This window comes from Coregonus lavaretus (assembly GCF_964263955.1).
Source record: "Coregonus lavaretus genome assembly, chromosome: 9".
NCBI classification, from domain to species: domain Eukaryota; kingdom Metazoa; phylum Chordata; class Actinopteri; order Salmoniformes; family Salmonidae; genus Coregonus; species Coregonus lavaretus.
The window spans coordinates 55,174,649-55,318,827 of NC_139996.1; the positions used below are offsets into that span (position 1 = coordinate 55,174,649).

The 144,179-nt window shown below is 43.0% G+C and overlaps 2 protein-coding genes across 10 annotated transcripts; both read left to right on the forward strand.

The window, feature by feature from the left end:
* Window positions 1-3,434: 3,434 nt before the first annotated feature.
* nap1l4a (nucleosome assembly protein 1-like 4a) lies at window positions 3,435-56,374 on the forward strand. 7 transcript variants are annotated; one of them, XM_084168317.1, is made up of 15 exons: window positions 3,435-3,479; window positions 4,579-4,625; window positions 11,628-11,700; window positions 23,285-23,429; window positions 26,101-26,187; window positions 27,274-27,405; window positions 27,574-27,645; window positions 27,960-28,099; window positions 28,905-29,050; window positions 45,540-45,559; window positions 45,947-46,066; window positions 46,266-46,301; window positions 46,407-46,457; window positions 51,014-51,052; window positions 54,653-56,374. In XM_084168317.1, exons 2-14 carry the CDS (start codon window positions 4,598-4,600, stop codon window positions 51,017-51,019), a joined length of 1,056 nt encoding a protein of 351 aa, XP_084024443.1. In that variant the 5' UTR covers window positions 3,435-3,479; window positions 4,579-4,597; the 3' UTR covers window positions 51,020-51,052; window positions 54,653-56,374. The 7 variants fall into 7 exon arrangements, with proteins under 7 accessions (XP_084024443.1, XP_084024441.1, XP_084024444.1 ...); XM_084168318.1 differs by lacking the exon at window positions 3,435-3,479 and adding an exon at window positions 3,482-3,576; XM_084168313.1 differs by lacking the exon at window positions 3,435-3,479 and adding an exon at window positions 3,959-4,000.
* Window positions 56,375-102,022: 45,648 nt separating this feature from the next.
* phlda2 (pleckstrin homology-like domain, family A, member 2) lies at window positions 102,023-105,779 on the forward strand. Of its 3 annotated transcripts, none has more exons than XR_014613696.1 (3): window positions 102,023-102,629; window positions 103,534-104,223; window positions 104,482-105,188. XR_014613696.1 is itself a non-coding variant. In XM_084168194.1 (2 exons), exon 1 carries the CDS (start codon window positions 102,176-102,178, stop codon window positions 102,590-102,592), a length of 417 nt encoding a protein of 138 aa, XP_084024320.1. In that variant the 5' UTR covers window positions 102,023-102,175; the 3' UTR covers window positions 102,593-102,629; window positions 103,534-105,779. The 3 variants fall into 3 exon arrangements, 1 of the variants encoding a protein (XP_084024320.1); XR_014613697.1 differs by having other exon boundaries at window positions 103,534-104,084; window positions 104,474-105,013; XM_084168194.1 differs by having other exon boundaries at window positions 103,534-105,779.
* The last annotated feature ends 38,400 nt before the right edge of the window (window positions 105,780-144,179 follow it).

Genomic DNA, 144,179 nt, shown 5'->3' on the forward strand with positions numbered 1-144,179 from the left:
GATCTGTTGTATTTTATAACAGAAAAGTTGTTTGATTTAGTTTAGTTCATTTATTGTTTGGTAGTTTGGTCGTTTGGTCGTTTTTTTGTTGTTTGTTTAGTTTTTTGTGAATCTTGTTTCCATCCTGCACAGTAGGAGGCAGGATACACATTAAATTGTGCGATTGCCAATATACCGAAGAAGTAGAAGACCAAGCTGGGCTGGAGATCAACCCCCTCTCTTTGCAAGTTCAGAGTGATTGAGGAGAAAGGATTAGCCAGGGGAAAATGGCTGCCCTTGGGAGGGCAAGAACAAGATGTACTGTATGTCAAGAGAAGTGCAGTGTTATCATAAGGAGACGTATACTTGGAATACGAAGGAGGAATGGAGGGAAAAAGAGAGGCAGAGGAGGTCGAAGAGAGAGCGGGAGGAAGAGAGGGAGCTTGAATCGGTTGAAAATGGCGGGGAAAAGGGAGATATTTTGTTAAAGAAGAATGGTAGAAAGTGTAAGCTGAGTGAGCTGGATTGAAGACAGGAGGAGAAATGGAAGTGAGAAAGGGCGGTGGTAGGTGTGGTGAAGTTCTCAGAGCCCGAGGCTTGCACCGGGGGTTAGGATAAAGATGAGTCTGTGACGGTAGGAGTGAATATTTTGGAAAAAGTGAACGCTTGCCTTTTGGAGGATCCATTTGTGGTTTCAGGGTGGGAGAAAACAGATTTAGGTGCTGTGGAATCGGTGAAGGTAACCAGAAGTGTTCTTGTGATAAATGTTTGTGTTTTTGCTGGTCAGAGGGAGCAGACACACCGCATTAAATGAATGGGGACAAGAGATGTGAATTGTTTTGCTCTCAAGAAAAGGACGCCATTGAAAGGAGTGATTACTGGGGTAGCGGTAAATGTGAAAGTTGACCAACTGAAGAGGGAAGATTCACAGTGTTTGTGATGCTTGTCGTTTGGTGCGACACAGACACGGTGGCGTGAGTGGTGAAACAGGAGAGTCATTGTCTGTTCTTTTGAGTTTTGATGTTGTCTTTGCCCGACAAAGTGATGTTAGGGTATATCAGTTATCCTGTACAAGCTTTTGTGCCGAATACATTACGTTGTTACAGGTGTCAAACTTATGGGCATTTGGCAGCAGTGTGTAAGAGGGAGGTTCCTAGGTGTGAGAAAAATGTGCAGAAGGGCATGAGACAAAGGAAAATGTGGCATTGGGGAAAGTAGTGGTATGTGTTAATTGTAGGGGTACCCATGGGGCTGGGGATCAGAAATGTCCGGTGCGAGAGAGGCAGATTGAGGTTTCCAGGGTTAGAGTAGTGAAGAGGTTGTCGTATGCGGAGGCAGCGAATAAAGTAGAGGAAGATGGGGCAAGGGGGAGGGATCCTGAGAGAAGTGGCGTGAGTAGTAGATCTGTACCAGTACAGAAGGATAGGCCAACAACTGATATATGCTTCAGTAAGATTTTGTTTGTGTGTGTTTATAGCAATGGTTATCAACTGTACTGCAGGGATAAAACATAAGTCTTCGAAAATTGAGGTTGTGGTGGCAGCTGCAGAGAGGTATTTGGGTGTACGAGACTTGACGTCAGAAGAGTTACAGGGTGTGTTGAGTGGTGGTGTCCCGTCCTTTCAGGCTGTTGGCCTCAGGTAGGACAATATATATTTAAATAGTGGAGTAGGGTGGTGGGTTTTTAGTGAGTGCAGGGTTAGATGATAGGGTATTTGTTGATTTATTTGTATACAAAAAAATATATATATATATACACTACCGGTCAAAAGTTTTAGAACACCTACTCATTCAAGGGTTTTTCTTTATTTTTACTATTTTCTACATTGTAGAATAATAGTGAAGACATCAAAACTATGAAATAACACATATGGAATCATGTAGTAACCAAAAAAGTGTTAAACAAATCAAAATATATTTTATATTTGAGATTCTTCAAATAGCCACCCTTTGCCTTGATGACAGCTTTGCACAATCTTGCCATTCTCTCAACCAGCTTCATGAGGTAGTCATCTGGAATGCATTTCAATTAACAGGTGTGCCTTCTTAAAAGTGTGTGGGGGGGGGAGGAGTTTGGGAAAATGGCGGAAGCAAATGTTCTGTTTGAATCGGATGACATGTCAAGTGGAGATGAGAGTGAGAAGAATTCGATTACGGTGGCGAATGCAAAAGGAAAAAAGAGAAGTAAAGTGCTAGTGGAAACTAATAAATCCAAACCTAGTTCTTAGTCTTTTTTTTGGTTGGAATAAGGGTTTTGGATCCGTTTGAAGTCTCTATTAAAATTGTGGATGTGTTGGATAAGGTGTTGTCAATTAAAATAAGTGGGCTTATTTTTTGTGTGTGTGTTTCTGTGGAACAGAAGGAGGAGCGTGCTTTGCGCCTCGAAGATGTCCGATTGGAATGTGTCGTGTGTGGATCTTCGAAGCAGGGCGCCTATCAAAGGCGTTATCTCTGGGGTGTCGCTAGAAGTAAATGCAAAGGATATACATGAAGAATTGGATCAAGTGGTTGGTGCACAACGACTGACCCGCATGGTAGATGGAGTGCGGAAGCCCTCTCCATCCATTCTATTGTTTTTTGATGAGTCTCTCCCTTCTCACAAGTATTTGGGTTATATGAGATTCCCTGTGAGAGACTTCGTGCCCAATCCAATGCAGTGTGATAAATGTAAATTATTTGGTTAAGTGTATGTAGACGAGAGGAGTATTATATGCCAGCTGAGTCTAAATGCTGCAATTGTGGTGGTGAACATGCACCCGAATTTCTGATGTGTCCTGTTAGGGTGAAGGAGATGGAGGTGGCAAGATTAAGGGCTGTCCAGAATGTTTCCTATCCGGAGGCATTGAGAAGAGTGGAAGAAAGGCTTGAAGTTGAAGAAGTAATGGTAGTAGGAGTAGAGACACAAGATGATTGGTCCTCTGTAGCTCAGCTGGTAGAGCACGGTGCTTGTAACGCCAAGGTAGTGGGTTCGATCCCCGGGACCACCCATACACAAAAATGTATGCACGCATGACTGTAAGTCGCTTTGGATAAAAGCGTCTGCTAAATGGCATATTATTATGATGTTCCTTGTCAACAGAGGAACCCTGACATTTTGCATGTTAAGAAGGTGGACTTTGTAGCGTTTATTACTTTGGTTATCAACTGCACAGAGCAAACGGAGAGGAAATTGGAGAAAGTAGGCATCATTGTGAGTGCGGCTGAGCGTTTTTTGGGACTCATTAACTTTTCTGCAGAGGCATTACAAGGAATCCTGTCGATGAATGCTCTGTCCTCACTGGCACGTGAGACTGTGTAGGGATGTGATTTCAATGTGACTGAAGGAGTGGGATGGTTGTTTTGATTTATTTTTGTATTTTGTATTATCTCGGGTCCCTCTCCCCTTCCCGCAATGGAATATATTATTTTTGTTTTGTTTCAATACCCCGTACAGTAGGTGGCGGCAATACGCCAATAGGTGTAGTCTGCCATAAAACTTTATAGAAGAAGAAGACCCTGAGGTAAGGGAGCAAAATTCGTCAGTTAGCTACGTAGCTATTCAAATAGGATTTTGTTACATTCTTTGTGTTTCAACAGGAGGTATTGAATAGTGAAACGGTAGGAACTGTCAGAGGCATGTTGCTAGTTTTAGCTAAGTTACTGTTTTTGACATTGACATTGGCTTTCTTGCTTGCTAGCTAGTTAGCAACAAATGCCTGGCTAGCTAGCGAGAAGCCCACATGTCATGTAGCTCGTTGAGTGGGGGCATTTGACTAAAGGAGAAACAAGCTTATATGAACAGGTTTTTCCGTCGTGGACGACCATTAATATCCGTTGGTTGGTAGTGTTTTCTGTGTGTGACGTTAACTGACTAACTACTTGCCATCGTGTTACCTGGTTTTTGTTGGCCATAAAATCGGTTGTTGAGGCAGCATGCGAACATGCTATCATCAGCTAGCACGCTAACGTTTACTGTCAAGTAATTGTGGCACCGCCCAGAGTTATTTGTGGGGATGCTAGAATTGTTTAGCTTCGCTAACAGGTAGGCAACTAATGCGTACAGACAGTAAATGTCAATTTCGTCGTTAGAGGATCTGGTAATACGAGTGATAAATTCCTCGGTTTACGTCAGACCGCATCGCGAACAATCTTAGCTAGTTACTGTAGGTACGCTAGCAATGTAGCATGTCAATGTATCATTCATGCCAAAGGCATAATGCGTGATTGAACTGCGCTCTTGTCTTGTTGTGTTCCGATTACTGTAGTTAGCTAGCTCATGTTGATTTCACAATACCTATTGAGGCCGTCACTTTAACTTAAGATATTTTATATCCAGCCAAACAACAGTTCTTAGCTAAGTTAGCTAGTCAACTGACAGGCTTGTTTGGTTACTGACAATATGCTTGTTTGGTTATCAACAGGCTTGCCGGTAACTTTTGGTAGTAGCTACGTTAATTTAACATAATGCTAGCTAAGTTACCTAGCCACTACTGTTGCACTGTCTATGAATTTAGTATTAATTACATATCATTGCAGTTATGTTGCACACAAGCATGCATCCTTATTAAGACCATAAGTCACTTAATTCCCAGATTGACCCCTGTATCTATTTTGCTACAGAGCAGAAGGAGCTGTTACGATGGAGGCCAACAAAGCTGAAGGCAGAGGTATGTTCTTTTGTGTGATCTAATGTGGTGAAGGAATATGGCAAGTATCTGCTTTGCCCCTGTAAGACCAATTATATTACTCATAATCAGTTTACATCAAGCATCTCAAATCACACACTTGACAAGTTGCTTCAAGTTTCTCTGTCTCTACAACCCTGGAGTTGCATTTTCAACTCTATGAAAGACAGCTATGTTTCCTAGTGAGGATTTGAGGAGGATACAAAATCTGATTCAAATATAAAATGATTAAATGATGATATAAGAATTAAACTTATTTCATAACTTATTTCCCATGGGGGGCCACTTATGAAAAATGTATGCACTCACTTATTGTAAGTCGCTCTGGATAAGAGCGTCTGCTAAATGACTAAAATGTCAATTGGATCACTACAAAAATGTCATAAGAATGCAGCCAGCCACCCAGCTGTTAGTTGAACCTCTCAGCTAGACTCTAGATAGCAGGTAATGGAACAATCACGTCTCAGTTTGCCATCTAATGTTCCATCTCACAGCCTCTGATCTAGGCGGTCATAGGGTCATTGATTTTCCTGCACTGTACCTAACCAATTATCTGTCACCTCTTGAAGACAAATACATTTTAAAAGCACCATGCAATTTTATATCCACACAACATGCCTCTTACTTGGATGCTGTGAAAATACTTGTATTTTCTTCCATTTGATTATAGCTTTTTAGATCCCCTGGGATATGAACATAAACACAATAAGTGTTACTAAGTGACATTGCTTTGTACACTCAACCCTTTTTCAGGAACATAATAATAATAATATGCCATTTAGCAGACGCTTTTATCCAAAGCGACTTACAGTCATGTGTGCATACATTTTTATGTATAAGACTCCTTCTCAGGAATTTGGTGCCCTGTGTTTATTTGTATGTGTGTGTGCTTTGCATATCAGTTCACAACGCAAACTGAGCTATTGGTTGAACCCAAGTGCATCCTAGCCCCACCATTAGACCACTCCTTCAAAGCCTCAGCTCATTATTTCACAACAGACTATTTTGCATGTGGCATCTCACTGCCTTATACAGAAGTCATGGGCCATGTAATATTTAGTCACCAGCAGGGTTGTGATAGGACTGAAAGAGGTATGAACAACCGTCTTTGCTATAATATAGAGCGCATTTGTTATTATGAATGGGAAGCAAAAGCCTGTTGGATCAGCACAAACTCTTAACAGTGTCATCATGACTCATGAAACGGGTGTCATTATTTTTCCTGCCAGTCATTCGTCCTATTATAGGCACCAAACAGAAGAAAACTGACTGAAACAGGGAGAGACTGCCTAGACCTGTCTGATTTGAAACACTTGTTTTCTTTTTCCATTGCAAAATGTTTTTAAATGTTTTCCATTGTGGGACATGATGACCACGACCCTGGTCACAGAGCTGCTGACATGTTGGTATCTTGATAGCTAACTAGGGATGTGACGAATGGTTATTTTTTAAAGGTCCAATGCAGCCGTTTTGATCTCAATATCAAATCATTTCTGGGTAACAATTAAGTACCGTACTGTGATTGTTTTCAGTTAAAATGGCCAAAAAGAAACAAATAGTGTCTTAGGAAATAGCAATTTCTCAAGTAAGAATTTTGCTACTACTGTCTGGGAGTGGTCTGAGTGGGGAGGTGAAAACTGAGAACTAGCCGTTATTGGCATAGAGGTTTGGAACACTTTCTTATTGGTCTATTAACCATCCCACCTAAACAGGCTGAAATTTCAGGCGCTCTTTTCAAACACCTCATTATCAGGGCATTATCATTTTCACAGTATTATTCCAACCTCATAGTGTGAAAACGTACACTATATATATATATATACAAAAGTATGTGGACACCCCTTCAAATTAGTGGATTCGGCTATTTCAGCCACACCCGTTGCTGACAGGTGTATAAAATTGAGCACACAGCCATGCAATCTCCATAGACAAACATTGGCAATAGAATGGCCTTACTGAAGAGCTCAGCGACTTTCAACGTGGCACCGTCATAGGATGCCACCTTTCCAACAAGTCACTTCGTCAAATTTCTGCCCTGCTAAAGCTGCCCCAGTCAACTGTAAGTGCTGTTATTGTGAAGTGAAAACATCTAGGAGCACCATCTGGCAGTCCGACTGACGAATCTGGGTTTGGCGGATGCCAGGAGAACGCTACCTGCCCCAATGCATAGTGCCAACTGTAAAGTTTGGTAGAGGAGGAATAATGGTCTGGGGCTGTTTTTCATGGTTCGGGCTAGGCCCTTTAGTTCCAGTGAAGGGAAATCTTAACACTACAGCATACAATGACATTCTAGATGATTCTGTGCTTCCAACTTTGTGGCAACAGTTTGGGGAAGGCCCTTTCCTGTTTCAGCATGATAATGCCCCTGTGCACAACGCAAGGTCCATAGAGAAATGGTTTGTCGAGATCGGTGTGGAAGAACTTGACTGGCCTGCACAGAGCCCTGGCCTCAACCCCATCAAACACCTTTGGGATTAATTGGAACGCCGACTGCGAGCCAGGCCTAATCACCCAACATCCGTGCTCAACCTCACTAATGCTCTTGTGGCTGAATGGAAGCAAGTCCCAGCGACAATGTTCCAACATCTAGTGGAAAGCCTTTCCAGAAGAGTGGAGGCTGTTAATGCAGAAAAGGGGGGGACCAACTCCATATGAATTCCCATGATTTTGGAATGAATTGTTCGAGCAGGTGTCCACATACTTTTGGTCATGTGGTGTATATAAAACACAGGAAAATCACGTTTTTGACAGAACTTTAATACCTTAGCGTAAGACGTTGGGGAAGGGGGAGCTAAGCTGAAATGGAATTGTTTGAAGATGGTCATGCTATGGATCATTTAGCTATTTGATTTTGAAGTTTAGTACCCCTTTAGGTATCCCAAAAAAATTATTAGATAAAATATAGATTTTGGCCTTTACTACTAAAGCCCATTGAAACGCATTGAATAACACCTTCATAAATGGCCAAAAGGAAAGTAAAATAAATAAATAATAAGAAAAAGGTTTTGAAGTCTGTCCTAAATCTAGGATATATAAAAAAATCAGGAAGTGTATATATACATATATTTTTTACACATTTAACTCATTTTTTGGGGTTACCTTCATACTTCCATTCTTTTTTTCTTTTATTTTTTACTGGTACCGGTTACATTTAGACCAGTCCCATGACACTTGTGGGGGTTGTAGCGCAAAATGGAGAACACCATTGTGTGGGGTCCCATTAATATGTAGCCCAAATGGTTTGGACGCTACCAAACAAGTTGGCATATCAACGGTACCGACTTCAGACAAGTCTCCTGAGACGTGGGGGTCGTAGAACAAAATGGAGAACACCATAGTGTTCGTGAGTCATCTTTCAATAGAGGGGCCATAACAGTTTGTAGGTCACATGGTCTGACACAATTGGCTCTAGCTCTGCCACCTTTAACTGCAGATGCGGAAGTGCAACACTGGCAGATGCAGTGGATTGAGACGCATCCAATGCAAAAACAGATATCTCTAATTTAAACTGACAGATTTTGATGGGGATTATTTAAATATAACTTAGATTCCCAGTGCGTCAATCGACTCTAGGGGGTTAAACGGCAATAGGTTTTCCATTAACCTCTACGGGATCGGTGCCCCGTATACGAGAAGATTGCGCTAACGTGCGCTAATGTGATTAGCATGACTGTTGTAAGTTAAAGCAAACTTTCCAGGACATAGACATGTCTTATATGGGCAGAAAGCTTAAATTCTTGTTAATTTAACTGCACTGTCCAATTTATAGTAGCTACTACAGTGAAAAAATACCATGCTATTCTTTGAGGAGAGTGCACAACAACAACAACAAATTATCACGGCAACTCGTTTGATACATTCACCTCTGAAGGTAAATAATGTACTTACATTCAGTAATATTGCTCTGATTCGTCATCCTAAGGGTCCCAGAGATAAAATGAAGCATAATTTTTTTGTTAAAATCCATTTTTATATTAAAATGTAGGAACTGGGTTCTACAGTTTGAACCCCTGATGTCTCTGGCTCCACACCCACCCGGCCATCTAGATGTGTGAAAGTTAGTGTATAAGCTAATGATCCATCATGTATGACATTCCTGGGAGTGTGTAAACTTACATTTTGTATTACCATATAATTTTTGTATGTTCTCTATAGTTATGTACTTGAAAATGTATCAATTGACCAATTCGGCACATTTGGGCAGACTTGATACAAAATAGTCCAGTATTGAAATGCTTCACAGGATCAATCTGAAACTTTTCACACACACTGCTTCCATCTAGTGGCCAATATCTAAATTGCGCCTAAACTGCAATATAATATTTTGGCCCTTCTCTTGAATTTCAAAGATGATGGAAAAAAAAAAAAGTTAAAGAAAACGCATCTTTTTTTGTTTGTATTATCTGTTACCAGATCTAATGTTTTATATTCTCCTACATTAATTTCACATTTCCACCAACTTCAAAGTGTTTCCTTTCAAATGGTATCAAGAATATGCATATCCTTGCTTCAGGTCCTGAGCTACAGGCAGTTAGATTTGGGTATGTCATTTTAGGGAAAATAGAAAAAAGTGGTCCAATCCTTAAGAGGTTAAAACGATAACATGCTGCCTAAACCGCCCGCATTGCGTGAGCAAGCGCTGCAAAATAAATAGACACAGTTACGTGTTATTCAATAGTTTCATCCAAACTGCTCGTGCACGTCAACGGGCGTCTGCGTAGCCAGGCGCTAAAATAGAGCTTGGTTCTATTTTAGACACTTGACACGCAGCAAGTTCTGCCTCCCCCATCTACTCATTTGTTGTTACGAGCATACTAACCCACGTGAGTGATTGAAAGATGAATGAGGTCCACAGTCCAGTTGATGGCGGTAATGCACATTAAAGTTGGTTGCCAACCGCCATATACAATCCACAGAGGAAGAAAGATGAACGAGGCGAGAAAACAAACAAAAAATGTACTAGGTTTCCCCTTTTATCTGTGGATCAATTGTCAGAGTAGAGAACACACGATTTTGTATGAGTCGAAATTCTACAAAGATCCAGCAAAAAAAAAACTGACCGTATGAATTTAAAATAACAACCCAAAGTTTATCTCCCAGGACAAATTAGATAGCAACAGTAAGCTAGCTAAATGTCCATGAATCCTTTGTGTGTTTCAACCTGTCCCCAAATTAATATAGTTGGGGTCACAGTTGGTTTTGGTATTTTAACCTGCGTGTCATGAATGCATCTGGTGGGGATAGACAAAATCAACATATGCACGTGCGGCGGCGGTTTGGTCGAGGAGTAAGAAAAAATCTTTAAAAACATGTTAATTCAGAATGCAGCTGCCAGCAACGGTTTGGGTCTCACGCTGCGTCTCTTTCAGATGGTGAAGCATTGCACCTGTACTACCATTACTGTACTTCAATTCCACCTTGCAAAAATGTATTGCCTACAGAACTTCACTGCTGTCGCTTGCCTTTCTCTGACATTATTCCAACTGTTAACCAAAATGACGTAGTGGTGGAGAGTCGACTCCAAAATAACTGATTCCTTGACTCCTTGCACATCGACTCCCAGTGTCGACTCTCATTTCTGAGTGTCGGATTCCTAGTGCGGCACCTAATCAGTCTCCTCTGTTCTAAAAATACTGAATCTTAAGAGTAGGGAATCGACTCCTAAGATTCAGTATTTCTGGAACAGAGGAGACTGATTAGTTGCCGTGCTTCCGAGAACACAAAGACTAGCGAGGGAAACCTGCGGAAGAGTGTCTTCTTGGGTGTAACTGAGCCAAATGTATGCAAATTCAACACTTCCTGTCTTCTCTAATAAAACTGTTGGCTGCCCCCATCTAGTAAACACCTGGCTACTTGACTCTGTGTTTAGGCGTTTCTATAAACACTAGCTGTTTGCAGTAATACCATGCTACCTTCACTGTTACCTGGTGAAATTGAAACTACAGCATCTGTGTCCATGCGCTCTCCATGGCGTGTCTCTCTGTGCTCACTTGGCCTGTGCGTTCTTCCCGAGTCTTTGTGCACACTGGGTACTCTGGGCACTGATGGGCTGATTGAGTGCAGGATTGTTCGGTGGTGTCTTCGGCGCATTCTTCACATTATATTGCATTCCTCATAAACAGTTTAAGTGTTTTCCTGACACTTATTTAGTCCATATAACCCATTGCGCTGTTCACTTCTTTGTTCAAGTCCATGGGAGTTTCATTTTCAATGTCCCAATCATACTCATTCAATGTTTGTTCCTTTGCAGTTAATCGTTCCATATATTCCTCCAAGACATTAACATCAGGGTTTTCTTCTCCCAGTACCTGATCAATTCTGTTCAACAGCTTTGGAGTTGCCGTCCTTGTTGTTCCCCGAATCTGTTTAAATCGTGCAAGTTGCTCGGCCATGGTTTCTAATGGTTAACTCCACGTTTCCAATATTAATCCTCAGAATCTCTTTTCCTTGTCGTTTTTCCATTGAGGAATCCCACCCTCCCGGGTTTCAGAACTAATTTGTGGCGTATAATGAGGAGTCCCAACGCAGTACTTGCAGTTGAAAATAAATCAGGTTTTATTCCCTATTGTTTAACAAATCTCAACTTTGGGAAAAGGGTAAGTGGAACAATAATACAAATCAAGTCATTATTTCGCCCTTGCAGGTCTTCTCCTGCCATGGCAAACACAATTTCTGTAGAATCTGCTCATTAAGAGCTCTGGTGGGGGGTTGGGCGCAGCCCATTTGCAGAGAGAGATTTATTCTGAATAGGCGCATTCTCGGACTCACAGGTTATCATGCCATTTCTTCATATAGTTACAACACCCCTGACCTTGCCTCCTTCTCAACACATTGGAGGAGGAGAAGGGACGTGAGGAATCATGAAAATACAATTTAGATTCATTCTAAATGTGCAGATTGGAACATAGCCAACATGATTCACACAGTGAATCGATGAGTAGTAGTGCTCAGGTGTGAGTCAGTTTGTGTGCTCTGGTTTGACAGGTAAGGGAGACCATGGCATGCAGATCCCAGGAGGGCCGTTGGACAGACCGGACAGCCTCCACAACATGGAAAGGTGAGCACTGGTCACAGATTTCTTTTCTGTGCGATTCCAGCACTATGGATGTTACATTTGCACGCAAAATAACAACTTTAATGTCTCGCGTAATGGACAAACAAAATATGAACTAAACTTTTGATGTGTGCGTCTATAGTAGGGGTGTGCCTAAGGCTGTGGCGGTCATGAAATTTAGTCAGCCGTTAATTGTCATGCAAATGACTGCAGGTCTCACGGTAATTGACCGTTAATTAACATAAACATGTTTAGCATCTACGGGCTTCTACGAATACAAGCTGCTGATGCGCGCCTTTGGAACATCTACATTTAAAAAAGTAGAATAACTCCATTTAATATAGCCTTCACCTTCACAATAAAATCCATTATTTATTTAGTTGTGATAGGCCTATAAACCTGGGAATGTCTTAGAAATCAAAACATAAGGGCAGCATGGTGCAAAAGGCATGCGTTCTGATCCTTTCAACTTGCCGTGGAGAGGGAGGCAATTGCATTGGTGTCTGCTTGTCTGGAAAGCAAGTTAGGGGATATCTAATCGATGGAAGATGGAATTAAAATGACAGATTAAAAGAAAGAATGAGAAAGAAAGGCTACAACGACCAAAGGAGTCTGAAAGTATGTGGACACCTACTCGTTGAACATCCCATTCCAAAATCATGAGCATTAATATGGAGTTGGTCCCCCCTTTGCTGCTATAACAGCCTCCACTCTTCTGGGAAGGTTTTCCACTAGGTGTTGGAACATTGCTGCTGGGACTTGCTTCCATTCAGCCACGAGCATTAGTGAGGTCGGGCACTGATGTTGGGCGATTAGGCCTGGCTCGCAGTCGGCGTTCCAATTCATCCCAAAGGTGTTCAATGGGGTTGAGGTCAGGGCTCTGTGTAGGCCAGTCAAGTTCTTCGACACCAATCTCTACAAACCATTTCTGAATGGACCTCGCTTTGTGCATGGGGGCATTGTCGTGCTGAAACAGGAAAGGGCCTTCCCCACACTGTTGCCACAAAGTTGGAAGCACAGAATAATCTAGAACAGTGGTGTCAAACTCATTTTAGCTCATGGGCCACATGGAGGAAAATCTATTCCCAAGTGGGCCGGACCGGAAAAATCATGGTATATATAACTTAAAAACAACAACTTCAGATTGTTTTCTTTGTTTTAATACGATCAACATACAACATAAAGCTGGAGCCTGAGGACAGTGTGTCCAAAATAGTACAAGCACAACATCACTATTAATCATAAAACACGTCAAGTTTATTTGAAAATTCTAAAGAAAAAGAACACACAAACACACAATGCCTCAGTGATTAACAGAACTGTTTCACAGATCACAGAACTATATCAGGGTGTCATTTCTCAGGCAGAAATGTAGATACAAATAATGAAATCCTGTTCCCCAAACAAGTGCAAGAACCACAGAGTCAAGAATAGGTTAAATATACAAATAAAATCAATTAAAAACAATAGCACATCAACATAAAAACATATAAACATAAAGCTGGAGCCTGAGGACAGTGTCCAAAAGCACAATATCACTATTAATCATAAAACACCTCAAGTTATTTGAAAGTTCTGAGGACAAAGAACACACAATGCCTCAGTGATTCACAGAAGTATATCACAGATCACAGAACTATATCAGGGTGTCATTTCTCAGGCAGAAATGTAGATAAAAATAATGAAATCCTGTTCCCCAAACAAGTGCAAGAACCACAGAGTCAAGAATAGGTTAAATATACAAATAAAATAAAATCAATTAAAAACAATAGCACATCAACATAAAAACATATAAACATAAAGCTGAAAGCGTTGCTCAAACTCCCGTAACAGTCCCGTTATTTTATCTTTGAACCGCTTCATGTCTGCCACATGTTGGGTCGTGCACACATTTTTCAGACAGGGGAAGTGAGCTGCATCACCACCGGCAAGTTGCGTCTCCCACAATGACAGCTTCAACTTGAAAGAACGTATGCTGTCATAATACTGCGTGACAACTTTGTTGCGCCCTTGCAGCTGTTTGTTCAAGTTATTCAGGTGCTCTGTAACATCCACCATAAATGCAAGGTCCTGCATCCATTCTGCGGAATGAAATTCTAACACTGGTTTGCCCTTTTCTTCCATGAACTGTTCAATTTCTTCTCGTAAATCAAAGAAACGCCTCAGCACAGCACCTCGGCTTAACCATCTTACCTCAGTGTGGTATGGCAGGCCATAGATGTGGTCTTTCTCTCTGAGAAGGCTGTCAAACTGACGGTGATTCAGGCTTCTGGATCGGATGAAATTAACAGTTTGGATGACCACCTTCATGACGTTATCCATCTTTAATGACTTGCAACACAAAGCCTCCTGGTGCAAAATACAGTGAAAAGTCAAAAAATCACGTCCTCCATTTGCAGATTGCACTTTCTCTCTGAACTTTGTCACAACGCCTGCTTTTTTCCCGATCATTGAGGGCGCACCATCTGTAGCCAGGCTGACAGCGCGGGACCAGTCCACTCCGACCCTGTCCAGCGCGCCGACGAGTGCGGTAAAAATATCAGCTGCTGTCGTTGTATCTGTCATCGGCACCAACTCCACGAACTCGTCGGTGACGGTCAATGTGTCATCAACTCCGCGGATGAAAATGGCCAGTTGTGCAACATCTGTAATGTCCGTGCTTTCATCAATTGCAACCGAAAACGCAATAAATGACTTTACTTTTTGCTTCAACTGGCTGTCCAAATCCACTGAAAGATCGGAAATTCTGTCTGCAACTGTGTTTCTTGTCAGGCTGATATTTGCAAAAGCCTGCCGCTTTTCAGGGCACACAATCTCCGCTGCCTTCATCATGCATGTTTTTACAAATTCACCCTCACTAAATGGTTTTGAAGCCACTGCGATTTCATTAGCAATGAGGTAGCTAGCTTTCACTGCAGCGTCACTGATGTCTCGGCTGTGAGTAAACACAGACTGCTGTTTCTTCAGACCCGTCAACAGTTCATTCACCTTCTCTCATCTCCGCTGTCCTTGAAAGTTGTCATATTTGTCGGCATGAAGACTCGCATAGTGGCGACGAAGGTTATATTCTTTCAGCACTGCAACATGCTCTGAACACACCAAACATACAGCTTTCCCATTCAATTCCGTGAATAAATAGGATGACCATTTTTCTTGGAACACTCTGCGTCCACTTTTCTCTTTTTTGACAGAGACATATTGGGGCAATGAGGGTGCCAAAGCACATAATGTTAAAAGTAGAAGCCGTAATAAATATCGCGGGCAAAACAAAGTAGCTCATTGGCTGCACGTACTTGACCTACTTGCTCTGCCCCGGTATAAACAGTTTGCTTGCTTAACACAATTGCTATTGCGCCATCCAGTGGACGCAATTGGAACAGCAGTTTATTTTATTGAAAAATTGCAGCGCATTTTTATACTTTACAAAATTAATTTTTTATTTTATTTTTATTTTAAAATATATTTTTTAATTTTTTTAATCATCTCGCGGGCCGGATTAAACCGGTTTGCGGGCCTGATCCGGCCCGCGGGCCGGACGTTTGACATCCCTGATCTAGAATGTCATTGTATGCTGTAGCGTTAAGATTTCCCTTCACTGAAACTAAGGGGCCTGAACCATGAAAAACAACCCCAGACCATTATTCCTCCTCCACCAAACTTTACAGTTGGCACTATGCATTGGGGCAGGTAGTGTTCTCCTGGCCTCCGCCAAACCTAGATTCGTCCGTCGGACTGCCAGATGGTGAAGTGTGATTCCTCACTCCAGAGAACGCATTTCCACTGCTCCAAAGTCCAATGGCGGCGAGCTTTACACCATTCCAGCTGACGCTTTGAATTGCGCATGGTGATCTTAGGCTTGTGTGCTTCCACAGGCAGTTTGGAACTCGGTAGTGAGTGTTACAACCAAGGACAGACGATTTTTAAGCGCTTCAGCGGTCCCGTTCTGTGAGCTTGTGTGGCTTACCACTTCACGGCTGAGCCATTGTTGCTACTAGACACTTCCACTTCACAATAACAGCATTTAGTTTACCGGGACAGCTCTGCCATGGCAGACATTTGACGAACTGACTTGTTGGAAAGGTGTAATCCTATGACGGTGCCATGTTGAAAGTCACTGAGGGCTTCAGTAAGGCCATTCTACTGCCAATGTTTGTCTATAAAGATTGCATGGTGGTGTGCTCGATTTTATACACCTGTCAGCAACACCTGTGTGGCTGAAATAGCCGACCACTCATTTGAAGGGGTGTCCACATAATTTTTTTTGTATATATAGTGTGTGGTCATTATTTGAACTGGCTAGCCAGCTAACTTAACGTTAGCTAGCTAGCTAACAAGCTAGAAATTAACCAAAACATTGTTTAGAAAGTTGATTTTAGTTGCATGGTTTGCTAGATTGACATGTACTAAATTCTTTTTTAAACAGATGGGTTTATTGGTGTTAAAATACACCAGTTATGCTATTTTGGACCACCAGGCTGCTGATGTTATGCAGCCTGTCGTTTTTGTGTGTTAAACTTTTTCATAACGACAACGAAAATGTTGATGTCGGACGAGAATTGAATGTTCATGATGTCACTGCGACAACTGTCTACAGACATGTCGATAGACGTAGTATAAACCAGCCTTTAGTCTTTAAATCTTTGGCTGTTTAGTACACGACCATACTCACTCTGTTTAGCACATGGCCTCACATGTGAATCCTTGAAGAGAAGGATGGGGCTAAGGCTTAAGAGGGTGTGAATGATGCTGAATGGGTGTAGACAAAGCTCTCCAGTAGGTGTACCAAAACATTCAAGGGCCATTTACTCAAAAGTGGGTTTAGAGGTTTATCAACTTTCAAAACAGAATTACTTTCCCACTGTAGTGTATGATATACCATTTTCTAGCTCTGAGTCTCTACTTTTAAAAACACCATTTCAAATTTTGCTAACTAAGACTGAATCGAGGTGGTCGATCACAATCCATTGACAACTTTGGCTTTAGCTTGCCTATATAGAGCTGGTACTCCCTTTTTTCTGAAATGGGTGCGAGAGGGCGAAGTTCGTAACCTGCTCGAGCACTTTCACGAGGTGCTGAAACTCCCTATTCTTCTCAACCACTGAGAATGGGTGCATATCTGCGTTTATAAGCACCTATCGCTCTTGTAATTTCTTTGGTCCGGTCAGAATCCGCTGCAAAGTTGTTTTTTTGCGCTTCCGTTTTGATCCGGTGGTAGGAATACTGCGGTGACGTCGGTGTGGTGTAGATGTGTCAACATGTTTGAGGTGTTGGCATCTGCATAGGCTATTCTCGTTGAGCAGTGGAGACATACTCTTTCTGTCCATCGCCGTTGTAATCTACTGGGAAACTAAAATGTTCCCAAACTGGAGATATAAACGATGATGGAGAATCCTCCTGGTTTATCGACCCCACCACTCGCCATTGTACAGAACTAGTTCCTGGCTGCGCCTCACATTTACTTTAAGAAGGCACATGGAGAAAGAGATTGTGAACCCAAACGTGGAAATTTTATTCTAGTGGGTTGAGTGGCGAAAAATAGATTTGGGTAGCGTGTAGCCTAGCCTTGGGCATATTTAGGCTATGCAATCTTGTCTTCAGGAGATGTTATATTTAATGTATTTATTTCACAAAGCTGATCTATGCAAGTCAGTGGAACAATTCACATTCCTGATGATGGGCTATCATGTAGGATAAGAAGTGTGCTTGTCAGCAAAGACAGTGCAGTTATTCCTCATACTTGTAAAAAATAATCCTCAAATTCCAGTGTAACGAATTATTTGTTATCTAATATTCATACTTTTGAAACAAATTACATGATGCTATGCTTTTTTGTAGGTGTTCATGTAGGCTGTCATGGACAGATTGTATGTCATAAAAACAAGAATAGGCTATATTGAAATGCCTCTTACCTCAATAATCCTGTTTTGTCATCTTAGTGTGCACAAGCTTATATTATTATTATACAAGCTGCTAGGCAGAGATGTTAAGGCGACTCAATAGCTCATAAACGCGAAATATCTTGCCTTCAGAAAGTATTCACACCTCTTTTTCAGATTTTGTTACAAAATTAGATTTAAATTTGATTTAATTGCCATTTTTTGTCAACGATCTACACAAAATACTCTTAATGTCAAAGTGAAAGAAAAATTATAATATTTGTAAAAAATAAATAAAAGATATCATGAAAAACATAAGTATTCGACTCGACATGTTAGAATCACCTTTGGCAGCGATTACAGCGGAGTATATCTGGGTAAGTCTAAGAGCTTTCCATATATTTGGATTCTAAGCTTGGGCGGTATCCAGATTGTCATACCTTCATACTGACCTTGCGCCATATCGGGATATTTGATAATACCGGTACTGAACACAAAGGGCGAGGTTTTCAAACTCCACTGATACTCTGTAATCCGAAAGTTAGCAATGCTAAGAAGTGCATGTAAAAAGAATGCGAACTAAATGCTAATGAGCGCATTGAACATTTTGTACAGTTTCTGACCTTAATGAGACAAGTAACTCAAAAATGCTACTCACAGTTTGCTGCAGGCACAAAAATAATTTAGCCAGCAAGGCTCTTGATCCAGGAGGGATTCTCTGCTTTTCCCAAGTGACTGCTTGATTTTGGAAGAAGCTAACCACTTAGCTAGATAGCTAACTAGCTACTAAATTAGCATACCAAATGCACAACTGCAGAGCATTTAGCACATTTTAGACAGTTAACTTAATAGTTATAAGACATCTAGCTGGCAAACATTTAGTTGTGAATTTCATACTGTAATTAGATCACCTGTCGCATGCTGCACAACAGTACAAACAAGGCTTCCTTCTTTTCACTCTGTTGATTAGGTTAGTATTGTGGAGTAACTACAGTGTTGTTGATCCATCCTCAGTTTTCTCTTATCACAGCCATTCAACTCTTAACTGTTTTTAAGTCACCATTGGCCTCATGGTGAAATCCCTGAGCGGTGTCCTTCCTCTCCGGCAACTGAGTTAGGAAGGGCGCCTGTATCTTTGTAGTGACTGGTTGTATTGATACACCACCCAAAGTGTAATTAATAACTTCACCAATGCTCAAAGGGATATTCAATGTCTGCTTTTTTTATTTGTACCCATCAACCAATACGTACCCTTTGCGAGGCATTGGTAAACCTCCCTGGTCTTTGTAATTTAATCTGTTTGAAAATCACTGATCCACTGCGGGACCTTACATATGATTGTATATGTGGGGTACTGAGATTAAGTAGTCATTCAAAAATAATGTTAAACACTATTATTGCACACAGAGTCCATGTGACTTTTTAAGCAACTTTTTACTACTTAACTTATTTAGGCTTGCCATAAGAGGTTGAATACATTTCAGCTTTTCATTTTTAATTAATTTGTAAACATTTTGAAAAACATAATTCCACTTTGACATTATGGGGTAGTCTGTGTAGGCCAGTGACAAATATCAATTTAATCCATTTTAATTCCGGCTGTAACAAAATGTGGAAAAGGTCAAGGGATGTGAATACTTTCTGAAGGCACTGTATGTACTGTAAGAAGATGACAAGTTGGGCTTCCCGAGTGGCCCAGCGGACTAAGGCACTGCATCACAGTGCTTGAGGGGTTACTACAGACCCGGGTTCGATCTCAGGCTATGTCACAGCCGGCCGTGACGGGGAGACCCATGAGGCGGCGCACAATATGTCCAGCATCGTCCGGGTTAGTGGAGGGTTTGGCCGGCCGGGATTTCCTTGTCCCATCGCTCTCTAGCGACTTCTTGTGGGGGGCCAGGCGCCTGAAAGCTGACTTTGGTCGCCAGCTAGACGGTGTTTCCTCCGACACATTGCTGCGCCTGGCTTCCAGGTTACGCGAGCAGTGTGTCAAGAAGCAGTGCGGCTTGGCAAGGTCTTGTTTTGGAGGATGCATGGCTCTCGACCTTCGCCTGTCCCGAGTCCGTAGGGGAGTTGCAGCGATGGGACAAAACTGTAACTACCAATTTGGATATCACGAAAAGGGGGTAAAAGTACAACAACAAAAAAGTTTCTGAAACTTGTCAGCTAGCCTCAACCACATTTAGATTGTTTTTGGAGAAATTAATTATAGTATGAACATTTTCAAACACTGCAGGATTTTCTTCAAGCCCTATTTTAAAGGGATAGTTCACCCACATTACACATGTACATGTTTGTTTCCTTACCTTGAAAGCTGTCTAAGCAGACACGGAGAGACTGCAATCCATGCTTTGGTTAGCTACTGCCACAAACCGTGAAAAATAGGGGTAGGGTTGTAGAGAATCGAAGGACCATGAATGTAATAAGAAACCTTAAGTGCTGGCTTAAGGCCGGTAGCAACCACTACAGAATGTCCGGTCAGAACAAGGATGAGGCAGATGTCCAGGTTAAAGGGAGTTTAATGGAAGATGTCCACATTCACACATCACACACACATTTGACCACGCATGGTTCAGATAACTGAGAATAATGTCCAGTGAGAACTGACATGAACTATGTGGTCCTGAAAGCAAAGAGGAGAAAGAAAACTTAGACTATAGCACTGCTATAAATGAATGACATGGCTGTATAAGCCTTACAGTAATGTTGAAATGTATACATCATATAGTTACAATGAGCATGAGTGACATATAGAATAGAAAATAGCCTAGCACTGTAAATGAGCAATGCTAATAAATGGCTAATCACTAACAGTCATGCTAAGATGCTCATGCATTCCAATGCAAAATGCTAACGGTAGTGCTAATGCTAGCGGGAGCGCGAGCTACCTAACAAGCTCAACACACGGTAATTGTACACAATAAACCACAAAACTTAGCTCTACATAATGACACAGATCTCAGGGCACTTACAATTAGATGCACAAACAATTAAAGATCAGACATACAGGGATTCAGTCCACAGGAGGAAAAGTTAAGCAGGAGGTTAAACTGTGGAAGTGATCATCAGGATGGGGAAAGCACGTTTCTGACCACACAGTGTGCTGGGGTCATAGACTAACTGAAACTGAAGCCCCGGGAATCAAGGCCACTGATAGGCTGAAGGAGATGTGGTGATAAGTATTTGGTGTGACCGTGACCAATAAGACACTAACAAAAATGGGGGTCCTAATTTACTGGACCCATAAGCATTGGGTGCGTAACCTGATTAGGGCGTCCACCCACAGTGCTCAGAATGACAGAAATCACATTTTGAATATGGTAATTCATATTAACAGAACATACAAGTCGAGATCGCAATGATGTGCGGTCCAATAATTCTGATGTGCACTTCGAACATTTTAGAATAACTGTTCACATTTACTTTTCCTCAGCCAACAAGATGAATAGTAGACACGTTTAGGCTACCTATTCTATTTGTCAGCTTGTCGAGAAAGAAATGGCCTATTCCAAACAGACTCCGGGACAGTTGTGGGACGATAGATCCCAAATTCATACAACCAGTAGTAGGCCTAGGCTACATAAACTTAATAAAAAACCATTAAAAAGCAATGAGTCTGATACAACAGATGAGAACGTTTAGCTTAATGTTGACAAACCATTATTTCTGTACATTATAAGCGCAGCAATGCACACAAGGCAGTAGGCTACTTGCGAATGTTCGCTCCATAATGCAATTACTGGGAAAACACCATTGTCAAAATGGCACTGCACATGTGAGTGGTTTCATGTGACAGAGATGAAAATATCCATTAGAAATTTAGAAGAGAGGAGATCTAATAGGCTACTTTGAAACAATGTAAGACAAGCCTCGTATTAAAACGTTCAGGTTTCAAACAATGAAGTATATGTTTTTAAAATGCATACGGCCTCCAGCTCATTGTAAAGTGGTGTGTGACGCACTGATGAAGCCTGCCTTCTGTTGCCGTTTGACGCCGTGTTCAAAACAACTGAACTGGCAACTCGGAAATCTCCAACTTCCGACTTGTGCGTTCAAGACTGGGAACTGGGGGCAAAAATGAGCTCCGACTGGGGATTTTCTTTCTCAAAGGTCATCCAACTCGGAATCTCGGGCCTCTTTCTAAAGCTCCGACTTTTTGACCTGAAGATCACTGATGTCATGATTTTACCTGTATTTTCCCAATTGTCTTGAAAGCGCCACAACCTGATGCAGCAGCTCTTGCGCTGTCTGACAGATTTTCCACTTGAAGGCTCTATCGGTATGCTATCGGTGTGTGATAAGATGCATAACGAATATACTGTACACGCGCCAATTTAATTCCACTAAATTATGCAAAATACCCCATATACCAATAAGCATGATCAGTCAAATGTATTTCCATCGACTGGTATTTCCATCAATGAATAGGCCAAAAAACATTATTATTCGCAATGGGATTATTTTCTTCTTCCGGACAATTGGCCAGCGCCAATTTTATTTATTTCAATGTTTCTATATCTTTATCGGACAAAAGCCGGCTATTACCAGCTAATGGAAACCCTGGTTGACATGCATAACCTTTTCTAACCAATTCTAATATTTTGAATAATGTGATGGGCCTATGCCGCTGAAAGCAGATATGAAATAGTTTTATTTATGGATTGATCATTGCCTCAGAAATAAAGTATTTCAACATCTCCAAAGCAATTAATTGCCTGTATGGCGCAGAAACCGCTGACTCGCTGCCTTTAAAAAAAAAAAAAGTATAATCAAGACACCTGCTGGCAACGCTTAACTGGTTAGGACAGCTCATGGGGTCTCCTTAATATCTGTTGACTAGGTAGGACTCGTATGACTGATCTGTAGCCGTGCTCTACCAATCTGTAGCTCAATTGGTAGAGCACGGCGCTTGTAACGCCAGGGTAGTGGGTTCCATCCCCGGGACCACCCATACGTAAAAATGTATGCACACATGACTAAGTCGCTTTGGATAAAAGCGTCTGCTAAATGGCTTATTATTATTATTATTATTATTATTATTATTATTATTATTACTAAAGAGGCTTCATGCATAGCTTTTGATTTTTACCCCTAAGAATAATAGGAAAATGTCTATTCTCAGTACTTACAACCAATTTTCTTCTCTGAGAGACTTTGTTGATACGGCCCCTGGCTTCATACTCTGTAACGGCCTAAATTCATGCAATTTTCTATTTTAACTGGTCAAATAAAGCCTGCAATCCAACATTTAGACCTTTAAAGATAATTATGAAGTGGTTTAATTTGCAAATGACAAACTTTATTTTCCATGCTCAGATTGACTTTTCCCACGGAATTGCCCACATAGAGTCATGCTACTATACTTATTTCAAATGCGCATGGCTCTGGATTCCGGAATGTTGTATTTTCACTCAATCTGCACTGGGCCTGCAACACTGTCTGCCTGCACAGGAAGAATAAGGTTTAGGACTCATCTCGGAAACCCTATGTCCCAATTCTCCTGAAGTGTGCTCTTGTTCACTTTGCTACATGGATTTAAAATGAAAGAACTGATTACGGACACTCCCTCTTTAGCCCATGATTACACTTATCCAATGCTTTTACATTTATGGGGATAAGTGCATAATTGCAGACTTTGGAGAAAGGATCAAGAATTGGGACACCATTTTGTGATGTGTGTGCATGATAATGCCTGTCCCGCTCTTCCCCAGCCTGCTCCCCAAGGCTGTGAAGAGGCGAGTCTACGCCCTGAAGAGGCTACAGGTGCAATGTGCCCACATAGAGGCAAAGTTCTATGAGGAAGTCCACGAGCTGGAGAGGAAGTACGCTGGCCTCTACCAGCCCCTCTTCGACAAGGTACAGTCACACCTCACTACTACAGTTGTTACCTCTGTGGCCTCCTCTTCTTGTCTCCTTTCCTCTCCTGTGCACTGAGCTATAAACACAGGATTAGTGAAAGCAAATGACAGACACATTCTTGGATTTTCTTAACAATTTGTGCAGACTAAGGACAGGAAACCACTTGAGATAATGACGCCCCACAGGAAGGGATAGAGGTCGACTACTTTCAACAGTGACTCACTACTCAAAATGTAAAAAAGGGGTGTGCTGCTTTGGCATCAAGTATGAAGACAGGTGCTAATCGGAGAACAGGTTATAACTTATAGTGACCAAATGAAGTTGCAGCTTCCATTTACATACACTACCAGTCAAAAGTTTTTTTCACTATTTTTTTTACATTGGCTCAAACGCATTAAGAAGGAAATAAATTCTACAAATTAACTTTTAAGAAGGCACACCTGTTAATTGAAATGCATTCCAGGTGACTACCTCATGGATCTGGTTGAGAGAATGCAAAGAGTGTGCAAAGCTGTCATCAAGGCAAAGGGTGTCAATTTATTCATTGTCTTTTGTTTGGAGCGCTCCTGTCAATGTTGCGTAAGGACGCGCACCTGATTACGCATAGAAATAGGCCTAGGCTACCTGACCTGTGCGCAAATGTATACATGTGCCCATTTGGGGATGTCTGATAGTATTTGTCTTAACTCGGCGTTCCTAATGAGCTGTGGAGCTTCTCAAAGAAAACATTTCTTCCCTTCAAACGCAAGTAATCCGTTTTTTAAGTCTATTGAGAATGACAATAGTTCCTCAATGTATTTGAAAAATCTTTCCCGCTCTCTCCCTTTTGATAACCACCGAGCCTCGGCGTGAAAGGGGAAAAATTTTATTCTCTGATCCAGTGGAAACGTCATAAAATATCTGGTTAATTCTTATCCGTTATCTGTCCGGAGCTCACTAGCATGGAAACTGAGGGCCTAGTTGATACAATGTTTCAAGTTCATTGCAGACATTCGGAGTAGAGAGATGAATGTGATTTTTTTTTTTAGTTCTTTATTTTTATCAGGATATTGCAATGTTTTTATTTGTTGACTTTATGTAGGCTATTTTTATCTAGTTGCCAGTATAAGTTACTTGCATTGGTATATAGGCCTCTCTCTGCATTCTGCTCTAAGTTATTTAGCTGCTAATGGCACGCGGTTTAGGCCATCATACAATATGACAAGATAAACAATGTGCTCGCCTCCACCTTATATAAACTTAAATTGGGTGCTGGATCCTCGTGTGTGTATATAATCCAAAAAAACAGAAATAGGACAGCACTCGGGTAAATAAACTTAAATTGACATTTTTATTGCCGGATGAAGGTTTCAAGTATGAGCCCTTCGGCGTGCAAGGCAATGGCAATTCATGTCACAACAACAATACCACACAGTGAAGAGGCGACTCCGGGATGCTGACCTTCTAGGCAGAGTTGCAAAGAAAAAGCCATATCTCAGACTGCCCTTCTTAATCTTTTCTATTTATTGGCCAGTCTGAGATATGGATTTTTCTTTGCAACTCTGTCTAGAAGGTCAGCATCCCGAAGTCGCCTTTTCACTGTTGATGTTGAGACTGGTGTTTTGCTGGTACTATTTAATGAAGCTGCCAGTTGAGGACCTGTGAGGCGTCTGTTTCTCAAACTAGACACTCTAATGTATTTGTCCTCTTGCTCAGTTGTGCACCAGGGCCTCCCACTCTTTCTATTCTGGTTAGAGACAGTTTGCGCTGTTTTGTGAAGGGAGTAGTATACAGCGTTGTACAAGATCTTCAGTTTCTTGGCAATTTCTCGCATGGAATAGCCTTCATTTCTCAGAACAAGAATAGACTGACGAGTTTCAGAAGAAAGTTATTTGTTTCTGGCCATTTTGAGCCTGTAATCGAACCCACAATTGCTGATGCTCCAGATACTCAACTAGTTTCAAGAAGGCCAGTTGTATTGCTTCTTTAATCAGCACAACAGTTTTCAGCTGTGCTAACATAATTGCAAAATGGTTTTCTAATGATCAATTAGCCTTTTAAAATGTTAAACTTGGATTAGCAAACACAACGTGCCATTGGAACACAGGACTGATGGTTGCTGATAATGGGCCTCTGTATGCATATGTAGATATTCCATAAAAAATCAGCCGTTTCCAGCTACAATAGCCATTTACAACATTAACAATGTCTACACTGTATTTCTGATCAATTTGATGTTATTTTAATGGGTAAAAAAATTGCCTTTCTTTGAAAACAAGGACATTTCTAAGTGACCCCAAACTTTTGAACGGTAGTGTGTATATATACTGAGATCATGTGACACTTAGATTGCACACAGCTGGACTTTATTTAACTAATTATGTGACTTCTGAAGGTAATTGGTTGCACCAGATCTTATTTAGGGGCTTCATAGCAAAGGGGGTGAATACATATGCACGCACCACTTTTCCGTAATTTTTTTCATTTCACTTCACCAATTTTGACTATTTTGTGTATGTCCATTACATGAAATCCAAATAAAATCCATTTAAATTACAGGTTGTAATGCAACAAAATAGGAAAGACGTCAAGGGGGATGAATACTTTTGCAAGGCACTGTATGCTTATGTTTCTTGCCAGTCACCCAGTGTTGTTTTTGTGTGCGTGTATGTGTGCGTTCTGCCCAAAGAGACGAGACGTGGTGACAGCCACAGTGGAACCCACAGACGAGGACTGTAAGTGGCACAGCGACAGAGAGGAGGAGGAAGAGCTAGCGGTAAGTAGAACTGATTAGCTCAAATTCATCATGCCTCTCAAACGCCTTGTAGTCAGTCACAGCTCAGTTCAGATTGAACCTTGAAACTCTGCTTCCTCACTAGTCCCATTTCAATGTATACATGGTGCTATAATTGCTTGGTCACCTTACCAAATATTCATTTTGGTTGAGTGTTACCTGTGTTTGATCTAGTCTAAATCATTTCTAAACATTTTAAAATGAATTACAGAAGATATGAGAAGTAAATCGGATAAAGTTTATTAGTTATGTTGCTAGTCTAAAGCAGTACTATTTGCCAGTCTAAAGCAGTACATACAAATGTTTGTGTGTGTGAGATCTGTCTTGTAGCATGTGGAGGGGCATGGCCACCAAGCATGCAGGTGACCATAGCCTGCTCATTAAGAAGGGACACTCCATTGCTAATTGGGGAAAAGTTTCTGCTCTAGTCCAGCTCTTTAAAAGTATTTTATATGTTTCTGTATCGTACAGGTTATAGTATCTAAACTGTTATTGTAGAGTTGTTTACTTTGCTAAGTGTTTATTGGCTTAGTTTGACAGTGCATTCAATTACAAATGTTTCCTGTCACCTGTTCTCTGCTTGGTTATAAATGCTCAGGTGTAGAGCTTTATGGGAGAGAAGATGGCCACCTGTCTTTGCAGGGGTTAGTTTGGGTTGTTCGGAGCCCTGGGGCTAGTCAGACTGATCTTCAATCTTTATATTAGTTTTTTAAATCCGTTTATTATTTACTTTGAGCCTGGTCCAGCATCTTGTTGGATGATTTGTATATTTTGTAAATACCTGCACCTACTCCAAGAGCCTTAAAATAAAAAACTTGCACTGGATATTCTGCTTCCTGCCTCTGCTTGCTCACCAACACCAGCCAGACAGCTCGACCATCCAGGGCAAGTAATGGGCCTACCATCCACCCCTAAAATTTGCTGCACTTGAACAAAATGATGCACATCCAGTATAGCTCTCCAGGACCACTGTTGGTAACTGACAACTGCATAGGAAATGCACAGATGGGGAATACATGAGAAATCAAAGTGTAGTAACCCAGTGTAGTAACAATTGTCTGCCTGTAGGAGGAGCTGAAGACTAAGGCTGCTGTTGAGGAGAAGAAAGAGGATGCCGCCCCAGAGGAAGACCCCAAAGGCGTACCCGAGTTCTGGCTCACCATCTTCAAGAGCGTGGACATGCTTAGTGACATGCTGCAGGTAGACACAGTCTTACTTACATGTGGGGCCTAGTCAGTGTGTGATTTCTCTCCTAACGGGCGCACACACATAGCAGAGTGGTGAGTGATATGCTGCATTTGAGTGATATGCTACAATGTAAACACATTGGAGTGGAGTACTGCATTGAAACTGTTTCTATCCCATCAGGAACACGATGAGCCCATCCTGAAGCACCTGCAGGATATCCAAGTCAAGTTCTCTGAGCCTGGACAACCTATGGTAGGTATTACAATCCAACTGAGTCTGAGATATCTGGGATCCATTTTTTTTCCCTGGATCATTGAATCCTTCATCTGTGTCTGGACATAGAAAATTGAAATCGATAATTGAGTTCCTGGTCTTCTGACTTGTTTTTTCAGATCACATCCCTTTATTCATTGAATGAATTCATCCATGTTTTTATTTTGTACAAGAAACTGATCAAATAGCTGATCAAATAACTCTCACTGTCTGTACGTGGAACACAATGGTGGTTGGGAAGTTGTTTGCTGGGTAATTAAGTCATTTGGCCTTCTATTGTTCCCCCTTGACAGAGTTTCACACTAGAGTTCCACTTTGAGCCCAATGGTTTCTTCAACAATGCTGTGCTCACTAAAGTCTACAAGATGAAGTCGGAGCCTGACGCCACCGACCCCTTCTCATTTGAGGGCCCAGAAATTATCGACTGTGAAGGGTGAGGGTCAACGACATTAGGAGATTATCACGATACTCCATCTCAATACTCATCGCAAGGAAATAAAACATGAAACAAACATTTCCTCAGGAAAGCAGTCCTAAAGTGGTAAACAAATAGTCATGTCTCCACCGAGAGTCAAATGTCTTTATATTCCAAGCTATAGAACATATTTTACATGAAACAGGTTCTTAAAGGTAGTGAACGGCAATACCGGGTCAATTTCCGCAACAACTAATTGAAGCGCGAGGTTTAACTTCTCCCGCAGCTATCAAGTTGTAGCTATTTAAGGGCACCTGTGCACATGCGCATCTACTCTGTGAATGCATTGCTCATCTGTTACATCTCATATCGCTGAGTCTCTGTTTAAAAGACCATAGTGTTTTGTGTTAATTTTTTTGCCATGGAAAATGGTGTATCATGGTATTGTGACAATAATAAACCATAACCCTCTAAGGGACGGTTTCCCGGACACAGATTAACCCATAACAGTCCTGTCTAAGCCAGGGGAGAGGGGGGTTCTACTAAGCTATATGGAATTGTCCTGCTTAAACTGACAGGTTTTTATGTTTTTTTAAATTATTATGCTAATGTGATATCCGCGGGGGTGCGGACATTGACTCTAGGGGTTTAAGCTCAGTCCTGGACTGAAAAGCTATTTCAATGGAGATGCACCATTGACCATGCTTTTTATTCCAGGACTATGCAGAAACCGGCCCTCAAAGTTTTACTCGTCATGTCAGTCTGCACATAAAATTGAATTGTATAATTTCTCTCTTCTTTCTCTCCCTGCCCTCCCCTCTAGTTGTCAGATAGACTGGCACAAGGGGAAGGATGTGACGGTGAAGACCATTAAGAAGAAGCAGAAGCACAAAGGCCGTGGCACCGTCCGCACAGTCACCAAGCAGGTCCCCAACGACTCCTTCTTCAACTTCTTCAACCCCATCAAATGTGAGAACACACCACAAACACAAGTCTTTACACCCTTTGCACAGTTGTCACATTTGGCTCCCTTCAATTTAAATCTAACAATGGATTAAATTGGGATTTTTCCCAACTGATCTACACAACCTACTACACACTTTCAAAGTGAAAAAAAATGTATAGACGTTTTTGAAAAGATTTATTGATGCGTAGGTCTTCGCACCCCTTGGTAGAAGCACCTTTGGCAGCAATTACCAACTGTGAATCATTTTGAATACGTTTCCACCAACTTTGCACAACTCTTGGGGCCCAATCTATCTATTGTTTTTGGCAAAATTGCTCAAGCTCATTCAAGTTGGTTGAAGAGCATTGATGGCAGAGATGGCAGAGATGGGATCAAGTCACAATTTAGCAAGTCTTAACCTTCAAGTATTGTGTTAAGTCCCAAGTAATAATAGGCAAGTCTCAAGTCAAGTTCCAGAGCTCAGGTCAAATCACACGTCCCTAATTTTGGGTTTAGAGTCCTCAAGTCAATAGTTAAGTGTTTTATACCAATTTCAATGCCATTAAAATATGCAAGTAATATTTTATATTTTCCTTACACTAGCCTACTAGTACAATGTACAGCTGGTGTTGATAGTTCAGCTACAGTTTGACTGACATTATGAAATCTCCAATTAGAATGAAGTGTTCTTTTTTCCTCCCGGCCACTACATGCGCGTTGAGGTCTGTGGTTGGCTGAGAATCAACATTCACGTAAACTCTTGCTCAGAGCGCATATTTTCAAGCGACAAGCATTGAAAATATAGGACAGTGCTCTATTTTCCCCCTTTCCGCACCTGCCGGCACTAGGCAGAACCAAATTGAACGGTCATTTCCCATATAACTCAATGTGATTCTCCGCTTAGAGCAACGGAATTGCATGTTTACTGTGTAATGACAGAATTTGACAGGAGAAGAAGGTGGTGCTGCTCTTTTGGGAAATCCAAGTCTCTCGAGTGTTACAGCTCAAGTCCAAGTTAAGTCCCAAGTCATAATGTTTATTTTTATTTTTGCTAAGTCGAGTAGTACTCATGTCCAAGTCATGTGACTCGAGTCCACAGCTCTGATTGATGAACCGCAATGTCCGAGTATTGTCTCTGGTTTTCAAGCAGATTTAAGTCAGGGCTGAGACTAGGGCAGTGGTGTTCATGAAATTTTGGCAGCCGGTAACTGTCATGCAAATAATGGTAGTTAACCGTTAATTAACATAAACACGTTTGGCATCTCTGGGCTTCCACGCATAGCTTACAAACCACTGATGCAGGCCTTTGGAACATCTACAGTGAGGGAAAAAAGTATTTGATCCCCTGCTGATTTTGAACGTTTGCCCACTGACAAAGAAAGGATCAGTCTATAATTTTAATGGTAGGTTTATTTGAACAGTGAGAGACAGAATAACAACAAAAAAATCCAGAAAAACGCATGTCAAAAATGTTATAAATTGATTTGCATTTTAATGAGGGAAATAAGTATTTGAACCCCTCTCAATCAAAGATTTCTGGCTCCCAGGTGTCTTTTATACAGGTAACGAGCTGAGATTAGGAGCACACTCTTAAAGGGAGTGCTCCTAATCTCAGCTTGTTACCTGTATAAAAGACACCTGTCCACAGAAGCAATCAATCAGATTCCAAACTCTCCACCATGGCCAAGACCAAAGAGCTCTCCAAGGATGTCAGGGACAAGATTGTAGACCTAAACAAGGCTGGAATGGGCTACAAGACCATCGCCAAGCAGCTTGGTGAGCAGATGACAACAGTTGGTGCGATTATTCACAAAAGGAAGAAACACAAAAGAACTGCTTGTTCCACCATTGGGGTGCCAGAGCAGCGAACAGTTTTGACTGGGCTGAGCGGGAACTGTGCTTCCGCAGAGGTAGGGGGGCCAGCAGGCCAGAGGTGGATGAACGCAATGCCCTCGTTTGGGTGTAGGGACTGATCAGAGCCTGAAGGTACGGAGGTGCCGTTCCCCTCACAGCTCCGTAGGCAAGCACCATGGTCTTGTAGCAGATGCAAGCTTCAACTGGAAGCCAGTGGAGTGTGCGGAGGAGCGGGGTGACGTGAGAGAACTTGGGAAGGTTGAACACCAGACGGGCTGCGGCATTCTGGATGAGTTGTAGGGGTTTAATGGCACAGGCAGGGAGCCCAGCCAACAGCGAGTTGCAGTAATCCAGACGGTAGATGACAAGTGCCTGGATTAGGACCTGTGCCGCTTCCTGTGTAAGGCAGGGTCGTACTCTCCGAATGTTGTAGAGCATGAACCTACAGGATCGGGTCACCGCCTTGATGTTAGCGGAGAACGACAGGGTGTTGTCCAGGGTCACGCCAAGGCTCTTCGCACTCTGGGAGGAGGACACAACAGAGTTGTCAACCGTGAAGGCGCGATCATGGAACGGGCAGTCCTTCCCCGGGAGGAAGAGCAGCTCTGTCTTGCCGAGGTTCAGCTTGAGGTGGTTATCCGTCATCCACACTGATATGTCTGCAGTGATGCGAAGCACATATACAGGGCCGTCTGAAGTTTGCCAATAAACATCTGAATGATTCAGAGGAGAACTGGGTGAAAGTGTTGTGGTCAGATGAGACCAAAATCAAGCTCTTTGGCATCAACTCAACTCTCCGTGTTTGGAGGAGGAGGAATGCTGCCTATGACCCCAAGAACACTATCCCCACCGTCAAACATGGAGGTGGAAACATTATGCATTGGGGGTGTTTTTTTGCTAAGGGGACAGGACAACTTCACCGCATCAAAGGGAAGATGGACGGGGCCATGTACCGTCAAATCTTGGGTGAGAACCTCCTTCCCTCAGCCAGGGCATTGAAAATGGGTCGTGGATGGGTATTCCAGCATGACAATGACCCAAAACACACGGCCAAGGCAACAAAGGAGTGGCTCAAGAAGAAGCACATTAAGGTCCTGGAGTGGCCTAGCCAGTCTCCAGACCTTAATCCCATAGAAAATCTGTGGAGGGAGCTGAAGGTTCGAGTTGCCAAACGTCAGCCTCGAAACCTTAATGACTTGGAGAAGATCTGCAAAGAGGAGTGGAACAAAATCCCTCCTGAGATGTGTGCAAACCTGGTGGCCAACTACAAGAAACATCTGACCTCTGTGATTGCCAACAAGGGTTTTGCCACCAAGTACTAAGTCATGTTTTGCAGAGGGGTCAAATACTTATTTCCCTCATTAAAATGCAAATCAATTTATAACATTTTTGACATGCGTTTTTCTGGATTTTTTTGATGTTATTCTGTCTCTCACTGTTCAAATAAACCTACCATTGAAATGATAGACTGATCATGTCTTTGTCAGTGGGCAAATGTACAAAATCAGCAGGGATTCAAATACTTTTTTCCCTCACTGTACATTAAAAAAAGTATAAATCCATTTAATTTAGCCTACACCATTATTTTAGGCAGGTCTAAAGAAACATTATGATATTAATTAAATGTAGCCTATTTCGGAAGAACAGAATAGCATATTCTGAGTCTGTTAGGCCCCAATTTGGCTATGCCATATGGCTGTGGGTTACACTAGTTCATTTAGCAGATAAGATTTACTTATAATTCCCGTGGCATTATTTTATATTTTATAGTCGGAAGAATACAATTGGTCATAGCTGAATAAAATAGAAAGTATATTCTTCCCAAACGATTTCCGAGGGAGTGCGCACATGCAGCTATTCTGTGTTGAGCGGTTAACAAAGTGATAATTTGAAAATGGTCCTCCTATATGCTTAGTTTAGTTACTTATGCAACTTTAGTTGTGATACAAACCATATGTTTTGATTTCTAATACATTCTAAGGCTGCATGATGCGACTAATGATAAAAGCAAAGTCACAATATTCTCACATCAGACTATGCTCAATTTAATCTGGTCTTTACATACAGCCGACTAATATATGTGTGGAATTATTTTTTATTTAGAATGGCCCACAACAAAAAACATGTAATCTGCACGCGAATAGCAAATGGAGGAAGCACTTCCCGCGGCTACGTTTTTAATATGCCAGGTAGGCTACACTGGTTGTAAAGCAGATTAATGTGCTTAATTTGAAACATTTAGCAATAAATATAGCAGCATGAGAAAGCTGGGATCCTCTTTTAAATAGGGGCCATTCAAAACTGTGTTTATACACAAGATTGCGCAATGACTGGGCTTATAAAAACTCATGTTTCACTAGGCTATGGGCTCTCCAACACTGTTCTAGGGGTCATAGGCCTTTAGGCTACGCTTAGTTATTTGGCCACTTCAGTTGTGATACAAACCTTACCAAAACATATAGACCTATGATGCATGCAACTAGGATTTTGACTCAAAGGTCACGTGGAATTTGACTGCGGTCATGACCCGTAACTGCCGATGTGGCAGAAATGTGGTCACCGTAACAGCCCTAGCTGAGACTAATAAACACTCAACACTTTGTGGAAATCCATTCTGGTGTGTCTTTGACCTTATAATTAGTGTAAATATCGCCCTGAAAAATGTAACAGAGGTAGGTTTTCCTCTAAGGCAGGGATTGGCAACTTTTGATGGGGTGGGGGCCACAAACAAATCTCACAGAGGGGCCGCAGTTGCGCCGCTGCCGCCACCAACATTGTAGAATTAATTTCGTGCAATTCTACACATTTTGCCATGCGGTGTAGAGAACTTTTCTGCTTTAAAGCAATTTTGCTGCCATTCTACGCATTTTGCCATGGAGTGGAGAGATTTTGGAATTGTATAACTAATTTCATGCAATTCTACTCATTTTTCCATGGGGCGGAGAGGAATGTTTGCAGTTTTAAATATGACAGCTAGACTAACTTCTACTATTCTAACTCGCAACAGTGAGTTGAGATCCCAACTGAATAAAACAATGAATAAATAAATACACTTAACAAAAATATAAACGCAACATGCAACTATTTTAAAGATTTTACTGAGTTACAGTTCATATACATTTATAAATGCATTAGGCCCTAATCTATGGATTCCACATCACTGGGAATACAGATACCTTTAAAAAAAAGTAGGGGCGTGGATCAGAAAAACAGTCAGGATCTGGTGTGGCCACCATTTTCCTCATGCAGCGCAACATCTCCTTCGCATAGAGTTGATCAGGCTAAGCACACAGCCAAGACAATGCGGGAGTGGCTTCGGGACAAGTCTCCGAATGTCCTTGAGTGGCCCAGCCAGAGCCCGGATTTGAATGTGAGAAACTCCCCAAAAACAGGTGTGCCAAGCTTGTGGAGTCATGCCCAAGAAGACTCAAGGCTGTAAATGCTGCCAAAGGTGCTTCAACAAAGTACTGCGTAAAGAGTCTGAATACTTATGTATTTGTGATATTTAAGTTAAAAACCTGTTTTTGCTTTGTCAGTGTGGGGGGTGTGTGTGTGTAGATTGACGAGGGGGGGGGGACTATTTAATTAATTTTAGAATAAGGCTTTAATGTAACAAAATGTGGAAAAAGTAAAGGGTTCTGAATGCCTAGTATATACATACACACACATGTATGTGGACAGTCCTTCAAATTAGTGGGTTCGGCTATTTCAGCCACACCCGTTGCTGACAGGTGTATGAAATCGAGCACACAGCCATGCAATCTCCTTAGACAAACATTGGCAGTAGAATGGCCTTACTGAAGAGCTCAGTGACTTTCAACGTGGCACCGTCATAGGATGCCGCCTTTCCAACAAGTCAGTTCGGCAAATCTCTGCCCTGGTTGAGCTGCCCCGGTCAACTTTAAGTGCTGTTATTGTCAAGTAGGAACGTCTAGTAGCAACAACGGCTCAGCCGCGAAGTGGTAGGCTACACAAGCTCACAGAACGGGACCGCCGAGTGCTGAATCGCGTAGCGCGTAAAAATCGTCTGTCCTCGGTTGCAACACTCACTACAGAGTTCCAAACTGCCTCTGGAAGCAACGTCAGCACAATTACTGTTCGTTGAGAGCTTCATGAGATGGGTTTCCATGGCCGAGCAGCCGCACACAAGCCTAAGATCACCATGCGCAATGCCAAGTGTCGGCTGGAGTGATGTAAAGCTCGCTGCCATTGGACTCTGGAGCAGTGGGAAACACGTTCTCTGGAGTGAGTGTTCACGCTTTACCATCTGGCAGTCCGACAGACGAATCTGGGTTTGGCGGATGCCAAGAGAACGCTACTTGCCCCAATGTATAGTGCCAACTGTAAAGTTTGGTGGAGGAGGGATAATGGTCTGGGGCTGTTTTTCATGGTTCGGGCTAGGCCTGTTAGTTCCAGTGAAGTATGCTAATGCATACAATGACATTCTAGACGATTCTGTGCTTCCGACTTTGTGGCAATAGTTTCAGCATGACAATGACCCTGTACATAAAGCAAGGCCATACAGAAATGGTTTGTTGAGATCGGTGTGGAAGAACTTGACTGGCCAGCACAGAGCCCTGACCTCAACCCCATCGAACACCTTTGGGATGATTTGGCGAGCCAGGCCTAATCGCCCAGCGTTAGTACCCGACCCCACTAATGCTCTTGTGGCTGAATGGAAGCAAGTCCCGCAGCAATATTACAACATCTAGTGGAAATCCTTCCCAGAAGAGTGGAGGCTGTTATAGTACCAAAGGTGGGACCAACTCCATATTAATGCCCATGATTTTGGAATGACGAGCAGGTGTCCACATACTTTTGGTCATATGGGAGGGTGATTGATTCTAGGGCCTTCAAAAGAGGGGACGGTAGTTACCCATCCCTACTCTAAGGGTATTATCTGAGCTTTGCACATTTCATATTTATTTTGATTCAGACAAACTCCCAAGGTCCTTGCGGTGACAACAATCATACCCATAACATGATGCAACCACAATACTTGAAAATATGGAGGGTCCACTCTGTGACGTTGGATATGGCCCAAACCTAAAATGTTGCAATTTTGCCAAAAAGTTTTTCTGTGCAGTCTTCACTTACAGCTTTGTTTCGCCTAACTGTGGGTACACGCGAGGTCTCTAGTGGGTATGCGAAAAAAATCAGAAAAATGCGTTTTACATTGCCAAATGTTCCAATCTTCACAAATTGAACTGTCAGGCCTCTGTCAAGGAATGGTCCCCATTTCAAGCTAATCTAGCTGTACCTTCTGTGTTTCCGCTATATTCATTTGGAAGTGGCGCTGTGCTGCTGCTAAATTGTTGCCACCACGCCAAATAAATATTTCTGCCGGCGCACTTTGAAGATACTGAGCTTTCCTCAGCCAACAAGACAGGTAACGGACAGCAAAATCAGTTTATTCAATTGATCAGCTTGTCTCATTCAATGCCAAGAACATAATATTCCTCTCGAGGCACTTTCAAGTTGAGTGCCACAGGGAGAGAAACATGCATTCTGATAAACCCAGTCATTGCACAAGATTTCTTAATGCAATCATGGGAAAAACACACTTTTGAAAGAAGATTTGAAGGCCTCTCCTAAAAATGAGACTCACACAAATATCACAAAGATATCCATGCATCAGTAAGATGTAAGGTGCATGGGTACCCATTAAAGGTAACCATGCATGCAGAAAGCAAGATTGACTTACATTTTAGTCATTTAGCAGACGCTCTTATCCACAGCGACTTACATTTAGTGAGTGCATACATTTTTCATACTTCAGGCCATGTGTAGCATACAGTACTTTCTCTGCAGTTATTCAACACAACCAGCAGGTGACGGTAGACTCTTACTCCTGCCCTCCGCACCCTGGTCCTGGCAGTGGAACGGCTTTCCCCCAGATACTCATTCTGTACATACTTCAATATATCATATCTTGGTTACTAAGACGGCAAGCACCTCTTTAGGCATTTTAAATATTCCTAGAGGTGATTTTGGTTTTAAAGTGACTTTAAGATGCTCTTTGTAGTAATGAAAAGTGCTTTATAAAGTAGGCCTAAATCTGCGTCTGGAATTCGTCCATACTTAGAGATATACAGGACTGGAGCTGCTCCCAGTGCTCACATTGCCTCTCACACAATGACAGTCTATTCATGGATAGATGTGTTATTCACAGCCTGGTCTGTGTAGGCACAGTCTCTGTTGTGGACTAGAATCAGACTTCTATCCCACATACGTTGGACTTCAAAGCTTAGGTTACGTCAAAGATGTGAGCTTTCCATTCTTCGCCAAGACAAGAACAACTCTAAACTGTGTGTGCTTGTGCGACCCAAGATTTTGATTTGTTTACTTACCTACAGCTCATTTACTTCTCACACACACCCCTTCAGTTTAGAGTTTTTGGCGAAGAATGGAACCGACACACATACAGAATTGAGTGTAAAACAAAAGTTGGTAGGACCATGTAAGGGTGCCGTAACTAGTGGGTCTATATCACTGTCACAAGGTGATTTGCATATCTTGGGTAATCTGAATGGGTAACAATGCACGTTTTATTTGAGCTCTTGACTCACATGTTCTATCTATTAGTTAGCCCTTCCTTTCAAACATGCCTGCCTGCACCAATCCTGAACCCTCACCTTCAAACTCCTGATACCTCTTTGGCATATTCTAGGCATGTGATTGGTAGATATTAATACTGTAGCTCAGGTGTGTGCCCTCAGGGTGGGGCCTGTGTAGTCAAGTCTGTGTGAATCAGCTGTTTATCGTCTAACATGCACACAATAGTTATTCTTTGTAAAGAAAAATAAAGAAATTGTACACCTCACCCTCACAGCCCCTCTGACTCACTTCCCACCCTTCAATGTAAGCCTACATTTAGTTAAATTCAGTGTAGCCAAAATGGCTTGACATATAAATCCCACTATCTTTCCTCTATCCCATCCTCTTTTGTTAAACTTCATTCTTAAGTCTCTACCTTATCTTCTGTCCTCTATTTTTATCTTCCCGTGAAGAAAGTTAATTCCATTCCATCCCCCTCTCCTGTCTCCTTCCTGCAATCAGTGTTGTCTCTCAGGCTATGTGAGTGGGAAATGGGGAGAATGCTGGTTAAGGGCTAACCTTAACCTTGACTCGTCTGACTTTCCCTCCATAGCAGATTCCCTGGAATGCAGCCCTGCCTGCCTGGTACCACTGTGGGAATGTGTGTGCGTGCGCACACCCACCCATGTGTTACTGTTAAAGAAAGTTTAGACTTATGCGTTAGTGTTGTCTGTTTGAAAGATTGTGTGTGTGTGTGTGTGTTGCACAAGCGTGTGAGAAGTGAATCATATATATGTACACTACCGGTCAAAAGTTTTAGAACACCTACTCATTCAAGGCTTTTTCTTTATTTTTACTATTTTCTACATTGTAGAATAATAGTGAAGACATCCAAACTATGAAATAACACATATGGAATCATGTTGTAACCAAAAGTGTTAAATAAATCAAAATATATTGTATATTTGAGATTCTTCAAATAGCCACCCTTTGCCTTGATGACAGCTTTGCACACTCTTGGCATTCTCTCAACCAGCTTCATGAGGTAGTCACTTGGAATGCATTTCTATTAACAGGTGTGCCTTCTTAAAAGTTAATTTGTGGAATTTCTTTCCTTAATGCGTATGAGCCAATCAGTTGTGTTGTATACAGAAGATAGCCCTATTTGGTAAAAGACCAAGTCCATATTATGGCAAGAACAGCTCAAATAAGCAAAGAGAAACAACAGTCCATCACTTTAAGACATGAATGTCAGTCAATATGGAACATTTCAAGTACTTTGAAAGTTTCTTCAAGTGCAGTTGCAAAAACCATCAAGCGCTATGATGAAACTGGCTCTCATGATGACCGCCACAGGAATTAAAGACCCAGAGTTACCTCTGCCGCAGAGGATAAGTTCATTAGAGTTACCAGCCTCAGAAATTGCAGCCCAAATAAATGCTTCACAGAGTTCAAGTAACAGACTCATTACATTTTTACATTTTAGTCATTTAGCAGACGCTCTTATCCAGAGCGACTTACACTTAGTGAGTGCATACATTTTTTCATACTGGCCCCCTGTGGGAATCGAACAAACAACCCTGGCGTTGCAAACGCCATGTTCTACCAACTGTGTGAATCAGGCCTTCATGGTCAAATTTCTGCAAAGAAACCACTACTAAAGGACACCAATAATAAGAAGAGACTTGCTTGGGCCAAGAAACACAAGCAATGGACATTAGACCGGTGGAAATGTGACCTTTGGTCTGGAGTCCAAATTTGAGATTTTTGGTTCTAACCGCCGTGTCATTGTGAGATGCGTTTTGGGTGAACGGATGATCTCTGCATGTGTATTTCCCACCGTAAAGCATGGAGAAGGCGGTGTTATGGTGTGGGGGTGCTTTGCTGGTGACACTGTCTGTGATTTATTTAGAATTTAAGGCACACTTAACCAGCATGGCTACCACAGCATTCATTTACATTACATTTACATCATTTAGCAGACGCTCTTATCCAGAGCGACTTACAAATTGGTGCATTCAACTTATGATAGCCAGTGGGACAACCACTTTTTTTGTTGATGGAGGGTGGGGGAAGAAGGATTACTTTATACTATTCCAGATATTCCTTAAAGAGGTAGGATTTCAAGTGTCTCCGGAAGGTGGTCAGTGACTCCACTGTCCTGGCGTCGTGGGGGAGCTTGTTCCACCATTGGTGTGCCAGAGCAGTGAATAGCTTTGACTGGGCTGAGCTGGAACTATGCTTCCGTAGAGGTAGGGGAGCTAGCAGGCCAGAGGTGGATGAATGTAGTGCCCTTGTTTGGGTGTAGGGTCTGATCAGAGCCTGAAGGTAAGGAGTTGCCGTTCCCCTCACAGCTCCGTAGGCAAGCACCATGGTCTTGTAGTAGATGCGAGCCTCAACTGGAAGCCAGTGGAGTGTGCGGAGAAGCGGGGTGACATATGAGAACTTGGGAAGGTTGAACACCAGACGGGCTGCAGCGTTCTGGATAAGTTGTATGGGTTTATTGGCATGTGCCGCTTTCTGTGTAAGGTAGGGTCGTACTCTGCGAATTTTGTAGAGCATGAACCTGCAGGATCGGGTCACCGCTTTGATGTTAGCGGAGAACGACAGGGTGTTGTCCAGGGTCACGCCAAGGTTCTTTGCACTCTGGGAGGAGGACACAATGGAGTTGTCAACCGTGATGGCGAGATCATGGAGCGGGCAGTCGTTCCCCGGGAGGAAGAGCAGCTCCGTCTTGCCGAGGTTCAGCTTGAGGTGGTGATCCGACATCCATACTGATATGTCTGCCAGACATGCAGAGATGCGATTCACCACCTGGTTATCAGAAGGGGGAAAGGAGAAAATTAATTGTCGTCTGTGTAGCAATGATAGGAGAGACCATGTGAGGATATGACAGAGCCAAGTGACTTGGTGTATAAAGAGAATAGGAGAGTGCCTAGAACATTCTGCAGCGATACGCCATCCCATCTAGTTTGGGCTTAGTGGGACTATCATTTGTTTTTATCCCATCTAGTTTGGGCTTAGTGGGACTATCATTTGTTTTTTCAACAGGACAATGACCCAGCACACCTCCATGCTGTGTAAGTGCTATTTTACCAAGGAGGAGAGTGATGGAGTGCTGCGTCAGATGTCCTGGCCTCCACAATCCCCCGACCTATAATATATAATATGCCATTTAGAAGACCCTTTTATCCAAAGCGACTTAGTCATGTGTGCATACATTTTTACGTATGGGTGGTCCCGGGGATCGAATCCACTACCCTGACATTACAAGCGCCTGACATTACAAGCGCCATGCTCTACCAATTGAGCTACAGCGGACCACAACCAAATTGAGATGGTTTGGGGTGAGTCGGACCGCAGAGTGAAGGAAAAGCAGGCAACAAGTGCTCAGCATATTTATGGGAACTCCTTCAAGACTGTTGGAAAAGCATTCCAGGTGATGCTGGTTGAGAGAATGCCAAGAGTGCCAAAGCTGTCATCAAGGCAAAGGGTGGCTATTTGAAGAATCTCAAATATAAAATATATTTTGATTTGTTTAACACTTTTTTGGTTACTACATGATTCCATACAGTGAGGAAAAAAAGTATTTAGTCAGCCACCAATTGTGCAAGTTCTCCCACTTAAAAAGATGAGAGAGGTACACGTCAACTATGACAGACAAATTGAGAAAAAATTATCCAGAAAATCACATTGTAGGATTTTTTATGAATTTATTTGCAAATTATGGTGGAAAATAAGTATTTGGTCACCTACAAACAAGCAAGATTTCTGGCTCTCACAGACCTGTAACTTCTTCTTTAAGAGGCTCCTCTGTCCTCCACTCGTTACCTGTATTAATGGCACCTGTTTGAACTTGTTATCAGTATAAAAGACACCTGTCCACAACCTCAAACAGTCACACTCCAAACTCCACTATGGCCAAGACCAAAGAGCTGTCTAAGGACACCAGAAACAAAATTGTAGACCTGCACCAGGCTGGGAAGACTGAATCTGCAATAGGTAAGCAGCTTGGTTTGAAGAAATCAACTGTGGGAGCAATTATTAGGAAATGGAAGACATACAAGACCACTGATAATCTCCCTCGATCAGGGGCTCCACGCAAGATCTCACCCCGTGGGGTCAAAATGATCACAAGAACGGTGAGCAAAAATCCCAGAACCACACGGGGGGACCTAGTGAATGACCTGCAGAGAGCTGGGACCAAAGTAACAAAGCCTACCATCAGTAACACACTACGCCGCCAGGAACTCAAATCCTGCAGTGCCAGACGTGTCCCCTTGCTTAAGCCAGTACATGTCCAGGCCCGTCTGAAGTTTGCTAGAGTGCATTTGGATGATCCAGAAGAGGATTGGGAGAATGTCATATGGTCAGATGAAACCAAAATATAACTTTTTGGTAAAAACTCAACTCGTCGTGTTTGGAGGACAAAGAATGCCATACCTACTGTGAAGCATTGGGGTGGAAACATCATGCTTTGGGGCTGTTTTTCTGCAAAGGGACCAGGACGACTGATCCGTGTAAAGGAAAGAATGAATGGGGCCATGTATCGTGAGATTTTGAGTGAAAACAACCTTCCATCAGCAAGGGCATTGAAGATGAAACGTGGCTGGGTCTTTCAGCATGACAATGATCCCAAACTTACCGCCCGGGCAACGAAGGAGTGGCTTCGTAAGAAGCATTTCATGGTCCTGGAGTGGCCTAGCCAGTCTCCAGATCTCAACCCCATAGAAAATCTTTGGAGGGAGTTGAAAGTCCGTGTTGCCCAGCGACAGCCCCAAAACATCACTGCTCTAGAGGAGATCTGCATGGAGGAATGGGCCAAAATACCAGCAACAGTGTGTGAAAACCTTGTGAAGACTTACAGAAAATGTTTGACCTGTGTCATTGCCAACCAAGGGTATATAACAAAGTATTGAGAAATGTTTATTATTGACCAAATACTTATTTTCCACCATAATTTGCAAATAAATTCATTAAAAATCCTACAATGTGATTTTCTGGATATTTTTTTCTCATTTTGTCTGTCATAGTTGACGTGTACCTATGATGAAAATTACAGGCCTCTCTCATCTTTTTAAGTGGGAGAACTTGCAAAATTGGTGGCTGACTAAATACTTTTTTCCCCCCACTGTATGTGTTATTTCATAGTTTTGATGTCTTCACTATTATTCTACAATGTAGAAAATAGTAAAAATAAAGAAAAACCCTTGAATGAGTACGTGTTCTAAAACCTTTGACCGGTAGTGTATGTATACTGAAAAAATATAAAGACAAAAAGCTATTTCTCTCAAATGTTGTGCACAAATTTGTTTACATCCCTGTTAGTGAGCATTTCTCCATTGCTAAGATAATCCATCCACCTGACAGGTGTGGCACATCCAAGAAGCTGATTAAACATTATCATTACACAGGTGCACCTTGTGCTGGGGACAATGAAAGGCCACTCTAAAATGTGCAGTTTTGTCACAACATAATGCCACAGATGTTTCAAGTTTTGAGGGAGCGTGCAATTGGCATGCTGACTGTAGGAATGTCCACCAGAGCTGTTCCCAGATAATTTAATGTTAATTTCTCTACCATAAGCCGCCTCCAACGTCGTTTTAGAGGATTTGGCACTATGTCCAACCCGCCTCAAAAACGCAGGCCAGGTGTAACCACGCCAGCCCTGGACCTCTAGATCCGGCTTCTTCACCTGTGGGATAATCTGAGACCAGCCACCCAGACAGCCGATGAAACTGTGGGTTTGCACAACCAAATCATTTCTGACCCGACTGCAGTTTGGCGTCGTAACCGACCTCAGTGGGCAAATGCTCACCTTCGATGGCCACTGGCACGCTGGAGAAGTGTGCTCTTCACGGATTAATCCCGGTTTCAAATGTACTGAGCAGATGGCGTTGTGTGGGCGGTTTGCTGATGTCAACATTGTGAACAGAGTGCCCCATCGTGTCGGTGGGGTTTTGGTATGGGCAGGCATAAGCTGCGAACACAACTGCATTTTATCGATGGCAATTTGAATGTACAGAGATACTGTGACGAGATCCTGGGGCCCATTGTCGTGTCATTCATCCGCCGCCATCACCTCATGTTTAAGCATGATAATACACAGCCCCATGTCGCAAGGTACACAATTCCTGGAAGCTGAAAATGTCCCAGTTCTTCCATGGCCTGCATACTCACCAGACATGTCACCCATTGAGCATGTTTGAGATGCTCTGTATCGACGCGTACGACAGCGTGTTCCAGTTCCCGCCAATATCCAGCAACTTCGCACAGCCATTGAAGAGGAGTGGGACAACATTCCACAAGCCACAATCAACAGCCTGATCAACTCTATGCGAAGGAGATGTCATGCTGCATGAGGCAAATGGTGGTCACACCAGATACTGATTTGGTTTTCTGATCAACACCCCTACCTTTTTCTTAAGATATCTGTGCGTATCTGTATTGCCAGTTGTGAAATCCATAGATTAGGGCCTAATTTATTTATTTCAACTGACTGATTTTCCTTATGAACTGTAACTCAGTAAAATCTTAGAAATTATATAATTATGTTTAGTGTATGTATACTGTGCTTGTACAAGTAGTGGTTGTGACATTCTTGGGCTGTTTTCCATGGGTTTGTGGATGTATGGAATTGCCCACATGACCGTTGGTGATCGTTTGAGATTTTGTAACATACAGTATCCTTAGAATAAAATACATTTAATTATACTAAACAAAAATATAAAAGCAACATGTAACAGTTTCCAAGATTTTACTGAGTTACAGTTCATATGAGGAAATCAGTCAAATTAAATAAATGAATTAGGCCCTCATCTATGGATTTCAGATGACTGGGAATACAGATATGCATCTGTTGGTCACAGAATACATTAAAATAAATGGGCCTCGGGATAACGTCACAATATTTCTGTGCATTCAAATTGCCATCGATAAAATGCAATTGTGTTCATTGTCCATAGCTTATGCCTGCACATACCATAACCCCACCGCCACCATGGGGCACTCTGTTCACAACGTTGACATCAGCAAACCGCTCGCCCCCATGACACCATACACGCTGTCTGCGGTTGTTAGGCCATATTCTCTAAAATTATGTTGGAGGCAGATTATGGTAGAGAAATGAACAGTCCATTCTCTTGCAATAGCTCTGGTGGACATTCCTGCAGTCAACATACCAATTGCATGCTCCCTCAAAACTTGAGACTTCTGTGGTATTGTGTTTTGACAAAACTGCACATTTTAGACAGGCCTTTTATTGTCCCCACAAGGTGCTCAGCTGGTAGAGCACGGCGCTTGTAACGCCAAGGTAGTGGGTTCGATCCCCGGGACCACCCATACACAAAAATGTATGCACGCATGACTGTAAGTCGCTTTGGATAAAAGCGTCTGCTAAATGGCATATTATTATTATTAATATTGTTATTATTAATCATCATGTTATTTAATCAGCTTCTTGATATGCTACACCAGGTGGATGGATTATCTTGGCAAAGGAGAAATGCTCACAAACAGGGATGTAGACAAATTTGTGCACAACATTTTAGAGAAATAAGCTTTTTTGTGCGTGTGGAACATTTTGGGGATCTTTTATTTCATGAAACATGGGACCTACATGTTGCATTTATATTTTTCTTCAGTTTAGATTGAGATCAACATTATTGGGTAAAGATGAAGACTCCTAGGTTATTTAATTAAAACTCATGATATTGATGTTGAGTCACTCATTGCCCTGGCTGGCAATGGTGTGATTTCCCAACACATTCTCAGAACAAGATAAAGAAAGCAGGGACATTTCCACCTTCCTTTGAAAACTCTTTGATGTTTTGTCAGTGACAGCGGTGCTCTGTCGGTCACCAGGGAGTGACTGCTGTGGCAACCGAGGTCAAAGAGCACCTGGGTGATGCCGCTGTAATTTTATGGAGGTGCAGTATAGACGTTATCAGAAGCGTGAATGTCATTTGATCGTTGTTGAGTGATTGATCTATATCGGCCTGCCCTTTTTAAAGATTTTTTTCTAAAGAATTGGCTGTGTAAAACGTTTGTTTGCTAAATGGAAACTTTTTGAATCAGAAAGTGAAATACTCACAGGTAATAATAATTTCCTTTCTCTTCCAGTGTCACCTGATGGAGAGATGGTGAGTAATATATTGTCTGCATTTCAAACCCAAATGCACAATTTAATATTACATTTATCAGTTTCTACATTTAATGGAAATATGGATAGAGGCCAGTTACTTGGACAGAAGCCTAATCCTGGACTAAAAAAGCGATTTCAATGGTTTTCCATTCAGAATGCTTTTTAGTCCAGGGGCTGTATTTACAAAGTATCTTGGAGTAGGGTTGCTGATCTAGGATCAGGTTCCCCTTTCCATTAATTAATCTGAAAGGGAAAATGGATCCTAGATCAGCACTCCTACTCTGAGTACATTTTATGAATACTGGCCCTGGTCTGGGCTGTGTCTAGGAAAACGGCCCATGACGTCCAGTTAAAAAAAAAAAAAACAACTGTGTTGTCTCCCCAGGACGAGGACTCAGAGTTCACCCTAGCCACAGACTTTGAGATTGGCCATTTCTTCCGCGAGAGGATAGTCCCCCGAGCTGTGCTCTACTTCACTGGAGAGGCACTGGAGGACGACGAAAGTGTACGTGTCAAACACTCACACATTAAGTTAGGCATTCAGCTAATACATTTTATAACATGAGCGTAACTATTGAGTTTGTCAGATAAGTACATTGATAAAGAGGTTTCCAATTCCACAACTTTGTATGTGGTGTGTATTTGAAATTGGGAGCTGTAACAGAATGTGGAACGAACACTCAGTTGTCCTCTTGTCTGTGCAGTTTGAGGAGGAAGAGCTGGAGGAGGGAGATGAAGAGGTAAGGAGAGGATTGGATATTAATATCTTTATTTGTTAAACATTTTTGTGAAATTAAACATGCTAAGGATAATTCTTTATTTACTCTCTGTCTCTTGTGTTTTAGGAGCAGGATGGTGATGATGATGATGATGACGAGGGAGACTTTGACCCTAAGGTCAGTATTTACGTAGTGCTGCTAGTGTGTTCCTAACTGATAATTCTCCTCACCTAAGTGCATGTGTGTCATAGGAAGTAGCCTCTTAGTTCCCTTCATAAAACATTGTTATAACTAGGACTGTTAAAGTGAATGTGTTAATTATAGGTCACTTGAATTTTTTTTACCACCATTAATTTTTTTTAGCGCATTTAATCACAATGTCAATTTTTTTTGCCCACAAGTCAGTCTTTCCGCTGAAACCATCCACTCTTGCTTGCAGCAACAAGTTTGAGGGAAAACGTACAGGAAGTTTAACCATAAACAATTTCCCAGGTTTTTCTTTAAATAACAGCAAAAACTTCATTTGCACTGAAGTAGCTAGCCAGTTTTTCTAACATTAGTCATCTAGCAAACCAAACTACAATATTTAGAATGCAATTCAACACTCATTTCCCACAACGATTTTAATCATTTTTGTTGTAGTTCTCAGGTCAAAAGATGTAAGCAAATGATCCCAATTCTAGTTCAGTAGCAGCTTATGACTAGTTCATGTTGAAGAACATTTACAAGTAGCCTAGGCTAGATCTAATAGCACTATGCTATTTTACATTAACTTTTATATTTTTACTATAATCAAAGTATATTATAGGCATTGGTTGAAGCTCAGTGTTAAATTCAAATCTCCCAACCATTTTATTTATTTATTTTATTTTCATATGTAAGCCAATATGAGACCAATCTCGATGAAAATTCGCAACTGATTGGAGGTACACCACACACTCCCCGCCTCTTGTCATGAGCCGTCCGTCTGTTACCGAGAACCACATACCGGATTTCAAAAAAAAGGGTTGTTAGCAATTGATTTTGGGATCTCTTGTTCAGCAACAACACAGCTACTTGCACCATGCTGCCAGTCATAAGAAATGTATGCGAACAAACCTACGCTACTGTATATGGCTAGCTATGTGGTATTCAAACTGAGGTTAATCTATAAATGCAAACAGATATTTTGATTGGCTAGGTAGCTAACTAGCTAACACTAGCTTGCTTGTAAGAAATCCAGCAGTTAGCCTCTGTAGCTAGCTAACGAACAGGCAAAAAAGGTAGCTAGCCAATGAATGTGGTTTTGTTTTGATTAGCTAAGTAGCTAGCTAACGTAACGTTATACCAGTCTGATGAGAGCAAACGTTGGCTAGGTAGCTAACCTACAAGCAAGGAAAGCTAGCTAGCTATATTTTGCCAAGTAAGGTTTTTCACAAAGCTGAAGTCATCATGTGTAAACTGCTGATTTAGACACTTGCGTGTAATCAGAGCATAAACAAATATGCACAAATAAACTAGCGAATGTCCTTGGATAGCAATAAAAACTGTTCCATAGAGGCACAGAATAAGTTAGAGGAAAAATAAAGTGAACTGGACTGAATATGGGGAAAAATACACCAAATTATTTTTTATATCTTCAACATAGAAATGAAATTTGTTACAAATGACGGAGTCACCCATCATTCACCAAACAATAGTTTGAATGAGGAAGCAAAGTACTTTAAGCAAATGTTTTTGTTTGTTTCCTCCATTTCCACTAACCAAAGTTAATTGTAAGGATTGTTTTTTCTATTAATAATGTAAAATGAACAGCTGTACAGAAAGACTCATGTGATGGCAAATTACAGAGGAGGAACTTCTTGATGCAATTAAAGCATTTAAGTCCGGGAAAACTCCAGGGCTGGATGGCATGCTAGTTGAGGTATATCAAACCTTTGTGGATGTACTCTGATAACCGTTATTTGCATGTTTTAACCACTCCTGTAAAAATTGTAGATTATCAGATACTCAACAAGGTCTGATTTCACTATTACTGAAACAGGATCCAGGTGGTAAATATAAAGATCCAGTCAATAAAACAAAATTGGAGGCCCCTTAAACTTCAGTGTTGTGACGCAAAATATAATTAAAAGGTTATTGTCAGATATTATTAATCCTAATCAGACTTTTTAGAAATGTTTTTAGAAATGTTTGCAAATGTATTACAAATAAAAAAACACATACCTTATTTACATAAGTATTCAGACCCTTTGCTATGATACTCGAAATTGTGCTCCGGTGCATCCTGTTTCATTGATCATCCTTGAAATGTTTCTACAACTGGATTGGAGTCCACCTGTGGTAAATTAAATTGATTGGACATGATTTGGAAAGGTGCACACCTGTCTGTGTAAGGTCCCACAGTTGATAGTGTATGTCAGAGCAAAAATCAAGCCATGAGTCGAAGGAATTGTCCGTAGAGCTCCTAGACAGGATTGTGTAGAGGCACAGATCTGGGGAAAGATACCAAAAAATGTCTGCAGCATTGAATGTCCCCAAGAACACAGTGGCCTCCATTCTTAAATGGAAGAAGTTTGGAACCACCAAGACTCTTCATAGAGCTGGTCGCCTTGCCAAACTGAGCAATCGGGGGAAAATGACCTTGGTTAGGGAGGTGACCAAGAACCCAACAGTCACTCTGACAGAGATGGGAGAACCTTCCAGAAGGACAACCATCTCTGCAGCACCACCAATCAGGCCTTTATGGTAAAGTGGCCAGACGGAAGCCACTTCTCAATAAAAGGCACATGACAGCCTGCTTGGAGTTAGCCAAAAGGCACCTAAAGGACTCAAACAAGATTCTCTGGTCTGATGAAACCAAGATTGAACTTTTTGGCCTGAATGCCAGGCGTCACGTCTGGAAGAAACCAGAAACCACTCATCATCTGGCTAATACCATCCTTAGGGTGAAGCATGGTGGTGGCATCATGCTGTGGGGTTGTTTTTCAGCGCGAGGGACTGAGATACTAGTCAGGATTGAGGGAAAGGTGAACGGAGCAAAGTACACAGAGATCATTGATGAAAACCTGTTCCAGAGCGCTCAGGACCTCATACTGGGGCGAAGGTTCACCTTCCAACAGGACAACGAACCTAAGCACACAGCCAAGACAACGCAGGAGTGGCTTCGGGACAAGTCTCTGAATGTCCTTCAGTGGCACAGCCAGAGCCCGGACTTGAACCCAATCGAATATCACTGGAGAGACCTGAAAATGGCTGTGCAGCGACGCTCCCCATACAATCTGTCAGAGCTTGAGTGGATCTGCAGAGAAGAATGGGAGAAACTCCCCAAATACAGGTGTGCCAAGCTTATAGTGCCATACCCAAGAAGACTCGAGGCTGTAATCGCTGCTAAAGGTTCTTCAACAAAGTACTGAGTAAAGGGTCTGAATACTTATGTAAATGTGATATTTCAGGATTTTTTTTCAATAAAAATAGCAAAGATTTCAAACTGTTTTTGCTTTGTCATTATGGGGTATTGTGTGTAGATTGATGAGGGAAAAAATCAATTTAGTCAATTTTAGAATAAGTCTGTAACCTAACAAAATGTGGAAAAAGTCAAGGGGTCTGAATACTTTCCGAAGGCAAGTATCATTGCTAAAATCCCAAAGTATCCCTTTAGTGCTAAAAGATCTCGTAAATAACCTGTAACTTCAATCGAGTTTTCCTCTGACTTTTGACTGCATGCTCCTCTCTCTTCATGCACCTCAGAACAATCAGAACAGCATAGCAACGAACACTATCGATTTATTTTTATGGTAATTATTTTTGTTATGTAGCCCGGGCAGAATTTGGCAACGGCCCTAGCAACGGACGGGTTAGTTATAAAAAAAAAAACTTTGCTAACCAAATCCCATTGTGACGCAGAGGTGGACACATTTTGGCGTGTGGACACTATTTGGCATGACCGGCCCTATAAAATCATTTAGATTTTTTCCCCAAAGTCTGTTAAATTATTTCCAGGTTTTGGGTTTTTCCGAGTTTTCACTCTCAAATGTTATAGAATAAAAATCAAATTGGATGTTCTGAGTCCACAATAATGCTTTAACCACATCAGGAGACCACTTTTGAGGTCTGGGAAAAATATTTTTAAAAAATTGTGGAGAGTGTAGTTTCCCTTTAATTAAACTGTTCACCTAGCAAGACACCGTTGTGCTAGCGGTGTTTCTCTACTGCATCGCAGATTTTATAGGGCCATATAGATTTTATATATATCTGTCTTAACTTAGAATTGTTTACTTCAGGCTGACTGTTAGCATCTATTAAATTGCAATGTCCTATAAATTGAATGTCTAAATCATTCTACTAAATACGTTTTTGCAGCGACACAATCGATAAGGTTACAGCAAAAACATTAGTTTTTTACTCTTCGTGATTCACTAATGATTATTTTATTACAATTATTCGATTCACTAAGATTGAACCGGACACCAGCTACTACAATGACGAAGCAAATTATTTGATTAGTCAAAAATAGTTAAAATAATTGCTTCTTTTTTTTGTTGAGAAATGTGAAGCGGTGCATCTAAGTAAATTAAATTTGTATTGCCTTACAGAATATAATACAGCATAATGTAGAACCGACATTACTCCCTGTCATGTAGAACAGTCAATTTTGACAGGTCAATATATTGCGTTTCTATCTGAATAATCCTATGGTTTTGTTCCTGACCATTGTTGTTGTCTCTCCCCTCCCCCTGTACCTCCCATTACAGGCATAATCAATCAATCATTCTCACCCCATGCATTTCTAGGTAAGGGAGAAATGAGAATGGCACTGCATTCTGTACTTTGTATTTCTGTCTTTTGGCTCACTTCTCTCTTCTCTCCATCCACACCTTTCTCCATCCAGACATTTCTTTATCCAACACTCCATCCTTTATTCTCCCAGTTGTCCAGCTTAATCCCCTAGAGTCGATGTCCGCAGCCCCGTGGAAATCTAATTAGCATAATAAAACAATCCCCATCAAAATCTGTCAGTTTAAGCTAGAGATATCAGGTTTTTTGCATGGGCTGCATCTCAATCCACAGCATGTCGCAATCCACTGCATGTCGCCCTTCTGCATCAGTTTGTCAGACCGTGAGACATCCCGAAAAGCTTTCGATCTTCTCATGAAAATGTCTGTGGTGTCCGAATGGTTTGGCCCACAAACTATTATGACCCCTCTATGGAAAGATGACGAACACAATGGTGTTCTCCGTTTTGCTCTGATCCCCACAAGCGTATACTGAAGTATACTGAACAAGTATACTGAACAGTAATGTAAACGCAACATGTAAAGTGTTGGTCCCATGTTTCATGAGCTGAAATAAAAGATCCCAGACAATTTCCATATGCACAAAAAGCTTATTTCTCTCAAATGTTGTGCACAAATGTTTTTACATCCCTCTTAGTGAGCATTTCTCATTTGCCAAGATAATCCATCCACCTGTGGCATATCAAGAAGCTGATTAAACAGCATGATCATTACACAGGTGCACCTTTTGCTGGGGACAATAAAAGGCCACTCTAAAATGTGCAGTTTTGTCACAACATAATGCCACAGATGTCTCAAGTTTTGAGGGCGCCTGCAATTGGCATGCTGACTGCAGGAATGTCCACCAGAGCTGTTGCCAGAGAAATGAATGTTAATTTCTCAACCATAAGCCGTTTCCAACGTTGTTTTAGAGAATTTAGCAGTACGTCCAACTGGCCTCACAACCGCAGACCACATGTAACCACGCCAGCCCAGGACCTCCACATCGGGCTTCTTCACCTGTGGGATCGTCTGAGACCAGCCACCCGGACAGCTGACGAAACTGTGGAGTGTTTCTGTCTGTAATAAAGCCTTTTTGTGGGGATAAACTCATTCTGATTGGCTGGGCCTGGCTCCCATTGGGTGGGCCTATGCCCTCCCAGGCTCACCCATGGCTGTGCCCCTGTCCAGTCATGTGAAATCCATAGATTGGGCCTAATTAATTAATTTAAATTGCCTGATTTCCTTATATGAACTGTAACTCGGTAAAATTGTTGCATGTTGCGTTTATATTTTTGTTCAATGTATATATACATATACAGTGGGGAGAACAAGTATGATACACTGCCGATTTTGCCGGTTTTCCTACTTACAAAGAATGTAGAGGTCTGTAATTTTTATCATAGGTACACTTCAACTGTGAGAGACGGAATCTAAAACAAAAATCCAGAAAATCACATTGTATGATTTTTAAGTAATTAATTTGCATTTTATTGCATGACATAAGTATTTGATCACCTACCAACCAGTAAGAATTCTGGCTCTCACAGACCTGTTAGTTTTTCTTTAAGAAGCCCTCCTGTTCTCCACTCATTATATTAACTGCACCTGTTTGAACTCGTTACCTGTATAAAAGACACCTGTCCACACACTCAATCAAACAGACTCCAACCTCTCCACAATGGCCAAGACCAGAGAGCTGTGTAAGGACATCAGGGATAAAATTGTAGACCTGCGCAAGGCTGGGATGGGCTACAGGACAATAGGCAAGCAGCTTGGTGAGAAGGCAACAACTGTTGGCGCAATTATTAGAAAATGGAAGAAGTTCAAGATGACGGTCAATCACCCTCGGTCTGGGCCTCCATGCAAGATCTCACCTCATGGGGCATCAATGATCATGAGGAAGGTGAGGGATCAGCCCAGAACTACACGGCAATGACCTGAAGAGAGCTGGGACCACAGTCTCAAAGAAAACCATTAGTAACACCACTACGCCGTCATGGATTAAAATCCTGCAGCGCACGCAATGTCCCCCTGTTCAAGTCAGCGCATGTCCAGGCCCGTCTGAAGTTTGCTAATGACCATCTGGATGATCCAGAGGAGGAATGGGAGAAGGTCATGTGGTCTGATGAGACAAAAATAGAGATTTTTGGTCTAAACTTCACTCGCCGTGTTTGGAGGAAGAAGAAGGATGAGTACAACCCCAAGAACACCATCCCAACCGTGAAGCATGGAGGTGGAAACATGATTATTTGGGATGCTTTTCTGCAAAGGGGACAGGACGACTGCACCGTATTGAGGGGAGGTTTGATGGGGCCATGTATCGCGAGATCTTGGCCAGCAACCTCCTTCCCTCAGTAAGAGCATTGAAGATGGGTCGTGGCTGGGTCTTCCAACATGACAACGACCCAAAACACACAGCCAGGGCAACTAAGGAGTGGCTCCGTAAGAAGCATCTCAAGGTCCTGGAGTGGCCTAGCCAGTCTCCAGACCTGAACCCAATAGAAAGTCTTTGGAGGGAGCTGAAAGTCCGTATTGCCCAGCAACAGCCCCAAAACCTGAAGGATCTGGAGAAGGTCTGTATGGAGGAGTGGGCCAAAATCCCTGCTGCAGTGTGTGCAAACCTGGTCAAGTCCTACAGGAAATGTATGATCTCTGTAATTGCAAACAAAGGTTTCTGTACCAAATATTAAGTTCTGCTTTTCTGATGTATCAAATACTTATGTCATGCAATAAAATGCAAATTAATTACTTAAAAATCATACAATGTGATTTTCTGGATTTTTGTTTTAGATTCCGTCTCTCACAGTTGAAGTGTACCTATGAAAAAAATTACAGACCTCTACATGCTTTGTAAGTAGGAAAACCTGCAAAATCGGCAGTGTATCAAATACTTGTTCCTCCCATTGTATATATGGAGATAGTTTAGTGCCTAAAATAAGGGGTTAAATACATTAATAAAAAAATGGTTTCCTGATCTTTCTTATGTCTCTGATATAGGATAGACACTTCAGAACAAACTTCCTTTGGATAATTTTTTGGAGAGTATAGCTTTATCCATGTATGAAGCTGTTAATTAATGTGTTTCTATGGGCAAATTCAATGTTTCATCAAATCATAAAATAAAATGTATACCTTAGGGGTCCTAAAACTTTATGAAATAGCTAAATGATCCTTGGTATGACCATTTAGCTTAGACTCCCATCTCCTCAGAACCCAGTCTGTCTCCATCTCTTTCACTCAACCTTTCCAATACCTTTCTTTTTCTTAGTTCTACCCCTCTCTCTATCCTTTATTCTCAAGTAGTCCCCAGTCGTCTCACTAAAGGCAAACTCCCTCTTCTCATTACTTGGTAAAAAACAAAAACTTACTCCAGCCCAATTGAGATTCTCACCCAGTCACCCTTCTCACTCGTCTCCTAGCTCTCGTTCGTAACTTTTTCTCCTCTTGGCTTGATCTGTTCTTTTGACTCCGACTAGTTCAATTAGCTGACTATCTCTCGGTCTGTTTCCTTCAACCTCATCCACCCGTCTTCCGCCGTCTTCCTCCCTCGATCCTTCGCCTCAGCTCTCATTGACCTCTCATCTCAATCTCTCTTTCTCTCCTTCTTCCCCTCAGAAAGAAGAGCCCCAGCCTGCCGAGTGCAAACAGCAGTAACCGTGGTGACCAGGGGAGATTGGCCGAAGTCCTGCTGTCCATCAAATCAGTCCTCATCCAATCAGCAGGTCTTCCCGCCCCTGTTGGCTCCGCCCCTTATGAACTCTCATACAAACGCAATAGAACGCAACCAAACAGTGTTTTTAATACATGCATGCCCATTTTTCTGCGGTCCTGTCGCCCCCCCCCCCCCCCCCCCCCCCCCCCTCTTTGTTTTGGCTTCATTCATAACCAATTAAGAAGTGACCTGTACTTTAAACAATTCGCCATGGCAACGTAGAGTAAGTCTACTTGACAAATAGGTGACTACTGCCGAGAACCTCAGAATATTCGAATCAAAAATTATTGAATGGATGGATCCCGAACTTTAGTTTTCACAGAAAGTTAGTTACTCAGGGTTTTATAATGCCAATAAGATAAGTGTTAATTTACCAGGAAACTGCTGAACAAGTTTTGACTTCATACATCACTGGGGTTGCTGACAACTTTTTTTTCTTCTCTTTGTTATGGTGTTTTTAATAGACAGTGTATTATTCTGAATTTGGTTTTCTTTTTTAATATTCATGTTCATGTCCTTGGACTATTTATTCTGGTTTCATGCAGCTGTATGAAGTGGTGCATTATGGGAAAGGATTTTAGGCCCCACCCACAATAGTTAAGGCCCATTATCATTCACCATGCAAATTCCCAACAAACATGTGTCCCTTCTTTCCCAGGCTTTGTAAGACTAACAAAATGTTTCTACTGCCAAATTGTATTTTTTAATATGTGAAATGGTTTCAAGCGTTTTGAGAATGTCTTGCCATACTACTGCTTCGACTGTGCCCGGACTCGTAGGGCTTAAATAAACATGGCTACACTTCTCATGGAAACCATGGCATGATCCTAAACCTATCGTTCCTAATTCCTTATTTGTCCCTTTTAGCAGATCTGAAAGGACCTTGTAGGTTTAAGCAATATAACAGATATAAAGTTTGAGTTATTACCATATTGCGGATAAGTGCAATTTACACATCGTCACATCACACCTAACCAAGAAAAGGGATAGCAGTACAAGATGGTAAAATTAAAGCATAACGTTAGTATAATATAATACATACCTATCCAGTCCTCGGAATATATGTTAGGGGAAGGCAGTAAGGGTTTTGGTATATATGTTTGGAATTGGGCCAGAGAAGGTTGAGGTGTTGTGACAGTTTATGCAGCCATCATAAACAGTGCCCATCGTTACAGAAGCCTACCAATCCGACCCCTCCACCGCCAAACATGTTCTGTCCATATTCCTGCTAACACAACGAAATGTAAACATGTATTACTCCCCTAAGAATGCCTGTTTGTGTCTATAGAATGTCTCCCCAAATGCGAGACAACAGGTTGCCCATGTACTTGATCCTCTCAGCATGTTGATGCTGGTTGGTACGGTGGCCAGCTTGGTATCAGTGGTCATCGTTACAGTGCTTTACTGCACATATCCCCCTTTTTTAAATAAAAGATTGTAGAGCCCTCGTTTTTGAAAGGACAGATCTCTTGAAGCCACAGTGACGTCTTCAACCCCCCTCCCCACCTAATTGGACCTTGTGCTAGCAATGGCCTTATCTGGTTCCTCACAATTTGTTACTTGCGCAATATTCTTTTCAGTTTGTACAGAATTAGTTAATATTCTATTAAAGTTGTGTGACAGACTGTTTCCGTTTAAATGTTTTGTGTGTCCCAGGCCATGTTTATTGCAGTGGGTGGGTAATATCTGATATTCATTCATTTAAAGTAATTGTACCACTGAATACTGTTACATTAAGCTCTGAGTTACACATGCAGGCATTATGAAATGTCCCTTCTCTGATTAATAAAGTAGCTATCTACTGGTAGGACCGGTCTCGAGACCACATATTGAGTGTCTCGGTCTTGTGTGTCAGATACATTTGTATTAGGTCTTGACTAGTTCTCGGACAGTGAGGACTGGCAATTTCTTCCCGAGACCAGCAGAGTAAAAAACTCTATCAGCTTCCATTCAGTCGGCGCATAAAACCGCTTCGCCAGGCCAAATATATACACTCCTTTCTTTAAACAATATCGTAACAGCCTTAATATCTATTATAGACATGTTTGCGCAGTGGAGAACCTATAGGCCTTCGGTGTGTGACAGGTTTGTGATTGTTAACCTCATAAGGATCGGACCCTTTAAATTTTAGCCTAAAATGACATACCCAAATATAACTGCATGGAGCTCAGGACCTGAAGCAAGGATATGCATATTCTTGATACCATTTGAAAGGAAACACTTTGAAGTTTGTGGAAATGAGAAATTAATGTAGGAGAATATAACACATTAGATCTGATAATAGATGATACAAACAAAAAAACGTTTTTTTTTTTTTTTTTTTTTTTTTTCATCTTTGAAATGCAAGAGAAATGCCACAATATAATATAGCAGTTTAGGTGCATTTTAGATTTCGATGGCAGCAGTGTGTGTGCAAAGTTTCAGATTGATCCAGTGAAGCATTGCGATACTGGACTATTTTGTATCAAGTCTGCCCAAATGTGCCAAATTGGTCAATTGATACATTTTCAAGTACATAACTATAGAGAACATACATTTTGTATTGGCGCAGTGGTCTAAGGCACTGCATCGCAGTGCTAGCTGTGCCACTAGAGATCCTGGTTCGAGTCCAGGCTTTGTCGCAGCCGGCCGCGACCGGGAGACCCATGGGCGGCGCACAATTGGTCCAGCGTCGTCCAAGGTAGGGGAGGGTTTGGCCGGCAGGGATGTGGGTTTGTTTCCCACGGGGGTCCAGTATAAAAAATAAATAAAAATAAAACACGTATGCATTCACTAACTGTAAGTCGCTCTGGATAAGAGCGTCTGCTAAATGACTTAAATGTAAAATGTAAATGTAAATATCATTTTTGTAAGTTTACACACTCCCAAGAATGTCATACATGATGAATCATTAGCTTATACACTAACTTTCACACATCTAGATGGCCGGGCGGGGTGGGTGTGGAGCCAGAGACAGCAGGGGTTCTAACTGTAGAACCCAGTTCCTACATTTGAATATAAAAATGGATATTATCAAACAAAACTATGCTACATTTTATCTCTGGGACCCTTAGGATGACATATCAGAGCAAGATTACTGAATGTAAGTATATTATTTACCTTCAGAGGTTAATGTATCAAACCAGTTGCCGTGATACGTTTTTTGTTGTGCACTCTCCTCAAACAATAGCACGGTCTTTTTTCACTGTAAAAGCTACTGTAAATTGGACAGTGCAGTTAGATTAACAATAATGTAAGCTTTCTGCCCATATAAGACATGTCTATGTCCTGGAAAGTTTGCTTGCTAACAGTCATGCTAATCAAATTAGCGCACGTTAGCTCAACCGTCCCGTATACGGGACACCGATCCCGTAGAGGTTAAGGACAGCAACCGTAATACCAGCGCACTCATGTAGGAGAGTACACTTTTTGTAAAACATAAAGGGCCAGTGGTGTAGTGGAGGGTATACGCTGGTATACCCACTTTTTTTTTCAGTGGTTATTGCGAATGCTTACTTAATCCCTACTGATGCGTATCAAAGTAGTGTAGTGGAGGTAATTATTAGTACAATACAGTAATCATGCACAAAGTAGCCTACACAAATGCAAAACGGGAAACATATTCACATGCGCGCCGTGCAAGCCTAGTTTCAGCGGAATATCATCTGCAGGCAGCAAGAGTGTGCAACTCTCAGCTGGTTTTGTCATGGAGAAGCTCACAGAAGAATGACATCGGTAACAAGTAGGGTGGTAAAGACGTTTCAACTTATTATATCTAACCGTAAATGCTAACTAAGGCAACAATGGGTATGCAAACCAGGTATTGAAAAAGTTTAGTCCGAAGTCTTGGTTAGTAGGCTATTTGTGATGCGCATTTGTCATCATGCGCTGTTTGCGTCAGGGGCTTATGGGTGGACAGAGGCCCACCCACTGGAGAGCCAGGCCCTGACAGGCCCACCCAATCAGATTGATGTGGTTTAAGCATTGTTGTAGACTTCGACCATCACATTTGTATTTTTTCTATAAAACAAAAGTTTGCTTTTGAGAGTGAACATCTGAAAAACAAGATTTTTTTTTACACATGGTGGCTTTCCTTCGCTGGGCGGGCCATTTAGGAACCTTTTGGCAAAATTACCCACTTCTCCAGGCACCACTGTGTAGGGCCGACAGAAAGACAGCAGCCACTCACAGCATGATATTAAAGGATAAACAGTCCATAAACTCGGACATAATAAGCCAGTAGGTCCCAATCATAAGAATATAAAAACAAAAACTATCAATAATTTCCCAGTCAATATTTACAAATATTACTTCACATTGCAAAAAAAACATTTCACGTTTAGCACAAACACAAAGTAACCGGTGATCTAAAGTTTAAAGTGGAACTGACAGCGTTTTAACTACTTTGCAGATATGAAACAAGCAGGCAATCATATCAGTCAAAAATGTCAAATTCTCAGTTTATGCTACAAAACCAACTTTATAAGAGGTTTTAGAAATAGGTTATATTTGACTCAACACTCCATGACGTACACTAAGGCATTGTTGGCAGAATAGATGGATGCAGTTCAATGCATGATTAATATAATTCACCAATACATTTCTTGGTAGTCCAAAACATATTGCTATCAGGTTGTAAATCACAGCTGGCCTGGTACATTGTTTGCTGCCTCCATTTCGGGATGCACTGTTTCAGTTTCAATTACTCAATATTCTGGACAAAAACGGACAAATGTAACTAAGGCTGAGAATGTCAATACAATCAAACTAGCAAGGGCAATGATCACAAGTCAGTCATAACGTGGCTAATAGGCTAGCATATTTATTTAAATAGCAATCTAAAAACACAGAGCCTAACGTTAGCTAGCTAGCTATATGCTAGGAGGATGTCATGTCATGCCATTGGAGGAGTGGGTGAGTGACTGACTTTACACAGCTAGAGATGCGGATGTCATTTGGTTAGCTAGCAATAACTTATGCTAACTGGATAACAGTCGTTCATCTCTTGCGTTCGCAAATTTGCTCTGGCTATCTACTCCGATTTCAGAGCACTCTCGTCTGAATGTGCCAGAGCGGAGAACAACTGATGAATTTACGAACGCACAACACCCGCTGAATATGACCGGTGTCAGTAAACGTAGGAAAAAAAAGTAATAGTTAGCCAAGAATGCTCTAGATAACATGTAAACAGCCTAACCAGCACTGCTACGTCGAGTAAAATGGTCAGTGTGAGGTGTTTTCTCATTTGTGTCTGGAGGTAGCTAGCTAGCAAGCTAGCCAACTTTAGCCAGTTAGCTTGGGTGCTTGGTTGGGACAAGCATGCATTGGCAGGCAAGCTGCAGAAGGATGAGGAGGCTACAATTCCCAATTGTTTATCAGTGCAATTTTGACGGCCAAGAATTCTGAGAGGGTTTATCTAGTGTTCCTTCGTTAGATTTTAGCTCATCTTGCTCTGGCTAGCATTAGTTGTTGATCTTGTTGTTGTTGATGTGCATAACAGATAGAGAGAGCCTACCTTTTCATGGTTGATCAATAGCACTGTACAATTCCTAAATGTAAGAGGACTCCCGTGGTGTTTACATATTTGCAGAAATCCATTCAGGTGTATTTTGTGGCTTCTAATGATCTAAAGTCATGCTGTTGCAACTATCTGTAAACACACAGTCCGGTTCAAAGTGAATGATGGCAGGCCCGTGTGGCAAATGGCTTGTTTGTATAAAGGCCTACTGTAGCTTTGATTGGCTATAGTACGCCGGTCGGCGTAGACTCTGATCCTGGATGAGACAGATTTTTTTATTTGGTTTTATTTACTACAGTGTCTATTAATTGTTCAAACGCACAGCCGCTTTCCCACTCTATATTGCTATAGAATTTTCGCAAATACCTTAGTATACGTAATTCCCACACATTTTAAGAATTTATGAAAATGTGAAAATGACCATATATATATTTTTTTTTAAGTGTCATTCTTCCTGGGGGTGTATATGAACAGATTTTAATAAGATTTCATGTTGCTAAAATTCTTTTAGTTCCACTTTCAATGCAACAATGTTTCACACACACACACATTATTTTCAAAGATGGCTAACAGCAAGCACGCTGTCATAAAAAAAAACAGTTCCACTCACCAGATGATGATCATTTTAAGCGTAACTTCTTGTTGAAAGTTATTAGCAAATTAGCAACAACATCCTTTTTGATAACACTAGCCGACAACAAAAGCTAGCTAGCTAGACCGTGGGAAAACTACTGCTCGCTATTGCGCAGTGACCTTTTGGCCTTCAAGGCAGAAGTTTCCATACGTTTTTGTAAAAACGTTCCCACCCATTAAGTCAAAATGTGATTGGTCACTCCAAAATGTTGCCCTAATACAGTTCAAATCAGAACATAATTTAAAATAATAATGTAATTATCATTATTATTATTACATAATCATAATTGTAAAAATACTTAGCCCATCTCTGAAAGCATAGAAGGCCCATTGTTCCCCACTGTGTTTGGGTTAGTAATAATTGGCTCTATTTTCCCTCAGCATGCAATTTTTCAGTATTCTGATTGTTGTTCTGAAATATGAACACAGCAATACTGGACATTTTGAACTCTTATTATGGTGGTGATTTGACAAAATTACAATCATGGTCTTGAATTGAACTCGCATTTTTCTGGTCTCGGTCTTGACTCGGTCTCGGACCACTTGTCCCCCTCCCAGTCTCTGTCTTGACTCGGTCTCGACCCCCCTCAGGTCTTGCTCTTGACTCGGACTCGATTTGCTCCGGTCTTGCTCTTGAATCAGTGTCGCTTTAGCTGGTCTTGAACACAACACTGACTGACACACATTTACAGTGGGGAGAACAAGTATTTGATACACTGCCGATTTTGCAGGTTTTCCTACTTACAAAGCATGTAGAGGTCTGTAGTTTTTATCATAGGTACACTTCAACTTTGAGAGACGGAAAATCACATTGTATGATTTTAAAGTAATTCATTTGCATTTTATTGCATGACATAAGTATTTGATCACCTACCAACCAGTAAGAATTCCGGCTCTCACAGACCTGTTAGTTTTTCTTTAAGAAGCCCTCCTGTTCTCCACTCATTACCTGTATTAACTGCATAACTGTATAAAAGACACCTGTCCACACACTCAATCAAACAGACTCCAACCTCTCCACAATGGCCAAGACCAGAGAGCTGTGTAAGGACATCAGGGATAAAATTGTAGACCTGCACAAGGCTGGGATGGGCTACAGGACAATAGGCAAGCAGCTTGGTGAGAAGGCAACAACTGTTGGCGCAATTATTAGAAAATGGAAGAAGTTCAAGATGACGGTCAATCACCCTCGGTCTGGGGCTCCATGCAAGATCTCACCTCGTAGGGCATCAATGATCATGAGGAAGGTGAGGGAGCAGCCCAGAACTACACGGCAGGACCTAGTCAATGACCTGAAGAGAGCTGGGACCACAGTCTCAAAGAAAACCATTAGTAACACACTACGCCGTCATGGATTAAAATCCTGCAGCGCACACAAGGTCCCCCTGCTCAAGCCAGCGTGTCCAGGCCCGTCTGAAGTTTGCCAATGACCATCTGGATGATCCAGAGGAGGAATGGGAGAAGGTCATGTGGTCTGATGAGACAAAATAGAGCTTTTTGGTCTAAACTCCACTCGCTGTGTTTGGAGGAAGAAGAAGGATGAGTACAACCCCAAGAACACCATCCCAACCGTGAAGCATGGTGGTGGAAACATCATTCTTTGGGGATGCTTTTCTGCAAAGGGGACAGGACGACTGCACCGTATTGAGGGGAGGATGGATGGGGCCATGTATCGCGAGTTCTTGGCCAACAACCTCCTTCCCTCAGTAAGAGCATTGAAGATGGGTTGTGGCTGGGTCTTCCAGCATGACAACGACCTGAAACACACAGACAAGGCAACTAAGGAGTGGCTCCGTAAGAAGCATCTCAAGGTCCTGGAGTGGCCTAGCCAGTCTCCAGACCTGAACCCAATAGAAAATCTTTGGAGGGAGCTGAAAGTCCGTATTGCCCAGCGACAGCCCCGAAACCTGAAGGATCTGGAGAAGGTCTTTATGGAGGAGTGGGCGAAAATCACTGCTGCAGTGTGTGCAAACCTGGTCAAGACCTACAGGAAACGTATGATCTCTGTAATTGCAAAGAAATGTTTCTGTACCAAATATTAAGTTCTGCTTTTCTGATGCATCAAATACTTATGTCATGCAATAAAATGCAAATTAATTACTTAAAAATCATACAATGTGATTTTTGTTTTAGATTCCGTCTCTCACAGTTGAAGTGTACCTATGATGATAATTACAGACCTCTACATGCTTTGTAAGTAGGAAAACCTGCAAAATCGGCAGTGTATCAAATACTTGTTCTCCCCACTGTAACTAGAGCAGCTGTAGTCAAGGTTTGTGGAAAGTCCTTGACGTGATTAAAGTACTTGAATTGAACTCGCCAATGTTTGTACCCTGTGTTGTTATTTGACAACAAACAAGGTCTGCTGACACCATAATGTCTTTGGTCCCGTGGGTCAAACAAAAACACTCTAATGATTGGTTGACAAATAGTGCCTGCCAGTTGATGGCTGCATGGTGCAGCTGGTGAGAAGCGACTTCTTAAAAAAACTGCATGACCTTTGATCACAGTTTTTGTAAAGGTCATGCAGTCAGCATGTAGGCGCAAGTCGGACAATAATGATCCCCATAATACAACACACTTTGAATGGTGTTGGTCACCGATTTAGCAAAATTGATCAGCTCGAATGCGCCCAATATGTTGACAAGGTAGCGGAAGTATTGGCCTCCTTTTTCCCAAACTATGGTTGCATCTCAATAGTCTGAAATGGTTTCCTATCCTCATCGCCTGTCCTTCATATTTACTGATAGGAGAAAGAAGAAGATCTAGCTGAATTTATATGGGGGATGGTTGCCAGTACAGAAATGTGTTGCCACCTGCATTAATATCAAGGAACATGACAGGTGGCAACAAATACCTGCTTGTTAATCTCCATTTTGCTTTCAGCCAGCCCCAAGAAAGACCAGCAGAGGAAGCCACTTTAGACTATCTGGATGTGCCCTAAGAGCCGAGGACAAAGGAGTTGACTAAAGCAGAAAGAGACTGGTATCCAGGCTAGATGAATTAGACAAGCGTCTGCCAAACAGCTAGGCATCTAGAATGCCAGGAATCTCTTAATTCTGATTGGCTGATAGTACAGGCATGAAAGATCCTCTGTGAGACCTCACCAATGCATTCTGGGAGATAATGGCTTGAGTGCTCAGAAATATCTGAAGATGGATGGGTGAAGTGCCAAACCTGTATTTTCTGCAAAGTGAGGACTGGTTCGTGACGTGATAATCACCTTGCCTATAAACACCTGAAAGTGTTTGTGGGGGTTGTGTATTTTGCATGCGTGTGTGTGTTTGGTGCTGCACACTATCTTTACAAAAGCTGAGGTAGGCTATGGAATAGTAACCGTTTACAGTAAGTGTTTGGAGAAAAAACATAATCCGGGCAAGCATTTGTTATTGTAAAGTTCAGATACCTCCCAGTTTCACGCTATTTTGGACCGTTGTCTGATTCTTATCGTCAAGAGTTCCATGAGCAATAGACTGCATTGTTGTACAGTATTAATATTGGAAAAGCTAACCAGAAAAGAGAGGAAGTTGGGAGGAGGGGAGTAAGAGGTTTGTTGTCCTGGACAGAATGAGTGGGGATTTCTACATTCCGTCCCCTCAATCCTCCAAAGCCAACCGACCACAAGCTGAAACCCCCATTCTCTTGCTGTTACTCTCTGGGTTGACCTCTGAGGTTGTGAACAAGGCCCTATTCATGGTGTGGGGGACTGGTGGTAGATAGGCCAGTAACAAGAAGCCTGATTGTGTCTGAGCTACGGGACTCTAATAACGTCCAGTCACTAACCAGGCAAGGAGATGGAAATGAAGAGTCTGCCTGAGGATTTTGATTGGAGCTTCTAGAGACAAAACAGACATCTTTGCCTTCTCTTATTGCAGTGTGAGCGATTGCTTTTGTCATAGACGTGACCCTGCACTTGTCTAGTCGGTAGACATTTGCCAGTTTAGGACTTCTATGCTGAGCCTTTTTTCATGTAAAAAAGATGGTGTCATTACTACGGTTCCGGAACTATGGTATGAACTCAACTCACATCACATGAATTAGACAGGGTTGTGTTTATTAGGGCACGCAAGGAAAACATTTAAAAAGTTTTGCAATGGAAAAAAACATTCATTTTTGGTCCAGGTAGTCCCTGCCTGTTTCAGTTAGTTTTCCTCTGTTTGGTGCCTAAGCAACACGAGCCAGGTGTGATTTGGTCAGGGCTCTGTTGGTCTAGCTGGCTTCTCATCAGACCCAGAGCTCATTCAGTCCCAGTAAAAGAGACAAGAGGACAGAGAGGTTCTTGGTCTTCCTGGAGATCAGTCATCTCACGCCTCTTACATGCACTAGTTTGATTAGGTTTCACAATGGGAAATGTGTTTGTTAGTCTGTGTGAGGTCAGGTGGTGTGTGTGTTTTGGGCGACACCGGACGGGCGTGATAACGGCTTCCTTGTGTTGGGGAGTGTTTGTTTGCCACTATGTGTGGTCACCACATGTGTTTGTGTGCAGCCAAGCCTTAAGGAGTGGCCCAGTCAGAAATTGCAGGGTTATTAGGTCACCCAGGCCATTGTGTTGGGATTGGTCTGGGCAGTCAGTCAGTCTGCCAATCCTGGGATTAACTCAATCCAGGTTAACTGTCACAATGTGCAAATATGATGAAGGCCTATACCATGTATTTCATTCCTTCCACCATTCCATTCTTTCTCATCCGATTCAGTGCAGATGGAGGGGAAGCCGTCTTAGAGTATTGAGGTACACCCTAGCTCTTTTACTCTCCTGTATTTCCCCTCCTCTCATCATCAGCCAGGAGATTGTAAGGGCGTATTCTTCCTGTGTTCCTCCCAGCTGCAGCTGCAACCATCATCACAGTACAGCCTCAGCTCTTGGCAGCAAGGTTAATCTGGCAATACTTCAGTTGAGCTTTGGCGGTGTGTGTGCGCGTGATTGTATTTGGGGTTGGAAACTGGTAAGACCCAAAGAGGGGAGCAAAGAGAGAGACAGGGAATAGAGTATAAAGGTGCTTTATGCTACTGAAGCCAGCTCTGTATTCACATCTGAATGACTTCAACTGACAGCATATTAAAGAGCCCATTACCTCTGAGATCAAATAACGCCACTAGCAGCACTGACACACACACGCAGGGATGAATATACACTCACAGAGGGATGAATACACACACATACACACAGGAAGACATACACACAGCAAGGCATACACACATACAGTGCCTAGTGAAAGTCTACACACCCCTTGCAGAGTTTTCACATTTGGCTGCCTTAAATCTACATCAAAAAATTTCATTTGATTACTTTCTCCTACTGATCTACACAACCTACTTTCAAAATGTCTTAAATTAATTACAAATAAATGAAGATGTCTTGATATCGTATGTCTTCACACCTCAGAGTTAATACTTGGTGGAAGCACCTTTGGCAGCAATAACAGCTGTGAATAATTTTGAATACGATTCTACCAACTTTGCATAGCTCTTTAGGACAACATACTGTATATCCATTGTTTTTGTAAAAATTGCTCAAGCTCAGAACATTTGTTGGGAATCATTGATGGACAGCAATATTCAAACCTTATTTTCAAGCAGATTAAAGTCAGGACTGAGACTGGACCACTCAGGAGCACTCAACACCCATTGGAAACCCTTTCTGGTGTGTTTTTCGCATTAACATTTGTGTAATTGTCCCGCTGAAAAATAAAACTCTATCCCAGGGTTTGGTATTCAGAAGAGTGAGGCAGGTTTTCCTCTAACTTTTTACCTGAGGGGTTTCCTACAAAGCAGGTTTGAGGAGTTAGCATGGTAACTTTGGTCAACTCTGAGTTCAACTCGGGATAACCGGTCATACGAAAGTGGCTCAGCTTTTAGCCAGGTACATTTCTATGGCAACGAATCCTTCAGAACTAACCTGCTCTGGGGCAGGCTAACTTAGGGTGCTAACTGCATTTATCCTGAATGAAATGACTGAGCCGCGAGTTGAGGACCAATGAAATCAGATTCCCTCCCTCTTGCAAAGGTTGCATCATCATCTTCTTCATTTGAGGAAGACGACTGATTAAATATTTTATTAATCAATAAAAATATATATATATTTATATCACATTACACATTTAGTAATGACAGAATGCATGTTAAACTTCACGCAATGTAACACTTTTGTATGACTTGTATGGCACACCAAAGACATTAACAATAAGTTATAAAATAAAGACGGCCCTTCTAAAAGCCTATTTCACACCATAACCTGCTGAATTTGTAAGATAACTTTTCTTTCATTTTGATTTCGGCACAAATGAAAATGTGGCACTGACTCGCCCATGGATAGGTGTTTCAGCATTGCCTCAATGAAGAGTTCGACATTCGACTATCCACGTGTGACATGCACGCGCAGTTACAAGCCTGCTAGAGATAACGGCAGGCGGATGTTGTAGTATGGATGAAGCCTGAGCTGGAATGTGAAGCTAACTGAAGCTGGTTATCTTTAGAAAACCCAGAGTAGATCTAGCTTGCTTCGTAGGATACCCCTCTGGGCTTTGCTCCTTTCATATTTATTTTGATCCTGACAAACTCCCCAGTCCCAGCCAGTGGCAATCATACCCATAACATAATGCTGCCACAGAGGGTACAGAAATACAGAGGGTTTCACTCTGTGATGTGTTGTATTGGATTTGATCCAAACCTGAAGTTATTTTAGGCCAAAAAGTGAATTACTTTGCTATGTTGTCTTGCATTATTATTTAAGGGCAGGCATCACTTTGTCATACACCAGTAATGTAAAGTATACACTCATGAAAAAGTACTACTGAATTACTACTCATCACTACACAAGATCTAAACAAAACCTACTGGTTTTACTACTTGATTACCATTGAGATTTATAGTGAACCAGTAGTTTACTACAATTGTAAAGCAACTTTGGGTCCTTGAAAAGCGATATATAAGTCCCATGTTTTATTATTATTATTATGATTAGTGATTTACAGTGCCTTCAGATTAAATAGATTTTTTTTGCACTCATCTACACACAATAGCCCTACAATGATGACAAAGTGAAAACAAATGTATTGAAAATGAAATACAGAAATATCTATTCACACCGCTAAGTCAATACTTTGTAGAAGCACCTTTGGTGGCGATTACAGCTTTGAGTATTTTTGGGTAAGTCTCTAAGAGCTTTGCACACCTGGATTGTACAATATTTGCCCATTATTTATTTATTTATTTATTCTTCAAGCTCTGTCAAGTTGATTGTTAATCATTGCTAGACAGCAATTTTCAAGTTTTGCTATAGATTTTCAAGCCGATTTAAGTCAAAATTCTAATTAAGCCACTCAGGAACATTCATTGTCGTCTTGGTAAGCAACTCCAGTGCAGATTTGGCCTTGTGTTTTAGGTTATTGTCCTGCTTAAAGGTGAATTCTTCTCCAAGTGTCTGTTGGAAAGCAGACAACCAGGTTTTCCTCTAGGATTATAGCTGTATTCTGTTTATTTTTATCCCTAAAAAAACTCCCTAGTCCTTTCCGATGACAAGCATACCCATAACATGATGCAGCCACCACCGTGCTTGAAAATATGAAGAGTGGTACTCAGTAACGTGTTGTGTTGGATTTGCCCCCAAAATAACACTTTGTATTGAGGACAAAAAGTTCATTTCTTTGCCACATCTTTTGCAGTATTACTTAAGTGCCTTGTTGCAAACAGGATGCATGTTTTGGAATATTTTTATTCTGTACAGGCTTCCTTCTTTTCACTCTGTCATTTAGGTTAGTATTGTGGAGTAACTACAATGTTGTTGATCTATTCTCAGTTTTCTCATATCACAACCATTAAACTCTGTAACTGTTTTAAAATCACCATTGGGCTCATGGTGACATCCCTGAGCAGTTTTCTTTCTCTCCAGCAACTGAGTTAGGAAGGACGCCTGTATCTTTGTAGTGACTGGGTGTATTGATACACCATCCAAAGCCTAATTAATAACTTCACTATGCTCAAATGGATATTCAGCGTCTGCCTTTTTTATTTTTACATCAATCTGTGCCCTTTTTTGCGATGCATTGATAAACTTCACAGGTCTTTGTGGTTGAATCTGTGCTTGAAATTCACTACTCGATTGAGGGACCTTACAGATAATGGATATGTGGGGTACAGAGATGGGGTAGTTATTCAAAAATCATGTTAACCACTATTATTCAACAAGGCATGAGTCCATGCAACTTATGCAATTTGTTAAGCACATGTTTACTCCTGAACTTATTTAGGCTTGCCATAACAAAGGGATTGAATACTTACTGACTCAAGACATTTACATTTTCATTTCTTACAAACAAAATTCCACTTTGACATTATGGGGTATTAAGTGTAGATCAGTGACACAAAATCTCAATTTAATCTATTTTAAATGCAGGCTGTAAAACAACAAAATGTGGAAAAAGTAAATGGGTGTGAATACTATCTCTGAAGGCACTGTATGTAGTAATTTAGTAGTAATGAGTGATAAATTGGGACATTTCACTACTGGTGAACGCTACATATTTCCTACTCAAATCACTCAATAATTATTTCTTAATGACTACTGTGTAACTACTACTTAAAACATCCACATTCCTCCTAAATTCCTCTATGTTCATCAAACAAGAAATAAGCTTATCAAACTTCAATGCAATTTATTTGTATTAAATTAATTACATTAACTACATTTATTAAATTAATGAATTACAACACTTTTAATCTATATGAGGCCTTGTCTTCATTCAGCTTTGACTTAACTATCTTCAGATCCTCTTTTTTGTTCCAGCCACATTTCTCCACCACGTAACTTTTAGAAAAGCACAAGAGACAACCAACTATCACCTAAGCCATTACCAATCATACACATTGTTGATAAACAATGTTCATCTTACCAACAATGGCCTCCAGTCCTATGTTGAGGGCCTCCTTGGCAACAGGTCAAAAGAGGTAAGTAGAATGGGTTAGTATACTAATATGAAAATACTGTACCTTTGCAGACAAACACATACTTACATTTCAATGGGGCTAACAAGTAAACTGCTAGGCTAAACACAGTACATCTCTATGACAACAGCTAACGGCTGAGAGGCTAACAATCTTTTTGACATGGTTAAAAGTTATATAAACGGCTAAACAATGACATGTAAATATTCATGAAACATAAAGGAAAGTGAAACGTACAGATGGTGCCAGCATAAGGTCTATGAAAGAAAGGACGACGAAGGATGGAAGATGATAACTTTCGGGATCGTCAAACGGTAGCTAGCTAACAACAACCAACTACGTCCTGTTTCATCTTCTTCTAAGGTCATGAACACAGGAAGTGCAGCCACGAGCTTCATAACTCTACTGATCACTACTGAAAAGCCAGTGTAGTCTGCCTGTAGTGTTTTGAATACTTATTCACTATACAAACAAGTAACAAAATCTCTACCTGATTACTACTGATTAGCCTGTGTAGTAAAGCTGTAGTGTTTTGACTACTTATTTACTACCAACACCAATTATTAAAAACTACCTGATTACTACTGATAAGCCTGTGTAGTAAAGCTGTAGTGTTTTGACTACTTATTTACAACTAACATCAAGTAATAAAAACTGGAAACACTACTGTTTTCCTATGGAACACTACAAAACTCCACTGCTTCTACTTACCCAGAGTCAGGTGAACTCATGGATACCATTTTTATGTCTCTGCATGCAGTTTGAAAGAAGTTGAAGGTAGTTTCTGCAGCGATCGCTATCTAGCGTAAGCACAATCACTTGAAGTCTATGGGATCAGCTAGCGTTAGCGCAATTAGCTAGCTGATGCCATAGACTTCCAGTTATTTGCTACTGAACTTATTTAGATGGGCCACAGCAAGGGTTGTCAAGACCTTTGACATTTTGATTGACATTTAAGGCAGCAAAAATGTGAAAACTGTGCAAAGGTGTGTAGACTTCCACTAGGCATTAGTACACACACACTGGGCTAGTAATTCACATCATTCACATATTAGTAGCATATTGAGGAAACATTAGAGAAGAAAGACACTCTCTTCCAGGGAATAGGGTTTTTCCCATGAACCCAGATTTCAAAATGGCCTTCAGTTATCAGGTTATTTATGTCAGTCATTTCTCCATCCAGTTAAAGCTGATATCAAGACTTAGATGGCCTAATTTATTTCGCTTTTATAAATCTATTTGTCCCAAAATCCCATGAGTACATATTAGTCAGAGCTTTGTTTGGGTCTCACCCGCCCTCTCCTTAAGTAGTTTGTGTACCTCTCTCCCAGCTCCTACCCGAGTACCCAAGTGGACAGCGTTTCCCATCAGTACCCAGCAGGTCTGTTTGTATGTACGAAGAGTTCCGAGGGCGGAAGCCTGGCTAATCGTGGGACAGACTCATTTGCATGTTTATTGTTTGTTCATTGGCTGTTCGGTGTTCTGGAACTATTAGGCAGCGTTTCCCCTCCCGGGTGCTTTCACTGGTGATTTGTTGTGCTGCTTGGGTCTCTTTCCAAACACATTCTGAGGGGGAATGGAGAGGAAATGAGAGCTTTGTAATGTGCAGTCTTTTGGGGAGAAAGGAAATAAATGCATTCCCTTGGATGTGTGTGTGCATGTGTGTGCGCTTGTCTGTGTGTGTAAGGATATGTGTACAGACTCTATAGTTACTAACGTGAAGCTCCTCCAGTCTTATTTCATGCATCATTATCATTGCGTGGCCCTGTGGCATGCGTGGGAAAGAATGCAGCACACCCAATCAGGGTGCTCCTCTAGCCGGCTCAATCTGGATTTATGAATGGGGAAATAGGTGTGGCTATGTTTAACATTGAATCACGCCCCAGTCTGATGAAGGAGAAAGCTTTCAGACCTGACCTACTTGTACTCGTATCCAGTTGAATAAGACATAAATCAGGATAATCACACATGTGCATGTTTCCTCATGACAAAGTATAAATGTAGTGTTAATAAAAACACATTTAGCCATAAAAATATGAGGGACTACAAGGGTGGCTGTAATAGTATTCTGGACGCTAATGCAGCTGCCTTGATTTCTTATGGGCGTGCCCACCAAACCCCATGATTCTAATTCAAACCCAAACCGTGATTTAGCCGATACAGAGTAATAATGTCTTGGCTTCCGGTCTTTTTATTGCACTCATTCATTCCAGATTTCACTCAGAGAATTGCAGGGGAATTTCCTTCCTCAACTGACAGAGTTTACATCATTCTCCATAGCTCATACAAGCCACTAACTTATAACAACAGGGTTTCCAATGTGTTTAATTATATGAGAATTTCACGCACAGTATACACACGTACGCACACATGCCCACACATTGCTTATTAAGGAACCATTGGAGAACACTAGCCACCACTGAGTCCAGTCCCACCATTCAGGAATAATTATTTAATGTTCAGTAGGTACTACTGTATAGGAGAATAACCTTCTCGAAAGGAAGGGGTACACACTAGTACTTCATCAATTTGTCCAATGATTACTCATATTATTTTCTGTTTCATGCCTGCTTACTTGACCCTGGTCTATGAAAAGACTGGTTTATCATAAAGCTTCACTGAGCTATGCAGAGGGCAGAATGAATGGGGCATTCCTGGATGGCAGAAGCCCTGCAGAACAGCATACCTGCCATTCCTCAGTTTAGATTGATGTGAATGTGGTGTTAGCACTCTTAGAGCTACTCATTAAATCAAGATCTCTGGACAACATGGCTTCCACTGAATGCAGCTCGTCTAATGGCTAGAAAATCCAGCACCAAGAGGAATTGTGTCTTTCCACGAATAGGTAGTGGGTAGTGTAATTTTGTCAAAACTGTTTATTTTACCAGATTTTAACATTATGTCATAAAAAGCATAATATATTATGTTCAACACTCACTACAAACATGTTTTCCCATCTCAAGAGGTTAAATAAATACAAATACTAAAAGTGACAATTGAAGTGATATGGCTGACTGTAACAGGGTTGACAATTTCATCTTAAATCAGCCATAACGCCCCTTGTGACAGGGGGAATGGAAGCTTGTTATGTGCAACAGGGAGGGGCAATTGAATGCAAGCATAAACTGAAAAATGTAACTTGTTTAAACATTTCTAGCCTACAGTGGGGGAAAAAAGTATTTAGTCAGCCACCAATTGTGCAAGTTCTCCCACTTAAAAAGATGAGAGAGGCCTGTAATTTTCATCATAGGTGCACGTCAACTATGACAGACAAAATGAGAAAAGGATTTGAGTCCCTGGCGGCGTAGTGTGTTACTGATGGTAGGCTTTGTTACTTTGGTCCCAGCTCTCTGCAGGTCATTCACTAGGTCCCCCCGTGTGGTTCTGGGATTTTTGCTCACCGTTCTTGTGATCATTTTGACCCCACGGGGTGAGATCTTGCGTGGAGCCCCAGATCGAGGGAGATTATCAGTGGTCTTGTATGTCTTCCATTTCCTAATAATTGCTCCCACAGTTGATTTCTTCAAACCAAGCTGCTTACCTATTGCAGATTCAGTCTTCCCAGCCTGATGCAGGTCTACAATTTTGTTTCTGGTGTCCTTTGACAGCTCTTTGGTCTTGGCCATAGTGGAGTTTGGAGTGTGACTGTTTGAGGTTGTGGACAGGTGTCTTTTATACTGATAACAAGTTCAAACAGGTGCCATTAATACAGGTAACGAGTGGAGGACAGAGGAGCCTCTTAAAGAAGAAGTTACAGGTCTGTGAGAGCCAGAAAACTTGCTTGTTTGTAGGTGACCAAATACTTATTTTCCACCATAATTTGCAAATAAATTCATTAAAAATCCTACAGTGTGATTTTCTGGATTTTTTCTTCTCAATTTGTCTGTCATAGTTGACGTGTACCTATGATGAAAATTACAGGCCTCTCTCATCTTTTTAAGTGGGAGAACTTGCACAATTGGTGGCTGACTAAATACTTTTTTCCCCCACTGTATCTATCTAGGGGTAACAAGGTTTACCTGTTATTCTTAACACACTCAGTTGTCTTTTTTTTGTGATCAGTTATTTATTTATTTAGTCATTTTTTTATTGGGAGGTGGGGGGTAAAATATTTAAATTAATATACCATATATTTTCAATTCATTATTTCAAACATTGTACCTGTGGGCTGCCACAATATACAGTGCATTCGGAAAGTATTCAGACCCCATGAGTTTTTCCACATTTTGTTACGTTACAGCCTTATTCTAAAATGTATTAAATTACATTTGTTCCTCATCAATCTATACATGATACACCATAATAACTAAGCAAAAACAGGTTTTTAGAAACTTTTGCTAATTTATTAGCAATAAAAAACAGAAATACCTTATTTACATAAGTATTCAGACCCTTTGCTATGAGACTCGAAATTGAGCTCAGGCGCATCCTGTTTCTATTGATGATCCTTGAGATGTTTCTACAACTTGATTGGAGTCCACCTGTGGTAAATTCAATTTATTGGACATGATTTGGAAAAGCACACACCTGTCTATATAAGGTCCCACAGTTGACAGTGCATGTCAGAGCAAAAACCAAGCCATGAGGTCGAAGGAGTTGTGCGTAGAGCTCCAAGACAGGATTGTGTCGAGGCACAGATCTGGGGAAGGGTACCAAAACATTTCTGCAGCATTGAAGGTCCCCAAGAAGACAGTGGCCTCCATCATTCTAAAATGGAAGAAGTTTGGAACCACCAAGACTTGGAACCGCCCAGCCAAACTGGGCAATCGGGGGAGAAGGGCCTTGGTCAGGAAGGTGACCAAGAACCCAATGGTCACTCTGACAGAGCTCCAGAGTTCCTCTGTGGAGATGGGAGAACCTTCCAGAAGGACAACCATCTCTGCAGCACTCCACCAATTAGGCCTTTATGGTAGAGTGGCCAGACGGAAGCCACTCCTCAGTAAAAGGCACGACAGCCCGCTTGGACTTTGCCAAAAGGCACCTAAAGAACTCTCAGACCATGAGAAACAAGATTCTCTGGTCTGATGAAACCAAGATTGAACTCTTTGGCCTGAACTCCAAGCGTCACGTCTGGAGTAAACCTGGCACCATCCTTACGGTGAAGCATGGTGGTGGCAGCATCAGGCTGTGGGGATGTTTTTCAGCGGCAAGGACTGGGAGACTAGTCAGGATCAAGGGAAAGATGAACGGAGCAAAGTACAGAGAGATCCTTGATGAAAACCTGCTCCAGAGCGCTCAGATCAGCAGGTGGTCACGGACCCTGGTGGGTACATACACGCGCCCCGGAGGGGCGTTTGCAGGTGCTGGGTCCTCTTGAGCCGCCAAGTGGATGTCTTCATCCACATCCCAAACGACAGGTGCCACGATGAGAGATGGAGGCAGGATAGGACCCCCCAGATCCTTCCTTTCTCCGGTATGGTGCATCCTGGAGAGTGTGTCGGCTTTCACATTCTGGGATCCTGGGCGGTAGGACAGAATAAACTGAAAGCGAGTAAGAAATTGGGCCCACCTGGCTTGACGAGAGTTCATCCGTGTCGCTGCCCGTATGTGCTCCAAATTCCAGTGGTCAGTGAGAATCCGGTTGAATAAGACATAAATCAGGATAATCACACATGTGCATGTTTCCTCATGTCAAAGTATAAATTCAGTGTTAATAAAAACACATTTAGCCATAAAAATATGAGGGACTACAAGGGTGGCTGTAATAGTATTCTGGACGCTAATGCAGCTGCCTTGATTTCTTATGGGCGTGCCCACCAAACCCCATAATTCTAATTCAAACCCAAACCGTGATTTAGCCGATACAGTGTAATAATGTATTGGCTTCCGGTCTTCTTATTGCACTCATTCATTCCAGATTTCACTCAGAGAATTGCAGGGGAATTTCCTTCCTCAACTGACAGAGTGTACATCATTCTCCATAGCTCATACAAGCCACTAACTTATAACAACAGGGTTTCCAATGTGTTTAATTATATAAGAATTACACGCACAGTATACACAAGTACGCACACATGCCCACACATTACTTATTAAGGAACCATTGGAGAACACTAGCCACCACTGAGTCCAGTCCCACCATTCAGGAATAATTATTTAATGTTCAGTAGGTACTACTGTATTTGAGAATAACCTTCTCGGAAGGAAGGGGTACACACTAGTACTTCATCAATTTGTCCAATGATTACTCATATTATTTTCTGTTTCATGCCTGCTTACTTGACCCTGGTCTATGAAAAGACTGGTTTATCATAAAGCTTCACTGAGCTATGCAAAGGGCAGAATGAATGGGGCATTCCTGGATGGCAGAAGCCCTGCAGAACAGCATACCTGCCATTCCTCAGTTTAGATTGATGTGAATGTGGTGTTAGCACTCTTAGAGCTATTCATTAAATCAAGATCTCTGGACAACATGGCTTCCACTGAATGCAGCTCGTCTAATGGCTAGAAAATCCAGCACCAAGAGGAATTGTGTATTTCCACGAATAGGTAGTGGGTAGTGTAATTTTGTCAAAACTGTTTATTTTACCAGATTTTAACATTATGTCATAAAAAGCATAATATATTATGTTCAACACTCACTACAAACATGTTTTCCCATCTCAAGAGGTTAAATAAATACAAAGACTAAAAGTGACAATTGAAGTGATAGGGCTGACTGTAACAGGGTTGACAATTTCATCTTAAATCAGCCATAACGCCCCTTGTGACAGGGGGAATGGAAGCTTGTTATGTGCAACAGGGAGGGGCAATTGAATGCAAGCATAAACTGAAAAATGTAACTTGTTTAAACATTTCTAGCCTATCTATCTATGGGTAACAAGGTGTACCTGTTATGCTTAACACACTCAGTTGTCTTTTTTTTGTGACCATTAATTTTTTTATTTAGTCCATTTTTTATTGGGGGGTGGAGGGGGAGGTGGGGGGTAAAATATTTAAAGTAATATAATGTAATATTCCATATATTTTCAATTCATTATTTCAAACATTGTACCTGTGGGCTGCCACAATATACAGTGCATTCGGAAAGTATTCAGACCCCATGAGTTTTTCCACATTTTGTTACGTTACAGCCTTATTCTAAAATGTATTCAATTACATTTGTTCCTCATCAATCTACACACAATACCCCATAATAACTAAGCAAAAACAGGTTTTTAGAAACTTTTGCTAATGTATTAGCAATAAAAAACAGAAATACCTTATTTACATAAGTATTCAGACCCTTTGCTATGAGACTCGAAATTGAGCTCAGGCGCATCCTGTTTCTATTGATGATCCTTGAGATGTTTCTACAACTTGATTGGAGTCCACCTGTGGTAAATTCAATTGATTGGACATGATTTTGAAAAGCACACACCTGTCTATATAAGGTCCCACAGTTGACAGTGCATGTCAGAGCAAAAACCAAGCCATGAGGTCGAAGGAGTTGTCCGTAGAGCTCCAAGACAGGATTGTGTAGAGGCACAGATGGAGAAGAATGGGAGAAACTCCCCAAATACAGGTGTGCCAATCTTGTAGCGTCATACCCTAGAGGAATCAAGGCTGTAATCACTGCCAAAGGTGCTTCAACAAAGTACTGCATCAAGTGTCTGAATACTTACTGTATGTAAATGACGGTGGAAGTCCCGAATTAGGTTGGGATCCAGAACGTCCCCAGCCAAGAACCCAGCTCCTCTTTTCAGGACCATACCCCTCCCAGTCCACCAGGTAACGGAGCCGTCCCCCACGGAACCTGGTGTCCAGCAGGTCCCTCACCGCATACGCCGGACTCCCGTCAAAGTCCAGGAGCGGAGGGGGCGTACCCCGGGGGACGGCATCCGCCAGAGGACCAGGAACCACCGGCCTGAGGAGAGACACATGAAAAGTGGGTGAGACACGGTAGTGAGGGGGAAGGAGCAGCCGGTACGATACGTCATTTATCCGCCTAAGGACCTTAAATAGCCCCACAAACCGGGGGCTCAGTTTCTTGCAGGGCAGGCGGAGAGGGAGGTTTTTAGTGGACAGTCAGACACGATCACCAGGCTGGAATACGGGGGCCTCACTGCGGTGGCGGTCAGCTTGGTCCTTCTGCTGACGAATGGCCCTCTGGAGATGGACATGGGCGGCGTCCCAGACCTGTCCGGCCCTGCGGAACCACTCGTCGACAGCGGTTGCATCGGTCTGGCTGGGTGTCCAAGGGGCCAGGGCTGGCTGGTACCCCAGGACGCACTGGAAGGGAGTGAGCCCCATGGAGGAGTGAACGATGGAGTTCTGGGCATACTCTGCCCAGGGAAGAAACCTCGCCCACTCACCCTGCCGGTCCTGACAGTGGCAACGACGAAACCTCCCCAGCTCCTGGTTCATGCGCTCCATCTGCCCATTCGACTGAGACCTATACCCGGAAGTGAGGCTGGCCGTGGCTCCGATCTTCTCCAGGAAAGCCTTCCACAATCGGGAGGTGAATTGGGGGCCACGGTCCGAGACGATATCCTCCGGAAGTTCATAATGCCGGAAGACCTGTTGGAACAGGACCTCAGCGACCTGGAGAGCAGAAGGAAGACCAGTTAGTGGCAAAAAAAACGACATGATTTGGAGAACCGATCTACGACCACCATGACTGTGGTGAAGCCGTCAGAACGTGGGAGGTCGGTGACAAAGTCTATAGACAGGTGTGACCAAGGTCGCTGAGGCACTGGGAGAGGAACTAGTTTGCCTGCCGGGGCGTTCCGAGGTGTCTTCGTTTGGGCACATACGGAACAGGAGTTGAAATAGAGGGAGACATCAGTAGCCAAGGTGGGCCACCAGTATTTTTGTGAGAGAGAATGTAGGGTGCGCGTCATACCGGAGTGCCCTGCCGTAAGGGTGGTGTGCGCCCAGATCAGCAGGTGGTCACGGACCCTGGTGGGTACATACAAGCGCCCCGGAGGGGCGTTTGCAGGCGCTGGGTCCTCCTAAGCCGCCAGGTGGATGTCTTCATCCACATTCCACAGGTGCCACGATGAGAGATGAAGGCAGGATAAGACCCCCCAGATCCTTCCTTTCTCCGGTATGGTGCATCCTGGAGAGTGCGTCGGCTTTCACATTCTGGGATCCTGGGTGGTAGGACAGAATAAACTGAAAGCGAGTAAGAAATTGGGCCCACCTGGCTTGACGAGAGTTCATCCGTGTTGCTGCCCGTATGTGCTCCAAATTCCGGTGGTCAGTGAGAATCCGTAATGGATGGCCTGCGCCCTCCAGCCAGTGTCTCCATTCCTCCAGAGCGAGGACCATTGCCAACAGCTCACTGTCTCCAACTCCATAGTTCCTCTCTGCGGGGGTAAGTTTTTTCGAGAAAAAGGCACAGGGATACATTTTCTCTGGCTTACCTTGCTTCTGGGAGAGGACCCCACCCACGCCCTCCTCTGATGCGTACACCTCCAGGATGAAAGGACGAGCTGGATCTTTGTGTTTTAGGAGGGGCGCTGTGGTGAACCTCTCCTTCAGCCTCCTGAAGGCAGCATCAGCCTCAGGGTTCCAGGCCAGCTTCTGAGGTCCCCCCTTAAGGAGAGAGGTGAGCGGGGCGGCTATGGAGCTGAAGGACCTGATGAAACGCCGGTAGAAATTGGCGAAGCCCAGGAAGCTCTGTAGGCCCTTGATGGTGGTGGGGACTGGCCATGACCTGACGGCGTCCGTCTTCTCTCTTTCCATGAACACCCCCTGAGGACTGATCCTGTATCCCAGGAAGGAGATGGCCTGTTGGTGGAATTCGCATTTCTCCCCCTTCACCAACAGGCTGTGTTCCCGGAGGCGGAGTAGGACCGCTCTGACGTCCCTGACGTGCTCCTCGAACGTAGCCAAGTAGATCAGGATATCGTCGATGTACACCACCATATGTCTACTCAGCATGTCTCGGAACACGTCATTGACGAAGGACTGGAACACGGAAGGTGCGTTGGCGAGGCCGTAGGGCATGACGCAGTATTTATAGTGGCCTGAGGTGGTGCTGAATGCCGTCTTCCACTCGTCTCCTACCTTGTTTCAGATCAGGTCCAACTTGGTAAAGAACCGGGCCCCTCGTAGCTGCTCGATGGCCGACAGAACCAGAGGGAGGGGGTACTGGTACTTGGTGGTGACTGCGTTCAGCCCCCGGTAGTCAATGCACGGCCTCAGTCCTCAGTCTTTTTTGGCCACGAAGAAGAAGCTGGTGGAGGCAGGAGATGTAGAGCATCTGATGAACCCCTGTTTCAGGGTCTCAGCCACATACTTCTCCATGGCCTCAGTCTCCGCTATGGAGAGGGAGTAAATGCGACTCTTCAGGGGGTATTGTCCCTCCAGCAGGTCAATGGTGCAGTCCCAGGGCCTGTGAGGAGGGAGACACTTAGCCTTGGAGGCAGAGAAGACATCGGAGAGATCTGTGTACTCACGTGGAATGTTGGGCTGGAGGGCGGACTCCGGACTCTCCACTGACGTGGAACAACAAACCACCGGCAGGCAGGTCCTCCGGCATGAGGGGGACCAGGCTGTGATCCTCTTGGTGATCCAATTGATGGTGGGGTTGTGTAGTCTGAGCCAGGGCAATCCCAAGATGATCCAGTGAAGGGGTGACGTGGCGATGTGGAAGGACAGCTCCTCGTGGTGCTCCGGTAGGGTGGGAATGGTGATGGTGATGGGGTTGGTGATGTGCATAATGGTGCCTGATCCAAGTGCTTTATTGTCCAGCGAGGTGATGTGTAGCCGAGAAGGCAGTGGCACGGTGGACAACCCCCATTCAGAGACCAGCTCCCTATCTATAAGGTTCCCCGCTGAGCCGGAATCTATCATTGCCGTGGAAAGCGAAGAGAAGGAAGAACCATTCACAGTTAGGGGAACTAAAAACAATGGTTTGGTGACAGGTGATGACGGAACACTCACGGAGCGGCGACGGGAGTCATACCGCCTAGATAGGGAGCCGCCAGGAGATCTGTGGTGGTGTAGGGGGTGCTGCTGAGGACTCTGAGGCAGGGCGGCTTCCATAGCTCCGATGGGGTGAGCATCGAGGCTCCGGGAGGTGTTGGGAACGCCGTCGGTCTCTCAACATGTTGTCAAGACGAATGGACGTGACGATGAGGTTATCAAGGTCCATCTCGTCCCGACATGCGAGTTCCATCGTGATGTCCCCCCGTAAGCCTCCCCTGAAGGCCGTGCGCAGAGCACGCTCATTCCAGCCAGAAGACGCCGCCACCGTGCAAAAGCTCAGGGCGTACTCGAACGCGGCCCCCTCTCCCTGTTGTAGCCGGAGGAGACGCTCACCCACGTCCTTTCCCTCCGTGGGATGATCGAACACCGCCCTGAACCGAGCGAGGAAGGTGGAGTAGGGAAGCGCCGCGGCCTCACCTCCTTCCCAGACTGCCATGGCCCAATCCAGCGCCTTTCCCTTCAGTAGCAAAATCACCGGCGCTATCCTGGCTTGGTACGATGGAGATGCCCCACGCTGACAAGCCAGATACAGTGAAACCTGTAGCAGGAAGCCTCTACATTTAGTTGTTTTCCCGTCATAGCGCCCCGGCAGGGCGAGGGGGCCCTCAGACGTTGGTGATAGCACGGGAAGAGGTGGACTGGGTGCACTCGCCGCTCCCTGAGGTGGAATCGGAGCGATCGTCAGTTTATGCAGCGTTTGGAGCACTTCCTGCATGGCGACGTTCAGCTGGGCAATCTGCTGCTGGTGCTGGTCGAGGCGCTGGGAAACTCCAGGAGGATTACCTGCTGCATCCATCTTCGTGATTGGTGTGTGATTCTGTGACGAGTACTGAGGATATGAAGAGGCAGGACGCAGATGCAAGAATCAACAATGTAAAGGTTTACTTAAACCTGAGCAAGAGAACAACAAAGAGTGAGTACACGACAAGACACTAACAATCACACACAACACAACACTGAACAGTCCAGGGCTATATTGGGGTGGTGATGAGATGATGAGGTGCAGGTGCGCTGGAGGTGATTAGGGTGCGTTGGGTTTCCATTCCGGTGTTGCCGAGGTGGTGCGCTCAGACCGGTGGCTCAGTAGACCGGCGAATCAGAGCGCCGGAGGGGAGCAACGGGAGGAGATTTGACAATCTATTTTAGAATAAGGCTGTAACGTAACAATATGTGGAAAAAGTCAAGGGGTCTGAATACCTTCCGGTGCGCTTCACCCTAGTACAACGTGGTAGCTACGGGACCAAAACAGCAGAGAAGTTTAGCATCTCGCATCTCGCATCAACGCTCCTGGTTGTTGAGGAAATTGACCCACTACTGTTTACTTGGTGCATCTTCAGCATCTCGCTGAGTCTACCTTTAAACCTAACCTGACCTATGACCTGGCCCATCACCTTGCCCCACAGTGACATCCCCAAATACACAAAAACTACAACACATGGGAGTCTATACAAACACACTTGGTGCCCAAATTTATGACGTATGTCACACAGTTGAGAGTTGAGTGGAGACGAGTAGATTCGGTTCAGTTAGTTCAGTCAGTCGTCCTGATGAACCCTTTCCAGCCAGTGTGTTCCCAGCTAGCTAGTTTATGGCAACAGCTTAGCGCTAGTTAAAATTAGTAAAATAAAGTTATGTTTATTTAAATGGGCGAGGGAGAAATAACTTGCAGTATTGGTCACCATCTGGATGTCACCGTGACATGCCAATTAGCTAATGTTACGACAATCCGGTGTGAATGACCAGTGCAACGGTGTTGTATCAATGTGCTTGCAGACGTGAGTTGCTTCCCACTGGGCAACAGAGCATTGCTTCCCACCGGGCAGCTGTATCACATGTCGCCAGTGGTAGCTAACTAACCAATTTGTTCCATCCCACTTTATTTTATTTTGAGTAGGATAGCAGCCTTCATGAGAAATAGCTTGTAATATTGGTAGTAACCATCTGGATGTCACCGTGATTCAGTCTACTGCTCAATGGGAAGAGTTTGCTTGCCAAGCACTACTGTCCCATAAGGAGAGGGAAGAAGCTAGCTAGCTATTGAAGCCAATATCAGGGGGTGGGGGTAGAAGGATTACTTTATCCTATCCCAGGTATTCCTTAAAGAGGTGGGGTTTCAAATGTCTCCGGAAGGTGGTGAGTGACTCCGCTGTCCTGGCGTCGTGAGGGAGCTTGTTCCACCATTGGGGTGCCAGAGCAGCGAACAGTTTTGACTGCGCTGAGCGGGAACTATGCTTTCGCAGAGGTAGGGGAGCCAGCAGGCCAGAGGTGGATGAACGCAGTGCCCTCGTTTGGGTGTAGGGACTGATCAGAGCCTGAAGGTACGGAGGTGCCGTTCCCCTCACAGCTCCGTAGGCAAGCACCATGGTCTTGTAGCAGATGCGAGCTTCAACTGGAAGCCAGTGGAGTGTGCGGAGGAGCGGGGTGACGTGAGAGAACTTGGGAAGGTTGAACACCAGACGGGCAGCGGCATTCTGGATGAGTTGTAGGGGTTTAATGGCACAGGCAGGGAGCCCAGCCAACAGCGAGTTGCAGTAATCCAGACGGGAGATGACAAGTGCCTGGATTAGGACCTGTGCCGCTTCCTGTGTAAGGCAGGGTCGTACTCTCCGAATGTTGTAGAGCATGAACCTACAGGATCGGGTCACCGCCTTGATGTTAGCGGAGAACGACAGGGTGTTGTCCAGGGTCACGCCAAGGCTCTTCGCACTCTGGGAGGAGGACACAACGGAGTTGTCAACCGTGATGGCGAGATCATGGAACGGGCAGTCCTTCCCCGGGAGGAAGAGCAGCTCCGTCTTGCCGAGGTTCAGCTTGAGGTGGAGATCCGTCATCCATACTGATATGTCTGCCAGACATGCAGAGATGCGATTCGCCACCTGGTTGTCAGAGGGGGGAAAGGAGAAGATTAGCTGTGTGTCATCAGCATAGCAATGATAGGAGAGGCCATGTGAGGATATGACAGAGCCAAGTGACTTGGTGTATAGCGAGAATAGGAGAGGGCCTAGAACTGAGCCCTGGGGGACACCAGTGGTGAGAGCACGTGGTGCGGAGACAGCTTCTCGCCACGCCACTTGGTAGGAGCGACCGGTCAGGTAGGACGCAATCCAAGAGTGAGCCGCGCCGGAGATGCCCAGCTCGGAGAGGGTGGAGAGGAGGATCTGATGGTTCACAGTATCAAAGGCAGCAGACAGGTCTAGAAGGACAAGAGCAGAGGAGAGAGAGTTAGCTTTAGCAGTGCGGAGAGCCTCTGTGACACAGAGAAGAGCAGTCTCAGTTGAATGACCAGTCTTGAAACCTGACTGGTTTGGATCAAGAAGGTAATTCTGAGAGAGATAGCAAGAGAGTTGGCTAAAGACGGCACGCTCAATAGTTTTGGAGAGAAAAGAAAGAAGGGATACTGGTCTGTAGTTGTTGACATCAGAGGGATCGAGTGTTGGTTTTTTGAGAAGGGGTGCAACTCTCGCTCTCTTGAAGACGGAAGGGACATAGCCAGCGGTCAAGGATGAGTTGATCAGCGAGGTGAGGTAAGGGAGAAGGTCACCGGAGATGGTCTGGAGAAGAGAGGAGGGGATAGGGTCAAGCGGGCAGGTTGTTGGGCGGCCTGCCGTCACAAGTCGCAAGATTTTATCTGGAGAGAGAGGGCAGAAAGAAGTCAAAGCATAGGGTAGGGCAGTGTGAGCAGGACCAGCAGTGTCATTTGACTTAACAAACGAGGATTGGATGTCGTAAACCTTCTTTTCAAAATGGTTGACGAAGTCATCCACAGAGAGGGAGGGGGGGGGGGGGGATTCAGCAGGGAGGAGAATGTGGCAAAGAGCTTCCTAGGGTTAGAGGCGGATGCTTGGAATTTAGAGTGGTAGAAAGTGGCCTTAGCAGCAGAAACAGATGAAGAAAATGTAGAGAGGAGGGAGTGAAAAGATGCCAGGTCTGCAGGGAGTTTAGTTTTCTTCCATTTCCGCTCAGCTGCCCGGAGCTCTGTTCTGTGAGCTCGCAATGAGTCATCAAGCCACGGAGCTGGAGGGGAGGACCGGGCCGGCCGGGAGGATAGGGGACATAGAGAGTCAAAGGATGCAGAAAGGGAGGAGAGGAGGGTTGAGGAGGCAGAATCAGGAGATTGGAGGGAGAAGGATTGAGCAGAGGGAAGAGATGATAGGATGGAAGAGGAGAGAGTAGCGGGAGAGAGAGAGCGAAGGTTGCGACGGCGCATTACCATCTGTGTAGGGGCAGAGTGACTAGTGTTGGAGGAGAGCGAGAGAGAAAAGGATACAAAGTAGTGGTCGGAGACATGGAGGGGAGTTGCAGTGAGATTAGTAGAAGAGCAACATCTAGTAAAGATGAGGTCAAGCGTATTGCCTGCCTTGTGAGTAGGGGGGGACGGTGAGAGGGTGAGGTCAAAAGAGGAGAGGAGTGGAAAGAAGGAGGCAGAGAGAAATGAGTCAAATGTAGACGTAGGGAGGTTGAAATCCCCCAGAACTGTGAGGGGTGAGCCATCCTCAGGAAAGGAACTTATCAAGGCGTCAAGCTCATTGATGAACTCTCCAAGGGAACCTGGAGGGCGATAGATGACAAGGATATTAAGCTTAAATGGGCTAGTGACTGTGACAGCATGGAATTCAAATGAGGAGATAGACAGATGGGTCAGGGGAAAAATATAACTCTCCCAACTTCCACCTCAGAAACTATAATTGTTGTAAACTACAGCGGTTCAATGTTTTCTAGGAATAGACTAACCTAGTTTATTCAGCTAGCTAACTAGGTGCAGTATTATTCCGTGAAAAACGTCCGGGCACCTCGTCATAAGACGCCACAGCCAGCTAGCATGCCGGTCTCCAACAGCAGGGTTTAGCGCCAATACTCAGCCACAACAACCACCAGTGTATCAACATGCAAGCAGATCGTTCGTGTCCGTGTCTAACGTTGTGGGTTAGTCCCGACAGCTTGAGCGAGTCCGTCGTCAACTTATTCAGCCAGTTAGTTAGCTAGAATAGTTAGCAAACTAGCTAGCCATTGCTTTCAGACAAAGAAGAACCCCTCCTTTCACGGCACGAACACACAGAGAGAGCCAAACTAACGTTAACTAGTCACCCATGTCCCGAATTCCTTGAGCGACTCGGGCTATCAATATGTAAAAAACAAAACACAAGTGTAGGTTATGACTTACCCCTAGCAGCTACTGTTAGCTAGCCAAGTGCAAAGCTAGCCACTGAATTGACTCAGCCAGTTCGCGTCTGTTCGCTCGGTCGTTCCAGCTATTGTTTACAAGTAGCTACCCAGGTTGCAACAAGCTTGCTAATTTTCAAGCACAGTAGCCACTTGCTACCTAACGTTAACGGTTCAGACAATGAGGTTAGAAAACAGCTGAATGGTAGGCAATTATTGTATGTAATCACTGTAGGCAGCCAGCTGGCGTAATTACAGGCACTCTCAGGCGTGAAACAACTATACCGTTGCTAATAGCTACTCGCCAGCTAGTCCAGGTGGTGAGTTAGCTAGCTAGCTAGCTTCGTGCTACACCCGGCACCGCCGAATACAATACTAACCTACAATAATTACATACAATAACTACCTACAGCAACCCACGATACCTACCTACAATACCTAACTACAATCTAAATACATAGTTTAAGCCTTACTCGACAAAGCCCAAGCTATGTATAAAGCCAAACTTACCCGACGCCAAGCTTACCCGGGGTAAAATGCTAGAAAATCTATGTAAAGTTTGGTACGGATAGTTCTATTACGTCTTTCCCTCTTTGTAAGTTTGTTAACTTTATCCGGGATCGCTTACTTTGCCATATACATTTTCAAACTGCACTACGAATGTTATCCCAAAAGCCAGAAGGGGGAGCCATGGGAAGCATTGAACTACCGAAATTCTGTTGTGGCAATATATTAATGCCGACAATAGATATTCTACCAGTTAAGCAACTGGGATGTTATTCCATCTACTGAGGCCGGATTGAATTGATTTGAGCGTTCTGTTAAAGTTTCTGACAATGGACCTAATTGATACAAAATAAATTAAATAGACCTCAGAAGGAATACCGTCCCATCCAGGTGATTTGCATTTATTCATGCTATCCAATGCCCCTTTGAGTTCATTGAGAGGGATTTGGGCTCCAAGCAAGGTGGCTTCCTCTGTTGAGAGAAGAGGAGTTCTTTGTTCTTATAGAAATGACTTAGTCTGGCTTGGTGTGGATTTAAAATCAGAGGTGTACAGTTATTTTTGGAAGCAGGAGAATCTTTGATTAATTTGGGTTCTGATAGTAATTCCCCTGTTTCAGATTCAATATTTGCTATATCAGCTAATTGATCATTACTGCGGAGCTTGTTGGCCAGGAACCGACCGGGACAATTACCATGGAAGTAATGGTTGAGTCTAACTCGATGGATGGCACATTCTGCTCTATGTCTTATCAATACCTGGTCTGGAAATTGTGTTTTTTGAGATTTCTCTAACACACTTAACAACATTTCTAATTCTGATATCTTCTTTAATTGTGATTTATTCAACCCAGATGCAAAGGCAGTTGCATTAAAACAATTTATAAAACCTTTGGTGGCCATAGAATCCGTTGGTCATCGACTGAATTTCTATTGATAATTATTAACTAATTTAGTTCAATTTCAAATTGATCATAGAATGTAGGATTTTGTAGTAATGAAACGTTGAAACGCCATCTTTTGGCTCTTTTAGGAGATTCAGAAATGTGAAGTTGGCAATAGTGGTCAGAAAAGCTCATAAGTAGAATTTATATTTTATTGATTAACCCTATGATGCATACGATCACACGGGTGTGATCATTCTACATTGGTCCCTGCAGCATACACTCAAACTGGTGTGATTAGAACACTTCATTAGAACGTCTAGTTACGATTTACACAACAGTCAGCATTTGAGCTGGCCACACTGTTTTTTCACAGAAACATTTTGCACAAACACAGTCTTTACAACATTATGTCTTCAATTTGAGCAGTTTATTTTTCAATGCAATGTTCAGACATTCACAGAAGTAGCAACAGCATAACACAATTCTTATCCAAATCGGAAAAAGTAGGCTACATTAGTCCTAGCGATGAGTAAAGAGTAACACAAGCAGTCATATTTAACTCTCGGCTGATAGAAACCTGTGGGAGAAAAATCATGTATTTACCTGATTTGTTTAATATGAATAGTTAACAATTAATATGCTTAACAATAGCAGAGACATTTCTTAACTACCAATGCTGTGCTTTTCATAAGGATGTTTCCCTCTAGCTACCTGCAGCTGGTCTGGGCGTGTAGTCAAGGACATGGGATAGAGATAAACTTGAGGAACAGATAGACCTGTATTGTTTCAATTTCTCGTTGCTTCTGAGTAACCTGGTCACAGGGCATAAGACAAAGAGCCTCAGAGTGACCACAGTTTTTCAGTTCATCCTGTCTTTTACTATCTTCCAAGGGCACAGCTGTGTGGAGATATGAGCAGTAATGGAACTAAGGTTATCACTTGTTTGTGCTCTATGACCCGATACACATAGCCACAATAAGAAAACAAGGTAGCTCCTGATCTGCCGGGGAGGGGTGGAACCAGCCATGACTAAGCATTTTTAGGTCCACTATTTAAGACGTCAGCGTTTCCTGTTCGTTTGGCTCTCAACTAATCACCTACGTTGACCAGCTCCATTATTGCAATAATTAATCAATTTCAAATAAAGATTGATTGTTTGAAGAAATGACAGTCACTTGATTAGAATTTCCACAACAAACCATAATATGAATTAGCTAATAGCAATTACTATTTACAATTCATCACATCACGGGTGAGCTCACCAGTGATCGAAATAATTGAGTAAAACCCTTTCTAAAAGTCTAAAGTAATCTGATGGTGGGTAGAGTTTGTGTGCACCGCTATGTTTTTTCTTCTGCATCAACCAAGGATACGAGGTGACAATATGAGTTGGGTCTGTTTGATGTATGCATGTTGAAGGGGGTGTGTCATCTACCATCATTCACTTCCCATCATTCACTTCCGGAAGTTTACTCAAAAGACAAGTGACCCATCCCTTCACCTCGTTTTTCTATAACATATACGGTCTGACAGATGTTTACATGACACCCAGAATGCATTGAATGACGTCAACAAACATGGTTCCACACATAGCCGGCAAATAGCTTAGCATACGTCTCCATTACAACCTATGCAAGAATTGGAATGCATGATTTGTCACCAGTACTTGAAAACATGAATAAAACAGTAAATAAAGAAATGATTACCACACAAACCATTTTCTGAGAGTGATTTATTAATACACGGCCGGCCCGCTCATTAAGCAGGATTAGGTGGCCGCCTATGGCGGCACATTGACGACGGCAGCCTTTTCTGAGCTAAACTGACCAAGACGCACCTCCAACAACAACACATAAAACCTCACATAATTCTGCCCCAAAACAATGACAATTTCTCTCAACCAGTGGCATAAGGGCGTTTTTGGTGAGCGTTGATGCCGCCCTGTGATAAGCAGTGCCCACTTTGTCAAAGGACTATATATTTTGCTTGACCATTCCCAGCATGCCACTCCACGGTAGGCTACACCCCAGTAAGCATGAGCTGATGTCTTTTGGACTTATTATTTTGGTCCTGTCCAGTCTGGTGTTTTACAAACGGTAGGATTACCACATAGATGGGCATTAATACAATTATATTTCAGGCAACACTGTAGGCTACATCTCAGTAAGCACGGACCGACGCCAAGGCCTTTTGGACATCTTTTTTTGGTGAAGACCGGCCATTATTTTCACATCCACGGACATTGATTTTTGGTCTGGTCCGGAGCAAATCTGAACCAATCAAAGACATCTATGTTAGGTTCCGATTTTGTCCGGTCTGGACCAGCCTTGATTTGGCCCAAACATAGACGTCTATAAATTATGTCTTTTCAACTTTCATTCAGAACCAAAAATTAGCCTGATTTCAACATCCGGAAAATACATATTTTTAACATCTGGAAAATACGTATTTTCAAAATCCAGAAAATAAGTATTTTTCAACTTTAATTCAGAACCGAAAATGAGACTGATTTCAACATCCAGAAAATACATATTTTCAATGTCCGGAAAATACGTATTTTTCAATGTCTGGAAAATATGCCTTTTTAACGTCCTGGAAAATATGTATTTTAAACATACAGGAAATACTTATTTTCAACTTTCATTCAGAACCTAAATTGAATCTAACTTCAACGTCTGGAAAATATGTATTTTAGACGTCTTTTCATAGCAATTTTGCTTACTGGGACACCCTGGGTGTTACGATACTGATACTGATTATTTGTTGCCACAGATGGTTTGTTTACGTTTCTACTGTTGTGGCTAGATGGAGTAGCTAGGTCTACAACATTTTACATTTTAGTCATTTAGCAGACGCTCTTATCCAGAGCAACTTACAGTTAGTGCATACATGACTTTTATTTTTTATATTTTTTCATACCCCCCGTGGGAAACGAACCCACAACCCTGGCGTTGCAAACGCCATGCTCTACGAACAGAGCTACATCCCCTGCCGGCCATTACCTCCCCTACCCTAGACGACGCTGGGCCAATTGTGCACCGCCACATGGGTCTCCCGGTCGCAGCCGGCTACAACAGAGCCTGGATTCGAACCAGGATCTCTAGTGGCACAGCTAGCACTGCGATGCAGTGCCTTAGACCACTGTGCCACTCGGGAGTGTTGCGGACAACACTTGAAAACGGTATAAAGTGTCGCGTTGGGGACAACACTTGAAAACGGTATCATTGTAGCTAAGCCTAATCCTAACCATTTTCCTAACCTTAACCACATTCTCTTCACCTCCTACGTTAATTCACCTAACCTGCTTAGTTAGTTCCCCTAACCTGCCACGTTAATGATCCTAACCTGTTATGTAAGCAAACCATCTGTGTCACCACACCGGCCAGCCAATCACATCACCCCTGACACTCACTTGGAGCCAATCAGTGTTGTTGTTTATGTATGTAGCTAGTGGGCTAAGCTGTATCATTAGCAATGTCTTTCAAAAGGAGCCAAGTCACAAATGCGGAAATTCAGGAGATTTTTGTAAATTCTGAGAATGATTCTGAGTATGAGAGTGAGGAATCAGATTCTGACAGTGACAGTGAGGAGCAGCCCCCCAACCTTGTGGCCATTAAGAACCCTGAATCTGAGGACCCCTTGCCGAAGTCCCAGGTGGTGATGGAGGCACACCAACAGTGGGTGACGTACAGGAGGTCTGTGGTAGCTGGAAGGCCACCAGCCATTTCTCCTGGCCCTGCTGTTGGCTTTGATGAGTCCCAGTCTGGAGTGCAAAGCCCCTTGGCATTTCCCTCTGAGGCAGAGTGCTTCAAGCTGTTTCTGACAGAGAAGCTGGTGGGAGACATAGCGGAGGAGACCAATCACTATGCCTTGGAGCTACAGGAGAAGAGAGAACCACAGGGAAGGTGGACCCTATATAGTGTATTAGTCAAGGAGATCCAAACCTCTTGACAAGGTTGCTAGTTCTTGGGTTAAAGTTGCTCCAGTATCAATGTTGCAGACACTTTTCCCCCCAGAGTTTTATGAATCCTTTCACACAGGCAGTTAGACCTGTCATTGTGTCTGTTTACATTGTTCTTCCCAATGGTTGCTCAAAACAGTGGAGCATCACTCTATCCCTTCCTCTACGCTGCCATTTGTGATTTTCCCACGTTTTTAAATGCCAGAGGGGCCACAGACACACACACACACACACACACACACACACACACACACACACACACACATAGCTTATCTGAACAATGCCTCAAATAGCTCTCACATCTCAACACAAGGGCATGTCGCTGGAGCGCTGTCAGTGTATGTGTGTGTGTGTAACAGGCCCCAGTCATAAACGTGTCACACTGTGCAGCTGTTACCTGCTGCGTCGCTCCCAGGCTGCTGTACATGTCAACAACCCATTGCTGCCAGCCCATCCATACTCTCCCCTATTGTTTAGGTTGTCTATAAATAGTCATGCCTAATGCCTCTTCCAACTAACACACACACACACACGCACACACACACACACACACACACACACACACTAAAACACACACATACGTCACAACCATACATACAAACACATCTGTCCAATTAATTAATAAACACGTGTAAGAAGATGTTACCTTTATATGTAAATTGCATTCGGAAAAGTATTCAGGCCACTTTACTTTTTCCACATTGTGTTACGTTACAGTTATTCTAAAATGGATTAAATCGTTTTTCCCTCATCAAACCTGACAAAGCAAAAACAGGTTTTTAGAAATGTTTGCAAAGTTATTAAAAAATAAAAAACAGAAATATTACATATTACAAGTATTCAGACCCTTTACTCAGTACTTTGTTGAAGCACCTTCGGCAGCGATTACAGCCTCAAGTCTTCTTGGAACACCTGTATTTGGGGAGTTTCTCCCATTCTTCTCTGCAGATCCTCTCAAGCTCTGTCTGGTTGGATGGGGAGCGTCGCTGCACAGCTATTTTCAGGTCTCTCCAGAGATGTTCGATCGGGTTCAAGTCCAGGCTCTGGCTGGGCCACTCAAGGATATTCAGAGACTTGTCCCGAAGCCATTCCTGCGTTGTCTTGGCTGTGTGCTTAGGGTCGTTGTCCTGTTGGAAGGTGAACCTTCGCCCCAGTCTGAGTTCCTGAGCGCTCTGGAGCAGGTTTTCATCAAGGATCTCTCTGTACTTTGCTCCGTTCATCTTTCCCTCGATCCTGACTAGTCTCCTAGTCCCTGCCGCTGAAAAATATCCCCACAGCATGATGCTCCCACCACCATGCTTCACCATAGGGATGGTGCCAGGTTTCCTCTAGACGTGATGCTTGGCTTCAGGCCAAATAGTTCAATCTTGGTTTCATCAGACCAGAGAATCTTGTTTCTCATGGTCTGAGAGTCCTTTAGGTGCCTTTTGGCAAACTCCAAGTGGGCTGTCATGTGCCTTTTACTGAGCACTGGCTTCCGCCTGGCCACTCTACCATAAAGGCCTGATTGGTGGAGTGCTGCAGAGATGGCTGTCCTTCTGGAAGGTTCTCCCTCTCTCCCTCCCATCCTGGAGGACCTGAGCCCTAGGACCATGCCTCAGGACTACCTGGCCTGATGACTCCTTGCTGTCCCCAGTCCACCTGGTCGTGCTGCTGCTCCAGTTTCCATTCTTCTGCCTGCGGCTATGGAACCCTGACCTGTTCACCGGACGTGCTACCTTGTCCCAGACCTGCTGTTTTCAACTCTCTCTCTCTACCGCACCTGCTATTTCAACCTCTAAATGCCCGGCTATGAAAAGCCAAGTGACATTTACTCCTTATGTACTGACCTGTTGCAACCTCTACAACCACTGTGATTATTATTTGACCCTGCTGGTCATCTATTATCGTTTGAACATCTTGGAGAAAATCTGGCCTTAATGGCTATGTACTGTTATAATCTCCACCTGGCACAGCCAGAAGGGGACTGGCCACCCCTCAGAGCCTGGTTCCTCTCTAGGTTTCTTCCTAGATTTCTGCCTTTCTAGGGAGTTTTTCCTAGCCACCGTGCTTCTACATCTGCATTGCTGATGTTTGGGGTTTTAGGCTGGGTTTCTGTATAACACTTTGTGACATCTGCTGATGTAAAACGGGCTTTATAAATAAAATGTGATTGATTGATTGATCTCCACAGAGGAACTCTGGAGCTCTGTCAGAGTGACCATCAGGTTCTTGGTCACCTCCCTGACCAAGGCCCTTCCCCCCCTGATTGCTCAGTTTGGCGGGGCGGCCAGCTCAAGGAAGAGTATTGGTGGTTCCAAACTTCTTCCATTTAAGAATGATGGAGGCCATTGTGTTCTTGGGGACCTTCAATCCTGCAGAAAGTTTTTCGTACCCTTCCCCAGATCTGTGCCTCAACACAATCCTGTCTCGGAGCACTACAGACAATTCCTTCGACCTCATGGCTAGGTTTTTGCTCTGACATGCACTTTCAACTGCGGGACCTTATATAGACTGGTGTATGCCTTTTCAAATCATGTCCAATTTACATTTTAGTCATTTAGCAGACGCTCTTATCCAGAGCGACTTACAGTTAGTGAGTACATACATTTTCATACTTTTTAATACTGGCCCCCCGTGGGAATCGAACCCACAACCATGGCGTTGCAAACAAATGCTCTATCATGCTCTACCAACTGAGCTACACGGGACAATCAATTGAATTTACCACAGGTGGACTCCAATCAAGTTGTAGAAACATCTCAAGAATGATCAATGGAAACAGGATGCACCAGTCTCATAGCAAAGGGTCTGAATACTTATGTAAATAAGGTATTTTTTTATTATTATTATTATGCCATTTAGCAGACGCTTTTATCCAAAGCGACTTACAGTCATGCGTGCATACATTTTTTTTTTTTTTGTGAATGTATTTTTTATTTTATTTTATTTTATACATTTGTAAAAGTTTCTAAAAACCTGTTTTCGCTTTGACATTATGGGGTATTGTGTGTAGATTGATGAAGAAAATGTTTTAGTTAATCCATTTTAGAATAAGGCTGTAATGTAACAAAATGTGGAAAAAGGGAATGGGTCTGAATACTTTCTGAATGCACTGTAATTCGCTCCTACTCTGTTGTTATCTACCTTGACATGAACAGTCATGTGTAAAGAAGTAAATTCTATCATCTAACACTACCTTAACAGAAAATAACAAAATGTCTTTAAAAGTTGTCGCACCACAGTAAAAAAACTAAACAATGGCTGTTATAACAAGTCATTAATGTGAAAGCTTCACCTCTTGTGACTCTGATATTAGATCTCGATTGTCTTGTCACGTTACAAGACAACTTTACATTTTGCTTACTTCCACACAACAATGATTTTTTTGTAACTCCTTTACGGCCAATACTGCAGACTTGACACGTACATAGACCCTAGGGCTTAGAAACCTCACTTGAAGCTGCAAACAAGAGGTTATTTTATTTGGCCTTTGGTAGAGTGTGCTAAGTCAGTGAAGTAACCTTTCTTTCCCTGACCTGTCATTAACAGAAAATTGCGTGTCAGTATAGAGATAGACAGAGGGAGGTAGACAGACTAGACACTGAAGGGGTCATGTTCTGACATGTACCTTTTAGCTCTGATGTGGGTAACACTGTGAACAGAGCTCTCTGAAACACAGCAGTTGATGACACATGATAATGTGGTTTCTCTCTCTCTCTGAGTGTTTTTGTATTGTGTCTACTTGGAGAGGATGAGAATGGTGGTTGCTGTGGAGCCAAGGTTGTCAAAACACACCCACAGATCTTGAGCTTCCTAGTGGATGAGCTGTTCTGATCCACAAGGCTGGGGACGTGGAAAAACAATGACAAATCATATTTACACAGCTATAGGAATTAGCTGTGTGTGTGCGTGTGTGTGTGTGTGTGTGTGTGTGTGTGTGTGTGTGTGTGTGTGTGTGTGTGTGTGTGTGTGTGTGTGTGTGTGTGTGAGACCGCCTGGGACTAGATCAGCTCATCCACCACTTGTTAACAATGGTGGGAAGGTTTTAATAACAAAGATACATTTTTTAAGCAAACTTCCATCCTATCATTGTTGCTGGAAATTGTGTCACCTTCAGTTTATCCACCGATCATAGGCCTTGGTTAGCATACATAGCAACAACATTAGCATTCCTTTGATTTGGAAAGAACCGAAAGGTCCAACATTTTTTAGATTGGTAAATTAGTCTAGACAGCTATCAAACTCATGGTTGATTATCGACGGGCATGAAGGGCCCTGACCTCCACGGGGCCCCCATTGATTTGGTTAGTCACTCTCACGCAGATATCACATTAACGTGGCATAAGTTATGGAAAAATGTGTAGAATTACAGTAAACTTGCTTTAAAACTGCAATATTTTCTCTCCGTCCTATGGCAAAAATGTGTAGAATTGCAGGAAATGAACTCTAAAATGTCATTTATTTTCCTCTCCGCCATTCAAAACCATTTTGGCCCTTGAGGTGGGGGGCCACACACCAAAATGTGGCTTAGGGCCCCCAAAAGGCTAGAGCTGGCTCTGCACTGTACACACACACACCCACACACACAGACTGACAGGCAACAGGGAAACAGGATGCTAAAACAAAGAGGAGGGAAAGAGGGAGAGAGAAAGGCTGGGTGGTAAGGAAGGCAGTGGCACACCTCTTTGCTCAGCAGCAGAGCCTGGTGCCACAGAGGCAGGTGTGTTCAGTCAGTCTTGGTGTTAATAGATGTGATGTACATGAAAGGGGAGGAAGTACAGTATTGATGTGATGTACAGGAAGTAATACATAGGTTGCTTTGATCTTAAGACCTACAGTGCCTTCAGAAAGTATTCACACCACCTGACTTTTTCCACATTTTGTTGTGTTACAGCCTGAATATAAAATGGATAACATTTAGATTTTGTTTCACTGGTCTACACACAATTCCCCATCATGTCAAAGTGGAATTATATTTGTAGAAATTTTTACAAATTAATCAAAAAATAAAAGCTGAAATGTCTTGAGTCGATAAGTCAGGGGTTCCCAAACTTTTTTGGCCCACGACCCCATTTTGATATCTGAAAATTCTCACGACCCCAACCATGTGAACAAGATTATGTAATTAACAGCCAATGTTTCGTTTTTTATTTGGGGCTATGGTAGTCAATTGAAAAACAGTATTTCTGATTGTCTTCTCAACTCACCATCACATACTTTTAATGTGGGGCTATGACAGTAATTTGCAAATTAGTGGGACATAATGTATCTTATCTCACCACCACTAATGAGATGGGTGAGCTTGATACATTTGTCGGAGCTTCTCAAAGTCAGGGGGCATGGTCGACAGTGCGCGCCTCATCTCTGCTGTCACATCCAACCTGGATTGATATTTGGTTTTAATATGGTCGAGAGCACTGATGGTGCTTTCAAGACAACTGGGAACTCTGAAAAGTGATCTTCAGCTCGGAAAGTCGGAGCTCTAGAAAGAGGCCCGAGTTCCCGAGTTGGAATTCCGAGTTGGATGACCGTTCAAAACTATTTTTCCCAGTCGAAACTCGATTTTTTCCTAGTTCCCATTTGTCTTGAACGCACTGAAGTCAGAAGTCAGTTCAAGACAAATGGGTCAGAAGTCAGTTGAACGCAGCATTAATGCTCAGAGGGAGACAGCAAGGTATTCCCTTTGAGTCTGGAACCATGAATGCATTCGGTCACATGACAGCTTGATCAGCTGTTAAATTTCCCTTACCGGCATGTCAACTGAGCCAGGATCACGGTCAAACGGATTGGGAAGTAGGTCCCAAAGTGCTATTCCAAGCATTGAAGGTGAGCAGTCATCACTCGTGTGGGACACTTACTGATGCTGTTTACTGTTAGAAACATGCACAGCCGAGGGAAGGGGGCATGGTTTGCTTTTGAAAGACTCTCTCTCCAATAAGAATTCTTTCCTCTGAATCCACTGATTCGGTCACTCAACTGTAGAATGTTTTTATATTTCCCTGCATGCTTACGTTCAGTTCATTCAGTTTCCCAAATCTGTCTGTTACATAGGCAAGGAGACACATTTTATTTTCATTACACAGAAAGTATTTTATTTTTTTCATCCATTGTGAATGACAACAGTTCCTCTCTCAATGCGAAAAACCTTTCCAACACTCCCCCTCGATAACCACCAAGTCTCGATGTGAAAGAAAACATTGTCATGCTTTGATCCCATATCTCCACATAGTTTTGCAAACTGGCGTACACGCAGTGGATGTGGTTTGATGTAGTTTACAATCAAAGTTACCTGCTGCAGTATATCTCAGAGTTCTGCTCTTTGCGGACGGTAATATCAAAGTCTCTGCAATAGTGTGTGGTTTCATAGTATAGCGAGCCTAGCCATTCACCATAGGAATGATTCAAGTGCAAAGGGGGGAATTTTTTAAAGAAGGTCATACCAAGTATGATTTAGCTATTTGATTTTGAATTTTAAGACCCTTTGAGAAAAAAATAATATAATTTATGGGGCCTTACTGCTATTTGCCCATACAAACACATTAAATAGCAGATTCAGTACATGGAACAGATCGTCCCAAAAGGAAGTTTGTTCTGAAGATACAGTACCAGTCAAAAGTTTGGCACACCTACTCATTCCATGGTTGTTCTTTATGTTTACTATTTTCTACAATGTAGAATAATAGTGAAGACATCCAAACTATGAAATAACACATATGGAATCATGTAGTAACCAAAAAAGTATGAAGCAAATCCAAATATATTTTAGAATTGAGATTCTTCAAAGTAGCCACCCTTTATGACAGCTTTGCACACTCTTGGCATTCTCTCAACCAGCCTCATGAGGTAGTCACCTGGAATGCATTTCAATTAACAGGTGTGACTTCTTAAAAGTTAATTTGTGGAATTTATTTCCTTAATGCGTATGAGCCAATCAGTTGTGTTGTGACAAGGTAGGGGTGGTATACAGAAGATAGCCCTATTTGGTAAAAGACCAAGTCCATATTATGGCAAGAACAGCTCAAATAAGCAAAGAGAAACGACAGTCCATCATTACTTTAAGACATGAAGGTCAGTCAATCCGGAAAATTTCAAGAACTTTGAAAGTTTCTTCAAGTGCAGTCGCAAAAACCACCTAGCGCTATGATGAAACTGGCTCTCATGAGGACCGTCACATGGAAGACCCAGAGTTACCTCTGCTGCAGAGGAAAAGTGAATTAGAGTAACCAGCCTCAGAAATGGCAGCCCAAATGAATGCTTCACAGAGTTCAAGTTAAAGACACATCTCAACATCAACTGTTCAGAGGAGACTGTGTGACCACTACTGGAAATGTGTCCTTTGGTCTGGAGTCCAAATTGGAGATTTTTGGTTCCAACCGCCGTGTCTTTGTGAGACGTGGTGTGGGTGGATGGATGATCTCCGCATGTGTATTTCCCACCGTAAAGCATGGAGGAGGAGGTGTTATGGTGTGGGGGTGCTTTGCTGGTGACACTGTCTCTGATTTATTTAGAATTCAAGGCACACTCAACCAGCATGGCTACCACAGCATTCTGCAGCGATACGCCATCCCATCTGGTTTGGGCTTAGTGGGACTATCATTTTTCAACAGGACAATGACCCAACACACCTCCAGGCTGTGTAAGTGCTATTTTATGAAGAAGGAGAGTGTTGGAGTGCTGCATCAGATGACCTGGCCTCCACAATCCCCCGATCTCAAATATATTTTGATTTGTTTAACACTTTTTTGGTTACTACATGATTCCATATGTGTTATTTCATAGTTTTGATGTCTTCACTATTATTCTACAATGTAGAAAATAGTAAAAATAAAGAAAAGCCCTTGAACGAGTAGGTGTGTCCAAACTTTTGACTGGTACTGTACGTGTTCGTGAGAGTCTCTCCTTTTCACAGAGGGGTTATAGTGTGTAGCTGAAACTGTTGAATTGAATAAATCCCTTTGAGCATAGTGAAGTTATTACTTACACTTTGGATGGTGTATCAATACACCCAGTCACTACAAATATATAGTTGCTGGAGAGAAAGAATGGTGATTTTAAAACAGTTACAGAGTTTTATGGCTGTGATAGGAGAAAACTGAGGATGGATCAACAATATTGTAGTCACTCCACAATACTAACCTATTTGACAGAGTTAAAAGAGAATACAAATATTCCAAAACATGCATCCTGTTTGCAATATGGCACTAAAGTAAAACTGAATACGACACAACACATCAATGAGTACCACTCTTCATATTTTCAAGCACGGTGGTGGCTGCATCATGTTATGTGTATGATTGTCATTGGCAAGGAATAGGGAGATTTTTAGGATGAAAATAAATGAAATAGAGCTAATCACAGGCAAAATCCTAGAGGAAAACCTGGTTCAGTCTGCTTTCCACCAGACACTGGAAGATAAATTCACCTTTCAGCATGACAATAACCTAAAACACAAGGCCAAATCTACACTGGAGTTGCTTACCAAGATGACATCAAATGTTCCTGAGTGGCCTAGTTACAGTCTAGCAATGATCAACAACCAACTTGACAGAGCTTGAAGAATTTTAAAAAGAATAATGTGCAAATATTGTACAATCCAGGTGTGCAAAGCTCTTAGAGACTTACCCAGAAAGACTCACAGCTGTAATCTCTGCCAAAGGTGCTTCTACAAAGTATTGACTCAGGGGTGTGAATACTTACGTAAATTAGTATTTCTGTATTTCATTTTCAATACACGTCTAAAAACATGTTTTCACTGTCATTATTGGGTATTGTGTGTAGATGGGTGAGAAAAATATATATTTTGAATTCAGGCTGTAACACAACAAAATGTGTAATAAGTCAAGGGGTATGAATACTTTCTGAAAGCACCGTATAGTCAGAGGTAATAAAAGTGCATCCCACATCTCTATTGAATCTAAGGAGTTAACAATTACATTCAAATTTGACTAGATTTGCTATAACTGCTTTACAACTATGTAATATATCAAGTAATAGTAGTCTTTTTTCCTAACCGTGATCAAGTCACACAATCACTTTCTGAACGTCATTAAGCAATTGTTTAGTGTTGAGAATGGCTCAAGATGACCTCAACAACCCTAAGCCAATTGTGTGCTTTTGAGGGTGTATGTGGGACAGTTTTCTCTGTGTTTCAGTGGGGGAATGAGGGAGAGTTGTGCTTTTAAGAGGATTGGTGTGTGTTTGTATGTGTTAGAGGGTGGGGGTGCCGTTTTCTATGTGTGGGGACTGGTGAAGTAGTGCCTCTGATGTTTCCATGAGGAGACTGAAAAGAGACTGATAGAGAGACCTCTTCAGTGGTCACAATAATTTGAAGTGGGTGCTGGGAACACATCCACCAAAGAAATTACATTTGGTTGAAGATCACCATACACACTTGAGTAGACAAACACACACACACACTAAAACATTTTGGACAGACGTTCACATTTCTTTCACTTGGGTTAGCATTTGGGTGACACTGGCCTCAGGGCTAACCTGGAGAGTTATTAACTGCTGACGTCCCCTCTTCATCCTCCCATCTCTGCCTCCTCCATCCTTCCTCCTCTGCCCCTCCACACACACACACACACACACACACACACACACACACACACACACTTTAGAGGCTTCAGACATTTGGGACATTTGCCACAATCTAAGCCTTCATCCATCTAAAGCCCAATAGACAAGTGTCATATGGGTGGGTTGCAGACACTTTTATGCAGCATTTAAAATATTGGGAGGTGCGCAGCAACATCCATGCGGCCAATGCGTGTCTTTTTTTCTGCTTTGTCATCACTTTTGTTTGCGACCCACCCGGAAGACACGTGTGTTTTTTTACCATATATTGGGCTTAAGCAATGGCAAGGTCTAGGAAACACATCTTATCTTTCCCTAAATTATCCAGGTTTCCAGGAATCCTGGTTGGAGGATTCACAGATTTCCTACTTATTCCCTAGCAATTCCAGAAAACTGGGTAATTTTGGGAAAGTTACCGGCATTTTGAAACCCTATTCAGAACCAACAACTCCTATCTTAGATCACAATAATATCTTAGCAAAACCATAGCACAATCATATTTTGCTGTGTGTCTTAGATACAGAGGGGCCATCAACTCTCCCCTTACAGCACACAACTGTGTCTGCCGGAGATACACTTTGAGTATCTGCTGTCTCTGCTGGTACTTGAGCTGACCCTTGGAACCCATTCTGCTTAGGGAGCTGCTGACGTATGGGCTGATGAAACGTCCTTCTCTACAGTTGAAAATTGCTCAGAGGAGGTTTTGGGGGTGTTTCAGTCAAATGTGATCCACTGAAATAGCAGGACTTATGTCTGACAAGCTGGTCCAATAGGTGTTTCGTTTGAAATATTTCCTGCTGTGATTTATTAACAGACCATTACCTCATAAATACAGATAGGCTATCATACTGAATTTACAATGACATTTATCTCACAAAGAATGTTTATGATCAGAACTGATTTTTCTATGGACTGAATTGTCTAGTCCTGTTGGTATCTGCTAATAACACAGTTTTTCTCACAGCATGAGTCAAAGTCATTACTGAGTGGGTCAATGTTTGGATTCAGCCCTCAAGTAGGATGTGGGGTAACTAATTAACATGTTGGAGACGTAATTAGTTCCAAGTTAGCTAAACCAGCGCCAGGACTTCCGCCCCCACTCCCACCATGAATTACTCAGGCAACTGTTGATGCATTCCTAAACCGACTGACGTCAAGTGGGAAGGGCCCAGACACTCTGCTATATATAACTAACTCCGCTACTCTCTGTTCATTCATAACGCAACTCTGGATTATCACGCCTTCGCTGAGAAGCTCCTTCTCCGGGGACTTTGGAAGAAACAACAGAGGAATCTACCACCTCTGCCAGCGTTTGCTTCTCTCTAAAAATAATAAAAACAACCAGAGTTGTTCCACTGACACTAAAACAATGAAAATGTCAGCAGAGCAGATTTCCGAGGTCCTGAAAGAGGGAGAGCTGGAGAAGAGGAGTGACAACCTCCTTCAGTTCTGGAAAAGGAAGACATGTGTCCTGACCACGGATAGCCTCAACATCTATGCCGACACGCAGAAGCGCACCAAGAGCAAGGAGCTCAAACTCCAGTCTATCAAGAAAGTGGACTGTGTTGAGCGCACTGGCAAGTTTGTCTACTTCACCATTGTTACCACGGACAATAAGGAGATAGATTTTCGGTGCTCCGGTGAAGATAACTGCTGGAATGCGGTGATCACCATGGCGTTGATAGACTTCCAGAACAGAAAGGCCATTCAGGACTTTAAAACGCGACAGGACGACGAGAGCGGGTCCCCAGGACAGCACGAGAGCCGCATGGCCAGAGCTCCCTGAATTACTTTGGGAGATTAGCTACCACACTCCGAATATGGTAAGACACCAGAGCATGGACCATTACGCACAATAGAGTGGTTTTAGAAAATGGTGATATAAGGAGGTAAATGTTTGAAAATAATTTAGCATAGCCTATTGTATATCATTATAGTGGAGATGGATTATTAAAGTAATTTTAAAAAGTACTCTCAACAAAGAAAACAATCTTTCCCTTATCTACACAGGCCTATAAAAGGTTTAAACCATGTTACACTAGCCTACTTTTACTATTTTACAGATGCCTACAATCAGGGCCAGCCCTAGCCCGGCCCTAGCCTTGGCTAGACATTTTAGTCGCCCCCCACTTGATAGAGGAGAGAACATTTTCAGTTGTTAAGTTAATTTCCTTCAATTCTACACATTTTGCCTTGGGGCAGAGAGAAAAATGTTGCAGCTTTACAGCTAATTTCCTAAAAGTCTACACATTTTGCCACGACTTATGCCATGTTAATGATATCTGACTGAGAGTGACTAACAAAATCAGGGCGGTCAAGGCCCCTGGGCACATGCCCTTCGTGCCCTGTGTGCCCGGTCTGTATTCGGCCAGTTTAGCCAATCTAAAAATGTAATTTAATGACTGTCAGTGACTGACGTAACAAGAGAAAAACTGCTAATGCACAACCAAACGTCGAAATTGCAACTTGTGCATTCTACTATTCTAAATCTCAACAGTAAGTTGAGACCCCGACTGAGTTCCCAAAAAAATAATGTGTTGGGTCAGGGGCCCTTAGCAGCCGGGGTCCCTAAGATGACCGCCTATGTCGCCTGTGCCCTGCCTACAATGCAGAAAAGTCCTATTTAAGGCACTAAAATGTTGTGTACATTGTTTGAATTCTATCCTATTTAAGGCACTAAATCCTTGTGTACATTGTTTTAATTCTATCTGCTTTCCTCTCCTTCAGAGTCAGTTATGGACCAAGAAGAACAGGAACTTGGACCAAAGGAAGACGTCACCCGGTCCGTGGATGAAGGATTGTTAGGGACATATCAACGCGTTCCCTTAGGAACCTCTGTCCTGATGAGCTTCTAAAAGAGAATTTAAAATGCTCAAAACTCAAGACTGAATCCTTGAACTTTCAAGTATTTCAAAGTGCGCTTTTACCGAGGAGGGATGCCTCCTGAATGACAATGCAAAAATGTGTTAATTTATTTGTGTCAAGAAATTGTGTTTCTTGGATACATGCTTATGTTGTTTAAATTATTTACTATTTCAGTGTGTATTTATTTTAATAAATATTCATACATTTTTGAAGAAAATGTGGTCCTATAGCCCAGTGGTTCCCAACCGGTTTTCAGCAGCACGCTTGTGTGCCTTCAGGAACTCTCAGGTGTGCCGCAAACTTTTGTTTTTTACACTCACTTATAAACAGAACCTGTTGAATGCACATGTGATTTTGACTTGGGAGCACTAGTGCTGGTCAGATAATACATGAAATGGTACATGGTTACATCTGTATAATTGTTTCAAGTCCAGTGTGCTCAGGCTGTTGTTACAATTGTATCATTTGAAGGGCACACATCACAAGCAAAGTCATTTGTATAATTTTACTTTGTCTGTGAAAAGGCTTAGACAGAGACATATATTTCTTATGGCTCTGGACTTAGCTATACCACAGCCTCTGCCATAGAAACAAACAAAGCATGGCTTTGTGTCTGTGACTGCACCTTTGCAATGCAGAAAACAGCTTGTCTGTAGCCCAAATCGTTAAAAACTAAATACCTATTTTACTGGAGCTACAATTCCTTTCTCTGGCAGATTTGCGGGACGCTCTTAAAGGGGTACACACAAATGAACTATCATGAGTAAGGAACTATCTTACTATCTTTCTATGGTAGAGGCAGTGGTATAGCTAAGCCCAGAGCCATAGGAAATACATGACTCTGGCTAAGCCTAATCAGACTTTTCACAAGCATTTCGCTACACCCTCAATAACATCTGCTAAACATGTGTATGCGACCAATAACATTTTATTTGATTTGATTAACTATCAAATAAATCCTAATTAATCTATAAAAACACTTGTCACAGAAAATGTATGATTTTGCAGTTTGGATCACCCATTAAGGTGTGCCACGGTTAAAAAAAGGTTGGAAACCACTGCTATAGCCTATATTTTTCTCTCTCATGTATTGGTAAATAAATGTTATGGATAAAATGTAGAGTGATGTTACATTGACAAAAATACAGATCATCATATTAATCCCCTTTTAATTCTCTCTATTAATCATAGCCTTTATCCGTGAAATCCTTTGTAAGATTTCAATTTGCATTGAGGTACAAATTGAGATGAGAGTAATATAAATGAAAAGATCTGTAAAATATATTTTATGTTATGTATCCACCAATGAAATATACAGTAACAGCATGCTGTTAAATTATGCCAAATCATCACCCACAGCACAATGGCTTCCTGAGATACTACACTTATGAGCAGTCTATGATAGGAAAGTCCCTCTCTTCTTTTATCACAGGTTGCACCCTGTTTGTCACCTCCGGTCGTCATGCTTTATTATACAGACTTTATGACTGATAAAGGTTGTGGTTTTACTAAACCTGTATCAACGGGCCCTTTGAGCACATACCTTTACTGCCAGGGTGTGTTTTACCCAGAGCCTGAAGGAATCTGCGGGGGTGAATCACCTAACGACATGCGTGGAAATCAAACATACCTGGGGATTAACCTCAGAACTAGAATGAGATTCTATTTCTAGGATTAAACCAAACCAAATATTGATATAGAATATGAATCATTACAGTTTTAATGGTTGAACATGCGGACAATGTTGTACAGGTGATAAGAGAACTTTCCCAAAGATGCTAGTGTAGTTCTAGCCATACCTTACCCAGCACATGCATACACACACACACACACACACACACACACACACACACACACGCACAGGACAGGGCAAACACAGGGATGTGTAGCAAGGTCCACTTTACTGCCCTGTTATCTACACACAAAATGACCTGCCCATGGTTATCATGTTGAGTTAGACACCCTGCTATAGAATGACTCACAATGACTCACAAGAAGCCATAAAACAGGGAAGTTATGCAATCTTTATCCAAACACCTTATAAGTGTAAATTGGAACACCTGTGTAAATGTTTGTGGTGTGCCTGTGTCGAAATAAAGGAAACACCAACATAAAGTGTCTTAATAGGGCATTGGGCCACCGCGAGCCAGAACAGCTTCATGCACCTTGGCATAGATTCTACAAGTGTCTGGAACTCTATTGGAGGGATGCGAAATTCCATAATTTGGTGTTTTGTTGATGGTGGTGGAAAACACTGTCTCAGGCGCCGCTTCAGAATCTCCCATAAGTGTTCAATTGGGTTGAGAACTGGTGACTGAAACGGCCATGGCATTTGGCTTACAGTGTTTTCATGCTCGTCAAACCATTCAGTGACCACTCATGCCTTGTGGATGGACACATTGTCATCCTATGGGGGCATAGCCATGGTAGCCAAAATAATGGCCTGCCCAGCATTTTCATACATGATGGAATGTTAATTGCTTAATTAGGAACCACACCTGTTTCAAGAACCGCACCTGCTTTTTGCTGATGATCAGGACAAAATAACAGCCAGTTTGAGACAATTGAAAAAGGTATGCATGGAGAAACATAACATATCATGAGCCTTGTTATATTACATTATAAAGGCTCATACGTGCTGATAACAACTCATAAAGAATTATACCTGGAAATAGTGGTAAAGTGTTACCCTGAAGTTTAGTGTATTATATAGGCCTATTCTACCCCTTCTGTTTCTACAGTGCCGGCCCCTGTACATCCACAGCATATGGATCTATCAGAGGTCAGAGGTGAGTGTAAGCCGAGCCCCAGGCCACGCTGCCTCCCAGAGCCCTGGTAGTGGAGTCAGTCCCTCAGGGGCTTTGAAGCCAGATCACACTACAATGACTACATCAAAGGACACAATGATCTGAGGAGTACTACCAGGGCCTAGCCGCTTCCTGCCTAAATATACCACTCTCAACAAATTGGCACCACTTTAATCTCACTCACACACACACCAGTGGCGGTCGGTGATGTTTAAGATGAAGGAGGATGATTTGTTTTTTATGAGCGTGGCCTTATTTCTATTACAGCATATTGGATGACTGTCATTCAAATTCCATTCACCCAGCTCAATGTGACATCGATAGGTTTAGGCTACTACATGATACTCACATTTTCCTTTTACCCATCATGAGGTTGCTACAACCTAGCCTATGAATTAAAGTGTACAATGTCGGTGCACAGGTCAAGAGAAAATGTTGAGTAATCAAGGTGACAGACAGTGACACATTCAATACCACCTTGCACACTTGCACACCGCCTGCATCTAGCTGATCTAGGGTGTAATCATTAGTCCAACAAATTGTTCCGTTTGCTTCCGTTTAAGAAACGTTTTTCAACAGAATTGGCGGCATGAATACACCCCTGGTCACACCCAAACACAGTTCACTTTCATAGTCGACTTTCCTATCGGTCCTATACTATGCGACATCATCTATATGAACGCAGCTGCCACCATTTAAGCCGTTAAATGCAGTTTATCATATCACACTGCGCGTTATTATGGGCAACAATCTTTGTACTCATCACTGCATTCTCTACCAGAGAGTTTGTTGGCCCTCTTTGACATCACATAGGTTGATACATTGCTATATTTTCATTTATAAAGCCTTTTTTACAAAAAATCCCACTGTACCTAACATCTTTACTAAACTTTAGACATACAGTACTGGTTACCACACCCGGTCTCAGGGATAATTAACTCTGGAAATTCCTTCGGTCTCTACTGAGTTAGATAAATCAGCTTTTAGTTTTCTTGCACCTTATTTGTGGAACAATCTTCAAAATGTTCTTAAACTTCATTTGTTGGTGCCTCTAGGGTAATTCAGAAAGCTGATTGAGAACCTTATTACTGATGAATGTGTTTTTTTTTTATGACCGTGTTTTTCTTTCTGCTTGCATTTTGTATTTATATTGATGTGTGTATATTCTGTAATTTATGTAATTCAGGGCTCATCTGTAAAAGTGACTTTGATCTCAGTATGACTCCCTGATCAAATAAAGCTTAAATAAAAAATAGCAGCTAAATACAAACAGCATTAACATTTTGAGTCTGACTCGAGTCACAAATTTGATGATTTGAGACTTGATAGAAAATAAAATAACTTGAGACTTGACTTGGACTTGGAGCCTCGAGACTTTGGAATCAACTTTGACTTGAGACTGATGACTTGAAATTATCTGGCCAGGTTTTGTAATGATTTGTCACTCATTTTGTGGCACTGCGTCTACATGCATTACTCTACACACAGCCAGAGACCACAGCCTAGGACTAAAAACCTCCCTCTGCAACAACACATCTGCCATGTTGATCCTCAACATGGGTGCCCCTCAGGGGTGTGTGCTCAGTCCCCTCCTGTACTCCCTGTTCACCCGTGACTGCATGGCCAGGTACGACTCCAACACCATCATTTAGTTTGCCGACGACACAACAGTGGTAGGCCTGATCACAGACAACAATGAGACAGCCTATAGGGAGGAGGTCAGAGACCTGGCCGTGTGGTGCCAGGATAACAAAAAATAAATAAATAAATAAATAAAAATAACAACCTCTCCCTCAACGTGATTAAGACAAAGGAGATGATTGTGGAGTACAGGGAAAAAAAGGGGACTGAGCATGCCCCCATTCTCATCGACGGGGCTGTAGTGGAACAGGTTGAGAGCTTCAAGTTCCTTGGTGTCCACATCACCAACAAACTATCATGGTCCAAACACACCAAGACAGTTGTGGAGAGGGCACGACAAAGCCTATTCCCCCTCAGGAGACTGAAAAGATTTGGCATGGGTCCTCAGATCCTCAAAAAGTTATACAGCGGCACCATCGAGAGCATCCTGACTGGTTGCATCACCGCCTGGTATGGCGACTGCTCGGCCTCCGTCCGCAAGGCACTACAGAGGGTAGTGAGTACGGCCCAGTACATCACTGGGGCCAAGCTTCCTGCCATCCAGGACCTCTATACCAGGCGGTGTCAGAGGAAGGCCCTAAAAATCGTCAAGACTCCAGCCACCCTAGTCATAGACTGTTCTCTCTGCTACCGCATGGCAAGCGGTACCGGAGCACCAAGTCTAGGTCCAAAAGTCTTCCAACAGCTTCTACCCCCAAGCCATAAGACTCCTGAACAGCTAATCATGGCTACCCGGATGTCACGCCCTGGCCTTGAGAGCCCGGTTGTCTTTAGCTGGTTTGGTCAGGGTGTGAATTTCTATGTGTATATCTAATTTTGTATTTCTATGTTGGCCGGGTGTGGTTCCCAATCAGAGGCAGCTGTCAATCGTTGTCTCTGATTGGGGATCATACTTAAGCTTCCATGTTGCCTACCTTAGCTGTGGGATATTGTTTGTGTTCCTGTTAGGACTTGTACGCATACCACGCTGCACCTTGGTCTGACCCGTCTCTCAACGACCGTGACACCGGACTATTTGCATTGTCCCCCCTCCCCACCCCACCCCCTCTTTTACGTTGCTGCTACTCTGTTTATTATCTATGCATAGTCACTTTAACTCTACCCACATGTACATATTACCTCAATTACCTCGACTAACTGGCGCCCCCGCACATTGACTCTGTACCGGTACCCCCTGTATATAGCCTCCCTACTGTTATTTTATTTTATGCTCTTTAATAATTTTTATTTTTTATTTTTTTACTTATCTTTTTTTCTTAAAACTGCATTGTTGGTTAAGGGCTTGTAAGTAAGCATTTCACTGTTGTATTCGGCGCATGTGGCAAATGCATTTTGATTTGATTTGATTTGATTAGCCGCAGTATCGCCCATGTAAAAAAATTACATGGCTGCAACAGTGAAAGGCACACTCGGCACTCTGATTGGACCAGCAAACTGTCAATCAACACAGGTCGGGTGAGCTAGAGAACAGATTGCTGATTTGCTGTACAGCTATAGGATCGGCTGCAGCACAAACATAAAATTGTAAGTTGAGAGGACTGCCATAATAAATATGCAGCTCCAAAAATAGTTTGATGATTAAGAATATTAACCGTTTAGTTTGCAAGCTAACCAGCAATGGGGCAACAATTACCACCATAGGCCTGCTGTTCTTTTGGTTTGTAACAATTGCTTGAAATTGATAATTTACTTATGAAGCTAGCATTTGGAATTTGTTGTTATAATGAATTATTACTGTGGTGAAGACACATAGGCGTGGCTCTTCACTTGCGCTCTCCAAACACCCGCCAGTGGAGGATGCTTTTTTTCTCTTGTTGAAATGTTTGCTGTTGCTTTCACATGTTTAAATGCATATGCCCTGTGTGGTCAATCTATATTCCATCTAATACTACAATAATTGCTAGCGTTTCATCATTCCTTCCCCATGTAGACATTTCTGTTTCACGTTTGATAGGCCAACAATACATTTTAATTTAGCCAACCATTTATTACCCTGCTCTATTTATAGTGCATATGAATGTTTGCAAGACTCATGAGGTAGAAGTTCTGTTTATTTCATTCAATGTATGGTTTCCTTTGTTCATAATTCCTGGGTTATGTCGGAGTTCCATGTGTCTGCCTGTCCTATGTCTCGACCCAGTGCGCATAGAAATAGGCTACGTGGCCTGCGCTACACGCTTTGGAGTCAGAACGTTGAATATGAGAAAATGATTGTTCTATGTATGAATAGTGTTGAAATATCATTAATAATCATTAAGTCTGATTACGACGAATATACCAATGTAACAATGGATGTGGAAATTGCCTTTTACATTGTAGAACCAGTTTATTGGTTGTAATTGCCAATTGGGTAATTGTATGGTCCTGGGGGCCAAGTGTTTATATTATGTAGTAGACCTACAGTGAGGGAAAAAAGTATTTGATCCCATGCTGATTTTGTACGTTTGCCCACTGACAAAGAAATGATCAGTCTATAATTTTAATGGTAGGTTTATTTGAACAGTGAGAGACAGAATAACAACCAAAAAATCCAGAAAAACGCATGTCAAAAATGTTATAAATTGATTTGCATTTTAATGAGGGAAATAAGTATTTGACCCCCTCTCAATCAGAAAGATTTCTGGCTCCCAGGTGTCTTTTATACAGGTAACGAGCTGAGATTAGGAGCACACTCTTAAAGGGAGTGCTCCTAATCTCAGTATGTTACCTGTATAAAAGACACCTGTCCACAGAAGCAATCAATCAATCAGATTCCAAACTCTCCAACATGGCCAAGAGCAAAGAGCTCTCCAAGGATGTCAGGGACAAGATTGTAGAACTACACAAGGCTGGAATGGGCTACAAGACCATCGCCAAGCAGCTTGGTGAGAAGGTGACAACAGTTGGTGCGATTATTCGCAAATGGAAGAAACACAAAATAACTGTCAATCTCCCTCGGCCTGTGGCTCCATGCAAGATCTCACCTCATGGAGTTGCAATGATCATGAGAATGGTGAGGAATCAGCCCAGAACTACACGGGAGGATCTTGTCAATGATCTCAAGGCAGCTGGGACCATAGTCACCAAGAAAACAATTGGTAACACACTACGCCGTGAAGGACTGAAGTCCTGCAGCGCCCGCAAGGTCCCCCTGCTCAAGAAAGCAAATATACAGGCCAATAAACAAGTTTGCCAATAAACATCTGAATGATTCAGAGGAGAACTGGGTGAAAGTGTTGTGGTCAGATGAGACCAAAATTCGAGCTCTTTGGCATCAACTCAACTCGCCGTGTTTGGAGGAGGAGGAATAATGCCTATGACCCCAAGAACACCATCCCCACTGTCAAACATGGAGGTGGAAACATTATGCTTAGGGGGTGTTTTCCTGCTAAGGGGACAAGACAACTTCACCGCATCAAAGGGACGATGGACAGGGCCATGTACCGTCAAATCTTGGGTGAGAACCTCCTTCCCTCAGCCAGGGCATTGAAAATGGGTTGTGGATGGGTATTCCAGCATGACAATGACCCAAAACACACAGCCAAGGCAACAAAGGAGTGGCTCAAGAAGAAGCACATTAAGGTCCTGGAGTAGCCTAGCCAGTCTCCAGACCTTAATCCCATAGAAAATCTGTGGAGGGAGCTGAAGGTTCGAGTTGCCAAACGTCAGCCTCGAAACCTTAATGACTTGGAGAAGATCTGCAAAGAGGAGTGGGACAAAATCCCTCATGAGATGTGTGCAAACCTGGTGGCCAACTACAAGAAACATCTGACCTCTGTGATTGCCAACAAGGGTTTTGCCACCAAGTACTAAGTCATGTTTTGCAGAGGGGTCATATACTTATTTCCCTCATTAAAATACAAATCAATTTATAACATTTTTGACATGCGTTTTTCTGGATTTCTTTGTTGTTATTCTGTCTCTCACTGTTCAAATAAATCTACCATTAAAATTATAGACTGATCATGTCTTTGTCAGTGGGCAAACGTACAAAATCAGCAGGGGTTCAAATACTTTTTTCCCTCACTGTACCTGTTTGAGCTCCTGTTAGACAGATTTGATTTGTTTTCTCAAGAGGAGGCTGTACAGTCTGGCCCTTTACCTGTGTCCATTCCGATAAGACAGGTTAAGCCTGATACAGAGGCTATTTCTTTTGGGCAATTGCCCATGTAGATTTGATAAATCTATTTGTATATTTTGTATGAAATGGTGCTTTCATCATTCGATCATCAATACTTGTTAATAAATCTACACTCTGAGCACGTCAACCTGCCTTGCCTTCTGCTGATTTAGTGCCCTTACGACTGCTACAAGGTCCCTATTTTACAATTATATAAGCTATTCAAAATGTGTTGTAGACAAAATAATGAAAAGGGATGTCTGGTAGCCTCAATAAATAGACAAAGATTTGTAGTTGCATGTACAGACTTGTTTTTTACTTGACTTGAGACTTGACTTAGAATGCATGACTTGGTCCCACCTCTGATCATAACCACTAACCGCTACACACAGCCTACATTGTTGTCACCATATTAGCTAACGATGTTAGTAACGTCAGAGTCAACATAGCTACTAGAACTAACGAGTTAGTAAACCTGCTACAATCATGCAGTATAGTGTACAGTCCTAAAGCAATTTAGCAGTTACACTGGTGGGCCCCGGTGGCAATAAATTAATAAAACCAAAAGCTTACCTTGACTTGGAAGAGTTCCAGTGTTGGATAGTCATAGCCAGCTAGCTAACATAGCATCCCTCGCTGTTTGAGTAAGCTAAACTAGCTAGCTGCATTTGCTAGCTAAGTGAAAGTGACAGAAATGTAACTAAATATAGCTCTCTCTCTCCCTCATTCTCTCTCTCTCTCGCTTCTCCTAAATTTGTTAATAAATTAATTTGTTAAAAATTGTTCAACTATTGTCTTTCTCTCTCTGAGTCAACTACTCACTACTACTAGCTGTAGCTTCTGCTTTCAGTACTACATTAATTCTCTGCTCCTTTGATTGGGTGGACAACATGTCAGTTCATGCTGCAAGAGCTCTGATAGGTTGGAGGATGTACTCCAGAAGTTGTCATAATTACTGTGTAAGTCTATGAAAGCGCGTGAGAACCATGAGCTTCCTAGGTTTTGTATTGAAGTCAATGTACCCAGAGGAGGACGGAAACTAGCTGTCCTCCGGCTATACCATGGTGCTACCATATAGAGTGCTGTTGAGGCTACTGCAGACCTTCATTGCAAAACAATGTGTTTTAATCAATTATTTGGTGACGTGAATATATTTAGTATAGTTTTATTTAAAAAGGATAGCATTTAAAATGTTTTATGTAATTCACTGAGGAGCAGTGGCATGTATTCATGGATGCCAAGGGAAGCCAGGCTTCCCCAAATATTTGATCAATAAAAATGTGTCTCTCTGTGTTTTCATAATTGTCTGTCAAAATCAAATACCATTTTATTTGTCACGTGCGCCGAATACAACAGGTGTACACCTTACCGTGAAATGTTTACTTCCAAGCCGTTAACCAACAATGCAGTTCAAAAAATTACGCATATTAATTGATAATGATGGAAATGAAGATACGCAAGATATTTCAATAGATAATAATTTTAATAGCTATATATATAAAACAAATTGAGGTGAGAGCATTGGAAATACTTTTAGTGGTTGACCTGCTTCTGTTCTGTGGGGGGCACTGTGTGCTGTTTTCGAAGGATGGGTTCAGGCCTCTCGGGGGGCCTAGGGATCTGGGGGTACGGGGGTTGTCTGCCGATCACTGGGATGACAACCCAACTTGGGATGGGGAGGGGCTTTGGAGGGTTACTTAGTAGCAATGGAAATATAATGCTATATGAACACTCAATCACTATGGTACTTTTTAATGGTAAATTTACAAACATATATAATGATAAATACATTTGAAACTTGTATCTCATTATGGTAAATGGTGAAATAAGTTAAGCCAGTTATAATTGTAATGGCTTAGCAGATAATAAGAAAATAATATCAATATTTACATGGCTCAAAGACAAGGAATGTAATATCTATTGTTTACAGGAAACTCATTCAACAATTTTAGATGAAGTTGTGTGGAAAAAGGACGGGGGGGGGGGTGAAATATACTTCTCCCATTGGCAAAGAAACTCAAAAGGGGTGATGATATTAATTAACAGTAATTTTGATCTGAATGTGCAAATTGTTCAAAGAGATCCGCAAGGTAGATGGATGATTTTAAATATGTTATTGGACAATAAACAGATATGGCTCATTAACCTTTACGGACCAAATAATGATGATCTACGCTTCTTTGAAAATATATATAATAAATGATCAACCATGCAAGCAATACAAGACTCTAATATTATGGTGGGAGATTATAATACTGTTTTAAATACCTCAATGGACCGTAAAGGAAATCACACTACAAACTATTACCCTCATGCTCTTAAGGAAATCATGAATGTCATGGATATATTAGAACTAGTGGATATATGGAGGCTTAAATATCCTGACCTAGGGAGATATACTGTACATGGCGGAGGCTCAATCAAGCTAGTCGTCTTGACTTCTTTCTTATGTCATTCTCGTTGGCACCAAAAGTTTAAAAAGTGTTGATAGGGGACAGAATGCTGTCGGACCATCAGATAATTGCCATATACATTACTCTTACTGAATATCCACGTGGGCGAGGATATTGGAAATGTAATCAAAGCCAATTGGATGATAACTTGTTTTTAACTAGGACAGAGGAATTTATAACTGCATTTTTACGACATAACATAGGTACAGCAAATCCCCTTATTATATGGGACACTTTTAAATGTGCCTTTAGAGGCCATGCAATTTAGTACTCATCTAGAAAACAAAAGCAATTTAGGTCAACAGAGTCCATACTAACAAAGGAAATAGAAGGTCTAACAGAACAGATAGATAGCAATAAAAACTGTAACATAGAGGCTCAAAATAAATTAGAGAAAAACAAAAAGAAATGGAGGAACTTATTCAAGAAAGATCAAGTGTAATATATTATTAAAAAATAAAGCAAACTGGATGGAATATGGGGAAAAATGCACCAAATTATCTGCAACATAGAAATGCCACCAAAAATAATTTACTGAAACTGGTCACAAATGACAGTCACCCATGATTGCCCAAATTATATTTTGAAGGAGGAAGCAAAGTACTTTAAGCATATGTTTTCGTTTCAGTCGCCTCCATCTCCTCTAACCGAAGTTAATTTTATGGACATTTTTCTATTGATAATGTCAAATTAACAGCCATACAGAAAGACTCATGTGAAGGCGAAAGTACAGAGGAGCAACTTGTGGATGCAATTAAAGACTTTAAGTCCGGGAAAACTGTTGAGGTATACCAAACCTTTTTTGATATACTCAGAGGACCGTTATTAGCATGTTTTAACCACTCCTTTGTAAATGGTAGATTATCAGACACTCAAGACGAAGTTCTGATTTCATTATTACTGAAACATGATACAAGTGGGAAATATAAAGATCCAGTCCATTAAGAAAATTGGAGGCCCCTTACACTTCAGTGTTGTGATGCAAAGATTCAAGCAAAATGTATAGCGCATAGAATTAAAAAGGTATTGTCTGACATTATTCATTCTAATCAGACAGGTTTTCTACATGGACTATAAATTGGAGATAATGTAAGGCAAGTACTGGAAACAATAGAACACTATGAAAAATCTGGGAAACCAGGCCTGCTATTCATAGCTGACTTTGAAAAGGCTTTTGATAAAGTACGACTAGAGTTTATATATAAATGCCTGGAGCATTTCAATTTTGGATAATCTCTTATAAAATGGGTTAAAATCATGTATAGTAACCCTAGGTGTAAAATAGTAAATAATGCCTATTTCTCAGAAATTTTTAAACTCTCAAAAGGAGTAAAAAAAAAAGGTTGTCCACCATCGGCATATCTATTTATTGTGGCCATCGAAATGTTAGCTATTAAAATCAGATCCAACAATAATATCAGGGGATTAGAAATCCAGGGCTTAAAAACAAAGGTGTCATTTTACGCTGATGATTCATGTTTTGTTTTTTTATCCACAACTTGAATCACTCCAAAGCCTCATAGAGGATCTAGATACATTTTCTAACCTCTATGGATTACAACCAAATTATGATAAGTGTACTATATTACCTATTGGATCACAAAAAAATACAACTTTCACATTACGGTGTAGTTTACCAATAAAATGGTCTGATGGTGATGTGGATATACTCGGTATACATATCCCAAAATAAATAAATGATCTTACTCCTATATATTTTTATTGAAAGTTAGCAAAAATAGATAAGATCTTGCTACCATGGAAAGGTAAATACCTGTCTATTTGTGGAAAAATCACCCTGATTAACTCTTTAGTATAACCTATTTGCTTGTGGTCTTGCCCACGCCTAGCAAACCATTTTTTAAATTATATGAGAAAAAACTGTTCCATTTTATTTGGAACGGCAAGCCAGACAAAATTAAACGGGCCTATTTATATAATGAATATGAATTCGGAGGACAGAAATTATTAAATATTAAAGCATTAAACCTATCACTAAAAGCTTCAGTCATTCAAAAGTTATACTTAAATCCGAACTGGTTCTCTAGCAAATTAGTAAAATTGTCTCAGCCTATTTTCAAGAATGGCCTTTTCCCCTTTATTCAGATTACAACCTCTCAATTTCAGTTATTTGAAAAGGAAATAATCTCCCAAATATGACTATTTCTAAAACAAGCCTTAGAAAGTTGGATGCAATTTCAATTTAAGCCTCCAGAAATGACAGAACAAATAAGGAACAAATATTGTGGTTAAACTCAAATATACTGTACTAATTGATAAAAAAACATTATTTTTTGAACAAATGTTTAAAAAAGGTATAATCTTCGTAAATGATATCATAGGTAGGACTGGTAGAGTTATGTCGCACATGCAGCTAACAAAAACATATGGAAATGTCTGCTCTACCCAAAACTACAACCACATAATTGCAGCATTACCGCAAAAATGGAAGAGGATAGTGGAAGGGGAACTTGTCTGTTGGCCCTGCATTAAAGACCATAATTGGTTACAGAAAACTGTGATAAATAAAAAAGTATACCAGTATCATTTAAGGACCAAAGGATTGACAGCCATCCCAAAAAGATTGGAAAATAGTTGGGAAAAGATTTTTCACGTACAGATTCCATGGTACATGGTTTATGAACTGATACGCAAAACGACGCCGGATTCAAAACTTAGAATTTTTCCATTTAAATTATTATTCAAAATTCTTGCAACCAATAGAATGTTATTTATATGGCCGTTACAATCTTCCCAGCTTTGCAGATTTTGCTGCGAAGAGACAGAATCATTAGATCATTTGTTTTGGTACTGTCCATTTGTAGCTTGTTTTTGGTCACAGGTCTAGGAATGGCTGAAGATTTGCAATATTTACCTGGAGCTAACCCTGCAGATAGCACAACTGGGTGATCTGAAAAGTCATAGTCAATCGATCAATAATATAATAATACTTTTATACTTTTTTTCAATTTACAATCTGTAGAAACAATGAGAAAAAAAAGGTTCAGAATTTTTGTGAAACATCACAGTACAGTTGAAAAATAAATGGCAAATAGAAACCCAATATGGATGGTGTTAAGAGATGAAGGTTGGGACTAATAACAACTAATAACAAAAAGATAACTAATGTAAAACATACTGTGTCCATAATACGTATATAGGCTATAAGTTAAGAACTTTTGTGAAAGAGCACAGTTTGAAAGATATGTCATATAGAAGCAAACCGGATGGACATCATGACAATGATCGGAGAGGTTGAGGGTAGAGGAAGTTCAGGAGTAAAAACAAACAAAATATAACTATTGTAAAATTGACTGTGTCCATAAAATGTATTTAATTTAGTATGTGTAAGCTGGAAGTAGAGGCCTAAGCATTGTTGTTCACTAGTTTACTCAAATTAGGGGAGGGGTGGTAGGGTTAGAAAGTAATAAAGGAAAATATATTTTTAAAACGGATATGTATATATATACACTACGGGTCAAAATGTTTAGGGTTTATCTTTATTTTTATTTTTTTATGTACATTGTAGAATAGTAGTGAAGACATCAAAACAATGAAATAACACATATTGAATCATGTAGTAACCAAAAAAGTGTTAAACAAATCAAACTACAGTGAGGGAAAAAAGTATTTGATCCCCTGCTGATTTTGTACGTTTGCCCACTGACAAAGACATGATCAGTCTATCATTTTAATGGTAGGTTTATTTGAAAAGTGAGAGACAGAATAACAACAAAAAAATCCAGAAAAACGCATGTCAAAAATTTTATAAATTGATTTGCATTTTAATGAGGGAAATAAGTATTTGACGCCTCTGCAAAACATGACTTAGTACTTGGTGGCAAAACCCTTGTTGGCAATCACAGAGGTCAGCCGTTTCTTGTAGTTGGCCTCCAGGTTTGCACACACCTCAGGAGGGATTTTGTTCCATTCCTCTTTGCAGATCTTCTCCAAGTCATTAAGGTTTCGAGGCTGACGTTTGGCAACTCGAACCTTCAGCTCCCTCCACAGATTTTCTATGGGATTAAGGTCTGGAGACTGGCTAGGCCACTCCAGGACCTTAATGTTCTTCTTCTTGAGCCACTCCTTTGTTGCCTTGGCCGTGTGTTTGGGGTCATTGTCATGCTGGAATACCCACCCACGACCCATTTTCAATGCCCTGGATGAGGGAAGGAGGTTCTCACCCAAGATTTGACGGTACATGGCCCCGTCCATTGTCCCTTTGATGTGGTGAAGTTGTCTTGTCCCCTTAGCAGAAAAACACCCCCAAAGCATAATGTTTCCACCTCCATGTTTGACGGTGGGGATGGTGTTCTTGGGGTCATAGGCAGAATTCCTCCTCCTCCAAACACGGCGAGTTGAGTTGATGCCAAAGAGCTCCATTTTGGTCTCATCTGACCACAACACATTCACCCAGTTCTCCTCTGAATCATTCAGACGTTCATTGGCAAACTTCAGACGGGCATGTATATGTGCTTTCTTGAGCAGGGGGACCTTGCGGGCGCTGCAGGATTTCAGTCCTTCACGGTGAAGTGTGTTACCAATTGTTTTCTTGGTGACTATGGTCCCAGCTGCCTTGAGATCATTGACAAGATCCTCCCTTGTAGTTCTGGGCTGATTCCTCACCATTCTCATGATCATTGCAACTCCACAAGGTGAGATCTTGCATGGAGCCCCAGGCCGAGGGAGATTGACAGGTCTTTTGTGTTTCTTCCATTTGCGAATAATCGCACCAACTGTTGTCACCTTCTCACCAAGCTGCTTGGCGATGGTCTTGTAGCCCATTCCAGCCTTGTGTAGGTCTACAATCTTGTCCCTGATATCATTGGAGAGCTCTTTGGTCTTGGCCATGGTGGAGAGTTTGGAATCTGATTGATTGATTGCTTCTGTGGACAGGTGTCTTTTATACAGGTAACGAGCTGAGATTAGGATCACTGTCTTTTATACAGGTAACAAACTGAGATTAGGAGCACTCCCTTTAAGAGTGTGCTCCTAATCTCAGCTCGTTACCTGTATAAAAGACACCTGGGAGCCAGAAATATTTCTGATTGAGAGGGGGTCAAATATTTTGTTGTTGTTATTCTGTCTCTCACTGTTCAAATAAACCTACCATTAAAATGATAGACTGATGATATCTTTGTCAATGTGCAAACGCACAAAATCAGCAGGGGATCAAATACTTTTTTCCCTCACTGTACATGTTTTATTTGAGTTTCTTCAAATAGCCACCCTTTGCCTTGATGACAGCTTTGCACACTCTTGGCATTCTCTCAACCAGCTTCATTAGGTAGTCACCTGGAATATATTTCAATTAGCAGGTGTGCCTTCTTAAAAGTTTGTGGAATTTCTTTCCTTCTTAATGCGTTTGAGCCAATCAGTTGTGTTGTGACAATGTAGGGGGGTATACAGAAGATATCCCTATTTGGTAAAAGACCAAGTCCATATTATGGCAAGAACAGCTCAAATAAGCAAAGAGAAACGACAGTCCATCTGTCACGATCGTTCAAGGAAGTGACGGACCAAGGCGCAGCGTGGTAAGCGTGCATATTATTTAATTAACGTATTTAACACACACGAACAAAAACAACAAACCAAACGATATGTGAAGTCCTAGGTTAACACCAAAACAAACCATACGGAACAAGATCCCACAATGACCAAACATGCTGCCTAAGTATGGTCCCCAATCAGAGACAACGAGAAACAGCTGCCTCTAATTGGGAACCACCCTGGCAAACATAGATCTACACGATCTAGATCAACATCATTGAAAATACAACATAGACACTACACACCCTGGCTCAACATTTAACCCTAACCCCCCCCACCCCCCAAAGCCACACAAACACAAGAGGGTAGGGGCGGATCCGGCTCCGGGCGTGACCACCACCTTTTCTCCACCTCCCCGTTGCGCCCCTGGTCTGGTCTGGCCCGCTGACTGGAGCTGGACTGGACACCGGTGGAGCGGATTGCTCAGGCTCCGGAGTGGAGCAGCTGACCTGAGCCGGACCAGGCACCGGTGGAAGGAACAGGCACGGGCCGTGCCGGACTGGACACACGCACCACTGGCTTGGTGCGGGGAGCAGGAACGGGCCGGACCGGGCTGACGACGCGCACCACTGGCTTGGTGCGGGGAGCAGGAACGGCCGGACCGGGCTGACGACGCGCATCACTGGCTTGGTGCGGGGAGCAGGAACGGGTCGGACCGGGCTGACGACGCGCATCACTGGCTTGGTGCGGGGAGCAGGAACGGGCCGGACCGGGCTGACGACGCGCACCACTGGCTTGGTGCGGGGAGCAGGAACGGGCCGGACCGGGCTGACGACACGTACCACTGGCTTAGTGCGAGGGACAGGAAAAGGCCGGACCGGGCTGGCGACGCACACCACTGGCTTGGTGCGGGGAGCAGGAACGGGCCGGACCGGGCTGACGACGCGCACCACTGGCTTGGTGCGGGGAGAAGGAACAGGCCGGGCTGGACTGGGAACACGCACCATTGGCTTGGTGCGGGGAGCAGGAACAGGCCGGGCTGGACTGGGAACACGCACCATTGGCTTGGTGCGGGGAGCAGGAACAGGCCGGGCTGGACTGGGAACACGCACCATTGGCTTGGTGCAGGGAGCCGGAACGGGCCGGGCCGGACTGTGGATACGCACCACTGGCTTGGTGCGGGGAGCAGGAACGGGCCGGGCCGGACTGGGAACACGCACCACTGGCTTAGTGCGAGGAGCAGGAACGGGTCGGGCCGTACTGGGAACACGCACCACTAACTTAGTGCGGGGATCAGGAACGGGCCGGACCGGACTGGTGACACACACCACTTGCTTGGTGCGAGGAGCGGGACTGGGTTTCCTTATAAACCTCCGCTCCCTCTGCTGCCTAACCAGCTCCTCTCGCCATGCCTCTACACTCTCCTTCTCCCTTAACGCCTCCTGTAGCTCCTCCCTCTGACCAATTAACTCCTGCTCCCTCTGGACCAATAGCCCCTGTAACCTGGTGGCCTCCTCTCCTAGTCTGCAGATACGCCCTGTCGCTGCCTCCTGCTGCCCCGTCGTCCACGCCGTGTGCCCCCCCCCAAAATTTTTTCTTGGGGTTGCCTCTCGGGTGTCCGTCGTCGGCACGGTTGGCGCCGTTTCTCCTCTCCTGCCTGGGCATTTTCATTCATTGCCCTCCGGTAACGGACAACCTCCTCCTCCGTGATTCTCCCCCAACCGAGGAGGACATCTACTAATGTAACCTCCGGCGTTTGCTCCTGGACACGCTGCTTGGTCCTCTTTTGGTGGGATCTTCTGTCACGATCGTTACATGAAGCGGACCAAGGCGCAGCGTGGTAAGCGTACATATTATTTAATTAACGTATTTAACACACACAAACAAAAACAACAAACCAAACGATACGTGAAGTCCTAGGTTAACACCAAAACAAACCATACGGAACAAGATCCCACAATGACTAGTGCCAAACATGCTGCCTAAGTATGGACCCCAATCAGAGACATCGAGAAACAGCTGCCTCTGATTGGGAACCACCCTGGCCAACATAGATCTACACGATCTAGATCAACAACATAGAAAATACAACATAGACACTACACACCCTGGCTCAACATTTAAGAGTCCCCAGAGCCAGGGCGTGACACCATCATTACTTTAAGACATGAATTTCAGTCAATATGGAATATTTGAAGAACTTTGAAAGTTTCTTCAAGTGCAGTCACAAAAACCATCAAGCGCTATGATGAAACTGGCTCTCATGAGGACTGCGACAGGAATGGAAGACCCAGAGTTACCTCTGCTGCAGAGGATAAGTTCATTAGAGTTACCAGCCTCAGAATTTGCAGCCCAAATAAATGCTTTACAGAGTTCATGTCACGGACACATCTCAACATCAACTATTCAGAGGGGACTGTGTGAATCAGGCCTTCATGGTTGAATTGCTGCAAAGAAACCACTACTAAAGGACACCAATTAGAAGAAGACACCTGCTTGGGCCAAGAAACATGAGCAATGGACATTAGACCAGTGGAAATGTGTCCTTTGGTCTGGAGTCCAAATTTGAGATTTTTGGTTCAACCGCAGGCTTTGTGAGACGCGGTGTGGGTGAATGGATGATCTCCGCATGTGTAGTTCCCACATTAAAGCATGGAGGAGGTGTTTTGGTGTTGGAGTGCTTTGCTGGTGACACTGTCTGTGATTTATTTAGAATTCAATGTCACCAGCAAAGCACCCCCACACCATAACAGCTCCTCCTCCATGCTTTACGGTGGGAACTACACATGCGGAGATCATCTGTTCACCCACACCACGTCTCACGAAGACACGGCGGTTGGAACCCAAAATATCCAGTCTAATGTCCATTGCTCGTGTTTCTTGGCACAAGCAGGTCTCTTCTTCTCACTGGTGTCCTTTATTAGTGGTTTCGTTGCAGCAATTCGACCATGAAGACCTGATTCATACAGCCCCTTCTGAACAGCTGATGTTGAGATGTGTCTCTGTGAAGCGTTTATTTGGGCTGCAATTTCTGAGGATGGTAATTCTAATGAACTTATCCTCTGCAGCAGAGGTAACTCTGGGTCTTCCATTCCTGCGGCAGTCCTCATGAGAGCCAGTTTCATCATAGCGCTTGATGGTTTTTGCGACTGCACTTGAAGAAACTTTCAAAGTTCTTGAAATGTTCCGTATTGACTGACCTTCATGTCTTAAAGTAATGATGGACTGTCGTTTCTCTTTGCTTATTTGAGCTGTTCTTGCCAAAATATGGACTTGATTTTTTACCAAATAGGGCTATCTTCTGTATACCCCCCCTACCTTGTCAAAACACAACTGATTGGCTCAAACGCATTAAGAAGGAAAGAAATTCCACAAACTTTTAAGAAGGCACACCTGCTAATTGAAATATATTCCAGGTGACTACCTAATGAAGCTGGTTGAGAGAATGCCAAGAGTGTGCAAAGCTGTCATCAAGGCAAAGGGTGGCTATTTGAAGAAACTCAAATAAAACATGTACAGTGAGGGAAAAAAGTATTTGATCCCCTGCTGATTTTGTGCGTTTGCACACTGACAAAGATATCATCAGTCTATCATTTTAATGGTAGGTTTATTTGAACAGTGAGAGACAGAATAACAACAACAAAATATTTGACCCCCTCTCAATCAGAAATATTTCTGGCTCCCAGGTGTCTTTTATACAGGTAACGAACTGAGATTAGGAGCACACTCTTAAAGGGAGTGCTCCTAATCTCAGTTTGTTACCTGTATAAAAGACAATGCTAAATGCATTAAGAAGGAAATACATTCCACAAATTAACTTTTAAGAAGTTACACCTGTTAATTGAAATGCTTTTAATAATTACTAATATGCCATTTAGCAGACGCTTTTATCCAAAGCGACTTACAGTCATGCGTGCATAAATTTTTGTGTATGGGTGGTCCCAGGGATCGAACCCACTACCTTGGCGTTACAAGCGCCGTGCTCTACCAGCTGAGCTACAGAGGACCACAGGTGACTACCTCATGAAGCTGGTTGAGAGAATGCCAAGAGTGTGCAAAGCTGTCATCATTGCAAATGGTGGCCATTAGAAGAATCTCAAATATAAAATATATTTAGATTTGTTTAACACTTTTTTGGTTACTACATGATTCTATATTTGTTATTTCATAGTTTTGATGTCTTCTCTATTATTCTATAATGTAGAAAATAGTAAAAATAAAGAAAAACCCTGGAATGAGTAGGTGTGTCCAAACTTTTGACTGGTACTGTAAGTGTCCGGATTAGTGTGCCGCTCCTTGTAAGCGGCAACTCCAGTCTTTAGCTCGGTCTGGATGTTACATGTAATCCATGGCTTCTGGTTGGGATACAGTGGGGGAAAAAAGTATTTAGTCAGCCACCAATTGTGCAAGTTCTCCCACTTAAAAAGATGAGAGAGGCCTGTAATTTTCATCATAGGTACACGTCAACTATGACAGACAAAATGAGAAAAAAAAATCCAGAAAATCACATTTTAGGATTTTTAATGAATTTATTTGCAAATATGTATTTGGTCAATAACAAAAGTTTCTCAATACTTTGTTATATACCCTTTGTTGGCAATGACACAGGTCAAAGGTTTTCACACACTGTTGCTGGTATTTTGGCCCATTCCTCCATGCAGATCTCCTCTAGAGCAGTGATGTTTTTTGGCTGTCGCTGGGCAACATGGACTTTCAACTCCCTCCAAAGATTTTCTATGGGGTTGAGATCTGGAGACTGGCTAGGCCACTCCAGGACCTTGAAATGCTTCTTACGAAGCCACTCCTTCGTTGCCCGGGCGGTGTGTTTGGGATCATTGTCATGCTGAAAGACCCAGCCACGTTTCATCTTCAATGCCCTTGCTGATGGAAGGAGGTTTTCACTCAAAATCTCACGATACATGGCCCCATTCATTCTTTCCTTTACACGGATCAGTCGTCCTGGTCCCTTTGCAGAAAAACAGCCCCAAAGCATGATGTTTCCACCCCCATGCTTCACAGTAGGTATGGTGTTCTTTGGATGCAACTCAGCATTCGTTGTCCTCCAAACACGACGAGTTGAGTTTTTACCAAAAAGTTCTATTTTGTTTTCATCTGACCATATGACATTCTCCCAATCCTCTGCTGGATCATCCAAATGCACTCTAGCAAACGGGCCTGGACATGTACTGGCTTAAGCAGGGGGACACGTCTGGCACTGCAGGATTTGAGTCCCTGGCGGCGTAGTGTGTTACTGAAGGTAGGCTTTGTTACTTTGGTCCCAGCTCTCTGCAGGTCATTCACTAGGTCCCCCCGTGTGGTTCTGGGATTTTTGCTCACCGTTCTTGTGATCATTTTGACCCCACGGGGTGAGATCTTGCGTGGAGCCCCAGATCGAGGGAGATTATCAGTGGTTTTGTATGTCTTCCATTTCCTAATAATTGCTCCCACAGTTGATTTCTTCAAACCAAGCTGCTTACCTATTGCAGATTCAGTCTTCCCAGCCTGGTGCAGGTCTACAATTTTGTTTCTGGTGTCCTTTGACAGCTCTTTGGTCTTGGCCATAGTGGAGTTTGGAGTGTGACTGTTTGAGGTTGTGGACAGGTGTCTTTTATACTGATAACAAGTTCAAACAGGTGCCATTAATACAGGTAACGAGTGGAGGACAGAGGAGCCTCTTAAAGAAGAAGTTACAGGTCTGTGAGAGCCAGAAATCTTGCTTGTTTGTAGGTGACCAAATACTTATTTTCCACCATAATTTGCAAATAAATTCATAAACAATCCTACAATGTGATTATCTGGATTTTTTTTCTCATTTTGTCTGTCATAGTTGACGTGTACCTATGATGACAATTACAGGCCTCTCTCATCTTTTTAAGTGGGAGAACTTGCACAATTGGTGGCTGACTAAATACTTTTTTTCCCCACTGTATGTACGTACAGTCACTGTAGGGATGACGTCGTCAATGCACTTATTGATGAAGCCGGTGACAGAGGTGGTATATTCCTCAATGCCATTTTATGAATCACAGAACATTTTCCAGTCTGTGCTAGCAAAACATTCCTGTAGCGTAACATCCGCGTCATCTGACCACTTCCGTATTGAGCGAGTCACTGGTCACTACTCGGTGAAACATAAGATATTACAGTTTTTAATGTCACGTTGGTAGGATAGTCTCGACCGTAGATCATCCAGTTTGTTTTCCAATGATTGCCCGTTGGCCAACAGGTGGGTTCGATCCCCGGGACCACCCATACACAAAAATGTATGCACGCATGACTGTAAGTCGCTTTGGATAAAAGCGTCTGCTAAATGGCATATTATTATTATTATAATTATTATGTTGCCGCCGTAGCATTTGATTGATTGATGCCAGAAAGCAAAGAATTAGCCAATCAGCGCTGAGGTGAGCTCAACTGTGGGTTGTCCTGGTGCAGCAAAATGCCCCCTAATGGAGTCCAGTTTGGATTTGGCTTCAGACCAATCAAATCACTTCCTAATCAAAACGTCATTTTCAGAAAAACTTGTCTGTTTCTGGTCTGCTTGTGTTTATGTCCTGAAGTAGCTAGCTTGATAAATCAGCTCTTTCCTAAGCCATGGATGGAGATGGGGTTTGGACTTGTGGTTTTGACTTAATTCTCTGTACAGGCCAATGATTGTGACAGCGATTCTGATCTAACCATACATTAATATGTTGTGCCACTGGCCTGAAGTTTAATATCTAGCCAAATATGCTCAAGTTAAGTAGATAGCTAGCTAGCTAACTTAGCTGGTTCATTGATACCCATGGGAGGAAGTTAGTCTAGCAAGTGTTTTAGCTAGGTAGCCTATGACAACAAAAACTAAAAGTGTATGACAGAGCCATAGACCGTTTTGCCAACATGAAAGAGAGGAGGATGGCATTGGCGTTCAACTAGTCTACAGGTAGGGTGAGTCCCAAAATTATTTTTGACTTGCGCGCGCACGCACACAATCAGAAATCAGTACCATGGACAGCCACATGATATTTAGCAACATTAATTGGACTAAATAGTTTTTGGTGTCTTTGTTTGTTTTCAGTGTATTCAACTAAGCATAAATAGCCTTGTTAATATGATGATGTTTCAATGTTTAAGTTGAAATGGTGCTGGAACAGCGGAGGCAGTGCTCCTGTTGTCTTTGTGCTGATTGCGGTAACTCTGTGGTTCAGTAGTTGTTTAGTAAACTCTCAACAACATTAACTTGCTTGACCATGCAGCAGGTGATATAACTGTTTGTTACATGCAATATTAGCTTTGCGGACTTCACTGGACAGATGTTGCTTTCCGGTTTTGTGATGAAACAAACGTATGTGTTGTTGAATTTATTCCTCCACTGTGTGACTGTTGTCTTTTTGTTGTCACAGCCTTATTGTATATCAGGGTGTCGTCAGAACAAATGGGTTATAGTGCAAACAACGCAATTATCACAACATAGTTTGTAATATGGCTTTTTTACTGGCTTGGCTTCCTTTTCACACATTGTGAAAAGTGCTATATACTACATGACCAAGAATATGCGGACACCTGCTGGTATAACATCTCATTCCAAAATCATGGGCTTTAATATGGAGTTGGTCCCCCCTTTGCTGCTATAACAGCCTCCACTCTTCTGGGAAGGCTTCTCACTAGATGTTGGAACATTGCTGCGGGGACTTGCTTCCATTCAGCCACAAGAGCATTACTGAGGTAGGGCATTGATGTTGGGCGATTAGGCCTGGCTCGCAGTCGGCATTCCAATTCATCCCAAAGGTGTTCGATGAGGTGGAGGTCAGGGCTCTGTGCAGGCCAGTCAAGTTCTTCCTCACCGATCTCGACAAACCATTTCTGAATGGACCTCGCTTTGTGCACGGGGGCATTGTCATGCTGAAACAGGAAAGGGCACAGAATCGTCTAGAATGTCATTGTATGCTGTGGCATTAATATTTATCTTCACTGGAACTAAGGGGCCTAGCCCGAACCATGAAAAACAGCCCCAGACCATTATACCTCCTCCACCAAACTTTACAGTTGGCACTATGCATTCAGGCAGGTAGCGTTCTCCTGGCAGACTGCCAGATGGTGAAGCGTGATTCGTCACTCCAGAGAACACGTTTCCACTGCCTGTCCAATTGCGGCAAGCTTTACACCACTCCAGCTGACGCTCTGCATCGCGTATGGTGATCTTAGGCTTGTGTGCGGTTGCTTGGCCATGGAAACCCATTTCATGAAGCTCCCGACGAACAGTTCTTGTGCTGACGTTGCTTCTAGAGGCAGTTTGGAACTCGGTAGTGAGTTCTGCGACCGAGGACAGACAATTCTTACGCGCTACGCGCTTCAGCACTCAGAGGTCCCGTTCTAGGAGCTTGTGGGGCCTACCACTTTGCGGCTGAGCGGTTGATGCTCCTAGACTTTCCACTTCACAATAACAGCACTTACAGTTGACCGGGGCAGCTCTAGCAGGGCAGAAATTTGACGAACTGACTGGTTGGAAAGGTGGCATCCTATGACGGTGCCACGTTGAAAGTCACTGAGCTCTTCAGTAAGGCCATTCTACTGCCAATGTTTGTCTATGGGGATTGCATGGCGGTGTGCGCTATTCACCTGTCAGCAACGGGTGTGGCTGAAATAGCCGAATCCACTTATTTGAAGGGGTGTCCACATACCTTTGTATATATAGCGTATGTATTCAATCCATGTATCATGATGGTCATCGTAGGTGTGGTTCTCTTATCGCTCTACGGAGCATCTGGGCTGTTGTACTTCTCCTCCTTCCATGGAGAACCACACCTACAGTGAGATATAACAGAAAACCAGACAGACCAAATAGACTATGTCCTCTCTTTACTGTACTACATCTGTTTAAACATCCTCTGACATGTACTCTTGGCGCAGGCTCAGCCCATACTTTATCCCTAGAGTCGTCAATAGACAACAGGCTGTCATTATGTGGACTGCTGAACATGACAGGCTGTGGAATAGTGATTGTATTGTTGGGGAGTGTTTTCACTTGGGCAAAATGCAACTGAGAGAGAAAGATAGGAGAGAGCTATGGCCATTTGATACAGTCGGAGTCAATATCAAGCAAGTACACTGATGATCTCACAATACTCTGTTTTCTGAGATCCAAGCCATTGCTTAGTCCTACTATTCCTAGATGAACTGTGTATTTGGATCCAACCAATGTGTGGTAAATTGAACAGTCAACCTAAGGGCTACAGTAAGCAACCTCACTGAGTCTCGTGTTTTCTGTGGGTGTGGTTACTAGGGTTGCAAAACGTTCAATAACTTCCCTGGTTTTCCCGAAATCCCAGGTGGAGGATTCCCGGAATCAGGAGGAAATAAGCAGGAAAACTGGAATCCTCCAACCCAGATTTCTGGAAAACCAGGGAATTTATTGAACATTTCAGGAATATTGCAGCCCTAGTGGTGACTGGCGAGGGTTAGGCAGTGTGTGTGTGTGTCTGGTGAGAGGACGGGAAGGCTTCGGAAATATCAGAGACATAAGCCTCTCCCACACTACTCCTCTCATGTCCTCACAGCAGTAGCGGTGCGTGGGTAAACTCACCGCCAAAAGAAAAAAGCCATATTACAACCCTGTTTATTCATATGCCTTGCGACCGTGATATATAGGCCTAAGGCTGAGACAATAAGAAGACACAGTGGCAGAATAAATTCAACCACATCTTAGTTTTATCACAAAACCAGATAGCAACCTCTGTCCGGTGAAGTCCACAAAGCAAATTGCATGTACAGTAACAGAGAGTTACATGACCTAGAGCATGGTAAAACAAGTTAATGTTTCCGACATTTTTCGGACAACTAAACAACTATTGATTTAGAACCACAGAGTTACCGCAAATCGCAAAGAAAACAGGCGCCTCCACTATTCCAGCATCATTTCAACTTCAACATTTCAACATCATCAAATCACCTCTGCTTAGTCTAATACAGTGACAACTAAAAGAAACCAAAAACAATTTAGTCCAATCAACGTAAGCTAAATATGATGTGGCTGTCCATGGTTCTAATTTCTGCGTGTGTGTGTGTGTGCATATGTGTGCGCGTTCATACAAGTAGAAAACCATGTTGACTCACCATACTTATAGAGAAATGGCAATGCCATCCTCCTCTCTTTCATGTTGACGAAACGGTCTATCACTCTGTCATACAGTACACACTTTTATTTTTTGGTTGTTCTAGGCTACCTGGCTAAAATGCTTGCTCGCTAGCCTAACTTTTATTCATGGGCAACGTTAGCTGGTTAACATTAGCCTTCTACATCTAGCTACATATTGAACGTCCAACCTATCAGTCCAGGGGCACAACAATGTAGGAATGAATGGTTGGATCAGAAACACCGTTATAATCATTGGCCAGTACGTAGAATTAGGTCAAACCAAAATCCCTATCTCCATCCATGGCTAATTTAGGAAAGGGCCAGCTATAGACACCGGAGGACAACAGCACAACAATTCAAGTTTTTCTGTCAATGACGTATGCTCTCAATGGGATTTGATAGGAGTGACGCCAAATCCAAGCTGGCTTCAATTGACACTTTGTTTTTGGTGTGCCAGGACCGTTCACAGTTTAGCTCGCTCAGTTTAGCTCAACACTGATTGGCAATTTTTTAATACTTTTTTTGTTAAGGGAGGCCAGATGCTCGCTGGCTTCCCTTGCCTTCAACGCTACGGGTGGCAACAATGTCATACTCTCTTGGACCAGACAGCATCAGATAGAGACAGAGGGGCGCTGTTTCGCTCACTCTGATGTTTTCTTCTGTGAGGTACATTCAGCTTCTTGCGAATTGAAGGAAAATTATGAAACACAGCGAGACTAAATAAATTATTGTATGTTTTTATTTATTGGTACATTTTTGGGGGAAGCTTGGCTTCCTTTGGAATCCATGAATACACGCCACTGCCTCACAGTGTTCCGACTACCTCTTGTACTCAGGGCATGGATTTTGAAAAACATACTCTTGGAAGTAAGATAAAAGTAGTCCCCAGATTACGTCCACACAATGGCAAAGTAAGTCATGGAGCCACCATGACTGTGGTATGGAGAGGCCTTTTTCCGCCAGCCCCTGAAGTAGAGAGAGATCCATCCATCTCTCACCAAAGCCTGCTCTTCTCTTTCCCCACACCCACAACTCAGACATTCCATTACACTAGCATGAAGCAGACACACGGCTCACGTCATTCCCCAACACAGATGCTTGGATCAAACCGTCCCACCACACACGTCACAGACAACCTCTACCTTCACATACATTTCCCAGCATCACACAGACGCCAGCCCTTCTAAAGCAATGTGGGCCTTCACGTAAATACTACTGTACCTCTGTAAACACATGTGGGCTGGGAGGTTGAGCAACTATATGTCTGTGTGATTACTAATATTCCCACATCTCACGTCACAGGCGGTTAGTCCTACCTCTCAGATTGTGTGTGTTGTGTGTGCGTGTGTCTGTGTGTGACAATGTGTGTCTGTTTGTGTTTGTGTATGTGTGTGTGTGTGTGTGTGTGTGTACTTGTTGTAGGACCCCATTGTCCAAACAATTCACCCAAATTTCCTGAAAAGGTAGGAAAACAAAAGGGTTAAGTTTAGGGTTTTGGGGTTAAGGTTAGGGTTAGGGTTAGGTAAAGCGGTAGGGTCAGGGTTTAGGGAAAATAAGATTTTTAATGGTAAAAAAAATGTATACTCCAAAAAGTCCTGAGATGTCACGAAAACAATGCTGTATATGTGTGTGTATATGTGCATGTGTGTGAGAATTTGGTAAATGATGTCGGACTCTCCCCATGTGGTTAGGTGAGTGCATACCTGAGCGCATACCTGTGTGGTTAGCAAATGGAGCTGGGAAACATGCTACCTCAGGGCTGAGAGAGAGAGAGAGAGAGAGAGAGAGAGAGACTGTACAAAAATGGCCTCTGATATGGGCCAGCCTACTGTTACACTTTATTTCCTTCATACAGTATGTATCGTTTAAAAATCAAATTAAAGGTCAGTGTTTTCCTAGATCCCAACATTGTGGGATTAATCCAGAATTTCCCCGCCCTTAACAAAAGCCTCATTCTCATAGTCGCCTGTCTCCATGACAACACTGTTTGTTGCTGTCTGAATGTCCATTACCGTCTGCTGACTCATGTTGAAGGAACTCTCCGTATTCCCGTCTTCAACTTGTATGTAAACCACGCTGCGGGTTGGTGTTTCCCATAACCACTGATCTAGGATTAGCTAACCCTCCCCTAATCATAACCTTAACTATAGGGTGTGGGGGAAGCGAAACTGAACAAAGATCAGTGGGTCAACATCTGTGAGCCGCCGGCCCTTTCAGACATGGAGGAAGTATACTTACTACAAACTGAATGAAGAGATCTCATTGCTAATAGTAACTGCCATAAATAAGGTCAATCACCATACCTTTCCCAGTGATGGTGTCATGATCGTCAGGGAGAGACCAATGCGCAGCGTGATGAACGAACATACTTTAATTAGTTAAAGTGTAAACACAATACAAAACAAGAAACGACTCGTGAAGTCCACGGTATCAAAGACCGAACACGGAACAAAAACCCACAAACACAAAGGGAAAACATACAGTTTAAATATGGCTCCCAATCAGAGACAACCAGCCAACAGCTGACACTCGTTGCCTCTGATTGGGAGTCACTCAGGCAAAACATAGAAATCAACAAACTAGAACCCCCAACATAGAAATAAACCACATAGAATGAACACACCCTGACTCAACATATGGAGTCCCAGAACCAGGGTGTGACAGTACCCCCCCCTAAAGGCGCGGACTGCGACCGCGCCTCAAAAAGAGCAAAACAGGGGAGGGCTGGGTGGGCATACCTCCTCGGCGGCGGTTCTGGCTCCGGCCTTGCCCACCACCCTCCAACAAACCCCCCATAGCGCCCCTGGTCCGGTCTGGCCCCGCTGGCTGGAGCTGGACTGGACGTAGCAGGAGCGGTTAGCTTCAGCTCCGTAGTGGAGCCGTTGACCGGTACCTGGTTAGGCACCGGTGACCCAGGCACGGGTTGTGCCGAACAGACGACGCGCACCCCTGGCTTGGTGCGTGGAGCAGCGACGGGCCTTTCCAGGCTGACGACTCGCACCCCTGGCTTGGTGCGAGTAGCAGGAACGGGCTGGACCTAGCTGACGACTCGCACCCCTGGCTTGGTGCGAGTGGCAGGAACGGGCTGGACCAGGCTGACGACTCGCACCCCTGGCTTGGTGCGAGAGGCAGGAACAGGCTGGACCTAGCTGACGACTCGCACCCCTGGCTTGGTGCGAGTGGCAGGAACGGGCTGGACCAGGCTGACGACTCGCACCCCTGGCTTGGTGCGAGAGGCAGGAACAGGCCGGGCCGGGCTGGCGACGCGCACCGTATACTTGGTGCGAGTGGCAGGAACAGGCCGGGCCGGGCTGGCGACGCGCACCGTAGACTTGGTGCGAGTGGGAGGAACAGGCCGGGCCGGGCAGGCGACGCGCACCGTAGACTTGGTGCGAGTGGCAGGAACAGGCCGGGCCGGGCTGGCGACGCGCACCGTAGACTTGGTGCGAGTGGCAGGAACAGGCCGGGCCGGGCTGGCGATGCGCACCGTAGGCTTGGTGCGTGGAGCAGGGACAGGCCGGACTGGGCTGGCGACGCACACCGTAGGCTTGGTGCGTGGAGCAGGGATAGGCCGGACTGGGCTGGCGACGCACACCGTAGGCTTGGTGCGTGGAGCAGGGACCGGCCGGACTGGGCTGGCGACGCACACCGTAGGCTTGGTGCGTGGAGCAGGGATAGGCCGGACTGGGCTGGCGCCGCGCACCGTAGGCTTGGTGCGTGGAGCAGGGATAGGCCGGACTGGGCTGGCGACGCACACCGTAGGCTTGGTGCGTGGAGCAGGGACAGGCCGAACCGGGCTGTGGAGACGGATAGGAGACCTGGAGCGAAGAGCGTCCACAACCCGTCCCGGCTGAATGCCTACCCTCACACACTCTGTGTGAGGCATCCGCACAGGACGTACAGGGCTGTGTACCCGTACTGGCATAACAGCACGTGACACCGGAGCAGGATATCCGGGACCGCGGAGAGGCATTGGAGACCACGAGCGTTGAGCCGGCACACTCCGTCCTGGCTGCATACCCGCCTTCGCACGACACGTGCGGGGCGCTCGCACAGGACGTACAGGACTATGCCGGACCACTCGTGGCACAGAACGCCGCTCCGCATACCGCGGAACCTGCCCCGTCCCATGCTGCCATGCCTGAGTACGGGACGTTGGTTCCGCTCTCCTTCCAGGCTCCGCCAACCTGCCTTCTGGCCCCCCAAACCCGGTGGCCTCCTCTCCAAATCGCCCTGTGGCAGCCTCCTGCTGCCCAGCCGCCCATGCAGTGTGCCCCCCCCTAAATTTTTTTTGGGGTTGCCTCTCGTCCTTCCGACGATGACACTGCTGACGCCGCTGCTCCTCTCTCGCCAGGGCCTTAATCCTTGCCCATGGCCCTTTGCCCCCGAGCATGTCCTCCCAGGACCACGATTTGCCCACCTGGGCCATCGCCAGCCTCTCCATCTCCTTTCCTGGCGCTTCCTCCCATGTCCAGTCTGCCTGCTCCTGGACACGCTGCTTGGTCCTGGTATGGTGGGTTTTTCTGTCACGATCGTCAGGGAGAGACCAATGCGCAGCGTGATGAACGAACATACTTTAATTAGTTAAAGTGTAAACACAATACAAAACAAGAAACGACTCGTGAAGTCCACGGTATCAAAGACCGAACACGGAACAAAAACCCACAAACACAAAGGGAAAACATACAGTTTAAATATGGCTCCCAATCAGAGACAACCAGCCAACAGCTGACACTCGTTGCCTCTGATTGGGAGTCACTCAGGCAAAACATAGAAATCAACAAACTAGAACCCCCAACATAGAAATAAACCACATAGAATGAACACACCCTGGCTCAACATATGGAGTCCCAGAACCAGGGTGTGACAGATGGCAGGCATTCTGCCTCAGATTTCTCCAACAGGAAGCATTAACTCAGGTGGAGGATTCTCAAACCACCATGGAACAAACTTGAGCTGCCTGTTGTTGAGTCCGAGAAAGATTACTCCACACAAACATTTCATAACAGCAGCTGGAGGAAGTTTGTGTCTTTCTACAAGACGTTTCCTCACATGAAAAACGTAACTCTGGTAAACGGACACGGCACTGGTTGTAAATGAATACATATTAGACTTTAGAACAACAAGCAAATTCAACATGCGCTGGTGAACCCAAGGGTCGCTAGTTCAAATCCATGAGCCGACAAGGTGAACAATCTGGCGAAGTGCCCTTGAGCAAGGCACTTAACCCTAATTGCTCCGGGGTCGCCATTGATAATGGCTGACCCTGGCCGTGATCCCACTCTCTGAATGTGTCTCAGGGGCCGTGTCTAGACTTGACAGTTGTGTATTCTGATCATGGAGTTCTGATCATTCCGAACACATCATGCATTTAAATGTGTCCACCATGTCCTCATTGTGTCCGGATTCTCCCGCGCTATATTCAAATGCCAGAACGCATTATGCAAACGGGGAATAAGCTAAATATGATAATAACACAACAACAACTTGATGGTAGTAGCTAACTACTGTAGCTAACTAGCCAGCAAGCTAGCAAGCAAAGCTAAAGAGATTGTAAACAGGTTAGCATAACTCTAGCCAAACAAAAATATTTTTTTCTAAATATTAGCTAGCTGGCTAGCATTTATAAGGCATGCAAACACGTTATTTCCTCCAACGTTATAAGGAAAAGGTGCCTCTCATTTCCAAAACATACGTTTTCTGGAGAATTGTGGGCGGAGTGCTGATGATGTCACCCACTGTATGCGCTTTCGGTTGACTCCAGACTGAGGAAAAATCCGCACACAATGTGTCCCTGACCAACTCCTGAGGTGGTCAGACAGATCTGAACACAAGCAGACCACAATGTGACATTGTGCATCTAGACCTGTCTTTTCAACATGATCTTCGTAATCTGATAGCAGAAGTCGCATGTACAGTGCCTTCAGAAAGTATTCATACCCCTTATTCCACATTTTGTTGTGTTACAGCCTGAATTCAAAATGGATTCAATAGATTTTTTTGTCTCACCCATCTACACACAACATCCCATAATGACAAAGTAAAAATGTGTTTTTAGAAATGTTGGCAACAATTTTGAAAATTAAATACAGAAATATATCATTTACATAAGTCTTCACACCCCTGAGTCAATACATGTTATAATCACCTTTGGCAGCGATTACAGCTGTGAGTCTTTCTGGGTAAGTCTGTAAGAGCTTTGCATACCTCGATCGTAAAATATTTGCCCATTATTCTTTTTTTAAATATTCACGCTCTTTCAAATTGGTTGTTGATCATTGCTAGACAACCACTTTCAAGTCTCTACCATCAAGCAGATTTAAATCAAAACTGTAACTCGGCCACTTGGGAACATTCACTGCCTTCTTGGTGAGCTACTGTGTTTTAGGTTATTGTCCTGCTGAAAGGTGAATTCATCTCCCAGTATCTAGTGGAAAGCAGACAGAACCGGGTTTTCCTCTAGGATTTTGCCTGTGCTTAGCTCCATTCCATTTATTTTTTATCGTGAAAAACTCCTCAGTCCTTAACAATCACAAGCATACCCATAACATGAAAATATGGAGAGTGGTACTCAGTAATTGTTGTGTTGGATATGCCCCAAACATAAGACTTTGTATTCAGGACAAAAAGTTAATTGCTTCAAGATTTTTTTTGCAGTATTACTTTAGTGCCTTGTTGCAAACAGGATGGATGTTTTGGAATATTTTTTATTCTGTACAGGCTTCCTTCTTTTCACACTGTCAATTAGGTTAGTATTGTGGAGTAACTACAATGTTGTTGATCCATCCTCAGTTTTTTCCTATCACAACTTTTAAACTCTCAACTGTTTTATGATGAAATCCCTGAGCAGTTCTGAGCAGTTTCCTTCCTCTCCGTTTGGAAGGAAACGCCTGTATCTTTGTAGTGACTGGGTGTATTGATACACCATCCAAAGTGTAATTAATAACTTCACCAATGCTCAAAGGGATATTCAATGTATGCTTTTTTTCCCCATCTACCAATAGGTGCCCTTCTTTGCGAGGCATTGTAAAACCTTCCTGGTCTTTGTGGTTGAATCTGTGTTTGAAATTCAATGCTCGACTGAGGGACCTTACAGATAATTGTATGTGTGAGGTACATAGATGAGGTAGTCATTCAAAAATCATGTTAAACACTATTATTGCACACAGAGTGAGTCCATGCAACTTATTATGTGACTTGTTAAGCCCATTTTTACTCCTGAACTTATTTAGGCGTGCCATAACAAATGGGTTGAATACTTACTGACTGAAGACATTTCAGCTTTTCATTTTTAATTACTTTGTAAAAATGTCTACAAACATAATTCCACTTTGACATTATGGGGTATTGTGTGTAGCCCAGTGACCAAAAAATGAAATGTAATCCATTTTAAGTTCAGGCTGTAACACAACAAAATATGACTAGTTTCAGGAAACTAGCCGTATGTCGCACGTCACTACCTCAGGAGCGGCATTTGAACGTAAACATTAATTTTTTATCAAAATGCATTTTGTTTGGCAGAAATGCCATCTGGAACATGTTAACTTTCATGTGCCTTAATAACAAACTTGTATTCTATCCATAAATACGAATAAAATTGTTAAATTACGAGCCTAGTTGGTTTACCCACTGAAAAAGACAGGAACCTTCCACCTAGCCATGATTGGTTGAGATAATGGATGGGCTGGACATGCCGGGAGATGAGTTTGGATTGGTTTGCCATGTAGCAGGCTTCTGCCTATAATGTTTGCTGTTCAGTATGTGTTGACAGTCCTTTCTACCACGCTGTTTTTGAAAGATAAATCGAGAACTACAAAAGTTTTGCTACTTTTCTCAACAACATTGATACCCTGAATTTAGTACATTTACATTTACATTTACGCCATTTAGCAGACGCTCTTATCCAGAGCGACTTACAAATTGGTGCATTCACCCTATAGCCAGTGGGATAACCACTTTACAATTTTTTTTATTTTTTTAAATTTGGGGGGGGGGGGGGGTAGAAGGATTACTTTATCCTATCCCAGGTATTCGTTAAAGAGGTGGGGTTTCAAATGTCTCTGGAAGGTGGTGAGTGACTCTGCTGTCCTGGCGTCGTGAGGGAGCTTGTTCCACCATTGGGGTGCCAGAGCAGCGAACAGTTTTGACTGGGCTGTGCGGGAACTATGCTTCCGCAGAGGAAGGGGAGCCAGCAGGCCAGAGGTGGATGAACGCAATGCCCTCGTTTGGGTGTAGGGACTGATCAGAGCCTGAAGGTACGGAGGTGCCGTTCCCCTCACTGCTCCATAGGCAAGCACCATGGTCTTGTAACGGATGCGAGCTTCAACAGGAAGCCAGTGGAGTGTGCGGAGGAGGGGAGTGACGTGAGAGAACTTGGGAAGGTTGAACACCAGACGGGCTGCGGCATTCTGGATGAGTTGTAGGGGTTTAATGGCACAGGCAGGGAGCCCAGCCAACAGCGAGTTGCAGTAATCCAGACGGGAGATGACAAGTGCCTGGATTAGGACCTGTGCCGCTTCCTGTGTAAGGCAGGGTCGTACTCTCCAAATGTTGTAGAGCATGAACCTGCAGGATCGGGTCACCGCCTTGATGTTAGCGGAGAACGACAGGGTGTTGTCCAGGGTCACGCCAAGGCTCTTCGCACTCTGGGAGGAGGACACAACGGAGTTGTCAACCGTGATGGCGAGATCATGGAACGGGCAGTCCTTCCCCGGGAGGAAGAGCAGCTCCGTCTTGCCAGGGTTCAGCTTGAGGTGGTGATCCGTCATCCATACTGATATGTCTGCCAGACATGCAGAGATGCGATTCGCCACCTGGTTATCAGAATGGGGAAAGGAGAAGATTAGTTGTGTATCGTCAGCGTAGCAATGATAGGAGAGGCCATGTGAGGATATGATAGAGCCAAGTGACTTGGTGTATAGGGAGAAAAGGAGAGGGCCTAGAACTGAGCCCTGGGGGACACCAGTGGTGAGAGCACGTGGTGCGGAGACAGCTTCTCGCCACGCCACTTGGTAGGAGCGACCGGTCAGGTAGGACGCAATCCAGGAGTGAGCCGCGCCGGAGATGCCCAGCTCGGAGAGGGTGGAGAGGAGGATCTGATGGTTCACAGTATCAAAGGCAGCAGACAGGTCTAGAAGGACAAGAGCAGAGGAGAGAGAGTTAGCTTTAGCAGTGCGGAGAGCCTCCGTGACACAGAGAAGAGCAGTCTCAGTTGAATGACCAGTCCTGAAACCTGACTGGTTTGGATCAAGAAGGTCATTCTGAGAGAGATAGCAAGAGAGTTGGCTAAAGACGGCACGCTCAATAGTTTTGGAAAGAAAAGAAAGAAGGGATACTGGTCTGTAGTTGTTGACATCAGTGGGATCGAGTGTTGGTTTTTTGAGAAGGGGTGCAACTCTCGCTCTCTTGAAGACGGAAGGGACATAGCCAGCGGTCAAGGATGAGTTGATCAGCGAGGTGAGGTAGGGGAGAAGGTCACCGGAGATGGTCTGGAGAAGAGAGGAGGGGATGGGGTCAAGCGGGCAGGTTGTTGGGCGGCCTGCAGTCACTAGTTGCAATATTTTATCTGGGGAGAGAGGGGAGAAAGAAGTCAAAGCATAGGGTAGGGCAGTGTGAGCAGGACCAGCAGTGTCATTAGACTTAACAAACGAGGATCGGATGTCGTCAACCTTCTTTTCAAAGTGGTTGACGAAGTCATCCACAGAGAGGGAGGGGGGGGGGGGGGGGGGGGGGATTCAGCAGTGAGGAGAATGTGGCAAAGAGCTTCCTAGGGTTAGATGCAGATGCTTGGAATTTAGAGTGGTAGAAAGTGGCCTTAGCAGCAGAAACAGATGAAGAAAATGTAGAGAGGAGGGAGTGAAAAGATGCCAGGTCGGCAGGGAGTTTAGTTTTCTTCCATTTCCGCTCAGCTGAGTCATCAAGCCACGGAGCTGGAGGGGAGGACCGAGCCGGCCGGGAGGATAGGGGACACAGGATGCAGAAAGGGAGGAGAGGAGGGTTGAGGAGGCAGAATCAGGAGATTGGAGGGAGAAGGATTGAGCAGAGGGAAGAGATGATAGGATGGAAGAGGAGAGAGTAGTGGGAGAGAGAGAGCGAAGGTTGCGGCGGCACGTTACCATCTGTGTAGGGGCAGAGTGAGTAGTGTTGGAGGAGAGCGAGAGAGAAAAGGATACAAAGTAGTGGTCGGAGACATGGAGGGGAGTTACAGTGAGATTAGTAGAAGAGCAACATCTAGTAAAGATGAAGTCAAGCGTATTGCCTGCCTTGTGAGTAGGGGGGGACGGTGAGAGGGTGAGGTCAAAAGAGGAGAGGAGTGGAAAGAAGGAGGCAGAGAGAAATGAGTCAAATGTAGACGTAGGGAGGTTGAAATCCCCCAAAACTGTGAAGGGTGAGCCATCCTCAGGAAAGGAACTTATCAAGGCGTCAAGCTCATTGATGAACTCTCCAAGGGAACCTGGAGGGCGATAGATGACAAGGATATTAAGCTTAAATGGGCTAGTGACTGTGACAGCGTGGAATTCAAATGAGGAGATAGACAGATGGGTTAGGGGAAAAATTGAGAATGACCACTTGGGAGAGATGAGGATTCCTGTGCCACCACCCCTCTGACCAGATGCTCTCGGGGTATGCGAGAACACATGGTCAGACGAGGAGAGAGCAGTAGGAGTAGCAGTGTTTTCAGTGGTAATCCATGTTTCCGTCAGCGCCAGGAAGTCGAGGGACTGGAGGGTAGCATAGGCTGGGATGAAGTCAGCCTTGTTGGCAGCAGAATGGCAGTTCCAGAGGCTGCCTGAGACCTGGAACTCCAGGTGTGTGGTGCGTGCAGGGACCACCAGGTTAGAGAGGCAGCAGCCACGCGGTGTGAGGCGTTTGTTTAGCCTGTGCGGAGAGGAGAGAACAGGGATAGGCAGAGGCATAGTTGACAGGCTGTAGCAGATGGCTACAATAATGCAGAGGAGATCGGAATGAAATGAACTAAACATCTGGGAAAGGAGAGAGCAGGGCCTCCCTCACCAAAAAAATATAACTCTCCCAACTTCCACCTCAGAAACTATAATTGGTTCACTGAACCACCCGAATAAAACTCTCCCAACTTCCACTTTAGAAATTAGAATTGTTGTAAACTACAGCGGTTCAATGTTTCAAGGAATAGACTCAACTTACTTTATTCAGCTAGCTAACTATGACGCCATAGCTAACTAGCATGCTAGCATCCAATAACACACAGTTTAGCACCAATACTTGGTTACAACAAACTACCAATAGTGTGTTAACACACTAAACAGATAATTCGTGTCCGTGTCTAGTTCTTTCATAACGCAGCAATAATTAAACGTTGGCTAGCTAGCACAAAGATATTGTATTTAGCTACTATAGTACAGCTAGCTGGTAGTGTTGGCTAGCAATGGCTGCTGTGTTGACTTTGTTTGAAAAACGGCGTCGCTGCGAACGAATGTAGCTGGCTAAAATGATATTGTATTTAGTTGCTACCGTTGCTAATAGCTACTCGGCAGCTAGTCCAGGAGGTGAGTTAGCTAGCTAGCTTCGTGCTACACCCGGCACCGCCGAATACAAAAGTAACCTACAATAACTACATACAACAACTACCCACAACAGCCCACGATGCCTACCTATAATACCTAACTACAATCTAAATACATAGTTTAAGCCTTACTCGACAAAGCCCAAGCTATGTATAAAGCCAAACTTACCCGACGCCAGCTGTCTGGGTGGCAGACTGCAATCAGTAGCTGTAATTAAGTACAGCAGCTACCAACCACCTAACGTTAATGCCTCGGATAATGAGGTTAGAAAAACAGCTGAATGGTAGGCAGCTAGCTGGCTCAATCACAGGTACTCTTAAGCGTGAAATAACATTGGAAACAACTAACCACAGTTGCTAAAAGTTACCAGTAGCTACCCGCTAGCTAGCTAGCTTTGTTGGTGCAAGTAGTGAGTTAGCTAGCCTCGTGCTTCGCCGGGGTCCGCCGAATACAATACTTACCTACAATAATTACCTACAATAACTACCTAAGTAAACTACCTATAATACCTAACTACAATACCTACCTACAATCTAAATACATGGTTTAAGCTTTACTCAACACCATATAAGAAGCCAAGCTTACCTCCTGCTAGAGAAAACACAACCTCTCCCGACCACCGTCAGCTATAAGACCCACCGTCAGCTATAAGTAGTGAAGCTGTCACTATAAGTAGTGAAGTAGGCACTATCGACAGATCAGTTGGAGAAAGTGATGGGCTACTTTCTGCACATGCCACGCTCTGTGTGAACCGGAGTGACTTGAACAACGCTGGCCAAACGAGATGTAGCTACAAACAAAACTGAGTTAAATGGTTCCAGTCTGCCGTGAAGCGTTCATCCATGTATATGGGTAAGAGTCTAGCTACAGATATACGTTTTTTTAGTCAGAAAGTCGTTTTTATTGCATGTTAAAGCACACTGTTAGTTAGCTAGCAAACGTTAGCTTGCTGGCTCGCTAGCTAACAATACGTGTATGATCTGTGTAGTAATAATATTTGAAACAGAAAAATATTTGCATTGCTAGTTATAGCCTAATGTTAGCTAGCTAACATTGAACCTAGTTTGTTAGCTTTAGCTACATGCAGATTCTTACTACAGCTATGCCAATATTTGTATTGGTAGTAGTATTAGTTGGGATTATTATATTGTTTAGCTAGCTAGCTACCTAGCTAGCTACATGTCTAAACAAAAGACTCCACTTCGGCCGGATCATTACATGATCCATCAAATTAGCCAGGTGTGTCTGGGGGTGATTACGGCCATCTATTGTATTTCATGAACATGTGTACATGTCTAGAAAATAGTGACCCATCCACTAAGCTAGATGTGGCTGGGGGGTGGTTATAGCATTTCCTTCACATGACCCATCAATTTAGACAAGTGTGTCGGGTAATCTTCATCTAATAATGATACAATATTTTATCTGGACACTTTTTGCTTTTGATATTGCTACTATGCAAGTAACCACTTCACTGTACCGTTTACACCTTCTGTATCCTGTGCATGTGACAAATACATTTAGATTTTATTTGATATAGCGTATGTTTAACACCTGGCCTCACATGTGAATCCTTAAAGAGATGGGTAGGGCTAAGGCTTAAGAGGGTGTGAACGATGCTGAATGGGCGTAGACAAAGAAGAGTTCTCCACTAGGTGTACCAAAATATTCAAGGGCCACTTTCTCAAAAGTGGGGTTACAAGTTTATCAACTTTCAAAACAGAATTACTTTCCCATTGTTCCTCAACTGCAGTGTATGATTTATCATTTTGTAGCTCTGAGTTTCTACTTTTATCCAATGTAAAAAACACTGTTTCAAATTCTGCTACTTAAGACCAAATCGAGGCGGTCGGTCCCAAATGTGGAAAAAGTAAAGGGGTGTGAATACTATCTGAAGGCACTGTAAGTGTCAAGTGTAGACACGGCCAGGGAGAATTGGGATATGCAAAAATTCACACATGCGTATAATACAAACGTGTACATGTGTGAAACACCCACCAAATTATTATTCATTATTATTACACATACCAGTGGAGGCTACTGAGGGGAGGACGGCTCATGCTAATGTCTTGAACGGAGCGAATGGAATGGCATCAAACACATGGAAACAATGTGATTGATGTATTTGATACCATTCCATCAATTCCGCTCCAGCCATTACCACGAGCCCGTCCTCCCAAATGAAGGTGCCACCAACCTCCTGTGACACACACACCCAAACACAATCCTAGCCCTAACCTTAACCCCAAACCCTAACTCTCACCCTAATTCTAACTCTAACTGTAACCCTAACCCTTAATCTAACCCCTAAGCCTTTTTCCTTGTGGTAACCAGTGAAATGTCCCCACATGTCCAAATGTT

Coding starts and splice junctions, on each gene's coding strand:
- phlda2 (XM_084168194.1), top strand. CDS start 102,176: ATGAAAATGTCAGCAGAGCAGATTTCCGAGGTCCTGAAAGAGGGAGAG.
- nap1l4a (XM_084168312.1), top strand. CDS start 3,972: ATGCTAGAATTGTTTAGCTTCGCTAACAG. Junction 46,067..46,265: donor CACTGGAGGACGACGAAAGT/GTACGTGTCAAA, acceptor TTGTCTGTGCAG/TTTGAGGAGGAAGAGCTGGA. Junction 46,302..46,406: donor TGGAGGAGGGAGATGAAGAG/GTAAGGAGAGGA, acceptor CTTGTGTTTTAG/GAGCAGGATGGTGATGATGA.